General features: G+C 42.7%; 4 protein-coding genes and 1 pseudogene across 10 annotated transcripts; 3 read left to right on the top strand and 2 right to left on the bottom strand.

Moving 5' to 3' along the window:
- Nucleotides 1-15,374: 15,374 nt before the first annotated feature.
- CLPX (caseinolytic mitochondrial matrix peptidase chaperone subunit X) lies at nt 15,375-52,687 on the top strand. Of its 2 annotated transcripts, XM_027123328.1 has the most exons (14): nt 15,376-15,650; nt 22,713-22,873; nt 24,529-24,646; nt 31,282-31,436; nt 33,617-33,776; nt 35,182-35,223; nt 39,300-39,476; nt 39,845-40,009; nt 40,843-40,931; nt 41,912-42,076; nt 45,558-45,857; nt 47,490-47,582; nt 49,073-49,179; nt 50,951-52,687. In XM_027123328.1, the coding sequence occupies exons 1-14, from the start codon at nt 15,572-15,574 to the stop codon at nt 51,039-51,041; spliced, it is 1,902 nt and encodes a 633-aa protein (XP_026979129.1). In that variant the 5' UTR covers nt 15,376-15,571; the 3' UTR covers nt 51,042-52,687. The 2 variants fall into 2 exon arrangements, with proteins under 2 accessions (XP_026979130.1, XP_026979129.1); XM_027123329.1 differs by lacking the exon at nt 35,182-35,223 and having other exon boundaries at nt 15,375-15,650.
- Nucleotides 52,688-57,713: 5,026 nt separating this feature from the next.
- On the top strand, nt 57,714-69,665 carry PDCD7 (programmed cell death 7). Of its 5 annotated transcripts, none has more exons than XR_003436398.1 (6): nt 57,714-58,618; nt 60,569-60,707; nt 65,610-65,846; nt 66,118-66,205; nt 66,318-66,680; nt 67,909-68,017. XR_003436398.1 is itself a non-coding variant. In XM_027123325.1 (5 exons), the coding sequence occupies exons 1-5, from the start codon at nt 57,743-57,745 to the stop codon at nt 69,575-69,577; spliced, it is 1,356 nt and encodes a 451-aa protein (XP_026979126.1). In that variant the 5' UTR covers nt 57,714-57,742; the 3' UTR covers nt 69,578-69,665. The 5 variants fall into 5 exon arrangements, 3 of the variants coding, with proteins under 3 accessions (XP_026979126.1, XP_026979127.1, XP_026979125.1); XR_003436399.1 differs by lacking the exon at nt 67,909-68,017 and having other exon boundaries at nt 66,318-66,419; nt 66,536-67,260; XM_027123325.1 differs by lacking the exons at nt 66,318-66,680; nt 67,909-68,017 and adding an exon at nt 69,562-69,665.
- Nucleotides 69,666-71,894: 2,229 nt separating this feature from the next.
- Nucleotides 71,895-98,481, top strand: UBAP1L (ubiquitin associated protein 1 like). 2 transcript variants are annotated; one of them, XR_003436400.1, is made up of 7 exons: nt 71,895-72,074; nt 77,089-77,160; nt 78,118-78,409; nt 89,572-90,186; nt 92,379-92,585; nt 94,016-96,450; nt 97,531-97,552. XR_003436400.1 is itself a non-coding variant. In XM_027123327.1 (7 exons), the coding sequence occupies exons 3-7, from the start codon at nt 78,290-78,292 to the stop codon at nt 97,663-97,665; spliced, it is 1,179 nt and encodes a 392-aa protein (XP_026979128.1). In that variant the 5' UTR covers nt 71,895-72,074; nt 77,089-77,160; nt 78,118-78,289; the 3' UTR covers nt 97,666-98,481. The 2 variants fall into 2 exon arrangements, 1 of the variants encoding a protein (XP_026979128.1); XM_027123327.1 differs by having other exon boundaries at nt 96,349-96,450; nt 97,531-98,481.
- On the bottom strand, nt 75,341-75,442 carry LOC113629364 (uncharacterized; annotated as a pseudogene).
- Nucleotides 98,482-113,577: 15,096 nt separating the features above from the next.
- On the bottom strand, nt 113,578-116,085 carry KBTBD13 (kelch repeat and BTB domain containing 13). The gene has a single exon (XM_027123320.1). The coding sequence runs from the start codon at nt 116,083-116,085 to the stop codon at nt 114,709-114,711; it is 1,377 nt and encodes a 458-aa protein (XP_026979121.1). The 3' UTR covers nt 113,578-114,708.
- Nucleotides 116,086-117,542: the final 1,457 nt, after the last annotated feature.

Below are 117,542 nucleotides of genomic sequence, written 5' to 3'. Positions count from 1 at the left end.
ATGACACCTACTTTCTAAGCTTCTTGCTTCCAAAGACAGTTGTGCTCCCTGCTAGCTGTCTGACTTTGGTTGTCATTTTCCTCACCTATAAATGAAGGGGTTGGGGAACTTCCCTGGTGGTCCAGTGGTTAAGACTCTGCACTTCCACTGCAGGGGGCTCAGGTTCGATCCCTGATTAAGATTAAGATCCCGGGCTTCCCTGGTGGCGCAGTGGTTGAGAGTCCGCCTGCCAATGCAGGAGACACGGGTTCGGGCCCCGGTCCAGGAGGATCCCACATGCCGCGGAGTGGCTGTGCCCGTGAGCCATGGCCGCTGAACCTGCGCGTCTGGAGCCTGTGCTCCGCAACGGGAGAGGCCACAACAGTGAGAGGCCCGCGTACCGCACAAAAAAAAGATTAAGATCCCGCAGGCTGTGCGGCACAGCCTAAATAAATGAATAAACAAATAAATAAATGAAGGGGTTGGTTGTACACCTAAAACTAATACAATGTTATGTGTAAATTATATCTAAATTATCAGTAAATAAATAGGAAAAAATTTAAATGAAGGATTTATCTAGATTGAATCTAAACCACCTCTAAAGTCCTTTTCATGATTTTCAGTGAGGCTAAGAGCACAGTTCCCAAGATGCTTTTGCTTTAACAAACAGCTGATGATTCATTGGGTGTTCCCTTCCCCTGTGGAGACTCTGCAGACTGGATGGACAAAATGTTCAGTTCAAAAAAGCCCCGGGTTTTTGTCTCAGACTGCTGTGCACTGGCTGATAACTCAGTTACTGAGAGTGAACTGTAAGAAGACAGACACCAGATGGCAGGGAGGAAGGGCACAGGCAGGAAGACAGAGGGGCCAATCAGGCTGCTTCTGTTTCCAACCAAGGACGTTCCAGGCAGAATGCTCTCTACAGTTGGGAGAGTTCCGGCAGCTGAGTTGGTAGAGAAAAATGTCACCGAGATCTCTCAGTCTTGAAGGATTGAGAGAACTTAGACAAGCCAAGTTGGAAGCAGTGCAGGATAGGTGGAGTTCCAGGCAAAGGGATCAGCTAGAGCTAAGGGAGTAAAGATGGGACCGCACAGTGGAATACTTTTGGTTATAAGTAACAGGGGTACCAGCAGACATCAGGAAGGACCAGAACCAGGAAATGCAAAGCCATCAGAATCTAGGCTATCATTCTCAAGCTGATTATGACTTATGGCAATTTGGTAAATTATACCTTTGTAAATAGAACTGAAACATGTCTTTTCTCTCTACCTGATCCCTCCAGAAATTGGAATCTCTTAGTTTCCCAGCAACATTATCAGGCAAATAAGGATGGCTACCTGCTAACAGGTACAGGAGTCTCAAGGTACTTGGGGGGAAATGAGAGGAATTCACCAAAATCTATAGATATCACAGGTGGAATCTGTGACAAGCCCTTGGTATGGCTTTCCTGCTCCTGAGAGGCCTTTTAAAAGCTTAATCTGAGGGACTTCCCTGGTGGTGCAGTGGTTAAGAATCCGCCTGCCAATGCAGGGGACACGGGTTCGAGCCCTGGTCCAGGAAGATTCCCACATGCCGAGGAGCCGCTAAGCCCATGCACCACAGCTACTGAGCCTGCACTCTAGAGCCCACGAGCCATGACTACTGAGCCCGCGCGCCTACAGCCCGTGCTCCGCAACAAGAGAAGCCACCACAAGGAGAAGCCCACGCACCGCAACGAAGAGTAGCCCCTGCTTGCCGCAACTAGAGAAAGCCCACACGCGGCAACGAAGACCCAACGCAGCCAGATAAATAAATAAATTTATTTTAAAAAAGTAATCCTCAAAAAAACCCAAAACAAAACAACAGCTTAATCTGAAATTCCATATGAAAAGTTCCAGCACAGCCAAGTTAAAAGAGCCTACGTGATCAGTTACACTTATGTAAATAATCAGGCTAAGTTTATAAAAACCAGACTTATTTCGCAAACAAATTAGTCTGAATTTGACTATATTTGGTAGAAATGAGGGTAATTTTAGAAAAAAATATGTTTCAGTAGATATTAAATTCTAGTTTTGTTAATTGAGGTCTGTATTTACTGCTAAAGACTCACTTCTCAGATGACTCCTTTTTGCTATGTTATATTATTGTAAAGTTTATTTCTGAAGCTTATCACAGTCATCTATCTTTGGATGAAGATCAGATGTGTCTCCTGCAACCAGGGGATAATGCATACTGGAAAAGACATCAGATAAAGGACTCTTTACAGCCATGTTGAAAGGTACCATATCAAGCCTTCTCTCCTGAGTGAACGGCAACTCCTGTTTCTAACACCCAACTTTGACTAACTAAGACAAACACTACCAGACCAGGACAAGAAGAAGATGAAATCTGAAGTAGACAGCTGACCCAAGATGCCAGACCAGGCCTGTATACTAATTACTTAGACAATTGCTCACACTTTTGCTTTTTAACCAAATGTATTTTTTCCTTGGGCCCAATCATTTGCAAGTTTCAAAACATCAATCCAATTTCTGGGTTTGTGGCCAATTACCTATGTCCAGTACTCCTAGGTTACCTTGGTGGATTTTCCTCTCCAAAGGCTCTAATTGGATGGCTCTTAGCAGTTGTATTTTAGAAGAAAGAAACTCTAGTACCATGCAAGCTAATTTTACTGCCAATATCACTAAGTGGGACCCTCTTAGCCAATTAATGACAACTGTTCTGAACCTGGTCAAAAGTAATCCTTTTCACTAGATGTTGAATATTGGGTAGCTCCTAACAGGATCCAGTGAATTTATGGAACAAGTTTATGGCCTTGGCTCTCGCCAGGTTGGCTAGGAAGATGCACAGTTGGTTTCCCTTGGGCTCAAGGTCACCTACAGGTAGTCTTGGAAACAACCCCTGCAATCGGCCTTTATCGTGAGCACACTGGGTTCTATCAGTTTTCCAATGGTATGACCATTTGGCTGAGATATTTGTTAACTCATCTTATGACACATGAAGAATCAAATTTCTGCTCTGAATGGTCCTCTTCCCAGTTTAGGAAGAATACTGGGAAAATGGTTTGGTTTAGGAGGATCTTGGCTTAAACATTTACTAATGACATTGTTACTGCTCCTGTCAATTTTGATCACATCTACAGTTCTCTGTAAATTAATGAACACTCACAGTGCACAAGCAAGATTAAATTGGCATAAATCATATTGAACAACTTGGAATTGACCATTAGTCCTTGCCAGACATCTTACCAATACAACCCCCTAAAAAAAAAGAAAGAACAGAGCTATTAAGACCTGACATCAAGGGACATGATAGACCCAGGGCAGATAAGCAACCACCCTGACATTGAGGGAACAAATATTTGATCATCTAATGCTTTCTATCTAAAGATTAATTATCAAAATGGGAAAATTGATTAAATAAAATTCATATTTTGTGGCAGGATGAGAAAAATTTAAACATAAAAATTTTCCTTGCCCATTGGGGCCTCTACCTTCCTCCCCTTTAGTGCATATTGTTTATTTGCATTATCCAGACCTCCTTATGAGTTAACATTCCTCTTTAATCTTATAAAAGGTCACAACCCCTTAGGAGATAACCTTCCTTCTTAACCTTGTAAGGGGCCACAATGAACGACCCATGACCCACGCTTTCTACTGTGGATCTGGATTGTGTACACTGTCAGTAATACATCATTTGACATATAAGCCTTTGTCTCAAAACCATATAACTGTTCTTTAACCTCTAACAGGCATAACAGTCCTCAGAGCTTTCTGAAAGACTCTCTTGGGATATAATCCTCAGGTTGGCTTAAATAAAAATTCCCATTTCTTCCTCAGATTGACTATTGATGATTTTTTTATTGACAATATAAAACCAATCAATTAAAAAACAGGTTAGATTCAAATTGGTTTTCTGGCTGATGGAACAAATCAAGGTCATCTGTCTAGATGGCTAAACCCTTTTTTACTAATATTTATAGAGAAGACACTTAAGATGTGTATCTGTCCTTGATAAATCAAGTTTCAAACTATCTTTCCTCCAATCTTTAAATAAGAATTACCTTCTGAAATTTGCCTTTTAAAAAGATGGCCTGAGATAAGAGTTCCTGGAGAAGACCAGGTAGAACATTTTCATCTCAAAGGCCTGGGAGGAGAAAGGCAAGTTCCTTCCAGGAGGACTTTTTTTCCCTTAAGGCCAGAAATTGTTTCTTTTTGCCTTTTTTTTTTTTTTTTTTAAATTTTGGCTGTGCCAGACTTCCCTTGTGGTGCAGTGGTTAAGAATCCACCTGCCAATGCAAGGGACATGGGTTTGAGCCCTGGTCCAGGAAGATCCCACATGCCGTGGAACAACTAAGTCCATGCACCACAACTACTGAGCCTCCACTCTAGAGCCCATGAGCCACAACTACTGAGCCTGTGTGCCACAACTACTGAAGCCTGCATGCCTAGAGCCCATGCTCTGCAATAAGAAGGAAGGTTATCTCCTAAGGGGTGTGACCTTTTATAAGATTAGGAAGGAATGTTAGGCAATTCCCTGGTGGTCCAGTGGTTAGGACTCTGTGCTTCCACTGCAGGGGGCACAGGTTCAACACCTGGTCAGGGAACTGAGATCCTGCATGCCACGTGGCATGGCAAAAAGAAAAAGAAATGTTATCTTGTAAGGAGGTCTGGTTAATGCAGATGTACAATACACACTAAAGGGGAGGGAAGAAACCCAAACAGGCAGAGAAAAAGATTTGTTTAAATTTTGTTTTGCCATGAAATATGAATTTTATTTCATCATTCTCAATTTAACTCAGTCTTGTTCTACATTCTCTATTTGTCAACCTGTCTCTCTGACTGTCTCTCTTTCTAAGTCCCTCTCTCTAGTCAGTCTGATTTTCAGTCTCTCCCTCTTACTGTGTGGTCTTTCCTCTCTGTAGGAACCCCTAGTTTCTTTGCAGATCAGCTTTCTCTGCTCCCCAGGGTTCATAGAAGTGGTGGCCATCTCTTAAAGCTAATGAAGAGCCCTGACCTAAGCCCCGGTTCCTTGGAGATTCTGATTGGCTCATTTCGAATTGGGGCTGTACCTCTAGTCCAAACAACTGTGGCCATAGTGGGGAGTGGAGTATAAGGGGCAGTCCTATGGTACAGTCATAGTTGCTGGGGAGGTGGCACAATTCTCAGAGGAAAGGGATCTTGGAGAGTTGGGGAGAACCCCCTGAAAGGTGAATACTTTCAGTGGGACAGTGAGCAGATCACTGTGGGTGTATGGTCAGGCCATTCTAGATGGGTGTTCTCTTGGTCTCTGTACATCCCCTGCTCAACCAGGCCCTGCTTCACTCACATGACCATTCAATTGTCTTAATTATAGGACTTAATTAGTAACTATCTACATGCTTGTCCCCTGCCCCAGCCACTGGTTTCCTTGGTAACTGATGAGTCAACCTGACTTCCCCCTATAAATGGCAGCTTACTTCTCCCCCAAGTAGCATCTCTCCAGGACCTTTTGTTTTGTTTCTTTAATAAATTTATTTATTTATTTTTGGCTGCATTTGGTCTTTGTTGCTGCTCGCAGGCTTTCTCTGGATGTGGCAAGCAGGGGCTCTAGGCGCGTGAGCTTCAGTAGTTGTGGCACATGGGCTCAGTAGTTGTGGCTCGTGGGCTTTAGAGCGCAGGCTCAGTAGTTGTGGCGCATGGGCTTAGTTGCTCCGCGGTGTGTGGGATCTTCCCAGACCAGGGATCGAACCTGTGTATACTGCATTGGCAGGCAGATTCTTAACCTCTGCGCCACCAGGGAAGTCCCATACCTTTTGTTTTGTACATGTAAGATCCCCTGTCCAATAAACCATTAATGTCTGGCTGTCTCCGAACTCTTTGGCCTGGAGGCTGGGCTACTACAAGGCTTGCAAGGCCTGCAGGGTGCAGTCCAACAGTGGGTTTACTGGGAGTTTAGAGTTTTCCATTTCCAAACATCAGGGGACTTTAAATACATCGAATGAGATCTGTGTGGTACCAGTTCTTTGAAATCTGTTGTGTGTTACTTCGTGATCTAGTACTTGGTCAGTTTTTGTAGTTTCTATGTGCAATTTTTAAAAAAAGTATATTCTCTAATCATTGGGTGCAGGTCTCCATACAGGACCATTGACTTATACTTTTTAATTGTTTAGTTCTATAAATGAGAAGTGTGTTGAAATCATCCACTAAATGATGTGCTTGTCAGTTTCTCCCTGTGGTTCTTCAATTTTGGCTTTACATATTTTGAGGCTATGTTAATAGATGCCTATTATGTATTGAAGTTTTTTTTTTTTTTTTTGCATTACGCGGGCCTCTCACTGTTGTGGCCTCTCCCGTTGCGGAGCACAGGCTCCGGACGCGCAGGCTCAGCGGCCATGGCTCACGGGCCCAGCCACTCCACAGCATGTGGGATCTTCCCGGACCGGGGCACGAACCCGCGTCCCCTGCATCGGCAGGCGGACTCTCAACCACTGCACCACCAGGGAAGCCCTATGTATTGAATTTTCATTCCTGCTTGTGAGTTGAATCTTTTATCTTTTATGTAGTTATGTTCTTTGTTCCTATAATGCTTTTTTTGTCTTAAAGTTTATTTTGTCTAATGATATAGCTCCGAACTCCCTTTTTGGTTAGTATTTGCTCAGTATGTCTTTTCTATCATTTTACTTTTAAGCTTATGTGTCTTGTTTAAAGATGTGTTTCTTGTAAACGGCATTGTAGCTGGATTTTAGTTTATTTTATTCAATATAACAATGTCTTTTAACTGTGAGTCTTGTAAGTACATATGGTGATTACAGTTATATATGGACTTCTTTTTACCATCTTACCTGGTGGGTTTTTTTTTTAAATCACTTTTATTGTCAGCTTTTGGATTGAGTAATATTTTTCTTATTCCATTTATTTCCTCATATTGACTTAGAAGTTTTATACCTTTTCTATTCTTTTAGTGCCTTCTCTTTTTCTTTTTTTTTTTTTTTGCGGTATGCGGGCCTCTCGCTGCTGTGGCCTCTCCCATTGCGGAGCACAGGCTCCGGACGCGCAGGCTCAGTGGCCATGGCCCACGGGCCCAGCCGCTCCGCAGCATGTGGGATCTTCCTGGACCGGGGCACGAACCTGTGTCCCCTGCATCAGCAGGCGGACTCCCAACCACTGCGCCACCAGGGAAGCCCATAGTGCTTTCTCTTTTAAAAATAAATTTATTTATTTATTTTTAGCTGTGTTGGGTCTTTGTTGTGGTGCACAGGCTTCTCATTGCAGTGGCTTCTCTTGTTGCGGAGCACAGGCTCTAGGCATGCAGGCTTCAGTAGTTGTGGTACGTGGGCTCAGTAGTTGTGGCTCACGGGCTTATTTGCTCCATGGCATGTGGGATCTTCCCAGACCAGAGCTCGAACCCGTGTTCCCTGCATTGGCAGGTGGATTCTTAACCACTACACCAACAGGGAAGTCCTGATTTTTATTATACATATTGATTTTAACAAAATCAAAGTTAAACAGTATCTTCGCCCCTCAAATAATATTTTAATTCCTTTTTATTTGCCCTTCAAAATATTTATTTTATAAAAAATTTTTATCATTTTATACAGTTTGTTTAAATTTATTTGCATGTTTACCACCTCAGATCTTGCTTTTAAAGTCATTTTTCTTCTTCCTGAAGAATATCTTTTAGAATTATTTTAGTGAAGATCTGTTGTGGGTAGAACTATCAGGTTTTTTAAATTGAAATTTAATTCACATACTGTAAAATTCACAATTTTTTAAAGTATACAATTAAATGGCTTTTAGTATATTTTAGTATATTCACACCATCACTTTCTAATTCCAGAATATTTTCATCCCAGAGAGAAACCCCATACTCATTAGTAGTCCCTCTCTGACCCTCGTCCCCCAAGGCCCTGGCAACTCCTTTGTCTTTATGGATTAGCCTATTCTGGACATTTCATATAAATGCAGTCCCACAATATGCACTTGTCTCTTTCACTTAGCATGTTTTCAAGGTTCATCCATATTGTAGCATGTATCAATAGGCCATTACTTTTTTTTTTTTTTGCGGTACGCGGGCCTCTCACTGTTGTGGCCTCTCCCGTCGCGGAGCACAGGTTCTGGATGCGGAGGCTCAGTGGCCATGGCTCACGGGCCCAGCTGCTCTGCGGCATGTGGGATCTTCCTGGACCGGGGCACGAACCCGTGTCCCCTGCATCGGCAGGGGGACTCTCAACCACTGTGCCACCAGGGAAGCCCTGTTGAGCATTTTTTACATACTTATTTCTTTTTACTTATTATTTATTTTATATACTTACATACTCATTTGTATATCTTCTCTGGAGAAATGTCTATTCAAATTCTTTGCTCATTGTCTTATCTATTTGAGCTGCTACAACAATACTATCAAAGACTGAGTGGCTTATAAAGAATAGAAATGTATGTCTTGTAGTTCTGAAGGTTGGGAAGTCCAAGATGAAGGTGCTGATATATTTGGTGTCTGGTGAGGGTCCACTTCCTGGTTCAAAAGGGCAAGAGTGCTCTCTGGGGCCTATTTTATAAAGGCACTAATCCCATTAATGAGGGCTCTACCCTTATGACCTAATCACTTCCCAAATGCTCCAGCTCCTAATATCATCACCCTGGGGATTAGGTTTCAACATATGAATTTTGGGAGGACACAGACGTTCAGTCTATAGCACCTCCTTTTAAAACTGGGTTGTCTTTTTACTGTTGAGTTGTAAGAGTTCTTTATATATTCTGAATACTAGGCCCTTATCAATACTTGATTTGCAGATATATTTTTCCCCATTCTATTGGTTGTATTTTCACTTTATTGATAGTGTCCTTTGAAGCACAAAATATTTTAATTTTGCTAACGTCCAATTTATTTGTTTTTGGTTGCTTATGTTTTTGGTGTCATATTTAAGAAACTGTTACCTAATCCAAGGTCATGAACTTATACCTAGATTCTCTTCTAAGAGTTTTATATTTTAGCATTTGCATTTAGGTCTTTGATTCATTTTGAGTAGATTTATGTATATGAATATAGGTAGAGATCCAACTTCATTTGTATGTGGATATCCAGTTGACCCAGCATCATTTGGTGAAGATTCTCCTTTCTCGTTGACTGGGCTTGGTACTCATTGAAAATCAATTGGCTGTAAAAGTGAGGGTTTATTTCTGGACTCTCAATCCTATTCTATTGCTTGGTATATCTATTCTTATGACAGTACCACTCTGTCTTGATTACTGCAGCTTTGTAGTAAGTTTTGAAACCAAGAAGTGTGAGTCTTGCAACTTTGTTCTATCAGCTTTTATTATCTGAAAATGTCTTAATTTTGTCCTAATCCTTGAAGACAGTTTTGCCACTACACAAACACTAATTCAATTTTAGTCATATAATTTTAACAATTATATTTTTAATCCAAATTTTTGTTGTTGGGGTTCTTTTTCAAAATACCTGGTCCCTTTTTTTTTTTTTTTCCGCACCGTGTGGCATGTGGGATCTTAGTTCCCCAACCAAGAACCTTCAGTGGAAGTGCTGAGTCTTAACCACTGGACTGCCTGGGAAGTCCCCTCTGGTCACTATTTTTTTTTTTAAGATTTATTTATTATTTATTTATATTTATTTTTGGCTGCATCGAGTCTTCGTTATGTCACTCGGGATCTTTGTTGAGGCACTCGGGATCTTTCATTGTGGCGCCTGGGCTTCTCTCTAGTTGTGGCGTGCGGGCTCTCTAGTTGAGGCGCATGAGCTCAGTAGTTGTGGCGCGCGGGCCTAGCTGCCCTGCAGCATGTGGGATCCTAGTTTCCATACCAGGGATTGAACCTGTATCCCCTGCATTGGAAGGCAGATTCTTTACCACTGGTCCACTAGGGAACTCCCCCTTCTGGTCACTTTTGATAGCCTCCAATTGCGTGCTCATTTTAAAAACAATTCCTGAGTTTACTTTTGATTCTTTAGAACATTTATATGACAATTTTCAACCTATGTAGTAACATAAGAATTTGCATGCATGTTCATGGAAAATTTTCTTCTTTTTTTAAAGCTCAACAATGCAATAAAAAGTGTATTTCATCCAAGACAATCTAATAGTGAGTCCTGTGGAATATAGTGCGGTGGCTAAATGCATGGCTATAGAACCAGGCTACCTGGGTTCAATATTGGTTCTTTTACTTACTGGCAGTGTAATCTTGGACAAGCAGTGTAATCTTGGACAAGTTATCTAACCTCTGTGTGCTTCAGTTTCCTCAACTATAAACTTGAGAAAATAATATGTACCTCACGGGGCTATTTTAAGGATCAGTTGAACAAATGTATGAACACAGTATATATTAGTAAATGGAGGTTTGTACCTATCTTCCCTACCTCCAACCCCCTCCCCCTTCTGGTAAGACCGATTTGTTTTTTTGTTTTCTGCATCTGTGAGTCTGTCTTTTTATTGAGTTTTTAAAAAATTTATTTGGCTGTGCCGGGTCTTAGTTGTGGCACGTGGGATCTTTTTATTTGCGGCATGTGGGATCGAGTTCCCTGATCAGGGATCGGAACCCCGGCCCCCTGCATTGGGATCACGGAGTCTTAATCACTGGACCACCAGGGAAGTCCCTGTCTTCTTACTGAGTTCTTGCATCCACTTCTCCGTTTCCTCCTTTTTTGTCAGGCTCTCAGAGAACACTTTGGCTGTGGTTAATATGCCCACTTCTAGCACCACTCCCCTTTCTAATTTACTCACTTCTGGGAAGGAGATCCATATGACCAAATCAGTATTTGAAATGAGTAAATAGACACAGAATGAGATTCTGAAGGCCCAGGTATGAGCAAAGTGTATGAACTTTGAATTGCCAACTTTGCAACATCTATTTTGGTGGCTCAGAAGCTTTTCTCTTCATTTCTTCTTATTGACTGATTTACCAACGGGTACTACTTTACACACACAGCCCAGTGGATGCTTGCAAGTAATAAATGATTACAACTGTTACCAAAGCATAAATATCTCTTATTATCTAATATTATGGCTAAGGCAAATTAATTGCAAATTGTAAAGGACTTATAAACCAAGGGTCTGTATCCTCTCTCTTTCGTCTCTCTTCTTCAATTTTGCATTTGAAATCAGGTGAGCTCCTTACAGTGCTAAGGTATAAAGGAATAGGGTGAGGTTGTCAACAAGTTGGCCAGGAAGCGTAACTAAAAAGGAGTTTTTTACAGGCATAAAAGGAAAGCCATAAATTACAGCATTGCACAGAAAAAAAAAAATTAAGCGCCTACTGTATACTACGACTCAGAATCTTTTATTTACATTAACCCTAGGGGGTCAGGAGCACCCCGATTTATAGTTGGAAAAACAGGCTTATGAAGTTAAGTAACTTGTCAGAAGTCACACAGCTGGTGAGTGACCCAGCTAGTAGACACACAGCATTCCTTCTACCCCTGACATCTGTGCCCTTTAGAAAATACTAAACAAGCATTTCTAGCACTGTCCTCAAGATCTGGTACACCAAAAGTTCCAATGGATTAGCTTAAAAACACTTCTCCCCATCCTACAACCCCTCTACCATGGATTCAAAGAGGGAAGCCATGGTGAGTTAGTGCCATCTGCTGACCATCTCCCTGAACATCAGGATGAAGGACATTCCTCTAGCTGAGGACACGGTTGGGGATGGGGAAACTTGTGCCATCTTAGGTCACCACCCCCAACTCAAGGACAGACCCAGGAGGACGGTGAGCATCTTCTTGTAGAATCCTTGGTCTCCCTACAGTACCAAGGTTGGGCAGTGATTTACTGAGGGAGAAAGTGGTGGTAATAGAGGAAGCCTAAAATAGAGGCCTTGAGAAATAAAGACACAGGCTTCTACCACCACAGAGAACACACCTTATTCATTTCGGCAAATAAAACTTAGCATTTCCTGATTCTAGTAATAAAAATGGATTCCTGAGCCCCACTCCAGACTATTTTATCAAAACCTTCCCTGGTGGTGCAGTGGCTAAGAATCCGCCTGCCAGTGCAGGAGACGGGTTCGAGCCCTGGTCCAGCAAGATCCCATATGCTGCGGAGCAACTAAGCCCATGTGCCACAACTACTGAGCCTGTGCTCTAGAGCCCTCGAGCCACAGCTACTGAGCCCGCGTGCTGCAACTACTGAAGCCCGCGTGCCTAGAGCCCGTGCTCCGCAACAAGAGAAGCCGCCACAATGAGGAGCCCGCGCACCGCAAGGAAGAGTAGCCCCTGCTCGCAACTAGAGAAAGCCCGTGTGCAGCAACGAAGACGCAACGTACCAAGTACCAAATGGAAGTCTTGGTATATCCCCATGGTATAAGTTCCCCAATTTGAATAACACTGTAAGATTTATACCATCAAAGAGCCTAGCACAAAGTTAGGGTCCTAATACAGGCTTGTTGGGTGCTGATCCTAATAATCCAGGTACATTCTGACCCACAGAGCATAGTTTGGGGGTGATGCACTGAAACTACCAAATTCATGTTGCCTGTGTGATGAAACCATGACCAGTCTGATGCCAAAGCCACATGACCTTTGCTCACATTTGAGAAAAAGTTAAACTGAGTTTAGTACACCTCCCTTTGTTTTGTACTTTCTAGGACAAAGTCTACACTCTGCTAATCAGGCATCTCCTGAGAATTCCTTCTGGGACACTCAATCAGTTGGATCAACCATTGCATAAATTTGTGTCTATTAACACTTCTTTGTCAATTATAATTTGCTCTGATTTTATGTCAGATTTTCTGAAGACACCATCTCAGCTTTCTGCCAAGCTAATGTAGTTGGAAGATAAGTACTTAATCAAGTATTTACTGAATTTCTACTGTGTATTCAGCCCACGTTTATAATGAAATACCTGCCTTCAAAGACTCATAGTACAGTTGGGAATACAGGCTAAATACACAAAACATCGGCCCATAAATAATATTGAATACTCAGTTGTCCTTGGAATGAAAGAATATATTATGAAACAATATAAAGATATTCCTATGTCATCATACCAGTGGCACATATTTTTGTTTTACCTACTGTCTTATCTTTCCCCACTAGAATAGAAGCTCCATGAGAGAAACTTTTTTGTTTTGTTCAATGCGATTTCCTCAGTGCCTGGCATGTAATTGGTACTCAATAAATATTTGTTGACTGAATGAGTAAGTCAAGGTTTTAGAATGGACGGAGAAAAGGAAGGCTTCATGGGGTGCCCCCAGATAAGCCTTGGCTTAGCAATGCTTTTATTCAGCTTGCTATATAGCAATCTATAGATTTTAGCAACCAACTTCTTAATTTCTATAAGAAGAAGAAAATGTGTATATAATTGAAATAGAAGGTGGTGTGGAATGAAACAAATTTAAATTGGGTGTTAAGAGTCCATGTGACCTGCTTAGCTTACCGCTACAAGAAGTTTGTCCTAGAATCAGTGGTTTTCAAATATTGTTTTAAAGCAGAACAACTATATTTTCTCTTTTAAAAAAAAATTTATGTGTGTTTGTTTATTTATTTATTTAGTCTGCGCCGGGTCTTAGTTGCAGCACACTGGATCTTCGTTGTGGCATGCAGGATCTTTTAGTTGTGGCATGCGAGCTTGGACTTCTTAGCTGTGGCATGTGGACTCTTAGCTGTGGCATGCATGCGGGATCTAGTTCCTGGACCAGGGATTGAACCCAGGCCCCCTGCATTGGGAGAGTGGAGTCTTACCCACTAGACTGCCAGGGAAGTCCCATGACTATTTTTTCAAACGAAACCGCAATAAATGAAACAGATAAAACCAGAGCTGCTCTGATTGACTTTGGAGGTGGCTTGGAGGAGGATTTGGGGAGGCTCACTCTCTTAGTCCCCTCATCCCCACCAAAGAGCTTTGGCTTCTGAGGGATTCTAGGAACACAGTTTGAAAACACTGGATTGTAGGAATTTTAGAGTCTCTATTCTCTCAAAATTCTATTCATGAAGGCAGCTGAGTTAAGACCTGGACTCCCTTCTGGTCTCTGTCACTTTAAGCTGAAGGAGTACCAGGAGTCAGCACCCAGAGAGACAAAAAACCTGTGTGGTCTGGGCCAAGGCCAATGCCCCTTCTCACGGCCAGACCCGGGGAACTAGAAGCCACATTTCTCTGATCCCAGACTGAAGAGGGCTAAATAACTAACTCTGGCTTGCGTGTCGTCGTCCCCCCATCCCCTCCGTCCCCACCCCCTCCTCCGCCAGCTCAGAACTGAAGGTATTCAAGCTCACTTGGCAATTTCTCTGGGCTTTGGAGTTTATGAGAATCTTATATACAAAGTAAATACTCTGTCTGGTGCCAACCCAGATTGAAAAGAGTATGATTCATTTGTCACCATCCTGTACTTTGTCAGCTAGCTGGTTGATCCACTTTATTTATTTCAAATTTATTTATTTTTGGCTGTGTGGGGTCTTCGTTGTGGGCTTCCTCTAGTCGTGGCAAGCAGGGGCTACTCTTCGCTGCCATGCGCGGGCTTCTCATTGCGGTGGCTTCTCTTGTTGCGGAGCATGGGTCTCTAGGCTTCAGTAGTTGTGGCTCGCAGGCTCTAGAGTGCAGGCTCAGTAGTTGTGGTGCACGGGCTTAGTTGCTCTGCAGCATGTGGGATCTTCCCGGCCCAGGGCTTAGAACCCGTGTCCCCTGCATTGGCAGGTGGATTCTTAACCACTGCGCCACCAGGAAAGCCCTGATCTGCTTTAGATATCCAGAGAGGAACCAGCCAAACAGAGGCCTAAGAGTAACAGAAGAGAGATTCTTGAAGTAACTATTTACCAGGGTGTGATCAGGTTTAAGGGAACGGACAAAGGATTGTAAAGCACCCAGGGACTAGCAACGACCTGAAGAGTCATCACCACTAGGCTTGAAAAAACAAGGAAAGAGAGTTGTCATCCAACAGCTGTTGCTTGAGGAACTTCGTAAAAAATACCGCCACTTCCAGGTCGCAAGTCAGGAAAGCAAAGATAAGGAAAAGATAAGGAACACAGGATGGGGAACCCCCGAGGGGAGGAACTTATCGATTCTTATAGAATCGGCCGCTTTCAAGACTCCTCCTGCGACCGGATAAGCCACGGGTCTCACTTTGACCTTCCCAGACACCAGTAGAAAATGACCAGTTTACGGTTACGAGCTGGAACTACAACTCCCGGCATGCATCTCTCCGCTACAATCGCAAACTTTTCAACGCTAGGATAAAGGGACTTTCCGGAAGAATTGTGGGTCGGGACTTGTAGTTCTTCATTTGGTGGGGGCGGGGGTAAATCGGCCTTCTGCCGTAGCGTGCTCATTGGCGCCCAGGTCACCGCCCCCTTCCCCTCGCCTACGTTTGTGTCTCACGCACGCGCGGCTCGTGCCCACGCCCCCCTCCCTAGGCCTAGGACGCAGGCGCGCGCAAGCCCCCCTGGGCCCGATAGGCGGGGAGGGTGCGGGGGGGAGGAGAACGTGGAGGGGGGGCATGTTAGGTGTCTATTCAGTAGACGGCAGTGGGGCACGAAGAGTGCGAAGGCATTGCTGCCAGGGGGGTGATATCTGCAGTGGGCCTAGAATCGACAGGAGAGTTCGGAGCCAAGCCAGCGAACCCCGCGAGTAGCAGTCGGCTGCTGAGACCCGGAGGGCGGCAGGGGGCGAAGCCCCAGCCTAGGCCCCGCGGAGATGTCAGGCTGCGGCGCTTGTACTTGCGGCGCCACAGCCGCGCGGCTCATCAGCTCCTCGTTCGCCTCCGCGCCAAGAGGTAACGAAGTAGTCCCGCACCTGAGCTCTTGACCCAGCAGTGGCCTGGCCGGGGGCGGCGGGGACCCCGGGGAGGGCGAGAGGCCTCCCCCACCCCGAGGATGTGAGGAGGTGCTCGGCGCTTCGCCTGGCAACCCCCCCTTTCTCCGTGGCATGGGTCTCTGCCAACCTCTGGAGCAGCTGGTTCTCACATTTGAAGTGAAACCCTCTGGCTCCCCCACCCTCCCGCTTTCAGGCCCTCTGACTTTGGGGCCAGAATGTGGTCGCTTCGCAGAAACCCTGAAAGAGGCACGCAGTGCTCCGTTGGTTAAAAAGTGTCCCCAGACCCCACTCCGCAGGTGACTGCCGCCTCCCCTGGCTGCGGCTCCTCTTCCGGAGCCCGGCCGGGTTCCCCTTGGGCCTGTCGTGGGCCGCGGGAAGGGCCCGGATGAGGAGCCGCCACTGTTGGGGTCCCCCCGGGGCCGCGGGGCGCCGAGCGGGCCGTCCCGGGCGCAGGCCGCGCGGGGGCCGCGGTGTCACAGTCGTTGTGCGGCCGCTCACACCGGGACGTAAAGCTGACTCGCACTACTTTTCGGGGGCCGCAGCAAAGCGCCCGAAGAGATGGAAATTCCCACAGAAATTGTTTTTGAAGGGCTTAGGTGTCTCAGGGAGTCAGTCGTTTGCCGGATTTCCTAACTTGACAGCCCCAAGTAGTTTTTTAAGGGTGGCGCTTGTTTACCTGTCCTTTCTGTTTATCAGGAGCTGTGAAAGAGTGGCAACCCCAGCCAAGAGATTCCGGAAAAGAAACCATTTTTCTCTTCCCTAAATCTATGAATAGCAAACAAAGAGTCTAGATCCTGTTATAATCACTAACTTCTAGACAGATTCGTTTTGTTTTGGATTATCAGCTTATGATCTTTGGATTAGAAAAAAACAGCTCCCTTTTCCGAATTTTTAGCTTCATTGTAAAATTCTTACAGTTTACTAAATATTTATTTTCCGACAGTTTATTTCACAGAGGGATTCAATGAGGTTGTGTGGGCAGAAGCATTTTGTAAAATGGTACATAAATGTAAAGGAGTGAATTTAGTCCCAGGACATTGTTAATCCTGAACAAGTAGACATCCCTATTCCAGGAATATGAGTTGCAAAACACTCGAAATTGACAGATATTTAAATTCATTTATTTGACAAATTTGTTGAGGGCCCGCTATGTGTCAGGCCCTGCTTTGGTGCTGGAGATGGAAGGGTGAGTAAGTCCTCATCTTCGAGTTTAGAGGAATAGACAAAGAATAATATTGTTTCTGGGCCTGTATAAGGTATGTGTTCTCCTTGGGCAGGGAAGGCTTCTTTGACAACATTCTTTGTCTCTATCAATTGTCCCTGAAAACTGTGAGTTATAGGAAGTGTGCAGCTATTTGTTTATTTTTCTTTTCAAAACAACATCTTTCAAAATTAAATCTATCATTAGATAAATCAGCAAAAACGAATGACTTATTTAGGAATTATCTATTTGTTTCTCAGTTAATACAAGTTTACTAGAGGTTTTCAGAAATACCAAACTATAATTTTCACTGTAAAGGAGTAAATTAAATCTAAAATATGAGACATTACCCAATATCATTATAGAATTTAATATTTTTATATGACAATGAAACAGCAAATGGATTTACATAAAATGTTTGTTTTCCATGGTAGAAACTCTAAAAGTATACATAAGTCTACAAGAATATAAAGATGTATTTTTTTAAGGCCTGAAAAACCTTGAAGAGGGTTATTTTTATTTAGAATTCTTGGAAAGAGGAAGAGAGGTGAAAGATAGAAAAATCACAATTGAACTTTAGCTAGTTTATTATTCTTATGTACAGAGTTAAGAATTTCAGCAACATAATTTAAACAAATAAAAATAGTTTCATCAATATAGTCTTCTAACAGGAAATTTGTACAATGAATTAAGAATAAAAGGGGAGATTTCAGAGCTCCTCTGAAGTACAGTGCTATTCTCTATTTCTATTGGTTTATCTGTCATGTTAGACTTTAAAAATTTTAAACGGTAGTTTGAAAAATTATTTTGATAAATTGTCATACTAGACACTGGATCTGTTTTCTTTTCCTGTTGGGCTATGTGTATCCTATTTAATGTGTTTTTCTTCACTATTCTCTTTGAATATGAAACCTATAGTAAAGTAAAATTTTAAAATATTTTTTCTACTTGAATTGCTGGTGTTTTCAATATTGATGTATATTTTTTCAAATGTACTTTGCATATATAACAGTTTGCATTCTAAATATATGCATTCAGAAATGTTTGATTCCATTTAAAAAATTCTGAGTGACATTACTTGGTTTGAATTTGGCTGTGAGAATTGTGTGCTCCTGTGTAACTCCCTTGATTTCTGGATGCTTTCTGTTCTTGTCCATTGAAAGGGTGTCACCTCATGAGGGTGTAAATGAAGATTTGAAGATGCTCAAACATGTTGGTGGGCATCCATAATTTTTTTTAGCTAGATTTTAATTCTCTCTCTCTCTCTCTCTCTCTCTCTCTCCCCCTCTCGTAGTTAAATCCAATACAAATTAATATGACAAAGTGAGTAAATGATAGAGCATCTTTATTTCTAGAATAGCACACTATTTCCTAATCAACATTTCTCTTTTCTTGGGCATGTTCATCTTCAGACCAGCAGACTAGTAGTTTTAGTGAAAACCTATCAAACGTTTTTAAACTTGAGGAAAGCTATCATAGGAGTGATGTTATTTTTCTTTATTAAGAAGTATGCAGTATTCCTGAAGTAATAACTTGGGCATAAAATAAAAATTTGAGATTATTAAAAGCAATAAGCATCTACTAAGTTGCCAGCATTGTTTGCGAGTTTTTGTTGAATTTTGTTTCCAATTTGTGTTGGAGGTTAGAGGACTGGTGTTCAAGAGAGCATTTAACTTAATTTGCCATTTCATTAGTTGTTATACACTTAAAATATTGTCACTACAAATATAGTTTTAAATTTTAATTAGTTCTTTTGCTCTATTTCTAAAATGCAAATTAAAGATCGGTTAATCTTTTAAGCTGAATCATTTGTACGTTTTTGGAGAATGCTTAGTTCAAGATTGAATATAGGAAGTCAAGTATTTAGAAATTGAATAAATTACCCTCCAAGTTCTTAATAGCCCTAAAATCATTGTACCTTATTCTAATATATATTTTTAAAAAAAAACTGCTCTGAAACTCAAAGCTTTATCCTTATGACAGAAGTTTTGTAAGGAGTTTAACTTGACTGTCTTCTGTCATTGCTGCCAAGTACTCTTTCGAAATATACTTCCCATAAATACTTCCCTTTTTGGCTTTTAGGGGTTTTTCACCTGGGTTCACAGGCTTCCAAAGGGCCCAGGGATAGAATTCAGAGGTTCTTTGAACTTTATTTTCACTAATCTGAGTGAAATATAGCATTTCCTTCAATTACGAATGTAGGCAGCAAACCACAGTAGTATTAGCAATACCTGTGGATTTGTCACCAATCAAACACAGATATTTTCATATCACATTACATTACTGGTATTTCAAAATATTGTTTATACTTTCCACTACTTTGAAATCATGGTAGTTACATTAAAAGCTGTTAGATCTTATTTAATTTTGTTAGTTAAGAAGAATATTTTTAAAGAGAAAAACAAATACCGTATGCTAACACGTATATATGGAATCTAAAAAAAAAAAGTGGTCATGAAGAACCTAGGGGCAAGACGGGAATAAAGACACAGACCTACTAGGGAATGGACTTGAGGATATGGGGAGTGGGAAGGGTAAGCTGGGACAAAGTGAGAGAGTGGCATGGACATATATACACTACCAAATGTAAAATAGATAGCTAGTGGGAAGCAGCCGCACAGCACAGGGAGATCAGCTCGTGCTTTGTGACCACCTAGAGGGGTGGGAGGGAGAGAGATGGAAGAGGGAAGAGCTAAGGGGACATATGTATATGTATAACTGATTCACTTTGTTATAAAGCAGAAACTAACACACCATTGTAAAGCAATTATACTCCAATAAAGATGTTAAAAAAAGAATATTTTAAAAATATTTTGATAACTACTTGAGGATAATTGGTTTCCTTTGTTATGTATTTTATTCTGTACATTTAAAAACATTCTGAATAGGCTTTACCAGACTGCCAGAGGGCACAAAAAAGGGTTAAAAACTGATTGGGTTGCTGCAATAATTTCTGTGAGGATTTTATATGATTGGTGCATGACTGATCATTTAAATTGTTTTGTACAGTGGTTTTAAAAAGTGGGGTCCTCAAACCAGCAGCATCAGCATCATCTGGGAACTTGTTAGAAATGCATTCTTGGGTCCCACCTCATACCTTCTGAATCAGAACCAGGGAGAATCCCCTCCAGCCTGTGGTTTAACAAGTTCTCCAGGTGATTCTAATGCATGCCCAAGTTTGAGACCCAGAGGTTTAGTATTTACAGCGTCTTGTTGGTGTAGCCCTTAGATTATATCAGTAGAATATTAAAACAGCTCTCCAGTACCATACCATCAGGGCCAGCAAAGAAATTCTTAAATTTAGATTTTTAAATGATATGAACACGTTTCTCAGATAGTATTTTCTGTGGTGACTGTATGGTTGCATTGGTTTCATATGTTACTTGATAAATTATTTAAGGTGAAGGACACTTTTTCTTTCTATTCAAGTAGATTTTAAAAGGATCATGTTCATAATTTTTCTCTCTCTTAAATTCCCAAAGATAATTTCCTTTCAGCTTATTTTCTAATAATACTAGATATTGTAAATTGTTAAATACTATTTTAAAAGATGTATTGTAAGTGGGAAATAATACACTCTATCTGATACTTCAGGGCTGTTTTGTTCTAAACATCCAAGTACAAATAGCCTCACATAAAGCTTGTTACAATTGTAGTTTTCTTTGTGAATACATCATAAAGGTTCAATAAAAAAGTTACCCTTGTTACATAGATTATAATAAATTACTGTATTATGCTACCTTTCATATTAACTTATAATGGATGTTTTCAAGCACACACAAAATAGAACACTGAACCCCAAAATACCTGTCAGCCAGCGTCAAGGTGCATTCAACTTTCTGCATTCTTGATTTCATCTATCCTCTCCTCCATGACTTTTTCTAGACTTGCTTTTTAGATTGACATAGTCTTTAAATCATATTATGTCCTTGGAAAAACATTAATGTTTAGCTTAAATTTCATAAACTACCTTAGATCTCATTCTAATGAGAGAGTAATAGCTAACATAATTTACTGCAAAAAATGGAACTGTTACAGAGAAAATTTGAAATGTCTTTTGAAGATGTTTCTTGGAAGGAAAACATCAAATGTAGTTGGTTTTTTTTTTTCCTTATTAATAGTCAAGCTTAATAGTGTTAAGCAAAATTTTACACTCTTTGGGTTAGGGACTGGGATGTCATAATCCTTTTTTGGTGTTCTTTGTGAATTTATATAGAAATGAGAAGATTTGTTTCCTCTTACTTGTATCTTTCCTGAGTAGTTTGGTGGGTTCATTTTTGTACTTCGTGGAACTGGAGATGGCCTATGGTGATAGGTAAAGAAACTAGTTCTAACAGTAAAGAAACTAGTTCTAACAGTGTACAAAATTGTGTTGGAAAATGGGAGCCGTTAAAAAAACAGTATATAATTAAGCAATTGGTTTTGAATTGTTTGATGTACATAATTTTTTTTTTTTGCGGTACGCGGGCCTCTCACTGTTGTGGCCTCTCCCGTTGCGGAGCACAGGCTCCGGACGCGCAGGCTCAGCGACCATGGCTCACGGGCCCAGCCGCTCCGCGGCATGTGGGATCTTCCCAGACTGGGGCACAAACCCGCGTCCCCTGCATCGGCAGGCGGACTCTCAACCACTGCGCCACCAGGGAATATATACATGTGTGCATGATCTTTTAAAAGCCCTAACAGGTGTGGGAATGAAAATTTAAGTCCTGAGTTGTGACTTTTGCAGGGAATAAAATGAGGGAGGGAAAATCAGTTTCTTAAATTTATCTCAGTGTTAACCCCTTGGTTGTTTATTACCTCCTAATAGCACTCTGCTGGGAAACTTCCTTTTTGGGGATTCGTTAATGTACATTATAGCTTATGCAAGATTCTGAATAGCTCTAGTGTACTGAAGTCTATGGAATTTGGTTTAACCTATTGTATGACCATTCAATTTTCTTGTGTAGGGAACAGTCTTTTAAAGACCAGCTTGGGAAATGCTGCCTTATGGGAGTATGGTTCTTTTGCCATTGACTATAATTTATTCGGAGGCCTGTTTCATATTTATATGGAAAAAAGCAGGAGTCAGCAAACAGTGGCCCCATGGAACAAATCCAGCCACACCCATGTGTTTACATATTGTTTAAACTTGCTTTCATGTTACAGGGAGAATTAATGAGATTGAGACTACATATATGGCCCACAAAGCTGAAAATACTTACTATCCTCGTCTTTTACAGAAAAAGTTTGCCAAATAAGTCAGTGATTAACCTATGTCTTTTTTAAGAATTAACTTCAAATATGGCAAAAGGTTAAAATGTTTGAAAGCTGGATGGTGGTTACACAATATTTTTTTATTGAAATATATTTCTCTTTTCTATAGGATTGAAATATTTTATTAAAACATGATTTAATGAATAGCACATAACTTTTAAAAGAACATTTGAAATTTGTTGCCATTGTTGCAGATATTACCCCCATATAACCAAAGAGACAGATGAGTTCATGTCAATTGTTTATTCTCATTGGTAGAAATAATATAAGAAGTATAAGAATATAGGACATAAATGGCCTTTTTCCCCTACAGGTGAGGCAGATGTTGAACTGCTTATTTTTCACACTTTGAAAGAGCCATTCATTGTTATGACCTGGGTGGTCTTTCCTTACTTCCAGAGCACAGGTCGGTCCAGTTTTTGAAGATGGTGTCACCAGTTTGTACTACTGCTGTGAAGACTATAGCTTTTTCAACCTCCTTTATGCTTGAGGGATTTTTGTCCCCAGGGGACTTATTGAAGGTGTGTTAATATTTGATGTGTAGACTAAATTTCATTGTATTTTCAGGTATTTCTTGTGGTCGCATTCATATACCAGTTTTAGGAAGGCTTGGGACCTTTGAAACTCAGCTTCTACGAAGAGCTCCTTTTAGAGCCTTTACAGAAACACCAGCATACTTTGCTTCAAAAGATGGGATGAGTAAAGATGGCTCTGGAGATGGAAATAAGGTATTTTATCTTTATTGGCATCTATACACATATTTGAGTTCCCTCATTTAAACAATTAAATATAATACTACTACTCTGTATTTCATTGGTTTGTATGTTTTCTGTAGGAAATGTGAAATATATAAAATGATCTGAAGAATTTTACATATTTAAAAAAAAATAAATTTATTTACTTATTTATTTTTTGGCTGCATTGCGTCTTTGTTGCTGCGCGTGGGCTTTCTCTGGTTGCAGCAAGTGGGGGCTACTTTTGTTTGCGGTGCGTGAGCTTCTCACTGCGGTGGCTTCTCTTGTTGCGGAGCACAGGCACTAGTTGTACGGGCTTCAGTAGTTGTGGCTTGTGGGCTCAGTAGTTGGGCTCTAGAGTGCATCCGAACTTGTGGCACACGGGCTTAGTTGCTCCACAGCACGTGGGATCTTCCTGGACCAGGGATTGAACCCGTATCCCCTGCGTTGGCAGGCGGATTCTAACCACTGTGCCACCAAGGAAGTCCCTACATATTTTTATTTTGTGTTATTAGTCTGAGCCATAAAATAGTTTGATAAGCATTGCACTTAGTAAGCAGTAGCTAAAATTTCTAACACCCCAAAGCAGTAAAGAAGCTTCATTAAGGCGTAGAGAACGGACATGTGGACACAGGCAGGGAAGAGGAGGGAGGGACGAATTGGGAGATTAGGATTGACGTATATACACTACTATGCATAAAATAGATAGCTAGTGGGAACATTCTGTAAAGCACAGGAAGCTCAGCTCAGTGTTCTGTGACCACCTAGATGGGTGAGATGGAGGAGGGTGGGAGGGAGGTCCAAGAGGGAGGGGGTATATGTATATATATAACTGATTCATTTCATTGTACAGCAGAAACTAACACAACATTCTAAAGGAATTATACTCCAATAAAAAAAATAATCTATGTAGTCAGTCTCATGGTTGGTTGGATTGGGAATAACCATCATTTTCTGCTTCCACACAGTTCTTACAACTCATGATAGTATAAACCTTACTTCATCCTCTACCTCAAAATCTTAGATATCTGTATGACTTAATGTTAGGCTACTCTGTAGCTAGCAAGTAGATGATTGGTGATTGTATTAGGTCAGTGAGTTATCATTTTTTTTTATTATGTGAATTTGACAACACTTGAATTATTAATATATGTGAGACAAAATGCTAGGTGCTTTCATATCCACACTTAATCCTAACAATGACCCTCTAAAGTAGGTGAAATTATCCCCATTTTAGAGATGATAAAAGTTAGATTCAAGAAAGTTGAGTCACTACTTGCCAAGATAATAACTCCTGATTCAATTTCATTGAAATGTAGTTTTTTACCTATAGTAACTTTTTTTAATTTACTAGTGCTTATTGATTTTTTTCCCGTAGTGTTTATTGATTGTCATTGCAGAAAAGCTAATTATACATGCTGGCACATACCATGTAAAGAAGGAGTGCAGTAAATATATGTGTTTACTAGAACTGATTTTATTGTTTTTACACCAGTGACAATAGAGATATAAATTATACTAATAATTCCATTCTAAAAATTGTAAACATTATAAGATTACAAACAATATTGTTTATACTTAAGTTACATGGTGGTTGCCTGAAAGTAATAATTGACTCTTCCTTTTTTTTTTTTCTTCCACAACATTAGAAATCAGCAAGTGAGGGAAGCAGTAAGAAGTCAGGCTCTGGGAATTCTGGGAAAGGTGGAAACCAGCTTCGCTGTCCTAAATGTGGAGACTTGTGCACACACGTAGAGACCTTTGTGTGTAAGTATTCTTCTATTGTTCTTCTTTTTCCCTGCCTTTTCTGTAAGTCGTTACTTGCATTATATACATTGTATAAACATATACATTACAAATACATACATTATATAAACTAGAATTATTTTCTTCCTGAACTTACGTTAGTCTTTTACGTTCACCGGATACTAAAAATCTCCTGGACTAGTAATGCTTTGCACTGTGGTATAAGGTAATTTAAGAAAACTCTTTGCTGCTTTTTTTTTTTTCTCTCTTTTTTTTTTTTGCCGTACATGGGCCTCTCACTGTTGTGGCCTCTCCCGCTCTGGGCACGCAGGCTCAGTGGCCATGGCTCACGGGCCCAGCCGCTCTGCGGCATGTGGGATCCTCCTGGACCGGGGCACGAACGCATGTCCCCTGCATCGGCAGGCAGACTCTCAACCACTGCGCCACCAGGGAAGCCCTCTTTGCTTCTTTATTTTGCTTACATGTGTTTATTTTAAATTTGGATTTTGTGGCTTTTCATGTATGTAACCATTAAGCTGTAGAAGAAGCAAGGCTTATTTATTCTGTATTTGTTCTTCAGATACCTATTAAGCATCTCATATAGCTGGAGATTGTCAGTTATTCAAATATTAAGGTATTTTCCCTTTCTGAGTACTTACCAGAGGTGCTAAGTCCTCAGTTCTAGGAAGTGTCTGATAATTATTAGTGATTCAGACACTAAGAAAAGGAAGACATCAATAGTCCTATTTTTTTTTTTTTTTTTTTTTGCGGTACGCGGGCCTCTCACTGCTGCGGCCTCTCCCGTTGCGGAGCACAGGCTCCAGAGGCGCAGGCTCAGCGGCCATGGCTCACGGGCCCAGCCGCTCGGCGGCACGTGGGATCCTCCCGGACCGGGGCACGAACCCGTGTCCCCTGCATCGGCAGGCGGACTCCCAACCACTGCGCCACCAGGGAAGCCCCAATAGTCCTATTTTTGCTGTTAGTGTCAGTAACTATTTCTGAAATGCAGAGATGCTACTGCTGATATTTTATTTAATGAATCAGATAAATCATTTCCTACATGATTAGAGTTGATGGTAATGACTCAAGAGTAAATTACTTTGCACTACCATGGTACCTGCTATACTATCCAATTGTGAAAAGATTGACGGTCAGGCTTGGCAGAAGTTTCAGTTTCTGATGATTAACTAGAGAGGATTCTCTATATTCTAACTCAAATATTGAGACTTCAGTTACATTTTCACATCTATCATTAATATTAATTGGCCACTATATGAAAATGTATTACATGTAGCATATCTTTACAATTTTGGAAAGACCTTTAAAGTGGTACCATTCTATATGAGGTTCTCTTTGTGGCTTTGCCTAGTAAGAGATCAAAGAGAAGAATCAGTATGAATGAAAATTAATTTGGATTGCAACATAAAATGAAAGTGGTAGAATTGGATGATATAACTTCTAAATAACATTTACTTTTAACACATTGGTGTCATATAGTAAAATTCCAAAATGTCTGAGGATTGCTCAGTTCATACTGGCAGTGTCATATTACATGTTTTAATCAAGAAAATTTCCATTTTTTTCCCCAAAGAAAGATTTCAACCTTTATAGACCTATAATTCTACTCTAAAAATGATTTCCTAGAATAGAAAAGGAAAGAAACTAACATTTAATAAATGTCAGTATGTATAATTTTATTCTCACAATCTTATTTTTGCCAAAACAGGGAATATCCTCATTTTTATAAATGAAGTAGCTAAAATTAAGTTTAAGTAATTCATCCAAGGTTATAGAGCAGTGAAGATATCTTATTCAGAAATTCCTTTCCTATTCAGAAGTTCCTGTCCTTTGTACCAACTGGAATTCTTTAGGGATAAACTAGCTCCTCTTGAGATTAAATTTTTCTTTTTATACAGTGTTTTCATAACTTTCCAGGTTGTATTAATCACTGAAGGTGATTGTTAACGTACAGATTCCCACCTTCCCTAGAGATTATCTAGATAAAAAACACTATACTTTAGTGTTATCTAATCAACTCAAGGCTGTTTCCTTTGGGAATTATAATTAGGGAGGGAGATGTGGGAGTAGAGAATATGGAAGAAAAGAGTAAAACAAGAGTACATTCTTACAAAGCATCTGTTGAGTCAGACACTGCTAGGCCCAGGAAATACACAGATGAGCATGATACTGTCCCTTTCCTCTGGAGCTGTACTGCATAGAAGAAAGAATCCCCAACAGTGAGGCCCTCTTCCTTGGTTTTGCTGGCCCATAATAAAAGTCTCTCCAGAATGTATCCCTTTTGAATGCTGAGGATCTTCTGTGTCTACTCACTGAAAATTGGATCATCCTGGTTCTAAAGAATGTTGTTTGAACGTGGGTTATTCATTTTGTTTGAATCTGCATTTATTAGTTATTAGTTCATAAACATCTTTTTATGTGCTTTTTGTTTGTTTTTGTTTTTATTCTTTTATGTGCTTCTTAGTCACTTGTAATTCTTTTGTGAATGGCCTGTTTAAGTGTCTACTTTTTTTTGTCCTTTTAAATTATTTTTAATTACCCGAGGAATACATATGTATATCTCCCTTTGTAAAAAAAAAAGTAGAGCATTATAGATAATGCTAAAGATATATTTCTGTAATATGTCTTCATTGAACACATAACTTTTAAAAAGCATAAATGGTTTCATATTGTTCATGTTTCTGCAAATTGTTTTTTTTTCCCAACTCAGCAGTGTTTTGAGAACTTTGTGTGTTAATACATACAAGTTCTTTCTTTTAAATTTTAATTTTTTATTGAGCTATTATTATTCACATACCATACAGTTCACCCTTTTAAAGTATACATTTCAGGAATTTTTAGTATATCCATGAAGTTGTACAGTCATCACCAGTATCTAATTCCTGAATATTTATATCACCCCCAAAAGAAACCCCATAACCCTTAGCAGTCACTTTCCACCTCTTCCCCTCCCAGCCTTGGCAACCATTAACCTACTTGTGGTCTCTATGGATATGTCTATTCTGGATATTTCATATAAATAGGATTATACATTATGTGACTTTTTATATCTGGCTTTTTTTACTTAGCATGTTTTCACGGTTGATCAGTGTTGTATTATGTATCAGTACTTCATTGCTTTTTATGGCTGAATAGTATTTCCATTGTTTATCCATTCATCAGTTGATGGACATTTGCGAGTTGTTTCTGCTTGTTGGACATTATGAATGAATAATGCTACTGTGAACATTTGTTTACAAGTTTTTGTGTGTACTTATGTTTTTACTTCTCTTGGGTATATGCTTAGGAATGGAATTGCTGGGTGAAATGTTAACTTTGTTTAGCTTTTTAAGGAACTGCTACAGAGGTGGTAGTTTTACAACCATTTTACAACCCCACTAACAATGTGTAAGGGTTCTAATTTCTCTACATCCTCTTCAACATTTATGTCTTTTTTTTTTTTTTTAATATAGTTTTTTTTTTTTTTTTTTGCGGTACGCGGGCCTCTCACCGTTGTGGCCTCTCCCATTGCAGAGCACAGGCTCCGGATGCGCAGGCTCAGTGGCCACGGCTCACGGGCCCAGCCGCTCCACAGCATGTGGGATCTTCCCGGACCGGGGCACGAACCCGTGTCCCCTGCATCGGCAGGCGGACTCTCAACCACTGTGCCACCAGGGAAGCCCTATGTCTTTTTTTATTATAGCCATCATAGGGATGGGAAGTGGTATCTCATCATGGTTGTGATCTACATTTCCCTAATGACTAAAGATGTTAAGCATCTTTTCATGTGCTTATTGACCATTTGTATATCTTCTTTGGAGAAAAGACTAAATTTTTTGTCCATTTTTAAGTTGGGTTATCTTTTTATTGTTGAGCTATAAGAGGTCTTTATGTATTTTGAATACTAGACCCTTATCTAGATACGTGATGTGCAAATATTTTTTCTCATTCTATGGGTATTCCTTTCCTTTTAAATGCTGTATAGCAGGAGTCAGCAAACTTTTACTATAAAGGCCAAATATTAAGTATTTTAGACTTTATGAGCCATATGGTCTCTGTTGTGACTTTTCTTCTTTGCTGTTATAGTGCAGAAGCAACCATAGACAATGTAAAACAGTGAGGATGGCTATGTTCCAATAAAATTTTGTATATGGACACTGAAATTTGAATTTCATATAACTTTCATTGTCATTTTTTTAATGTAGAAACTGTTCTTAGCCCATTGATCTTGCTGTACATATTTCATCTCACAAGTATATTTGTAGTGATTTTTATGTTTTCTTATAGTGGTATTACTCTTGCTTGACTGACTGTAGAAATAAAATGCCATTTTTATAGATACCATTATGAATGTATAGAAAATCATCAGAAATTGAAATAATATCTAAGATTCTTGATTATAATGATATATATTTTTTAGTTTTTTCTTACCCATTTAAAAAATAACTTGTCAAACATGAATAGCATCCCTACTTTTATTTAAGGTAGAGCTTTTAGTTGTTTTTTGTTTGTTTGTTTCTGTTTTTTGGTCTTTATTTCTTTTTTATTTTAACTTAAGAGAAAATTGAGATATAATTTCTTTACAGAAAAGGAAAGAAAGTGCATGGATTCTAAATGTACAGTTTGATGGATTTACATATCAAATATTCCCACACCCCAGAAGGCTCCCTCTTGTTCTTTCCTAGTCACTAACCTCTCTTTCCCCAAGGCAACTACTACCTTGACCTCCATCGCTAGAGATTGGTTTTGCCTGTTCTTATATTTCATTTAAACAGAGTCATAGTGCATGTTTTGCTTTTGGGTAGAGCCTTTAGTTTTTATTTTTCTGTATATAATACTTTCTGAAGGCTTACTGTAATTACATTTCTCATAGGTTAAGAATAAACTTTCCTGCAGTGGTTTGGAGATTTTATGTTTGACCCTGAAACTTTTTCAAAATCATGAAGAACTTTCATTTAAGCAAATATCCTGAAAAAGGTTTTACTAAGGTAGTCTTTCTTCTGTCGTGGGTATATTATACAAGCATGTTTACTGGAATCAGTATTCTGTTTATAAAGGAATATAGGATACCTGTAGTAATCATTTAAAGGAAGGAGGTTTATTTATCCTCTGATGATTTAACAAAATCAGATTTTGCCCCTTGTTTTTAGGAGTAAAAAATATGCATTACAATGCTTGTTTATTTGTTTGTTTTTCTGAAATAGCATTTTGAAAAATAAAATCGAATCCTTGAACTTGGGTATATGTTGAACATGTTTCAGTGTAAAACTGTATTGCAAGTATTCAGGTAGAATTTAAGCAACCCTTCAAACAGTAAGCAGAGAGGAATGTTATTTGTCAGTGTTTCTCTTTCCCTTTCACCTAGTATCTTCAGAGAAATACTTTGTTCTTGTGTTCTCAGGCCAGATTTTTCTGTCACACAGCCTGAACTAGATTAGCGGCTTCTCTGCCCTTTAATCCTTCCCCTGTTTACTGGTGCCTTATCCTAAACTAAAGCCACTGTCTTTCCCACTGATGGGAGATGGTGATAACGTGTTTGGGCTTGTGTTAATCAGAGGTACTTGGTATAGCTTGATCTTTTTTTTTAGGGAAGCACTTACTAGGTGATTGATAAATGGAATACACAAATGACCCCTAATCTAGTTTAAAATTTGTGGCTAGAATTTATCCAGAATGTATTTTTGTTTGGCCTTGTGTTTAAGAACAGACACGTAAGAATTAAATTGGCTGAATTAATAGTTAAATTTATTTTTTAAATGCAGAATTGTCTATTTTTTAAAAATTTAGATTATTTTGTGAAGATTGAGGTGTGCTTGCCAGTGCAGTTTTTCTTGTAATGTATGGATAGGTAGTTATAATATTCCCAAAGGACAGAGATTCCCATGGTTTTAAAAATTCTTTTTACCTGTCTATTTAGGTTACACAAAAGTAACATAAAAATGTATACCTAGACCTACCAACATGTAACTAATTCCTGTGTACCTTTTGCTCTGTATCTGTTAATAGTCTGTATGGGATTCTCTACCATGCGAGCGGGGGCTACTCTTCGTTGCGGTGTGCAGGCTTCTCATCGCGGTGGCTTCTCTTGTTGCGGAGCATGGGCTGTAGGTGCGCGGCCTTCAGTAGTTGTGGTGTGTGGGCTCAGTAGTTGTGGCTTGCAGGCTTTAGAGTGCAGGCTCAGTAGTTGTGGCACACAGGCTTAATTGCTCCGCGGCATGTGGAATCTTCCCGGACCAGGGATCGAACATGTGTTTCCTACATTGGCAGGTGGATTCTTAACCACTACACCACCAGGGAAGTCCCTGACTCCCCGCTTTGACTGCCGAGGGCCCGGGTTCAATCCTTGGTTGGGGAACTAAGATCTTGCAAGCAGTGTGGTGCGGCCAAAAAAAAAAACTTTAGCGAATGGAGAAGTCGAAATCATTTCAACTGATCTTTTCTCTAGATGCAGTCTATCACAAAATGAAAGAACCTAGTTAAAATGAACAAAGTGTAGTTTACTGAACTCATCTTTATCATCTATTTTAGGTATAAACTAGGCTGTTTGTTGTGGCTAGTGGAGTGAACTACAAGCATTTTTGTCCAGTATGTAGGTTTCAATTTCAATGAGTCTTTAAGGTTAAACACTATTTGAATTATTTTTCTCTGTCCTTTTACAGCATCCACCCGCTTTGTGAAGTGTGAAAAATGTCATCATTTTTTTGTTGTGCTATCAGAAGCAGACTCAAAGAAAAGCATAATTAAAGAACCTGAATCAGCAGCAGAAGCTGTAAAATTGGCATTCCAACAGAAACCACCTCCTCCCCCCAAAAAGGTATAGGTCTTAGTTCAGTCTTATAAGCACTTTATCTTGAAAACATTTCATTGCTCCCCTCCCTCCAGTTTATATTGAATCTTAATACTAGTATCTAAACAAGTGTTATAAGTTCTTAATATGGACTATACCTGGCTAAATTGTTACTGATATTTGATACTTGAAATTCAGGTATGGAATCCATTGCTGTTTTCCCATGTCATGATTACTGTATTCGTAGCAATGAAATATAGTTGATGATTATTAAAGTAGTGTTAATGCTGAGTTAATCTAAAATGATATCCTTAAAATAGAGCAGCTGGGGATTTATTTTTGTTAGTTTGGGCCCCTAAATAACACCAGCCTGCAATTTTTCCCCCTTAAGTTAATCTACTTTATGGTAAAACAGCCTCGGGCTAACAGTGGAAGCAAGTAATTTTTTCCTGACCAATGTGCCAGGGCTCTCCTGTATAGCACTGTGACTTTTGTGGTGTGGGCTCTTCCTAGGAGTCTCAGATGGATTGTGATTTGGCCATGTGAAACACAGCAGAGTGTACCACCAGCTTCATTGGGTACTTGGCGTACACTTTCTGAGAAGGAGGAGCCCTGCTCTGGGCTGTGTGCCCTCTGTTCTGGCCATATCTCAGATGTTTGCACACTTACATCATTTGTCACCCTCTGCTTCGGTTTAGCTTTCTTCTACTTTTTAGGTACCAGTGCATTTGTCTCTGCAAGTGTGCTATGGCAGGTTTAATAAATCATGGGTATAATTTTTGAGGAATGATGATTTTTAAAAACCGTAATAAAATACATATGGTCAACGACTATAGAATTTGTCATGTAAAAATAAATGAAGTAATGGAAAATATAGCTGTTAAGCTTTATGTTCCCCTCTAATTTGTGTAGACTTCAAACATCTGAGTCAAAGTTCTAGAGAATAAAGTTCTAGAAAATAACTATTTTCAGGAGTTAGTGAATATTAACAGTTAATTTCTGTTTCTAAAAGCTGAAATAATTTATCCCAGGTGCTAAGCTCTTGGCAGTATCCAAGTTTCATCTAGAGCTTTAGTTTCTACCAAGAATAAGGCTTTTAGATTGCCATTTAGATAAAAGCATAGCTTTAAAGTTAATATCTAAGAAGAAGCTAAATGTTTATGAGCATTAAAACACATTGATACTGGTGGTATAATGGTCTTTGATTATATAATGCCTATTTTGAAAAGGTTAGTTTTATAATATGTTGTCTTTGTGAAGAATATTATTCATATTATTGAGAGACGTGTAAAAAGGATTTTTAAAAATGATTTACATTAATGATGATAGCTTTAGACCCATGGTGGCAAGTGTAGGTATTCTAATTGACTTTAATATTAACTTTCAAAAATTAGGATCAGTGACATTGTTTATAGAATAGAAACTGGCATAGCACTAGAAGAGTACAGGGATACTTTGTTAAGCTAGAGAACAAAAGAATTGTGTTTTGTTCCTTTTAAGTTTGGGGCCTCTGAATCATTGCTACATAATGTGTAATGCCCCTTGCAATTTGTTTTGTTTTGTTTATAAACCTAAAGGGAGCAAACATTCATTCGTTTGTTTATTTATTTATTTATGGCTGTGTTGGGTCCTCGTTGCTGCGCGTGGTGGGCTTTCTCTAGCTGTGGCGAGCGGGGGCTACTCTTCACTGCGGTGCAGGGGCTTCTCATTTATGGTGGCTTCTCTTGTTGCGGAGCATGAGCTCTAGGTGCACGGGCTTCAGTAGTTGCAGTGCGCGGGCTCAGTAGTTGCGGAACACAGGCTCTAGGGCGCGCGGGCTTCAGTAGTTGTGGTGCACGGGCTTAGTTGCTCCGCGGCATGTGGAATCTTCCTGGACCAGGCATTGAACCCATGTCCCCTGTATTGGTAGGCAGATTCTTAACTATTGCACCACCAGGGAAGTCGTGGCATTTTGTTTTGGATGAGAATATTTGTTCAAATTTAAAACTGTAAGTAAATGTGCTCAATATAGGACTTCCCCGTTGGTCCAGTGGTTAAGACTCCATGCTTCCACTGCAGGGGGCACAGGTTCAATCCCTGGTAGGGGAAGTTCCGCGTGCTGCACGGTACAGCCAAAAAAAAAAAAAAAAGTGTGCTCAGTATGTAACTTTAATGTGCATATTTTGTGATAGCTCATAGTAAGTTGTTCATATCTAATCATTTTTCAGATTTATAACTACCTCGACAAGTATGTTGTTGGCCAGTCATTTGCTAAGAAGGTGCTTTCAGTTGCTGTATACAATCATTATAAGAGAATATATAATAATATCCCAGCTAATGTGAGACAGCAAGCAGAAGTTGAGAAGCAGACATCATTAACTCCTAGAGGTTAGTGTTTTGATAATTGACCAAAATAGAGATTACTGTGCTTTAGAGGTAATCCTTATTTGGAACTCTTTGCTTTTGTCTTAAAATACTTTTAGTACACTACAGCATTTTTCAAAATACAGATCACTTCCCATTAGTGGTTCATGAAATCATTTCAGTACATTGCCAACAGCATTTAAAAAAGAGTTAATAAGTGTGAGTAGAAAATACCAGAGTATGTTAACAACTTAAGCGTTATTTCTTAAAACTTTTGTTTTCAGTTATATGTACATGGGTTCTGGTATGCAGATTGAGACATCATTTTTGAATTGTAGACTTGACTACAACTATTTCCCCATGACTGGATCATTGCAGTGCTCTCTGTGTGACTCTTGAGTTCTTCTCTTTTGGGTTCAGGATACAGAATTTCATTTGCCTAAGTCAGAGATATATGGAGATGATAAAGCTTACAGAACATTTTCAGCACTCTTTCCTTTTAGTCCCCAGCTACAGAGTGCAAGGTTCAGGGCAAATTTGTAAGTGATTCAAAGTATAATTCCTATTAATGGTAGATTCTAACGTACCAATATACTGTGTAATGTCAGCTTACTGTGGACAATATTGTGTGTGATATTAATAGAATGATTTTATTTAAAAAACTATGAATAGAGTACAGTGTAAATATTTTAAGGTCTTTTGTGTGTGTGTGGTTTTTTTTTGGCCAGGGAGCTGTAATTTCTGATTTGTCCTACAGTGTATCATTTTACATTCTTTTAGTTATCATTTTATAATTTTAGGGAGTTCTGCTAAATACTTTCAGTATTAAATTACTTTTAGTAGCTACTAAATATATGACTGATTGGCTTAATGAAGACAGTTGTTCACTGGTTGAGCTTACTGCAAAATAGTCATGTAGTAGGATCAGTTACTTTTTTAGAAAGTATAAATCATAGTAACTATTGAAAGACTTGGAACCTTCATTTTTATAAGGTCCAAATCGCGTTGTTTAGTCATGGAGCAAAATGATTTTTTCTGATTCCTTCAGTCAACAAATTAATAGTTAAGCTCTTCTAGGTGCTGGAAAAGCAAATGGTTACATGGTATTTATAGTATGAGGGATTTAAACTCTTATTAAAGACCTAAATTATTACTACTCTTTTCTTAAAATAGATAGCAGCTTTGTATTTGACAAATGTGAATATTAGCAACTGGACAGCCATCATTAAGCATCTTTGGGGTTTTTTTTAATGTAGAAAGTAGGTAGCATATAAATTCTTTGATAATGTGAAAAGCTGAAAGGACGTTAAAGAACATATTCTTTAAATATATTTGGAAGAGGGCAAGAAGTGGAATACTCCTTGTTTGTTCCCCTAAATTAAACAAATATATAATATTTTCACATTGCCATTTTCATCCTCTTTCTTAGAGTTAGAAATAAGAAGACGGGAGGATGAGTACAGATTTACAAGTAAGTGACCTCTCTTCAGGTCCTCCTCTGTAATCATTCTTCCTTTTGAGATTTACCTCAGTGAAGTTTGTCAGCAGTAGTAATGGTAGACATGTATTTGCTTGTGTATTACTAAGAAAGATATTGTATATTATCTAAGCCTGTTTGTTATACGTGGTATATATAACTTTGGAACAGTTTCATAGCTAATTTGTGTAGTTTGTAGATGTTGGGTTATTTTAGATATTTGATTTTATCTTTTCTGTTGTGATATTTCTTAAAGCATAATGTAGAGAAATAAAAAGTACTATATGCAGTTTTTCTCTAGATCTGCATATTAACAGAAGTTGTATTTTTAAAAATCTGTAGCTTGAATATTATATCCTTTTTTAAAAAAACCATACAATTAAGAGTTGGTCTGCCTGTAAGTGACAAATTTTAGGGGAGGCAGATTATCTTCCAGCTACTCTTTGCCAGAAACCACACTGTTTATTTTTTGGTGTTTATGAAACTTAGTGTAGATTCGCTAATTATACATAAGCACCAACTCACTGTTGCAAGCCCTAGACTGCCCCTATAAGCATCAGATGGTCTGATGGAGGGTGTGGAAGGACCTGATAAACCAAAGGTAGTGGCCATTCTGATGTCTTGAACCCATTCTTTGGAGGTGGATATAGCTACCATACAGAGGGAGAAGGTTCCAAAGTTATAAGAAGATTCATGTTGTCACAAAAAACAAAAAACAATAGATAAGCCAGTATGAACATTTTTCACTTAAAAGTTTGATAATTTTACATTTGCCTTTGAACCAAACAGTGTTATACATCTACTATTTGAAGTGTACTATATATTCAGGATGAGCTATGAGAACATAACTAGTTTACCAACTCTGGCATGAGATTTATTAAATGTAATAAAATATGCTGTCAATATATATTCATAAATTTGGGCAGGTGGCTGATGAAGCTACTATGAATTATTAAAGAAAAGTCTATAGTGAGTATATTGATAAAATATATATGTAGTGATTTTTTAAAAATGTATGTAGTGGGGCTTCCCTGGTGGCGCAGTGGTTGAGAGTCCGCCTGCCAATGCAGGGGACACGGGTTCGTGCCCCAGTCCGGGAGGATCCCACATGCCGCGGAGCGGCTAGGCCCGTGTGCCATGGCCGCTGAGCCTGCGCGTCCGGAGCCTGTGCTCCGCAACGGGAGAGGCCACAACAGTGAGAGGCCCGCATACCGCAAAAAAAAAAAAAAAAAAAATTCTTGGATGTTCCTTTGGAAATCACATATTAGAGACCAACATATGTCTTTTTAACATGTTAAGATTGATGCTTTTTTCCTCCATCATTGGAACATAAAGTTTTTCTGAAGTTAAGCACGAAATGAAATAGTTGGCTTGCATATAAGGGCTGTGTGTTATACAAATACTTAAACACAAGAAAACGGTAGTACTAATAGTAAATTCTTCCAAAGCACATATAAAACTATCTGCCAGGCACTGTTTTAAGTGTTTTACATGTATATACTCATTAATCTTCCCCAAACCTATGAGACAGAAACTATTATTTTCACTACCATTTTACGTATAAGAAAATTGAAGCACAGAAATTTTAAGTAGTTTGCCTAGGGCCATATAGCTGATGAGCTGCACACAACTAACTATTCTAGCCTGCTTGCTCATAGTCCTTATTATAGAGAGCTGCCTATGTAATGAGAGATAATGCAAGAACAGAGACTTAACTGAAAGAACAGGAGAGTTATCTCAAGTTTACCGTGGAGCATATTTTCATAAATGGAATGACAAACATCATTTGTTCTGTACTATTTAAATTATTCCTTTTTTAAAAATACTTAAATCATAGAGTAAGTTAAATACATGTGTCATATGATTTCACTGTAGTCAGTATGCTTCTTGTGATTTTGTTCAAATTACCTAAATCATCTTTTCCCCATTGGGCAGACCTACTTTTCAGCCAAGCACCTTCTTATATTGTCACAATTCCTAACTAGATTTTGCTGAAATTAAAAAAAAAACTTTTCTTTTTTTTTTTGTTTAGTAGGGACAACTATCTAACTGAACTAATATAGACTGCATTTTTTTTGCCTGATGTGAATTGTACTGAGACATAGCATTGTGATTTATTCGCTGATCATTAACTGTCAAATGGAGCACAATTTAATTAAATTCAAATGTTTATTTAATGCCTATTATTTTTGATGACTAGAATAACCCTTTACCAAAGGGTGTGACCCAAAGATAGTTTGAAAGTGACAGCCAGATAGAATAGTACTATAATAATATGTCTGCTGAACATCTGTCTGTTGGTTGTTTTTTTTTTTTTTTTTTTTTTTGGCGGTACGCGGGCCCCTCACTGCTGTGGCCTCTCCCATTGCGGAGCACAGGCTCCGGACGCGCAGGCTCAGCGGCCATGGCTCACGGGCCCAGCCGCTCCGTGGCACGTGGGATCTTTCCGGACCACTGCACCACCAGGGAAGCCCTGTCTGTTGGTTTGATTAAAATAATAAAGCATTTGAGAGTCCGCCTGCCGATGCAGGGGACATGGGTTCGTGCCCTGGTCCGGGAAGATCCCACGTGCCACGGAGCGGCTGGGCCCGTGAGCCATGGCCGCTGAGCCTGCGCGTCCGGAGCCTGTGCTCCGCAATGGGAGAGGCCACAGCAGTGAGGGGCCCGCGTACCACACACACACACACAAAATAATAATAAAGCATTGGAAAATACTGATATTCTTAGAAACAACCTAAAAATAAATCCAGAAAATATAAACAAGTATGATATGAGCACAGATACCTTAAATGCTGAGAGCCAGGAGCAATATGGATAGTTAAAAATCTGGCTAATTGAAAAGAGTATTGGGATTCTTTCCTTCAGCCAAGAGAGAGTGAGAATAAGATTTTTTTTTTAAGGGATCCAGCTGATAAACTGTTAGTTTGCCAACAATATGATTCCCATATAGTTAAGATTATGTCTCTAATAAAGGAACTGCAGTGATCCAGTTGAGATCCTGTAAAATCAGGAATTCAGATAGGGCCAAGGATAATGAATCTTACCATAGTTGGTTTCTCTGATAGACTCACAGGATCATTTTTAAATGTGGAAGAGACTGTTTAAAGGTCATATGTCTCAGTATTTTCACTAAGGAAGCAGGCCCAGTAAAGCTAAGTGACTTGCCATGCTCCTACAATAGAACCGAGACTAGAACCCAAGTTTCCTATTTCTCAGTTTAATGTTTTTCCCTTTCTCCACAGCCCTGCTTATTTTCATTTGTACTGAAAAAATAATATACCTTTATCTTTCAAAGTGCCTCCAAATCAATTGTGTTTTGTTTTTGTTTTTTTTTTTATTGGCTGTGTTGGGTCTTTGTTGCTGCACGTGGGCTTTCTATAGTTGAGGCAAGCGGGAGCTACTCTTCGTTGTGGTGTGTGGCCTCCTCATTGTGATGACTTCTCTTGTTGCGGAGCATGGGCTCTAGGCACGCAGGCTTCAGTAGTTGTGGCATGTGGGCTCAGTAGTTGTGGCTCGCGGGCTCTGGAACACAAGCTTAGTAGTTGTGGCTCATGGGCTCCATGGCATGTGGGATCTTCCCAGACCAGGGCTCGAACCCATGTCCCCTGCACTGGCAGGCGGATCCTTAACCACTGCGCCACCAGGGAAGCCCTTGTGTTTTGTTCTTAAACACAGGCATAGAAACACAAAGTGTACATATGACTTGCTCAAGATCATATAGCTATTTAGAGGCAAATAAAGGACCAAAGCTAAAGCTTTCTGACTCCTAGCACTGTTCTCCTATTACACTGCCTTCTTTTCAGTAAAAGTATATTCTTCATACAAGTTTATGTAAATAAGGAAGGTAAAAATAATCCATTTCCTTTGCTTAAGGTTCCCTGAAAAATCATTGTGTATTGTACATTTGTCATTAGATAATTTGAGGCTTTCTTCCTTTATAGGTAAGGCAAAATGTCAGAATATTTAAATTTTTTCTAAATAGGTGATTGGTTTTAGATGTAGGGTTTTATTGGGCATTTTTTCAGGTAAAATCAAATGAAGCTCTAATAATTCCTTTGGCATTTTTTCAGAGTTGCTTCAGATTGCTGGAATTAGTCCACATGGTAATGCTTTAGGAGCATCAATGCAGCAACAAGTAAACCAACAAATACCTCAGGAAAAACGAGGAGGTGAAGTATTGGATTCTTCCCATGATGACATAAAACTTGAAAAGAGTAATATTTTGCTGCTTGGACCAACTGGGTCAGGTAAATAACTTACTGAAAAATCACTACTCATTTTAAAAAAAATAGAATATAAATGATTCTGTAACCTGTGTCTTATGACTGGGGGATTCTCACTCTTAAGAGGAACATCTAAGGCCAATCTTATGGTAGTTATAAAGGGCTTAGAACTGAATTTGAGGTGTTGGTATTGCCCTTTAGGCCAGTCCCTAATATCTTAACAGGAATAATGAAAATAGTGTACCATTATATCTGAGTAATAGTAGAGAAAAGATGTAACACTAATTTTTCTTATTATACATTCTTCACATTTAATTTGTTTTGCATTTTTGTAGAGAAATTGTATGACAACATATTTTTAGTAAATTTTTAGTTACTGTTTCTATTTGTAGGTAAAACTCTTCTGGCACAAACCCTAGCTAAATGCCTTGATGTCCCTTTTGCTATCTGTGACTGTACGACTTTGACTCAGGCTGGATATGTAGGTGAAGATATTGAATCTGTGATTGCCAAACTGCTCCAAGATGCCAATTATAATGTAGAAAAAGCACAACAAGGTATGTTTCAGTGTAGTTTGTCCCCAGATATAGTCTGTTGGGGAAGCAGTCTAATAGCAAGAGAATATAATTTTTATTTTGAGTCAAGGAGTAAAATTCTATAATTATATAAAAGTAGCTATGTTAAACATTTTCTAGCATACCAAGGGCCAAAAAGTTTGCTTTGCCTTAATGTTATAATATGGCTACTAGGGTGAAAACAGGCTAAATTACTATTCCATTAGATCCTTAATACTATCATTGTTTTTCCTGTTCTGACTTTCCTCTATACTCGTAATGCTGGGATGGGGTAAGGGAGGGGATGAGGACAAGTGCAGGAGAGTGCAAGATGTATATAGAAACAAATTAGGCTATTGACTTAGGGGATGTCATAGATGCTGCATTTCTCTTTTCCCTATCTATCATCTGTCCTTGTTTACACGAAGAGCTTGACAGCTTCCTGTCCAAATTCCTTTAAGACAAGAATATGGATGGGAAAAAAATAAGCTAAAATTTTGCTAATACCAGCCCTGTATCCACCTTCTGCTTTCACACTATACCTCTATCTCAGCTTCTTAGAATAAAGAACCTGAAAACATTAGTGGGGTAGATAACTATTGTCATAGAGAATTGGTTATCATACCCAAGTGATATTCTATAGAATAAATTATAAAACCTTTGCACAAAATGATGAGTGGGAAAGCTAGCAGTGTATTTTTATAGTATTAAGCCATTGTATATGTTAAGTGTTAAAGATTAAATAACCTTGCTCTCTAGCTACCTAGTCGTTTAAAGCTGAGTTATTTTGTGTATATCTTTTTCATATTATAAATAGAATCCTCCTTAAATTATAGGAATTGTCTTTCTGGATGAAGTAGATAAGATTGGCAGTGTGCCAGGCATTCATCAGTTACGGGATGTAGGTGGAGAAGGCGTTCAGCAAGTAAGCAGTTGAATATTTTGTTCAAGTCCACTAAAAGGAAGGGAATACATCAACCTCCCAAATATTGTACGTTTGGTTTCACATTCAATTAGATTCTGTTTTGTTTATTTCTCCCACTCCAAACTCCATATACCATTTAGTTCAGGTCCTAAGAGAAAGCTGTTGGCGATTTTAAATACCAAATTACCTCTGTTAGGAAATTAAAAATACTTTAAAGAAATAAATGAAATTTAATTTTTGTTGGTTTTATTACACAAAGGCCCAGTTAAACATTTCTAGAGGACTCTTGAAGAAAGTTCTGGTTGTAACTAGACATAAATGAACTATATACATGTATCTTATTCTTTTCACTTAATTAGAAGATAAAATAGAGTTTTATGCCTTATAGAGTCATACTTAAAGTCATAATAATCTATTGGGCAACTTGACCTTTTACTGGTAACTAATTATGACATAAATTACAGGGTAAGGAAAATTGCTTTTGTTTTTTTGACCAAGACATAGACAGGTACGGTCACACTTATAAAATGTGCTGGATGATGTTTTTTATAAAGGCATCTCAATATATAGGTATTCTCAAAGTTTAACACTAGGAGTAGAATAGAATTTTAATTTGCATGAAAGACGAATCTTCAAAGATTTTCAAATTTTGAATGTTCCCACCATGGTTGGATAACATCTTAGAGAGCCATAATTCTATCTTTATGTCAGAACTATGTCTTTACCATCAAAAACAACCTCTTGAGTTGACTGTTTCCTGAATGCATCAGGAGTCCTATACCTATTCCAAATAAATTTATGAATAATTAATGTGATAGTATATTAGATTTTCATGTTAGTTATAGAAATGTGGGAGTTTTCTTCAGTTATGCTCATTGACCATAACCACATATTATTTTCCCCATTGAATCCCATTACCTAAAGTATAATAAATAATACGCTTATATGATGATGCCATAAATCATTTATTCTTTATTTAGGGCTTATTAAAACTACTAGAAGGCACAATAGTCAATGTTCCAGAAAAGAATTCCCGTAAGCTACGTGGAGAAACGGTACAAGTTGATACAACAAACATCCTGTTTGTTGCATCTGGTGCTTTCAATGGTTTGGACAGAATCATCAGCAGGAGAAAAAATGAAAAGGTAAGTTTTTCTGAGTGATTACTAGGAGAGAAAGCATTTGAAGTTAGAGGATGGACCCTCAGTTTCTAATCTCATATCTGCTGGCTGCCAGTTGTGGATTTTTACGAGTTAGGTTTTCTTAGAGTATACCAGAAATATATGCCTAGTTATTTTTAAAATGTCATAGTAGTAGTTTGGAAGATTTCTAAATATCATCTATATATGGGCATTTTTAAAGTATAACTTGATGATTTCAATTTTATATTTCATCTAAGGAGTTTTTTATTATTTGAGGGTAGCTGCTGTATCAATAAAAATTCTACTCATTTCTCTTGCCCAATTCACTGGAGCCCAATAAAGAGCTTGTCTCCATTGCTCCTGCCCATAGAGTCTTCATAGATCACTGCTGACATGCACAAATGGAGGAAAGCAGTTTGGAGGTTGGGGGAAGGGTTGTGATCCCACCTAGTTTTATAGATGTTTCTTAAACATTCTTATAAGCCTTGATTTTAACTGGTACTTATTTTTTCATATCCTCAAAGTTCATGCCCAGTACCTGTTTATTGATTGATTACGATAAAATGTAATGTCAGCATAGTGGCAAGAAGCCCGAAAACATGCCCGTTTTCCATGCTTTTGTGTTTTACATAGTAGCCACAAATGATACCTTTTATATAATACATTCTACGTAAATGAATATATCATAGATCACCTCTTTGCTGTATTGTTTGCTTTAAGTCTCCTTGGCCTTGCATGTTTAGTAGTTTACTTTAGCTTTTAGTTTAGTAGTAGTAGCTACTAATGTAGTAGTTTAGTAGTAGTAAAAAAAAAAAAATAACGCTGCTAATAAATGGTTGCCTGTGTTAATTCTTTTGCATAGCCTAGATGAGAAACCTCTTGTACAGATACTAACTGAGCCAGGTAGTGCTGTTATTCCTCAATAAGGTTAGATTTTTATTTTTCATATTAGTTAATTTATGTTTTTCTTGCTTTTGAAATTCTGTATAAATTAGCCTAACAAATTAGAAAGATGAAATTATTTCTTTGTGTGTGCGCCCAAACATGCATGCGTTTGAGAGAGACAGATGGGGGAGGGTGGGGAAGAGAGAGAGAGAACTTTATATTCAAAATTCTGTAACCAAAGCCAAGGACCATGTTCTTATATTTATTTATAATTCATACTTCCAAAAAGAATTTGAAGCTAGAACCATTTAGAAAAGAACAATTAAAAGTATTATTAGTAAAGAGATCAGAAACATGTAAAAGGAAGGTTTAGGTCATTTCAACTTAGTGGAAATTAAGTCACTCTGTTTAGCTTTGAACTTCTTAATGAAAAGTAGGGAGAAATCGTGAGCTAGTTTTTATTGCCTGAAAGAGGAAGGGTATGATGTCTTCATGAGAGACAAAGATTAAAAAAGAGTTTTTCACTTAGATTTTTTTTTTTTAATTTATTTTGGCTGTGCCGGGTCTTAGTTGCAGCATGCAGGATCTTCGTTGTGGCATGTTTAGTTGCGGCATGCAGGATCTTTAGTTGCAGCATGCGAACTCTTAGTTGTGGCATGCATGTGGGATCTAGTTCCCCAACCAGGGATTGAACCCGGGCCCCCTCCATTGGGAGCGTGGAGTCTTACCCACTGGACCACCAGGGAAGTCCCTGTCACATAGATTTTTAGGAAAAGAAGACAGAGACATAAGAGAGTCTGCAACAGTGATTTTATAGAGGATTAAACACATCCATTTGGCTACTGTTTTTACCAAACCTCATTGAAAGCCAGGAGTACAATATAAATAATATACCTCTACCTCTACCTCTTTCCTAACCATATGAAACTGCTTGCAGTCTTAAGTTTTATTCCTATTGCCTTTGCTCATGTCCTCCCCACCTCAGTCCAGTTGGCAAATATGTGTTCATTTTTTTTTAACACAATAAACATTTATTTCTTGCTCAAACAAATCCAGAAGTGTATTGGGTGGTAATATGTGTTCATTCTTTAAGACTCAGTCTGTCAAATGATTAGGCAATTCCTCTGTGAAGACTTTCTTGGTCACCTCCTACCCTCTGTCCCCAGTATTTCCTCTTTTCTTTCTTTCCACTGCTGTAGTTTCCTGTACAGTTGTCCTTCATTGCACCTATGATGCTTTAATATCTTCATGTGTTCTCACTGTAAATAAGTCCCTTTAGGTTAGGATAAGGGCTGTCTTCAGGTTTGTATCCTCAGTGTTTTATAATAATGCTTAATGCTTAATAAATGTATATCCATATATATAATAAATATGAGTATATATATTTATTACTATATATGCTTATATTGTATGTATAATAAATGTTTAATATATGTTTAAATTATTGAATGAAAGGTATTTTGCTTTCTGATACACTAACTGTCCACATACACAGCTTAGAGTATCAGGAATGGATTTTTTTTTTAATGAATTAATTAATTTATTTATGGCTGTGTTGGGTCTTCGTCTCTGCGCAAGGGCTTTCTCTAGCTGCGGCAAGCGGAGGCCACTCTTCATTGCGGTGCGCGGGCCTCTCACTATCGCGGCCTCTCTTGTTGCGGAGCACAGGCTCCAGACGCGCAGGCTCAGTAGTTGTGGCTCACGGGCCTAGTTGCTCCGCGGCATGTGGGATCTTCCCAGACCAGGGCTCGAACCCGTGTCCCCTGCATTGGCAGGCGGACTCTCAACCACTGCGCCACCAGGGAAGCCCAGGAATGGATTTTTAACTTAGCTGTTTTCTCATATATCATGTACTTGTTCTTTTGACAAAAGTTGTATGACATATCAAAATTAAACTGCGGACAGTTGCCTGGAGTATAGTTCTTTTATATTGACTAAAGCAAGATCCATACACCTTAGATGAACAACTTTTTGCAGCAAAGTTACCATTTTTGTTTGATGTCCTTACATGTTCTTTATAAAATCGAAATTATTCTAACTCATAGGATGTTCTAACTCATAGGATATTCTAACTCATAGTATGCAACCCCAAATCACGATTTTAATAGAATGCTTAGCAATGACTTAAGACACTTGTGGATAATTTTGTTTTAAGTCTGCTTGTTCCATAGGCACTATTCCTGTTTACAGTATTACAAAACTGACTTTGGTTACAAAATAATTACTATCTCTGTTTCCACAGTTCTTGCACATTTTGGAAGCCACACTAGTCTAGAGGTCTCAGAAAAATCCTGCAACATCATTGTATGAGTTCTAAGGGACTTCCCTTCACAGTTCTTACTTACCTACTTTTACTAGAATTCATTCTTTGAGAGTTGGTTAGGTTCTCAATTCTGAAGGCAGATAGACCTGAGTTTGAATCCTGGCTTTTACCACTAGCAGCAATGGTACTTAACCTCGCTAAGCCTTTTTCTTCATTGTAAAATATAAATGATAATACTTTCTTCTGTTGTGAAGATGGCATGAGATATGCATGTAAAATGCTGAGCATGATGCAGCTTTATTCTGTTATTTATAATACCTGTCTTGTCTTTGGCAGTATCTTGGATTTGGAACACCATCTAATCTGGGAAAAGGCAGAAGGGCTGCAGCTGCTGCAGACCTTGCCAATCGAAGTGGAGAATCAAATACTCACCAAGACATTGAAGAAAAAGATCGTTTATTACGTCATGTGGAAGCCAGAGATCTCATTGAATTTGGCATGATTCCTGAGTTTGTGGGACGGTTGCCTGTGGTAGTTCCTTTGCATAGCCTAGATGAGAAAACACTTGTACAAATACTAACTGAGCCACGTAATGCTGTTATTCCTCAGTACCAGGCCTTATTCAGCATGGATAAGGTTAGATTTTTATTTTTTATACTTACTTAATTTATGGGTTGTTTTTTTTTTTTGCTACTGAAACTCTACATATGTTAGCCTAACAAATTAAAAAGCAATACTTTAAAAAAAAAAAAAAGCAATACTTATCTGGAATACCAGCCTATTCCTCACTAAATATGGATCTAGGAATCAGGGAAGGCACGTTGTGTCATATTAGACACTTAGGAGTTGGCTTTATTTTTTTCTTAATTAAAATTGACATTGTAGCTTAAAGCCCAAGGATATATATAGAGAGAAATTGTGCTAGCAGCCTACCCCTAACCCCTCAAGCCAGGCACACAGGATTGTCTTTTCAGCCTTGATATTCTAAATGCTTTCATTGTGACATACTAGGTATACTTTTTTCTAAAGTTAGCTCTCACATCTACTTCTCTGCAGCCAGACACCTGGAGCCATATATCTAATCAGATAGCAAATGTTTGGGTTTTCTGAACCTAGTGTCTCAAAATACCAGTCTCCTTCTCTCCATTGCCATTGTCCCTACCTCAAGTCAGTCTCCTTTATCATTCTTCACCTTGACCCATGCATTTACTTCCTAATTGGTCTCCCTATCTAAAGTCTGTCTCTGACCACCACCACCAAAATATTATCATCTCCCACTTTACTTCCAGAGTGGATCTTTTTAAAATTATTGAACACAGTGTTCAACAAATATTAGATATTAAGTTCTTAATAAATACTTAATGAATAAACACAAAGCTAATTATTTTACTTCCCTCCTTAAAAATCCTTCAGTGGTCCCCTAGCCTTATTTAGATGCCCCCACTTTGGTGCTCTCTTAGCACCATGTGCAAACACTATGCTGTAAATGCTCTTTTGCTAATTTGTCACCACCCAATACACTTAAGTTTCTTGAGGGCAAAGGTAGTGTCTGATTCATCACTCAGTTTCTAATATATAAACACACAGGGGTTCAATAAATGTTGAATAAAGCCCTAGAAAATCCACGTTAATGTAGAAAACCTCTTCAAGGACTAAGGACAAACTTGAGATTCATACTGATACCTTCCCATAGGTTAATTCATAGAAACAAGTGCTTTTTGAAGGCAAGGTTCTGAAGCACCGTGAGAGATAATTACCTCACTTAAATTTTACATTTTCTGGATGTAGAAATTAATAAACAAAAGTTGTTTAATACCAAGATTTTATAAAATCTGATGTTCCAAAGTATTTTGATTTTGGGAGCGTATATTAACTTCTCAATAAGTTTTGGAATTTGTGGTAATTTAGAGAGACTTGTCTAAAGTTTTACCTTCGTTCTATAGGATGAGAGGGTTAGTAACACTCTTTAAAATGAATATTTTCCAGAAACTAAGTTATAGTCTAAAAATGCTTTAGTCTGAAAGGGGATAGTGTCAGTCAAGACACAAAGATTCTGACTCTGTGTTTCTGAGTATTAGTGAATCAGTGTACTTAGCTCTCTGGAACTTATTTCTTTACCAGTAAAGTCAGGGCATTAGTCTCTTTTTGTTCTAAAAAGACCAGTAATGGTGGTAGGTAGTAATAGTTAGTAGATCAAATACTGCATGGTTGTATTAGGAAAATATCATCAAGTATTATCTGAGTTATTTCTTTTGAATATATTTGTAGTGTGAACTGAATGTTACTGAAGATGCTTTGAAAGCTATAGCCCGATTGGCACTAGAACGAAAAACAGGTGCACGAGGCCTCCGGTCCATAATGGTAAGTTGGCATAAATTTACAGAAACTAGATTATTTCTTGGTCTGAATTTTGAGAATACTAAACCTCGATGTTTTCCTCTGGAAATACATCCAGAAAATTGGTCTAATATTTTTTGTGATTTTTTTTTTTTGGTCACAGTATATTATATCTTTCTTTTTTCTAAAAAGGAACTTCAGGGTGTTTGCAACAAAGGACATACAGTTAATATGATTAATGAAATAGAGGAAATCAGGATCATGGGAAGGAGAATTTCACAAAACTCTACATAGGCCTTTTGACTTAAGCTCCAGAGTGCCTTCTCAGAACCATTGAAATCCTCATTGTTGTTTTTTGTTTGAAATGAAGTTGTAGATACTGTGGCACTTTACCCCTAAATTCTTCAGTATGTTATGAACTATTTTTATTTTGTTACAAATCCTAGAGACCCAGCCTACTTTGAGTCACCACCCACCCTCTTCCTTAGAGTTCTCACCCCTACTCCCCCAGGTCTGGCTGTACAGTGGGTTACTATTTCCCTACATGCTCCCAAAGCAAGCACATATTCTGTTCTCTGAGGATTTCACTGCTAAATATTACTTCTCTTATCTCAGTAGGACTTTTTTTTTTTTGCGGTACGCGGGCCTCTCACTGTCGTGGCCTCTCCCGTTGTGGAGCACAGGCTCCAGATGCGCAGGCTCAGCGGCCACGGCTCATGGGCCCAGCCACTCCGCGGCATGTGGGATCTTCCCGGACCGGGACACGAACCCGTGTCCCCTGCATCGGCAGGCTGACTCTCAACCACTGCGCCACCAGGGAAGCCCTCAGTAGGACTTTTTGATTAGAGCTACACATCCATCATAATTTGAGATTTTACTCTTTAATGAAGGCCTGGACTTCAGGTGTTGTGACAGATTTATAAGCATGTAAACTAGAAAAACAGGTGATACAGTTGACATTTTTAGAAAATTTGATGTACTCAACCAGTATTTTCCTTAATATGGAATATAATCCAGCCCCTACTCATAGGCAAAACTAGTTTTCTTTAGTAAATAACTTTAGATCTACTGCAGCACTTGAGACAAATGCCTGTTTGAAGTCATAGCTTTGTAGAGATGATTTAGGATTAAATCATTTCCAAATTAAGGATTACTAGTTGACCTCCTTTGGTCATAGAGTATGTCAAGAATGCTTCTGAGTAACACCTGAATCACATACAAAATGAAGGTACAGTCTTTTTGTATGTGCACGGTGACCTAAGTAGGCAGAACTATACAGACAAAAAGCCTTCCCTTATAGAATGACTTCTCTGTGAATTTAGTTAGAAGCTGTTTTAATATGAAGAATATGAAAGCTTTTACATTGACTTTTCAACATTCAGTTACTGGTGCATAACAGGGACTCCATAATATTTGTTGAGTTGATGAATTCGATTGATAACCTGTAGAATACAAGCATTTTATATGTAACCTCAGTTTTCCATGTAATTCATTACTTTTTTTTATCTTTTTAGGAAAAGCTGTTACTAGAACCAATGTTCGAAGTCCCTAATTCTGATATTGTATGTGTGGAGGTTGACAAAGAAGTAGTAGAAGGAAAGAAGGAACCAGGATACATCCGGTAAAGTGTATTGTCAAACTAAAACAGATCTAAAGCTTGAGATAGGCTCTTTATTGCTATGGTTTATTGGTCTGTCATAAAATTATATAAAAATCCTTATAAATCATAAACTAATCAGTTATCTCAAGTTTTCTGTAGAAAAATTTTCTGATTTTGGCTTATAAAATATTTTGAGTCTTGAAAATTGATCTTCAAAATTAGTCTCCACTTGGGACTTCCCTGGTGGCACAGTGGATGACTCCACGCTCCCAATGCAGGGGGCCCGGGTTAGATCCCTGGTCAGGGAACTAGATCCCACGTGCATGCTGCAACTAAGAGTTCGCATGCCACAACCAAGGAGCCCACCTACCGCAACTAAGACCAAATAAATAACCAAATAACCAACCAAATAAATAAATATTAAAAAAAAAATTAGTCTCCACTTTTTTCTCCTAAAGGAAGAAGTATCAAAAAAAATATAAAAGTAATCCAAATGAAAAAACTTAAATGAACTTTGCTGCTAATTCTGTAATTTATGAATTACTTGCTTCATGTCTTTCATAAGACCAAAACTTTAAAAAATATTTATTTACTTGGCTGTGTCGGGTCTTAGTTGTGGCATGAGGGATCTTTGTTGCGGCATGTGGGATCTTTCATTGTGGTGCGAGGGCTCTTCATTGTGGCGCACAGGCCTCTCTCTAGTTGTGGTCCCGTGGGCTCTGGCTCTCTAGTTGTGGCACGCAGCCTCAGTAGTTGCAGTGTGTGGGCTCAGTAGTTGCGGAGCACAGGTTTAGTTGCCCCGCGGCATGTGGAATCTTAGTTCCCAGACCAGGGATTGAACCCGTGTCCCTGCATTGGAAAGTGGATTCTTAAGCACTGGACCACCAGGGAAGACCCACATAAGACCAAAACTTTGACGACATAATTTTTCTCTTAGTTGTATCTTATCAGTTGACAAATTTGACATATCTTTCACTGCTTTATTTAACTATTCTAGGGGTCAGTAAACTGTCTTGTACAGGGCTAGATTAATACTTCAGGGCCATACAATCTGTATTGCAGCTACTCTGCCCTCATAGCACTAGAGCTACAGTCCATAAATGAATGAGCATGTCTGTGTTCAGATAAATATTTACAAAACAAATGATGGGCTTTATCTGGCCTGCAGGCTGTAGTTTACTGACCCCGATCTATTCAATAAATATTTATTAAACAGTGTTTGACATTAATGTTACCTACATAAAAATTAGATTTCTGTCACAACATATGTTATGTTTTATGCTTATCTTCTAAGGTAACTTATGAGGCAGTTGATTGGTTTTGAACAACCTTATTCAAAGAGATATAATTCTCATTTTTATTGTTTAATATTAATATATAAAGGAATTGTGGTGGTCTGATCATAATTTTGACTAATTTGAGTCATATTGGTTTGATCAGAAGCTTTCCACTTCTTTACCATTGACATGCTAAATGTCAAGCATTTTCGTTAATAGATTCTACTTTTTTGCTGGAGGAAAGGCCTTCACGGTTGAAGCCTTGTTGTTGATTTATTTCAGTAAAAAATTGGTTTGGGAAAACTACTTGTAGTTTTTGGTTGTGTGCTCTAAATGTTTCCCATATTTTACCATTAAGCAATCTTAGTATTAGAAGTGCTCTTAATATTTTCCTTCTTTGTGTGTCATTTCTAGCTAAGTGGATTAATTTTTTATTATTCATTTTTTTGAGAAGTTGTGTTTACCCCTATTTCTTATTTAAAAAAACAAAAAACACTGATGGCTTTTCATTATAGGGCTCCAACGAAAGAATCCTCTGAAGAGGAGTATGACTCTGGAGTTGAAGAAGAAGGATGGCCTCGTCAAGCAGATGCTGCAAACAGCTAAACTGTCAGACTTCTGTCCTGTATATAAAGTTTTCCTTCTTTTGTTTAGGATCGTAACTGTCTCTACAGTCTGACATTAAAAGCATTGGATCTATCTTGGATATCATACATGGTCAGAAGCTTTTAGGATAAAAATCAGATCATGTATATAATGTAACATCACATTGATTTATACAGACTGACATTACATGGACTTAATGACACAGTGTTCAGAGACAAAATGTACATTATTTTGGTTTGGTTTTTAAAAAATACGCTTTAAAAAAATTCTTAGGAGTTCTTTTAAGCAATGCAGGTGTTGCAATAACTGTGGATTTTACAATGATGTAACTATAAATGGGAAAATAAACTCTTTAAAATTGAAGATTGGGATGCCATTCTTTAGTTTAGCCTTTTCTACCCATGTTTGTTTCCTGAAAATATTAGAATTTTTTTCATCTTAAAAATTGGAGCAGGTAGTTTCCAAGTAGTTAAAGATTTCATGGAAAAAGTACCCTGAAGAACCTTATTTTGATGATTTGTTTAGCTGTATTCTTAGTCTTATCCACTAATGCATGACACGAAACTTCCCCATTGGACTATAAAAAAAGGCCATTCTCTTGCTGACTTGTCTGATTTATTTGCCATCTTTGGTCCATTTTAGTACCATGAGTGAGCAGATGGAATTGAAGTCTGCCTTAAATCTTCAGGAAGAGACTACATCTAATTCTAAAAGTAGTATTACAGCCATGTGCTGAGCTAAATAAAATATCCTAATACATTTACCTAAAGTACTTAGTTTTTTGTTGTTTTCTGGTGCTGGATATTTGTCTAATTCTTTGGCTTCATAGAATATTAAAGAAAATCTATGCTATCAGCAGAAGGGAATGTGTTCATACTAAAATATAAGTTATTAACTTTCATTATATAAGAAAACTAAACAGTGGGGGAAATTTGGGGGACTTAACAGTGAAAATTATTTCATTTGATTCCATAAATATTAAAATATTTGAGTACCTTTTAAACTTTTTTCTTTCCCACTATATTGATAGAAGTTCCTATACTGTTCCTTCAGTTCAGCCTTGTTTGAAATTGTTTAAATCAGAGTACCTTTAAACATTTGTTTTCAGTTTTTAGTTTATAAACTCTTGAGTTTTCCTCTTACTGCCCCCGCCCCCATTTTCTTAGGAAAAGAACCCTAAGCTATTAGCAAATTCTACATCTTGTTGATGAAATTGGGTTTTCTGTGATGTAATAAGAGATGTTAGATATCTATTTATGGCTGGGGTAGGACCAGAAATGCACTTTTGCAAAGTGTTTAAGCCTGGTTGCTAGAGTATAGAACAGAAACTGGTATCTTTCTTGGTCTCCCTAGTAATGGTTGAAGTTCTTCTCAGGAAGTCTTTCATATTATGACTGTTCTTTATCTTTTTCTTACAGCCTCATCATTTTCCTTTTTGTAGAGTGAAAATTGGAGTAGCTACTAAATATATTAAAGGCAGTCCTCCAGAAATGCACTGGGAGACATTTTAGTCACAACAACTTACATTTGGTTTTGAAAGTTAAAGCATAATTGATGTTTTTAAATTAAACACAACTGAGTATAACTACGATTTGTATCTTGAAACTTGTTTTGGCATTTGAATAAAACAAAAGCATTAAATGAAAGCCATTGTTGTGGTGTGTCCATAATGCAGTGCCATTTTTAAAAGGACACAGATATCATGAGTGGCTTTATTCTAGAGACTGTTAATCCTGACACATTCATATTCTTCTAATAAATTCTCCTAGTTGTAGATTCCACAGACAAAAAGTCTGTTTATGTTAAACATTGATTGAAAATCCTTACTTAAATATCCTGCATGGGCCCCACACTAGGAATACAGACCAAGCTTTCCAAGAAGTTTACTAGTCTAGTAGGGGAAGCAAATACAAACATCAGTGCATTATAATAATGGAAGTGAGGTAGGTACTAGGTGTGGCACAAAAGGTGATAGCCCAGATGGATCTGGAAGAACAAGTAGGAATTTTCCAGAAAGGAATAATGAAAAGTAAATCAAAATCTCAGAGATGTGAAACAACTAGGGAGATTTAGGAGTTGAGAAATAGGTAACCAGTACAAGTTCATGTTACTACTCTGAGAAGACCATTTAATGTATTTTCTCCCCTCCATCTTACTGAAGACTTTGCCTTTCATTGAGAAACCATCAAAAGATGGAACTCATCTTCCCACCATCAAAGTTATAAATGTATCTGCTTCAGCACCCAACCTTTCTCTCCAGTTACAGCTGAAGGATTCCTTTTATCAAAACTCAGTCACTCCATGTTATTATGAGGGGATCCCATCATCCCCTCTCATTTCTTAAGGCCTCAGGTTCTTTTGTTAGTATCTCTACTACATTATTGGTCTCCTTCCTTCTGAAACATTCCCAGAAGCATCTAAACAATGCCTAGTATTTCCTGTTCTATAGCAAACCCCCAAGCTTATTTTTCACTTGTCTTTCCAACTACACCGTTAAGTCCACTAGCATGAAGATCATGCCTGTTTCGTTAACTATAACCAGCACTTAACATGGTGCTTCATATATTTGGTGCTCCGTACATTTTTTAAAAATTATAGAATATCTTGTATGCCAGATTAAGTTGTAATTTTATGCAGAAAGTAGTGGAGAGCTATTAAAAGGGTTTTAAGCATGAGAATTGGACATCACTAGATATGTGTTTTAGATTGTTGGGAAGGGAAGGTGCTGAGATAAATGGAGGGAAACATGACTAGAGGCCTACTTGTGGACATTTCTCCAGCACTTGCCCTTTATCTCCTACCATCTTTTGGATCAGTTTTTTTTTTTTAACTGGAATATAGTTGATTTACAATGTTGTGCTAGTTTCAGGTGTACAGCAAAGTGAATCAGTTATAAATATATCCACTCTTCTTTTAGATTCTTTTCCCATATAGGCCATTATAGAGTATTGAGTAGAGTTCCCTGTGCTATACGGTAGGTCCTTATTAGTTTTCTGTTTTACATATAGTAGTGTGTATATATCAATCAGATAAATTCTTATCAACGTACAAAACATAACTCTTGAACCCACATCCCCTCCACAGTAAACTACAAGTTGATCTTGCTGTTTCCAGTTCCCTTCCAGCCTTTGATTCTGAGTGAGATGAGAAGTTGCCAGAAGGTTTTGCATGGAGAAATGACATAATCAGATGTAAGTTTTAAAAGACCACTCTGGTTGCGGTATAAGAGAACACACTACAGAGGACCAAGGACTAAATCAGGGGCACTTGGGGCTATTATAATAAGCCTACTAGAAAAGATGATGGATTGGACTAAGATGATAGCCATGTAAGTGGAAGAGTGGATGGGTAGATATTTTTGCAAATCTGATGAAAAGTGGTATCCCATGTTCCTCAATGGGAAAACAATATTATAAAGATGTCTGTTATCCCTATGTTAATTTATAAATTTAATATTCCAATAAAATGCCAATAAGTTTTAAAATGAAACTAGGCAAATGGATTCTAAAGTTCACACAAAAAAATAAGAATGGTAAACAAGCAAAATGATAATGCACACTCATAATGCTTACTCTGTGTCACTCTGTTCATTTAATGCAACAACTCTATGAGGTACATACTCTTATCAACCCTTCTAGATGAAGAAACTTAAGCCCAGAGTGTTTAAGTAGCTTTCCCAAGGTCACACAACTAGTAAGTAACAGCCAGGATTTAACCCCAGGTAGACTGGTTCCAGAGCCTCTCCACCTAACCAGCAACTGAAGAATGAGGAAGGACTGCATCTTCTATTTTTAAAATATTATAAACTGGGCTTCCCTGGTGGCGCAGTGGTTGAGAGTCTGCCTGCCGATGCAGGGGACACGGGTTCGTGCCCCGGTCCAGGAAGATCCCACATGCCGTGGAGTGGCTGGGCCTGTGAGCCATGGCCGCTGAGCCTGCGTGTCCGGAGCCTGTGCTCCACAACGGGAGAGGCCACAACAGTGAGAGGCCCGCGTACCGCAAAAAAAAAAAAAAATATATATATATATATTATAAACCTTTAAATATTTAAGTGTGTACCAGTGCATGAACAGACCAATGGAAAAGAATGTAAAGTACAGAAATAGATCCCAAATATATATGGGAATTTAGTATTGGAAAAGGTGATATTTCAAATTAGGAAAAGAATATTTAATAAATGGTATTGACAACAGTATACATCTAGAAAATAAAAAGGTATATCCATACCTTACCTAATAAATTTTAAGATGAAAACTGAAGCCTTTAAATATTATGTACAGTATTACCTAATTACTGAATACATAAAATACAAATAAATATGTAGAATATTACAAAGTTTCTGAGAAATATTAGTGGTCCCTTGGGAAGTGAGGTCAGGCTCATGTTGGTTCTTCTCATGGTATAGAGCTGGACTCTTACCCAAGGGATCATCCATCACTTTACAGCTTTGAAAAGTAAAGCTCTCATCATGTGATACTGGAGCAATTGGACATCCAAAGGGGTGGGGTGGGAGTGGGGGCTGAAACTAAGTCTCAATACCTTATACAGAAATCAACTCAAAATGGATCACAGACTTAAATGTAAACCTAGAAAACTTTCAGAAAAAGCACAGGAGAAAAGTTTTCAGGATCTAGGGCTAAGAGTTCTTAGACTTGACTCCAAAATCATGATCCATAAGAGGAAAAACTGCTAAGTTGGACTTCATCAAAATTAAGAACTTTTGCTCTGAAAAAACAAAACAAACATGTTAGGATGAAAGGACAAGCTATAAAATGGGGGAAAAATATTTGCAAACCACATACAAAGGACTAATATCTAGAATACATAACTCAAATTTCAGCAGTAAAAAACCCAAAAAATCCAGTTAGAAAATGGGCAAAAGACATGATCAGACATTTCAGTGAAGAGGGTATACAGATGGCAGATAAGCATATGAAAAGATATTCAACATAATTAGCCATTAAAGAAGTGCAAATTAAAACCACAATGAAATATCACCACATATCTATCAGGTTGTCTAAAATAAAAAATAGTAAACACACAAAATGCTGATGAGAGTGCAGGCCAAATGGATGATTCATATATCGCTGGTGGGAATATAAAATGGTACAGCCACTTTGGAAAACAATGTGGCAGTTTCTTTAAAAACTAAACATGTAACTGGTGTATGACCTAGCAATTGCACTCCTGGGCATTTACTCCAGAGAAATGATGGTTTGTGTTCACATAAATACCTGTATACAAATGTTTATAGTAGCTTTATTCATGATAGCCCCCAAATGGAAAGAACCCAAATATTCTTCAGCAGGTGAATGATTACACAAAGTGTGATTTCGTTTTATCCACACATTTTTTTTGCACACCTTTATTGCAATAAAAAGGAACACTGGGGGCTTCCCTGGTGGCGCAGTGGTTGAGAGTCCGCCTGCCGATGCAGGGGACACGGGTTCGTGCCCTGGTCCGGGAAGATCCCACATGACGCGGAGCGGCTGGGCCCGTGAGCCATGGCCGCTAAGCCTGCGCGTCCGGAGCCTGTGCTTCGCAGCGGGAGAGGCCACAACAGTGACAGGCCCGCGTACCGCAAAAAAAAAAAAAAAAAAAAAACAAAGGAACACTGATGCAAGAACCTGGCTGTATCTCTAGAGGATTAGGCTGAGTGAGAAGAGTAAATCCCAAAAGGTTATGTACTGTATGATTCCATTTATATAACATTCTAGAAAGGACAACAGTTATAGAAATGGAGGATTAGTGGTTGCCAGAGGTTAAGGAAGGGAAGTGGGTATGGCTATAAAGGGGCAAATGAGGGATCCTGGTAGTATGGAAATGTTCTGTATCTTGACCATCAATGTCAACATCCCGGTTGTGATACTGTAATACAGTTTTGCAAGAGAAACTGAGTAAAAAGTACCCGGAATTTTGCGGTACTATTTATTACAACTGCATATGAAGCTACAATTATCTCAGAGTTTAATTTTTAAAATCTAATCATGTGGAGTGAATGGCCTTCCCTGTCCCTCCTGCTTAAAACCCTCCAGTGGTTTCCCACTGTTCTTAAGATATGAGATCCTGGACGCTACGATCTTGTCCACCTCCCAGGATCACCAGGCTCCCTTCAGGCTTTCTGTGCTCCATCCACACTGGCATTCTTTCAGTTCCCGCACCAGACCTACTCCTAGTCTACTAGGGGGCTTTTGTAAATGCTGTTCCCATTCGGACTGTGCGTCCCTCTCTTCTTTCTCTTCTATTTCTACGATTTAACTCATAATTACCCTTCAGACCTCCGATGGAGTCTCAAAGCCTTAGGACAACCTTCCCCAACCTCTTTAAATTTAATTTTCCTATAAGCTCTTCTTGCCCTTTTTTCCTCTTTGGTAGTACTTACATTCGCCGCTGCCCTTTTGCATTCGATTGCAGGATTACTTGATTAATGTGTTTTCTTTACTAGATAGGTAGTTCTACGAGGAGAGGAACTGTATCTGTTAGTCGCACTGCAAAGGGGCTAGCTCCTCACCTAGAATGCTCAGTAAGGACAGTATTTTTGAATTGAAGGGTTGAAGGAACGCCCATCCATGCGCCGGGCTCCCTGGGTCGGGTACGTCACACTTATGTCGCGCGCGGTATACGTCACTTCCTCCCGGAAGACACTTTCGCTGGGAACCACTCAGATTCCTGTCACTTCTCAGAATCCCTCCGTGGTGGCCATGGCTCTGCCTCCCTTCTTCACCCCGGGTCGCCCGGGCCCGCCGCTCCCGCAGCCGCCGGCTCCCGCTCCCTTTGGCTGTCCGCCACCGCCGCTACCCTCTCCGGCTTTCCCACCGCCTCTTCCCCAGCGGCCTGGTCCCTTTCCGGGGGCCTCCGCCCCCTTTCTCCAGCCCCCGCTGGCTCTGCAGCCCCGGGCCCCCGGGGAAGCCTCCCGCGGGGGCGGGGGCGGGGGCGGCGGCGGCGGCTCCTTCTACCAGGTGCCGCCACCGCCGCTCCCTCCCCCGCCGCCCCAGTGCCGGCCCTTCCTAGGGAACGACGCCGGTGAGCGCCCGCGGCCGCCGCCTCCAGGCCCGGGGCCGCCCTGGAGCCCGCGCTGGCCTGAAGCACCGCCGCCGTCCGACGTGCTTGGGGACGCGGCCCTGCAGCGCCTGCGCGACCGGCAGTGGCTAGAGGCGGTGTTCGGAACCCCGCGGCGGGCCTGCCCGGTGCCTCCGCGCGCGCCCGCCGGCCCCAACCTGGGCGAGGTTCGGGCTCGGTTGCGCGGGTCCCTGCGCCTGGTGCGGCGGCTGCGCGACCTGGGCCATGCGCTGCGCGAGGCCGAGGCTGACGGCGTGGCCTGGGCACAGCTGCATGCGGAGGCACAGCCGCTGCGCGCCGAGCTGGCCGAGCGACTTCAGCTCCTGACCCAGGCAGCCTATGTGGGCGAGGCGCGGCGCAGGCTGGAGAGGGTCCGGCGCCGCCGGCTGCGGCTTCGCGAGAGGGCCCGGGAACGCGAGGCCGAGCTGGAGGCGGAGGCCACGCGGGCAGCGGAGCGCGAGCAGGAGATTGACCGCTGGAGGGTCAAGTGCGTGCAGGAGGTGGAGGAGAAGAAGCGGGTAAGAGCAGCGGATGCACACGGGAGCAGGGTTAGTGGTGTTTGACACCCGATGAGGCTTGAGGCTTTGCACTGTCATTCCTCAGGGCTAAGCCTCTTTTTCCTCATCCGTAAAATAAAGAGATAGTTTGCCTTTCCGACCTCATATTTCCGTATTGGTTGCGTGTTAATGGTGTAGAGTAAATAACACAAATGCTCTAGGTGCGCTGCAAAGTCCCATAAATACAAAGTGTAGGATTGCATAGTGGTTTTGCAGGGATGACAGATCTGTTTTCTGCTTCAGCGTTCTGTCCACTTAGTAACATTCACGACGAACAAGAATCTGGGTCCTTGCGTCTTGTCCTGCTCTAGGTGATTTTAAGAATACAAAAAAAGAGAACTTGGGGCATTTTCTCAAGGAACATATACCCTAATTGGCTGATGGGGCACTAGTGATGATTTTCCCAGGATTCCTTTATTTACAAGTTCAACAATATCCCAAGTTCAACGATGGTATTTTTGAGCACTTACTCAAAACCTTGTAACAGTCTGAGAGGTAGGCAGTATTATCCCAATTTTACAGATTAGGAAATTGAGGCATAGAGAGGTTAACTTGCCAACAGTCACACAACCGGTTTGTGGCAGTTTCACTCCTGATTTGAGCCCAGATTGCTCGATTCCAAAGCCTACTGATCTCAAGTTTTAACTTAAGTAGAGGGCCAGGGTGAAACTGGAAATCAGTCAAATAGTTAAGGCATTCTCATTACTTTTGAATGCCTCTAGGGACTTCCCCTCTCCCTCCACTCTCCACAACCAGCGGGTACAGGCTTGTGTCCTCCTTGTGTCTGCTACAGCCCTGGAGTCTGATCCAACTCCCCTCTAAAGTATGTTGATGGCAAGCTTTGTCTTCACACCTCCAGGAATATATCAGCGCTTTAAAGGAGAGTACTTGGAGGCAATGCCTTAACCTAAGGGAATATGAGTAATTTCACCATTTAATGTGGGCTCATTATGGCAGGCCCACTGCTGAGTGCTGGAAGTAGGGGTGAATAAGACATAGTGCTTGTCCTTGAGGGGCTTAGAGCACCATGGGGGATCATGTCTGTATAGCATGGTGTGTGTTAGGATTTCAACTGTAGGTGCTATAAAAGCCCAGAGAAGGAATATCTAATCCACTGGGGGAAGGTATCAAGGAAGGCTTCCCAGATGATATGGTGACATCTCAGCTGAGTCTTGTAGGAAATGTCAAAGCTAAGTGAAAGCAGCATGTGCAGTTCCAGAAACAAAAGAGTGAAACAGCATGGTGTGTCTGTAATGGTGAAACTATAGTGCTTATTTGACAGATGGGAAAGAGAGCTTTTAGGCAAAAGGATCCTCCCTACCACGCACTGTGAGGGTACTGGAGACAAGAGTCCTGTGAGTAGTGACTTGAGGAACCAGGGTTATTTAGCTTACATGTGAACCAACTTAAGAGAAAGATTGAGTCTTCAGATGTTTAAAAGGCTGTCATATCAAAGAGATCCTTGAGACTTTAGAGCATCGGGGCACAAACCGTGCTTAGGTTATCACTGAGAACATTGTAGAGTCCTAGGCCTTTCCAACCCCATTCTTTATCTTCCCTGCTAGTCTGAATCTTTGGATCCAGGAGTCTGCATTTTTAATAAGAGAGCCCCAAGTTAACAAGGTAAGTTGGAGGCAGATGTTCCTTGAACCACACTTTGAGAAACTCTGAGGAAGAAACAAAGGCAAGAGCCCACATGGAAGCTGCAGAGAAGATAATCCCTTGGCTGGACCAATGTAGAGAGGAGTTGTGCATGGCTCAGGAAATTGGGATGTAGATCCAGTAGAGTCTTTCTTAACCTTGGGACTGTCTGATCCTCTGAAATCTCACGGCCAGGCAGATTTTCTCTGCTGTAAGGTTGTTACTCGTAAGGTTCCATACTGGGTCTCATGGGCTCTCTTTCTCATCCAGGAGCAGGAACTTAAAGCTGCTGCTGATGGTGTCCTATCTGAAGTGAGGAAAAAACAAGCAGACACCAAAAGAATGGTGGACATTCTTCGGGCCTTGGAGAAATTGAGGAAACTCAGGAAAGAGGCTGCAGCAAGGAAAGGTAACCATGGCTTTGCATTTCTTTCCATTCTTTACCCTAGCCCCCTCCTCCCCAAAATTGTTGAAGGAAAAATGCTTGATACTTCATTAGTTTCACCAAGTAGGGTAACTAAGCTTATCAGCAGTACTTCAGAACTTTGGAAGTAGAAAGCCTCAGAAGGTATTTATCCCTGGTAGCCAAGATTGAAAAGGATGTGGGAACCCACCGCACTGTCTTCCTCTTTTTTTTACTTTTATAAAAAAATTAATTTATTTATTTTTGGCTGTGTTACTGCACATGGGCTTTCTCTAGTTGTGGTGAGCAGGGCTACTCTTTGTTGCAGTGCATGGACTTCCCATTGCAGTGGCTTCTATTGTGGTAGAGCACCGGCTCTAGGCTCACAGGCTTCAGTAATTGTGGCACGTGGGCTCAGTGGTTGTGGCTCACAGGCTCAGTAGTTGTGGCTCTCAGGCTCAGTAGTTGTGGTGCACGGGCTTAGTTGCTCTGAGGCATGTGGATCTTCCTGGACCAGGGATCGAACCCATGGCCCCTGCATTGGCAGGCGGATTCTTAACCAATGTGCCACCAGGGAAATCCTGCACTGTCTTCCTCTTGACTCATCATTGCCATCCCAGGCATTCCTGGCCACACTTTTCTGAGTGAGGTTGGCGTGGCTGGTCAAGCCCATATACCAAGATGAAAGCTATTCTGTCTTTACTTGGTGCTTCAGAAGGTGTCGAAAACTTAGCATGCTCCTTCATATACATTTCAAACCTGAAACATTGATATTTGTAGAGGTGTGAATGGTTGGATGGGGCAGGGAGTGCCCTGCAGGCTGCATGGGTGTCCCTGGCTTACCTGCATGTCACTTTTGGACCCAGAGAACCTCAGTGGTCTCCTCTTGCCTCTAGAGGGAGCACTGGTTTTCTAGAAGTTCCCCAGTTGTGCTTTCCTGCCTGCCTGGATCCTTGCTCTTGCCAGTCTGTTTGTCTGGAGGGCCTTCAGTACCATCTTTGCCATTTTTAGCTCTCATTATCCTTCAAAAGTAAATACAGTAAATTCCATCCTTCCCCGATCTGGACTGAGGTGACCTACTGCTCCTTCTCATTTGCACCTGGCTTGAACAACATGCTGCCTTATTTAGTAGGCTGTAGGCCATTGACATTCACCAGGGATATTTGAGAGTACACAAATTAGCAAGTACCACAATAGCAAATGATCTGCCCTGTGTGGTTTAAAATATAATTGAAAACTGCAGCTCAGATCCTTAATAAAATGTCTCTGGGACATGTGCATTCAGTCAAGCTCATTCACTAGCTAAATGATTAACTTCTACATGCCAGCCTCCAGACTGGCTGATTCAGATTCAGGTCTCAGAATCAGATGACCCCACAAAGCATTCATGAATCAGAGGGAGGTTGCATCTACTGTGTCTACCTCTATCTCTTAATTATAATAATGCAAAACCTGAGGGCTACTATTTAATATTCCCCTACTTCATGTCCTCCGTGAGCTGAGTGTTCAGTAAACTTATGCCAAGTGAATTTATTGTACAACACAATTTCTATTAGTCTGCCTCACTTCGGTCTGAAAGAAGGAAGAAATTTTAGGAGAAATTAAAATCTAAAATAAGCAGGCTCTGGAGTTAACTGACTTGAATGTAAAACGATTTAGTATCTAGTAACTGGTTTTGTTGGATACTTTAAAAGAAAAAGAGCAACTTTCTAAGTTCTCTCACTGTGCTGAGAAAATGAAGCTGGTTATGTAAGCAGGGCCACGTCTCAAAGTGTCTTATTTGCTAGGCTAGACTTCTCACCTATGCTTAAAGCTGAGTGGAACCATTGGAAGCTTTTAAGCAGAGATGACAAAGGTCAGTGCTGGCAGAGTAGAGAAAGGTTTGGGGCTTCTAGGAGGGAGGAAAAAAGAGAGACTGATAGGGCTGTTGCAGTCTGGGCAGGGATAATATGGGAGTGTGAACTAAGAGTCAGATAGTGAGCTGGAGAAAAGTAAACAGATTTAAGAGATGTGAGTAGAGTGTGTGTGTGTGTGTGTGTGTGTGTGTGTGTACATATAAGTAAATAACTTGGGGGAACTCAGCATGTGGGAGCTGAAGGAAAAAAATGACTTTCAGGTTCTAGCTTGATCTATTGAATGAGTGATGATACCATTCTAATTGACCAGGAAAACAAGAGGGGGAACAGACTTGGGGCTGATGAGTTCAGTTTGGGACCTGTTATGTTTGTGGTGCCTGTGGTACATCCTGGATAAGAGTTTATCAGCATGTTGCTGTAAGTAGGGATGACCTTGAGGAGATTGTGCGGTGTAAGATGAGGCCCAAAGACAAAATCCTAGGGAATGTCAAAATCAAGATGGGTAAGGAGGAGGCCACAAAAGAGATCAAGAGAGGTCAGAGATAGGAGGAAAGGGTAGACGCCTTACTTTTTCTGGAAAGTGGCAAATGCTCAGAGAGATTGTATAATATTGGGCAGGTTACTTAAACTTCTCTGTGCCTTGGTTTTTCCTCACCTGTATGAAGGGAATCGTGATGGTACCGATCCATGGGGTGTTGCAATGATTAAATTAGTAAACATGCATAAAGTGTTTAAAACAGTCCTGGCGGGCTTCCCTGGTGGCGCAGTGGTTGAGAGTCCGTCTGCCGATGCAGGGGACATGGGTTCGTGCCCTGGTCTGGGAAGATCCCACATGCCGCGGAGCGACTAGGCCCGTGAGCCATGGCCGCTGAGCCTGCGTGTCCGGAGCCTGTGCTCCGCAACGCGAGAGACCACAGCAGTGAGAGGCCCACGTACCGCAAAAAAAAAAAAAAAAAAAAAAAATCCTGGCATGTAGTAAATGCTGTGTAAGTGTTTATTATTATTATTATCAAGTAATATAAAGATTAATAAACATCCATGGGAATTAGTACCCAACAGGTTATTAGTGACTGGTGCTGGGTGCATTTCAGTGGAGTGGTATGGGTAGAGGCCAGACTAGACTAGATCAAAGAGGAGGAGATAAGAAAAGCAGACAGTGAGTCCAACTTATTAAAAGTTTGCCTGTGAAGAGAAGCAGGAGGGATAGTTAATGGCTTGAGGTCCTGCAGGAAGTAGGGAGATTCAGATCCCAGATGGAGGAATTAACTTAAGTGGAGAAGGACCCATTTTCCACTGAAATGAAAACGAAGAGGGCAAGGATGGGTAGTAATTCAGATGAGTAAAGTCAGCAGCAAAAAATTAAGGGATTTCCTGGCTGATAGCCTCTTTTCTCTAGGGAAAATGCTAGATGGTTTGCTAAGAGTAGAGAAGTAAGGCTTTAGGAGGGAGGTGAATGTTTGAAATAATTGTTGTGAGGAATGAGTGAGAGCCAACCAGAGACACATGGGAGTATGGCTGTAGAGAGGTGCCATTATGGGCTGAGCTGATGTAACTATACACTGGCACTGGGTCACATAACCAAATGAGTCTGCAGTTGGCAGGGGAGCACAGAGCACAGGTCTATTGGGGTTTTGCTTAATGGGCGACCACACGTTTTGGTGAAATCTGATATATTAGATTGGAGGTTTTAGTGAAGCTGACAGAGTTTTGGGTAGAAAGTCAGAGAAGAGAATAATTGGGTTTAAGACTTCAGAGGTGGAAACTTTTTTCTGATCATGCCAAGGTCCAAAGACTGCACGAGGCCCTAAGGTATGGGTGGCTAAAGGGGAATAAAGGAGAAAGCATTGGTATCTAGGAGCTGCAGGAACTAGAGAAGTAATGGTAGAGGTGGAGGGAACCTAGATCATGTCGTTGCAGGGGATCTGGAAGAGGATTGGTCGGGGTGGGGGGGGGCGGTTCAGAGGGAGTGTGTCATGGTGGTCAGGAGGGATCCATGAAAGGCTGAGGGGAATGAGCGCGGGTGGTGCAGGCCAGCACACCGAGATGGGAGCAGGCCACACCTTCTCAGGGGTCTGGAGGCACTTTGGGGCTGATGGCGTGTCTGTGTATTTTTGCTGTACTGAGAGATTTTAGTACTTGCAGCAGAGATTGTATGACCCAGAAGCCTAAAATATTCACTGTCTGGCCGCTTATGGAAAAGATTTGCCAATCCTTGGTCTAGGTAAAGAAATGAAACAAAACCATGAAATTATTATGAAACAACAAAGTGACAGCTTAAATTTCTCAGTGCATAGGAATTTTGTGTGTATTTGGAAAATAATTGGCAACTTAGTAGATGGATTTGAGTTGTAGAGTTTCCATAGGTGGGAATGAGTAGATGAAAACTTGTTCAAGCCAAGAAATCATGACAAAATGATCTGAAGGAACGTTAGCCTCGGAGATGAAGATAGGAGAGCGAATTCTGCAACTACTTAGCTGCCGTGGTTGAGGGAAAAAAGAGTCAGACCTCCAAATCAGGTTGACCAACCATCACATCTGTCCCAGGACACTGGGTTTTCAGTGCTAAAACTGGACAAATGAAACATTTGGTCACCCTGCCCTCAGCAGCAGACTGTGAGGTTATTGTGGTTGGTTAAGTGTATTTCTTCCTCACTGTCCAAGTGTGCGCTCTCAGAAGTTCAGACTCAGTCAGAGGAAAAATTGTTTATTAGTTGGGTCTAGGAGTCTGTGCTGTAGGAATTTCACAGTGAAGAAGTAAAAGACAGTTCCTCCCTTTAGTAGAGGAATTCTCCAACTGAAGGATCAAAACCATTAAGAAATAAACAAAATCAAAGGTTAAGTAGTGTGATACAGAAAGAGGAGTTAGTGAAAGTCAGGGGTGAAATTAATTGAAGACTCAAAAAGATCAAATTGAGACTTGAAGGCTGGTTGGAATTTGTAAACTCTAACCAAATTCATACTGTTAGTAGGACTTTGAGTCTGTTCATTAGAACATGGATTTGGGGATAAGAAAAAGTTGTATCTAAAATGTCATTTGCATCTCTTTGCCCAGGGGTCTGTCCTCCAGCCTCAGCAGATGAGACCTTTGAGCATCACCTTCAGCGACTGAGAAAACTCATTAAAAAACGCTCTGAATTATATGAAGCTGAAGAGAGAGCCCTCAGAGTTATGTTGGAAGGAGAACAAGAGGAAGAGAGGAAAAGAGAATTAGAGAAGAAACAGAGGAAAGAAAAAGAGAAATTTTTACTACAGAAGCGTGAAATTGAGTCCAAGTTATTTGGGGATCCAGGTAAGTTCCTCTGTAACCAGTGGAGGAAAGAAAAATACTAGATGGACAGCTCTTTTCCTCATGGATGATCTCCACCTAAGCTAAGAGGTGGTAGGCGACAAATTGGAAGGATCCTTTAGGATTTGAATTCTAAACTATATCCTGGAAATCAAGGATAAAGATGAAACACATTTGATCATATTGTATAATCATAGACTAAGTCACTTTGCCTTGAGAAATATGCTGTACATATGAAGCATGATGACATGGTATTGTGCCTTTTCTTTTTCAGATGAGTTCCCACTTGCTCATCTCTTGCAGCCTTTCCGGCAGTATTACCTCCAGGCTGAGCACTCCCTGCCAGCACTCATCCAGATAAGGTCAGAGGGGCATTCTCCATGTTTTCCTTCCCTTAGGTAGCAAGAAGCAGTCGACAAAGTGCTTATGTTGTTGAGGTCTATTACTATATCTTTTTTTTTTTTTTTTTTTTAGTTCCTTATGAGTTTATAGAATGTTTCCAAGTTTGAAGCATGCCACACACGTCTTGTTTAGTCCTCATCAGTTCTTGAGAAGTAGATGTCCCTATTTTAACAGGTGAAGACGCTGAAACTCAGGTTGTGACTTGCCCTCTGTATTATCCCATGCTATAGCTGTTATGTTGACTTAAATCATTGACCTCCTTTTCCTAATTCTCTTCTACTGCTAAACAGACCAAGGAAAAGAAACCCTCCCTGTATACTCACCTGTGGAGACTGTTAACAAAGACCCACACTGACTTGTGAGTTCTTACAGGTCAAAGCCAAGAGAGCTGGGAACAAGGAGTCTCACCTTAATCTGCAGTTACTAATGAGCTAGGTAAAGTTTTCAGTTCTGAGTCTCACTTTCCTCACCTACAAGGTGAAAATGATGGACTAGACTGTGGCCTTCAAATGTGAACAGTAGTACCCTCCCAAATGTAATCTTTTGAAAAATCAGTTTGTATAACAATGAATGAATGGGTTCCACAGGCAGTTTAAATGTGTTATTGACTGGAAGCACTTTGTTATTTCTAGACTCCCCAAAGCATCTACTTGGGGCCTAAGTGTCTTCAAAGCCTGATTTGAAAAACCACTGAACTAAGTGCTCTCTGAGGATCCTTCCAAGGTCCAACAGTACTCTTTAGCGCTGTTCTGGGAAAAGTGTATTTCTGGTTAACATACAAGTTTTAGCCTTTAAATATATTACAATGGGTTCTCGTTATTTACAGCAGCTATATTCTGTAAAACTGCAAATGCTGAGTTAGAGAATACTGAACTGCTGCTCCTGAAGGAAATACAGAGCTAGGCTCCTGTGAGCCTTTGGCCACGACATTTTCATCAACTGATCAATACCTAACCTTGTCTTTCTTTTTAAAGACAACTTATTTAATACATACTGTTGATTCATCAACATTGAACTCATAGCTAATGGCACTATAACTCATGCCTGAAGGTAGCTTATCTAACATACATGTGTTCTCCATGAGGCATATCACAGCCTTCTAATGCTAGCTATAGCACTCCAGCACTGTACTCGGGAGCCATTTTAAACAGCAAAATGCCAATAGAGAGCACAAAAATTTGAAGAATGTGGTACTAAACAGACTACAGAAAAGATACTTGTTGACAGTAGGGGAGCTGAAAAGAAGGCAGAGTGTCACCTTGTTCCACCACAGTTGGGAACATGCCTTTTGGTGACTCAGATTTTTCACTGCTCTGTGCATGTTGGCAAGTAACCAGGGAAGCACCATGAGTAATGATTTGTGGGTTACAAATAAATTTTAGTGAATAGCCAAATTTGCAAATACAGAATCTGCAAATAATGAGGATCGACTGTATATTCATTATTTGGTTATCCATAAAATATAAGTTATTTGGCGTTTTTTCCCACTTACATATATGTACATTTAAGAAATAGTCTTTTGCATAATTTCTAGAAATCAAGTTCTTTAATGGACTCATATCGGTCATTTGAAAGCAAAGTCCTGTAATAGAATATTTAGTTGCTAACATAGTGCTTGGAATGAAACAAAAATAAACAGTTGTTCTGTAATGTTCTCATTAAGGCATGATTGGGATCAGTACCTGGTGCCATCTGATCATCCCAAAGGCAACTCCGTTCCCCAAGGATGGGTTCTTCCCCCGCTCCCCAGCAACGACATCTGGGCAACCGCCATTAAGCTGCATTAGTAAAGATGCTCCAGGAGTGTCGTCCAGCCAAGGCTCTTTCCAGCTCTAAGTATTAGTGACGCTGCCATCTTCTTGTACTGTAGTATAAATCACAACCTCTAAACTCCACGTGGCATTGCCCTACCCAGAAGTTACATTTTCCTTCTGTCCTCTGTCCTGGCCAAGGTGCCTCTTGAATCAGGAGATTAATATGGTTCCTCAGGCAAGGACCTAGGTGAACTGAGGTTTTTACGACAGGCAGTGGCCTTGGTTCATGAAATTCGCCTCTGTTTTGAGGGGCTTGGTCCAGATTGATTTATAAGTTTACTTTTATCTTTCTTGTGTGGTGATGGATAAGTATACGCTATACACTCATACCCTCGACACAGGTGTGCACTGGGTAGATTTAGCAGTTCCTTCCCCAGTACTCCTTGTTAAAGCAAGCTTGATGCAAAACCTCCTTACCTTTCTTACCCAGAGAGCCTCCTAACTTCCAGGAAGAAAGGTCAGAAATGCTTTATCTTCAGTTTTGTGAATCCCACTTTTTGTGCAGCTGGAGAGGCTGGGCTGCCAGAAAAGCTGGTGGCCTTGTCTGGTAGTCAAGTGGAGAACTTGGAAAGCCTGAAGAGTACCTGTACCCAAACTGGATTGTGTTTTAATGGATGATGGCTGCATTTTCCCCATATTAGAAGGATCCTAATGAAAGCACCTGCTTTTTAAGTTTCTAGAGGTCTGGTTGTTCAGAATCTGCAAGGATAAAAATTAATTTCCTTATGGGAGTGGGACCTTGATTAACCTCACTCAGTCACATTGTGGGAGCTGGTATAGTGGAAATTGTGGAATTTTCTTAGGAACTCAAGCTTCCAAAAATATACATGTAATTTAAGCTGGGGGAAAAGCAGATAAAAATAATAAAATTTATTTTTTTATACTCATTAATAAATGCTGTTGTGCCTGGAGATGATCAGTCATATAACATGTCAGGTTTTTTGTTTTATTTTGTTTTCCTTTTTGCCATTTATTGTGTTATTTATATTTCCAAAAAGCTAAATAAATATCATTTTTAGTTTGAGCCTTTGCCCCCAATTTGTTGCCTCCCAAATCACTACACACTGTTTCACATTGATGAAAGACATTTACTGCAAAGTTCAAATTTATTAACTAGGCATTTGCTACCGGAAGGTGAATCTCAAGCACCAAACTTTTTAGGCGGTATCCAACTCTGGATAAGCAGGAAAGGACGTCTCAACTTTGGAAGTGATTTCATGTACTTGGAAGCTCTTGGATACAAGATGCTAACACATTTGTCCCTTTTTTGTTGTTTCGTTTGCACTGTTTATATGTTATGCATTACAGAGTTAACAGGGTGTGAGGGCCAGCACTCCTCTAAAGTGTTTCTAAGCTCATAAACCTCAGAATCTGATGTGATTAGCCTCACATAACCCCGTAGGCCTGTGTGCCCTTTTGTTATAAATCTCCACCATTTTCTGATGAGATGCAGGAAGAGTAGAAATAAAAGATGAATTGTACAATGTATGTTTGGTGTCCAGACAGCCTTGCCACTAAGATACCTGCATTGATGGGGTTAGGGAGTGTGGAGCAAGGACTCAGGAAAACTCAGGCAGCAGAACCCAAGGAAAAGAAAGCATTTAACCTCAGGTGGAAAAAACCATTCCCTCTTCCCTCTCATTCAGCTTCTGCAAAGTTTTAATAAAGTGAGCATTATTTTTATTATTTGGTCTTTTGTTAAGTTTTTCCTAGTTTATGCCCTGTGTAGTGGTGGTGGCAGCAGCCACTGGTACTTTAAGGCAGCTGTCCCCAACCTTTTTGGCACCAGGGACTGGTTTTGTGGAAGAAAGTTTTTCTAGGGACCAGTGTTGGGGAGGGGAGTGGGGGTGGGGATGGTTCAGGCTGTAATGCGAGCGATGGGGAGCCGCAGATGAAGCTTTGCTCACTTACTCGCTCGCTGCTCACCTCCTGCTGTGTAGCCCGGGGGCGGGGTGTGGGGTGTGGGGTGTGTTGGGGACCCCTGCTTTATAGGTTCAGAAAGAAAGACTTTTAAAAAATATATATTTACTTATTTTGGCTGCTCCGGGGGTCTTAGTTGCAACACGCAGGATCTTCGTTGGGGTGTGTGGGATCTTTTTAGTTGCTGCATGCGGGCTTCTTAGTTGTGGCATGCAAACTCTTAGTCGTGGCAGGCATGCGGGATCTAGTTCCCTGATCAGGGATCGAACCTGGGCCCCCTGCACTGGGAGCTTGGAGTCTTACCCACTGGACCACCAGGGACGTCCCAAGAAAGACTTACAGTAGTGTCTTTAATGAATTGTACTCCTGAGAATATGGACAGTATCATTGTAAGCTTATCCTACAGTCTTTTCTTTTTAATTGTGGAAAATTTCAAATATTAAAAAGTAAAGAGAATGGTATAATTTTTTTCATCATCTGGCTTCAAATAATGGTCAACTCTTGACCAATCTTGTTTTATCTGTACCCCTACCAATCACACTGGATTATTTTGAGGCAAATCTCAGATGCCATATTACTTCATAGGTGTTTATGTAGCTCTAAGACATTTAAAAAATTTAACCACTGCTATTATTGCACCTAAAGAAATGAATAACTCCTTAGTATCATCAAATATTCAGTCAGTGTTTAAATTATCTCATAAATGTGTGTTTTACACTTTGTTCCAGATCAAGATCTGGATGCAATCTATGCATTGTTGTTGGTTGATGTGTCTCTTAAGTTTCTGATAACCCATAGGTCTCTCTTTCCTTCCTCCTATGTACTGTTGCACTTTCACTCCCTTGCAGTTTATTACTTGAAGAAATCAGATCACTTTTTCCTGAAGAGTTCCCAGTCTGGATTTTGCTAACTGCATCCTTGTGATTACATGTTCCTCTATTCCTATAATATAATGATTAGACAGAGCTGTACTGTCTAATATGGTAGCCATGTATGGTTATTGGGGACTTGAAATTGAGTTTGAACTGAAATTGAGTTTGATTTGCTATGTACAATTACACATGTGGTTCACATGTTTCTATTGGACCACTCTGATCTAAAGGTTTGATGACATTAAGATTGGGATTTTCTGGCAAGAGTATTTCATAGACCTGGTGTGTACTCCGTTTAGGAGGACTAATTGGTTGTCTTATTTTGTGATCTTAGCAGCCATTGACATTCAAGACCTAGACACACTCATTTGGATTTGCAAAATAGTGATAGTTTAATTATGCCCTTCTTTCTTTAATTATCAGCTGGAATATACTAAAAGGAGAAACATCCCCTCATCAACTATTGGTTACCCTGGGTACAATTTGTATAGGAAAGGCAAAAAAATAAATACATGATTTTATTTACTAGTTTTCAAAATAATGAGGTAGTTCCATAGCATCCTCCAAAAGTTACCAGTGAATTTTTTTTTTAAGTATCATTATGAACTCAGATCTAAATGTATTTGTCTTTCAGTCCATTGTTTTTATCTTTTTTTATTGATTGCCTCACCTTTGGCCAGTGGGAGCCTCTTTTAACTCCACTCCTGAGTTCCCACTTAATCCCAGTATTCTGTTCCAAGTTTATCTTGCACATTTCCTATCCCTGACCTATACCTATATTCTCTATGTATTGAACATAAATTAATGAAAATAGAGAATTAAACTCTTTCAAAGACTAACTAGAAATGTGTTGATTCATCATGTCGTATATGCAAGAAATTTGTTTATCTTGACAAATTTCCAGGAGACCCTGGATTTGTGAGAAACTCTAACAAAAGCGTTTATTTTTAAGAAATTAGGTAAATACAGGGAAGATTGGAAAATGAAAGAGATTAGTTGTATGTTAAATACTAAGAGTGTTCAACGGGAGTGCCTGAGTTTATGACGTCAAAGAATTTGCTACAGCCACCCAACTTAATCACTTTAAAACCATTCATGTTCCTATGTCCACGTGACTTTCGTGCAAGGATGTATCAAGAAGCTTAGCTGAGATTATACCATCTGTTGTAGCAATTCACTTCTACAAGTTTTGTCCACAGAGAAGCTATCCTGGGAATTACAAGGTAAGTACAAAGTACGTCTTGTTCCATTCAAATAAGAATAATATATATAGAAGGAATGTGAATGCTGTGAAGTAGTAGCTGTGGTAGAATTTAGGAACTAGAGATTACATTTCCAAGCATTTCTAGCTAAGTTTTTTTTAAAAATTGCTTATAACAAATAAGCTGTTCCCGCATAATTAACTTTTTCCTTTGAGTGCACCCGTCAGTAGATCCCGACTTGCCACACCTGGCTATCCATGAAGAATTTGTTTCCATTTGCTTTGTGGAATAAACTGGGTTTTTCATAGTCTCTGAAGCAAAGATTGAAGTCTTTGAGGCAATTGGTGTTAGAGTGGATAACTATGCAGAGCAGTAGACATTTTCCAACTTCATTAACTCATTCTTGCTGGAATGTGGTTACCAGGATTTGAACAGTGTTCTTGGGAAAGGATTTCTATTTACCATTTTCCAGGCACGATGTTAAATGCTGGAGACATAAAAAGGGGGCAAACAGACAGGATTCCTGCCCTCCTGCAGTTAGTCTAGAGTAGAGAAGCTTAATGATTATACAGATAATTAAAGTCAGTTAAAATTGTGATAAGCACTACAAAGAAAAAGTACTTAGTCACAAATTTATATTTTTCACTGTTCAAATTTTTTTAAGTGCCTGTTGAGGCTCAGATAATTTGCTAATAAGTACAAGGGCTCTAATGGTGAGCAAAATACCAAATACTCCCTAATGCAGGTTTTGAGGGAGATAGATATTAATCCAACAATCATAAAAAATGTGCCAAGTGCTTTGAAGGAGAGCTACGGTTCCATTAGATTGATTAGGCCTCCCACCCTTTTTTTCCCTCAGTGTTCTGTAATGCTTTTAGGTGAAATAATACAAAATATCTGTGTATTATATAGTAAGGGTAAGAATTCATTCAGTTTATGTATGTATATGCTAGGTCACAAAGTCAAATATATTTCATTCTGTGGGACACAGTAGAAAAAAATCTTGAAAACCAATGTACTAGTTGGATTGATTCAAGTTCGGGGGTCAGGGAAAGCTTTTTTGAGGAAATGCTGTTTCAGCAGAGCTCTGAAGAATTAACTAGTGGGAAGAGACAAAGAGGAGCATAGCAAGTATCTGGAGCAGCATCCACAAAGGCCCTCTGGGGGGCCAGGAGACCAAGGCAAGTTGAAGGCCATCATGGCTAGAGTAAGACAGCAAGTGAAGGAGAAGGGGCCAGACGCTGTAAGGCTTTAGAATCCCTTGTCAGGAGTTTACTTTTACTCTGAGAGTAGGTGGGAACCACTGGAGGCTTTTAAACAGTGGAAATGGCTTAGTTTGCTGTTTTGAAATGATCATTTTCATCCCAGTGTGTGGAACAGAATCATAAGGCATGAGAGGATACATGGACATCAGTTGTCTGAGTGAGAGATAATGGGGGCTTGGATTTCCATGGTAGCAGTGGAGGTAGCATGAAATGGCTAGATTCCAGAGATTTAGGACAGAAAACCTGGCAGGGATTTGAGATGGGTGGCAGTGAAGGAGAAGAAAGTATCAGGGGTGAGTCCCAAGCTTGTGTGCCTCTTAGACGTTCCTTGAGACAAGGAATACTGGAGGAGGAGGAGCAGTTTGGGGGAGGGGAAGATCAGAGTTCACTTTGGGTATGTTGAGTCTGAGGCACCCTTGAGACATCTTGGAGGACATGCCTCAAGGGCAGTTGTGTTGTGAGTTTGATCTTAGAAGAGAACTGGAGAATTTAATGTGTGAGTATTAGATTATTGAAGCTATGGGCAAGGATGAAGTCATTTTGGGAGGATAGTGGACACCTTTAGAAAATAATACTAGTGTCATTGTGGGGACTCCATGTAGACCAATTACTACAATCCCCACCTACCCAGCCCCTTGCCCCAGGCTCAGCTGTGGCCATATGGGCACAGACCCATGGACTGCTGATGGAAAGGTCCTGGATTATGCAGTTTGTTGAAGCATGCAGACTGCCTTTCCTAATATGCCCATTGTCCCACCCTCACCCCATCCCTTCAGACCCCTTCAGGGCTTTCTCTGCCTACTGAATGGGATTAGCACTCAGCCTGAAGTTCAGCACCCTCCCCAGCTCCACCCCAATCTATCCCTTCAATCTTACTGCAGACAGCTTCTCAGCACAAAGGATATACTTGAGTCAAGCAGCTTGTCTCCCCCTCACTCTGCCCTGCCTCTGCTCCCTGGCTTAAGCTGTTCTCTCCCTGGAGTTATGCTCTCCACCCAGCCTTTTCCCTGCTCACAGGCTGTTCTCCCACCCTCCAGCGTCCAGATCAAGTCCCATCTTTCCTGAAGTTTCCCCAACCCCCCATAAGAACTAGAATATTCTCCTCCCTCTGAAGAATATCATCACTTAATGATCTGTACCTCTTATTTTGTATTTAGCAGATGCAGATGTGACCGTCATTTTAGAATATGTTCTAACTAGATCACGTCTTGCACTGTAGCCCTTGCTGCTATTAAGAGGTGTTTCCAGAATCCTCAAACTCTTAAATTACTCTAGAAGCAAGTATAATGCTGAGTAGAGAATATCTGTTAGGATGCAGGTGCTGGGGCAGAGGGAAGGAAGCAGGAGGCTGGCCCTGTACTTGCTCATTGGACAGGCAGTTCACACTTGGGACTCAGCACAACTGTGGTCCTTCCCCATAGCTAAGAATTCTAATGATAGCTGAAAATGTGAACAATAAATCTGAGAATGCCAAAACTTCCTAACTTTCATGTATCCCCTACAACTCCCTACACTCAAAGGTCCCCTGTAGGAACAGGTTGATGGGGCAGATAACTTACTGATCGCACTGAAAGCTGTCTGATCCTATAGTATAAAGACTCAATGCCAATATGATGGGAAACTATCTCCCAACATGGGGTGGAGAAGCCTTTTGAGTCTTACATACAGTAAGACACTGACAAAAGAGGGCAGAGAGTAGAAATGAGGGAATTAAAGGATTTGCCCATCTGGCCTCATTTGACATCTCTGCACTCAGATTATCGACTCTACCTCCTCACATGATGCTCTCATGTGGGTGTGGTGATGACCCCAGTGACCCCGATGCTTTGCACCATCCTGGTAGGGATGACATTGTATTGAGCCAGGGAGCCACTCCCTGGTGTGGGCTCCCTGCTAAGCCCTGATTATTTGCAAAATGCCAGACTGTGGTCAGGAGTCTAGATTTAAGTGTATATTATAGGCAGTCACGAAATTGAATTATGTGAATGAGTTTTGCTTTGTTTTTTAAGGCAAGAATATTTAATGTGGTCTAAAATACTTAAAAAAGCAAATCCCTGGCTGTTGTGAATATAATTAAACTAACAGCTACTACACTTGATCTTAGCCAAAAGGCTCAGAAGCTGTGTGTGAATTTTTAATGCTTAGATTTCAGCTTTAGTAGATATTGTTGACTAATAATAATTGACTTTCTCACCAACAGTGCATGAGAGTTCCAGATATTCCACAACCTCATCAACACTTGATATTGTTAGGCTTTTAAAAATTTTAACTCTTCGTGTGTGTATGTGTGTGTGTGTGTGTGTAGTGTTATCTCATTGTTTCATTTTGCAGTTCACTGATGACTAATGAGGTTAAACAACTTACATGTTTATTGGCTATTTGGATATTCTCTTTTGTGAGGTGCCTGTTAAAATCTCTTGCCTATTTTGGGATCTTTTTCTTATTGATTTGTAGACGTTTTTTGCATATACTGGATATGAGTACTTTGTCAGATATGTGTGCTACAAATATCTTTTCCCCCTCTGTGATTTGCTTTTTCACTTAATGGTATGGTGATGAATGGAAGTTCTTAACTTTAATGTAACTCAATTTATCAGTATTTCCTTTATGGTTAGTCTTTTTTGTAACCTTTTATGAAATGTTTGCCTTTTCTAAGGCCATAAATATATTCTCCTATTTTATCTTCATGCTTTTTTTACCTTTCACATTTAGATGTACAGTCTATCTGAAATTGACCTTTGTTTATGATATGAGGTAGAGGTCAAGATTTTTTTTTTCTAGGTGAATATCCAGTTGGTCCAGAACCATTTATTTAAAAGACCTTCATTTTCCTACTGCTTTGCAGGGCCAGTTTTGTCATAAATCAAGGATCCATATATGTGTGGATCTGTTTCTGGACTTTTTTTTTCTGTTCTATTGGTCTCTTTGTAAGCTCTTATGTCAATACCACACTGTATTAATTGCTTTCACTTTAAACTAAGTCTTGACATCTGATAGTATAAATCTTCAACTGTGTTGCTTCTTCTTCATGATTGTCTTGGCTTTTCTTGGCCCTTTGCATTTTATTTAAATTTTAGAATTAGTTTGCCAATTTACACCAAAAAATGTGGTGGAATTTTGATACATGGGATCTATAAATCAATTCAGGGAGAATTGATATATTTACAATATTGAGTCTTACAAGCCATGAACGTGGTATATTCCTCCATTTAATCTAATGTTTTATAGTTTTCTGTGTAGAAGTCTTATAAATCTTGTGTTAGATTGAGTCCTAGGTAATTAATGCTAATATAAATGGTATCAATCTCTAATGAAAAAATTTAAAAAAATTTTATTTTATATTGGAGCATAGTTGATTAACAATGTTGTGTTAGTTTTAGGTGAACAGCGAAGTGATTCAGTTATACATATATATGTATCTATTCTTTTTCAAACTGTTTTCCCATTTAGACTATTACAGAATATTGAGCAGCATTCCCTGTGCTAAACAGTAGGTCCTTGTTGGTTATCTGTTTTAAATATAGCAGTGTGTATATGTCAATCCCAAACTCTAACGAAATTTTTAAAAGATAACATTTATGTGGTTTGTTTTTTTTATGTAGAAATACAATAGATTTTTGTATATTGACCTTGTATCCAAAGACTTGCTAAATTACCTTACTATTCTTTTGGATTTTCTACATATAAATATGTGATCTAGAAATAATGGTGGGTTGGTTTCTTTCCAATCCTTATACTTTCGTTTTATTTTTCCCTCTCTTTTTGCACAGGCTAGTACCTCCAGTGCAGTGTTGAACAGAAGAGATGATGGGGACATCTTTGTCTCATTTCCAATCTTGGGGGTATATTTTAATATTTCACCATTAAGTGGGATGTTTGCTTTAAATGCTTTAGAGATTTTCTTTGTTAGGTTAAGGAAATTCTCTTCTATTCTTAAGTTGCTAAAAATGGTTTATTGTTTCTTAAAATCATGAGTGGATATTGATTTTATCAAGAGCTTTTTCTGCATCTATGGAGATAGCTAATTATACACTTTTTCATTTTTATTCTATTGATATTTATCTTTATTCCCATTGATTAATTTTGGAATGTTAATCCAGTCTCTCATTCCTGAAATAAACTCAGCCTGGCAGTATTGTATTTTTCTATCCATAATTATTTTTGATAAGATTTTTGCATTTATTTTCATGAAATATCAACCTCTAATCTTCTTGTCAGGTTTGGTTTTTTTTTTAACATTAAAAAAAATTAATTAATTAATTATTTTTTGGCTGCATTGGGTCTTCATTGCTGCACACGGGCTTTCTCTAGTTGCGGCGAGCAGGGGCTACTCTTCCCTGTGGCGTGCGGGCTTCTCATTGCGGTGGCTTCTCTTGTTGCGGAGCACGGGCTCTAGGCGGGCAGGCTCAGTAGTTGTGGCTCGCGGGCTCAGTAGTTGTGGTGTGTGGGCTTAGTTGCTCCACAGCATGTGGGATCTTCCTGGACCAGGGCTTGAACCCATGTCCCCTGCATTGGCAAGCAGATTCTTAACCACTGCGCCACCAGGGAAGCCCCCAGGTTTGGTATTAAGGTGATGATGAAATCAAAACAAGTTAGGATGTATTCCTTCTTTTCTGGAAGAGTTTGTGTAGTTTGATATTTCTTTCTTAACCATTTGGGTGCAAACTTGATGAAATGCTTTAGAACTAGTGTTGCAAACCGTGTTTTGGGAAACAGTGGTCTAGAGAGCAAAACTTAAACATGAAATAGTCAGTTGCTGTCGGTTTGAATGCTCTTGTTTTATTCATTTCCTCCCTTAGGCAGCACGGGCCTTTCCCTTCCTGCCTCTGTGGGGCTCGGGGAAGTCACCACATAGGAGAGCAGTGAGCCATTTGAGACCTGAGCCTGGTCCTCAGGAATTCGCTCTCTCCCTGCCAGCAGGAGGCCTGCCCCAGCCCTGCTCAGCCATCTCCACCATCTTCCTCTGACAGAATGAATGCCCTGGATGGTGTCCCCTTCAAGGTGCCCAAGGGCTTTGTGATAGGCACAGAGCCCCTCCCTGGGCCAGAGCTCAGTGTCCCAGACTGCAGGGAGCTTCTGCTGGGTTCTATGGTAAGTATATCTCTCTTTCTGTCTTCTCATCCCTGGGTCTCTGGGTCTGATGCTGAGCCTCATTAGGTCCCTTGTTCCTTGATTTTAACTGGCAGCCAGTCCTGTTCTGGTATATTCTAGGAAGTTCGGAAATAACCCAAGAGGAAAATATATTTCATGAAGAAGGCTAGTGTCCTGGTGTTGGGGGCTATTTAGTGGGTCTTATTTTAAGTTTAAAATAACTGGAAGGTTGCCTATATAGAGTAACTGAGAGTCATAGCAAGGATGCTCCAATTCCTCTGTTCTCTATCAGCCTGCTGCCAATTCTAAAATTCCACCATTAGAATCACTTAGTTGGGCTAAGATACTATCTCCAGAATCCTCCATTAAAATGCAGACAGTTACATGGGACACATCAGAAGGGATTACTATTCCACAGACCCCAAGCACATCTACCCTGGGGGCACCCTTGAGGCACCCCTTGCCCCACAGCTCACACACTGGGATATGCACCCAGTATATATGGTGGTATCACATACCCTCAGGATAAACATGATTATTTAACTTCCAAGTGAGTCAAATTTACTTGAAGATTTAGGAGGAAACCTATTGCATTTATATTATAACACAGATGTATCATGGGGTAGAAGGCAAAATTCACATGAATTTTTAAAAAATGAAAGAAAAGGCTTGCAGAGAACTGTGGAGCTGGTGTTGGGTCTCTTGGGACTGAGTCCTCGGGCTCTTCAGTCCTCAGTCAGCGCTGTGTGGGCAAACTTTGTAGGAAAGTTTGAGGATCTAGTTCAGCTCTCATTCACTTTTGCATATGAGGACCTGAGGCTCAGAGAAGGGAAATGATTTGTCCAAAGATAGTGGCAGTGGCAGGACTAAAACCTGACTCTAGATCATTTCCTGATAGCTAAGAGAAGGATTAGAACATGAGAGCCATCAGACAGATAATGTTCGAGGGCAAAAAAAAGGGTTGTGGGAAGTGAGGTACAGAGAGCATAGTCCAGGAAGGAGAGGCCTGGGGAGGGTCAGGTAGAGAGGCATGAGTGGCCTCTGGGGACAGGAGCAGGAGACTTATCTGCAGACCCTGGAGTTGCACTTAAGCTCCTTAGGACCCAGAACAGAAATAAGCTTTGTAAAGCCCAGAGCACAGTGTCCAGTGGCCCACGCTCTGTGGGGCAGGAGTTCTTGCCCTCCCCAGGCAGCCTGTGCTGTGGGCCCTCTGGCAGTAGAGCCTGTATTGTTGGGAAGAGGAACTTGCTTTAGTAAACTCCAGGGGAGGTAGACTATCACAACTTTTCCCTCTCTGCTGGGCTCAAGGCAAGCTGGGAAGAGGCTATTCTGAAGGTTATTTCTCCTCGAAGCAGAAATGTGTACCCTTCTGCCAAGTCTATGTCTAGTGTCCTAGCCCATGTGCTGGCCCTGGCTCTGCCTCCTGTTCTCAGGGTGGGCATCTGTACTCCCTTGTGCCTGTTTCCCTTCCCGAGCCTCCATTTCTTTTACTGCTGTGGCAAATAATCAAATAGAGACTCCAAGTATGATTTACAGCCTCTCCTGGTCAGTCTTCCAAATGTACTGGGCTGTATTCCCAGTGTTTGGAACTTGAAACACATTTTCCCATAGCAACAATGTTATAGCTAGTAGTTAGATTATCAGATGAACCTGTAGTGGCCTAAGAGAAAAAAAGAAAAAAATAGCTACCATTTATTGAGCACCTGCTATGCACCAGGCCCATGCTAGGTGCTCTTTATACGTTCACTCTTCTCTCTCATTTTTATGACCCGTTTAGCAGGTGGGTGTTCCTTCCCCATGGCACAGGAAACCAAAGTTTCCACCCAGGTGACCAACAGGGTCATGTGGCTTGTAAGTGACACAGCCAGGACTCCAACGTGATCAGACCCCAAAGCCCATGTCCACTCCCTGTACCCTACTGCCTTCCCAAGGAGCCTCAACAAGTCTGTGTTTTGTTGTTTCATCATAGTTTCATCATCCCTTTAATCAGTTAATTTCCCTTTTGTCAATTAAAATTTTTAGAAAGAAAATATATTCATACAGTTTGAAATGAAATACATATATATACATGTATATATATGTATATATAGGTATAGCACAAGGGTCAACAAACATTTTCTGTAAAGAACCAGATAGTAAAAACTGGCAATTACTTAACTCTGCTGTTGTAGGGAGAAAGGGCCATAGACATTACAGAAAGTAGTGGACGGGTATGGCTGTGTTCCAATAACACTTTATTTATAAAGACAAGGTTGGAGGTCGGTTTGGCTCCCAGACAGTTTGCCTACCCTGAAAGAGTGAAAAGCCGTCCACTGACACCTTCCCATCTGTCCTGTCCCCACCTCACTGGTGACCTCTGTTACTCATTTTTTAAAATGTATTCTTCTGGAGATTCTTATGTGTGTATATAAAAGCAAATACAGCTATTTCCTCCTTTTTTACACCAAGGGTAGCATTTTATATACACTGTTTGTCTTGATTTTTTTCACCTAATATATTTTAACACCTTACATATCAATACATAGAAAGCTTCTTCACTTTGTTTTTCACTGTATTGCGTTAAATGCATACATCGTACTTTATTGAATGAATCCCCTCTTGATGGACACTTAGGTTCTTCCCAGTCTTTTGCCATTACAAACAATGCTGCAGGGAAAGGCTATGCAGATGTCCTTTTGAATTGAAGTGTGTTGCCATATTGCTCTCCATAAGGGTTATATTGACTTACATCCAACCAGCGCTCTACAAGGGGCCTATACCTCAGCTCCACTCCCCAACAGAGAGTCATAAGATTTTGGATCTTTGCCCAAGGATAGGCAAATGGTATCTCAGTATAGTTTTATTTTGCCTTTCTCTTATCCTTTGTGAGGTTGAGCAGCTTTTCATGTGTTTAAGAGCCATCTGTATTCCCTTTTCTGTGGACTGTCCATATCTTTTGTCCATTTCCCTGTTGGGCTGTTGGTCTTTTTCTTATCTATTTCTAGGCACTCCTATATTAGTCTGTGTTATCAGAGCTGTTTTCCTTCCAGTTGTCATTTGCCTTTGACCTTGCTTATGGGGTATATTTGCCATGCAGATTTTCACATGTGCGTGTGTGTACTTTCATGGCTTCTCGATTTCAATTCAGAGAAATGTTTTCCCACTTGAGGTTATAAAGGATTTCTCTCCTGTTTTCTCCTAGTACTTTTATGGTTTCATTTCATAAAATTGAATCTTCGATCCTTTTGGAATTCACCCTCGTGTATGATGTGAGGATGGATCCAACTTTATTTCCTTTCAGCTGACTAACACCATATTTGACTAACACCATCTTCTTCCCATTGCTTGAGATGCCACCTTATTATTTACTAAGTCCCATAGATATTAATTTCTATTTCTGGACTTTCTGTTCTGTACCTTTAGTCTATCTGTGCCAGTGCCTTAGCTTTAATTATTGAGGTTTTATAATATATATTAACAGCTGGTAGGGCCAGTCCCCCTTATTTCTCTTTTTGTCCCCAGAGTTTTTCTGGCTATTCTTATTGGTTTGTTTTTCATATTGAAATTTAGAATCATCTTGCTTAGCTTCCACAAATCACAAGTGCTGGTATTTTTTTTTCACATCTTTATTGGACTATAAATGCTTTACAATGTTGTGTTAGTTTCTGCTATACAACAAAGTGAATCAGCTATATGTATACATATATCCCCATATCCCCTCCCTCTTGAGTCTCCCTCCCACCCTCCCTATCCCACCCCTCTAGGTCGTCACAAAGCATCAAGTTGATCTCCTTGTGCTATGCAGCAGCTTCCCACTAGTCATCCATTTTACATTTGGCAGTGTATATATGTCCATGCTACTCTCTCACTTCATCCCAGCTTCCCCTTCTCCCCCTGTGCCCTCAAGTCCATTCTATACATCTGCGTCTTTATTCCTGTCCTGCCACTAGGTTCATCAGTACCGCTTTTTAAAATTCCATATATAGGCGTTAGTATACGGTATTTGTTTTTCTCTTTCTGACTTACTTCACTCTGTATGACAGATTCTAGGTCCATCCACCTCACTACAAATAACTCAATTTCGTTCCTTTTTATGGCAGAGTAATATTCCAGTGCATATATGTGCCACATCTTCTTTATCCATTCATCTGTAGATGGACATTTAGGTTGCTTCAGTGTCCTGGCTATTGTAAATAGTGCTGCAATGAACATCGTGGTACATGACTGTTTTTGAATTATGGTTTTCTCAGGGTATATGCCCAGTAGTGGGATTGCTGGGTCATATGGTAGTTATATTTTTAGTTTTCTTAAGGAACCGCCATACTGTTCTCCATAGTGGCTGTATCAGTTTACATTCCCACCAACAGTGCAGGAGGGTTCCCTTTTCTCCACACCTCTCCAGCATTTATTGTTTGTAGATTTTTTGATGATGGCCATTCTGCCTGGTGTGAGGTTGTGGTTTTGATTTGCATTTCTCTAATGATTAGTGATGTTGGCATCTTTTCATGTATTTGTTGGCCATCTGTATGTCTTTGGAGAAATGCCTATTTAGGTCTTCCACCCATTTTTGGATTGGCTTGTTTGTTTTTTCAATATTGAGCTGCATGAGCTATTTGTATATTTTAGAGATTAATCCTTTGTCAGTTGCTTCATTTGCAAATATTTTCTCCCATCCTGAGTGTTGTCTTTTCATCTTGTTTATGGTTTCCTTTGCTGTGCAACAGCTTTTAAGTTTCATTAGGTCCCATTTGTTTATTTTTGTTTTTATTTCCATGTCTCTAGGAGGTGGGTCAAAAAGGATCTTGCTGTGATTTATGTCATAGAATGTTCTGCCTATGTTTTCCTCTAAGAATTTGATAGTGTCTGGCCTTACATTTAGGTCTTTAATCCATTTTGAGTTTATATTTGTGTATGGTGTTAGGGAGTGTTCTAATTTCATTCTTTTACATGTAGCTGTCCAGTTTTCCCAGCACCACTTATTGAAGAGGCTGTCTTTTCTCCATTGTATATTCTTGCCTCCTTTATCAAAGATAAGGTGACCATATGTGCATGGGTTATCTCTGAGCTTTCTATCCTGTTCCATTGATCTATATTTCTGTTTTTGTGCCAGTACCATACTGTCTTGATTACTATAGCTTTGTAGTATAGTGTGAAGTCAATGGAGCTGATTCTTCCAGCTCCATTTTTCTTTCTTAAGATTGCTTTGGCTATTCGGGGTCTTTTGTGTTTCCATACTAACTGTAAAATTTCTTGTTCTGTGAAAAATGCCATTGGTAATTTGACAGGGATTGCATTGAACCTGTAGATTGCTTTGGGTAGTATAGTCATCTTCACAATACTGCTTCTTCCAATCCAGGAGTATGGTATGTCTCTCCATTTGTTTATGTTACCTTTGATTTCTTTTATCAGTGTTTTATAGTTTTCTGAGTACAGGTCTTTTGCCTCCTTAGGTAGGTTTATTCCTAGGTATTTTATTCTTTTTGTTGCAATGGTAAATGGGAGTGTTTCCTTAATTTCTCTTTCATTGTTAGTGTATAGGAATGCCAGAGATTTCTGTGCATTAATTTTGTATCCTGCGACCTTACCAAATTCATTGATTAGTTCTAGTAGTTTTTTGGTGGCATCTTTAGGATTTTCTATGTATAGTATCATGTCATCGGCAAACACTGACGGTTTTACTTCTTCTTTTCAATTTTAATTCCTTTTATTTCTTTTTCTTCTCTGATTGCCGTGGCTAGGACTTCCAATACTATGTTGAATAATAGTGGCGAGAGTGGACATCCTTGTCTTGTTTCTGATCTTAGAGGAAATACTTTCAGTTTTTCACCATTGAGAATGATGTTTGGTGTGGGTTTGTCGTACATGGCCTTTATTATGTTGAGGTAGGTTCCCTCTATGCCCACTTTCTGGAGAGTTTTTATCATAAATGGGTGTTGAATTTTGGCAAAAGCTTTTTCTGCATCTATTGAGATGATCATATGGTTTTTATTCTTCAATTTGTTAATATGGTGTATCACATTGATTGATTTGCATATATTGAAGAATCCTTGCATCCCTGGGATAAATCCCACTTGATCATGGTGTATGATCCTTTTAATGTGTTGTTGGATTCTGTTTGCTAGTATTTTGTTGAGGATTTTTGCATCTATGTTCATCAGTGATATTGGTCTATAATTTTCTTCTTTTGTGATATCTTTGTCTGGTTTTGGTATCAGGGTGATGGTGGCTTCGTAGAATGAGTTTGAGAGTGTTCCTCCCTCCACAATTTTTTGGAAGAGTTTGAGGATAGGTGTTAACTTTTCTCTAAACTTTTCTCTAAATGTTTGATAGAATTCGCCTGTGGAGCCATCTAGTCCTGGACTTTTGTTTGTTGGAAGATTTTTAATTATAGTTTCAATTTGATTACCTGTGATTGGTCTGTTTATATTTTCTAATTCTTCCTGGTTCAATCTTGGAAGGTTGTACTTTTCCAAGGGTTTGTCCATTTCTTCCAGGTTGTCCATTTTATTGGCATAGAGTTGCTTGTAGTAGTCTCTTAGGATCTTTTGTATTTCTGTGTTTCAGTTGTAATCTCTCCTTTTTCATTTCTAATTTTATTGATTTGAGTCTTCTCCCTCTTCTTCTTGATGAGTCTGGCTAAAGGTTTATCAATTTTGTTTATCTTCTCAAAGAACCAGCTTTTAGTTTTATTGATCTTAGCTATTGTTTTCTTCGTTTCTATTTCATTTATCTCTGCTCTGATCTTTATGATTTCCTTCCTTCTACTAACTTTGGGTTTTCTTTGTTCTTCTTTTTCTAGTTGCTTTAGGTGTAAGGTTAGAATATTTATTGGAGATTCTTGTTTCTTGAGGTGAGCTTGAATTGCTGGGAGCTTCCCTCTTAGAACTGCGTTTGCTGCATCGCATAGGTCTTGGATCATCACGTTTTCATTGTCATTTGTTTCTAGGTATATTTTTATTTCCTCTTTGATTTCTTTCGTGATCTCTTGGTTATTTAGCAGCACACTGTTTAGCCTGCATGTATTTGTGTTTTTTACTGTTTTTTTTCCTGTAATTGATTTCTAATCTCATAGTGTTGTTGTCAGAAAAGATGCTTGATACAATTTCAATTTTCTTAAATTTTCCAAGGCTTGATTTGTGACCCAAGATGTCATCTAGTCTGGAGAATGTTCTGTGTGCACTTGAGAAGAAAGTGTATTCTTCCACTTTTGGGTGGAATGTCCTCAAAATATCAATTAAGTCTATCTGATCTACTGTGTCATTTAAAGCTTGTGTTTCCTTATTTATTTTCTGTCTGGATGATCTGTCTATTGTAAGTGAGGTGTTAAAAGTCCCCCGCTATTATTGTGTTACTGTCAATTTCTCCTTTTATGGCTGTTAGCGTTTGCCTTATGTACGGAGGTGCTCCTGTGTTGGATGCATAAATATTTATAATTGTTATGTTTTCTCCTTGGATTGGTTCCTTGATCATTATGTAGTGTCTTCCTTATCTCTTGTAACAGTCTTTATTTTTTAAAAACTTTTATTTATTTTTATAAATTTTTAAAATTTATTTTATTTATTTGTTTTTGGCTACATTGGGTCTTCGTTGGTGCGCATGGGCTTTCTCTAACTACAGTGAGTGGGGGCTACTCTTCATTATGGTGGCTTCTCTTGTTGTGGAGCACGGTCTCTAGGTGTGCAGGCTTCAGTAGTTGTGGCATGAGGGCTCAGTAGTTGTGACTCACAGGCTCTAAAGTGCAGGCTCAATCATTGTGGTGCACGGGCTTAGTTGCTCCACAGCATGTGGGATCTTCCCGGACCAGGGTTCAACCCCATGTCCCCTGCCTTGGCAGGTGGATTCTTAACCACTGCGCCACCAGGGAAGCCCCCAACAGTCTTTATTTTAAAGTCTATTTTATCTGATATGAGTATTGCTATTCCAGCTTTCTTGTGATTTCTATTTGCATGGAATATTTTTTTTCTTTTTTAAAAATAAATGTATTTATTTATTTATTTTTGGCTGCATTGGGTCTTCATTGCTGTGCATGTTCTTTCTCTAGTTGTGGCGAGCGGGGGCTACTGTTCATTGCGGTGCGCAGGCTTCTCATTGTGGTGGCTTCTCTTGTTGCGGAGCATGGGCTCTAGGCGTTCAGGCTTCAGTAGTTGTGGCACGCAGGCTCAGTAGTTGTGGCTTACGGGCTCTAGAGCGCAGGCTCCATAGCTGTGGTGCACAGGCTTAGTTGCTCCGCGGCATGTGAGATCTTCCTGGAGCAGGGCTTGAACCCATGTCTCCTGCACTGGAAGGCGGAACCTTAACCAGTACGCCACCAGGGAAGTCCCCAACAGTCTTTATTTTAAAGTCTATTTTATCTGATATGATAATTGGTATTCCAGCTTTCTTTTGATTTCCATTTGCATGGAATATCTTTTTCCATCCCCTCACTTTCAGTCTGTACGTGTCCCTAGGTCTGAAGTGGGTTTCTTGTAGACAGCATATATAAGGGTCTTGTTTTTGTATCCATTCAGCCAGTCTGTGTCTTTTGGTTGGAGCATTTAATCCATTTACATTCAATGTGATTATCGATATATATGTTCCTATTACCATTTTCTTAATTGATTTGGGTTTGTTTTTGTGGGTCTTTTTCTTCTCTTGTATTTGCCACTTAGAGAAGTTCCTTTAGCATTTGTTGTAAAGCTAGTTTGGTGGTGCTGAATTCTCATAGCTTTTGCTTGTGATTTCTCTGTCAAATCTGAATGAGAGGGCTTCCCTGGTGGTGCAGTGCATAAGAACCTGCCTGCCAATGCAGGGGACACGGGTTCAATCCCTGGTCCAGGAAGATCCCACATGCTGCGGAGCAACTAAGCCCATGCGCCACAACTATTGAGCCTGTGCTCTAAAGCCCACGACGTGCCACAACTACTGAAGCCCACATGCGTAGAGCCCATGCTCCGCAACAAGAGAAGCCACTGCAATGAGAAGCCTGTGCACCACAATGAAGAGTAGCCCCTGCTCGCTGCAACTAGAGAAAGCCTGTGTGCAGCAATGAGGACACAACACAGCCAAAAATAAAAAAATAAAATAATTAAAAAAAAAGACTCATTAGCCACCTTTCTTTAAAAAAAAAAAAAATCTGAATGAGATCCTTGCTGGGTAGAGTAATTTTGGTTGTAGGTTTTCCCCTTTCATCACTTTAAATATGTCCTGCCCCTCCCTTCTGGCTTGCAGAGTTTCTGCTGAAAGATCAGCTGTTAACCTTATGGGGATTCCCTTGTATGTTATTTGTTGCTTTTAATATTTTTTCTTTGTACTTAATTTTTGATAGTTTGATTAATATGTGTCTCTGAGTGTTTCTCCTTGGATTTATCCTGTATGGGACTCTCTGTACTTCCTGGACTTGACTGACTCTTTCCTTTCCCATGTTAGGGAAGTCTTCAGCTATAATCTCCTCAAATATTTTCTCAGACCCTTTCTTTTTCTCTTCTTCTGGGACCTCTATAATTTGAATATTAGTGCATTTAATGTTGTCCCAGAGGTCTCTGAGGCTGTCCTCAATTCTTTTCATTCTTATTTCTTTATTCTGCTCCACAACAGTTATTTCCACCATTCTATCTTCCAGCTCACTTATCCATTCTTCTGCCTCAGCTATTCTGCTATCGATTCCTTCTAGAGTATTTTTAATTTCAGTTATTGTGTTGTTCATCACTGTTTGTTTGCTCTTTAGTTCTTCTAGATCCTTGTTAAACATTCCTTGTATTTTCTCCATTCCGTTTCCGAGATTTTGGATCATCTTTACTATCATTACTCTGAATTATTTTTCAGGTAGGTTGTGAATTTCATCTTCATTTATTTGCTCTTGTAGGTTTTTACCTTGCTCCTTCGTCATAACATATTTTTTTGTCGTTTCTTTCTTTCTTTTTTTTTTTTTTTTTTGGTGGATGGGGCTGTATTTCTGTCTTACTGGTTGTTCAGCCTGGGTCTTTGTATCCTTTTATTCCTTAAGTCCTGTTGACTGTCTCATTATCTCTCAGTCTCTTTCTCTCCATGACTGCCTCATCAGTTCTGAAGTTGTCTTTTTCACTCCTCTGTCCTTCACAACCCACTTATTTTGCTCCAATCTCTTTCTCTGTCCATTTATTCTGCACACAATTACAAATATGCCCTTGGGGCCAGAACTGCCTTGGGCCCTGAGAATAGAGAGAGAAATAAGGTACACTCAGGGAACCACACTTAGAACAGCTAAGTTATGTTCCTCTCTCCAACATAGGGTCATTCAGGGGTGGGAGGGGGCAGTGCCTGTCTGCCTTTCTGCCTCCCATTTTCCCCACACACACCACTTCCCCCAGCCTTAACTGGCCATCATTGAGCACTGAAATTGCCTTTTGAGAATATTTATATTTTTTAATGGAGTTTTATATTTCCAGTTCTAAATTTTAATGGTAGGTACCGGGAATATTTTATTTTTGCCTCATTTACAAACTCTCAATTTAGGTTATTTATGTGGGCTCCAGATTTATTTTTTAGTTGGCTTGATCTGTAGTGGAGGAAGCACTACAGTCAGATGGACAGAGGAATCCCAGCTCAACCACTCACCACTAATCTGACCACCAGCAAATCAAATTTTCTGAGCCTCATTTTGGTAATCTGGAAATAGGAATAACATTAGGACCTAGTAAGTAGAGTTCAACAAAAATTAGCAATTTTTACATTTCCTGGGCCCCAAAGTAACCTTGGATGGCAGCGAATGGGATGGGGGCAAGTACCACTCCACAGAGAGGTTGGCAGGCCTGGGCCGGCCTCCAAAGCCAACTGCTCAGTGACAAATGATTCTGGGCTCAAGTGAAAGCTTCTTTGCTAAGAACAAGTTTTGTTGGAGAATTTTTTTAAGCCCCTGTTGTTCAATTATATACTGAATGGCAAAGGGACTTAGATATTTGTTTTCACTGTTTCAGTCTATTAACCTATTCCTCACTTTGTCTTTCCTGCACAGTTTGCCGTTAAATTGTTATTGATATCCATCCACCCCAGTGCTAGCTAAAACTAAGGGTGAGGGTGGGCTGCGATGAATGCCTGGGGCTTAGAATCAGAAACTGTCCAGGCCTGGTGAGTCTATGCCTGAATAGGTTCCCCAGAGGCCAGAAGGTAGGGGTGCGCCCCCGGCCCTGGTTTGCCTGACGGAGCCTCATTCGGCCTTCTTTCCGCAGTATGACTTCAGCCTGGAGAGGAGGGCACTCTTCTGGGTGGAGGCTGTAGTCCGGGGACCCTGCCAGGTCCAGTGCGATGCCCCGGGGGCAGCTTCAGCCCCTCCCGCCTGGCTCTTGCTGGTCAGCCCTGAGCAAGGGCTGGAGCCCATACCTGCCGCAGCGGAAGGTCCTGAGGCTAGACCGCAGGAGCATCCTGAGGAGGAAGAGGTGGAGGAGAAGGACCAGGAAGAGGAAGAAGCCTTCTCTGCCATGGAGGAAGAGCCGGATCCCTGCAGACCCCAGCCCAGCTCCTCGGCGAGCCCCAGCCTGAGCCAACACCGGTGCTCGCTGGAAGTGCTGCGCGGCGTGAGGTCGGAGCTGGCCGGGGCGCGGCGGCGGCTCTCTGAGTGCAGGCTGGCCGCCCGCCCCCGCAGTCTCCTGCACCGCATCCGCCACCGAGCTCTGAGCCTCTGCCCTGGCACCACGTCACCCCTGGGCCCGGCACTCCCGCTCCCCAGCGCCCCAGTGCCACTCCCGGGCCCCGAGTCATCGCTCCCCAGCACCCCTGCGCTGCCCCCGCGGCCCTCCACGGCTGGCGACGTGCCCCCGCTGCGGAGCCACAGGCCCGTGGTTGCGGTAAGGAAACTGCCCCCTTGGCCAAGGCCACATCTCAGCAGTGAGGCCCCCGCAGTCTGGGTCTCCGGCCTGGTTCGAAGCCTCGGTCCCCTCCTCTCCGTGCGCCTCCTCCCTACCTGCTCTCACCTGACCCTATACCATGCAGTCCTTCCTGTGGCCCTTTGCCTAGAATATTCCCTGCTCATAGGTCCCTAATCCCTGTTTCTCACTGTGCCTTCTTTGCTTCTATTAGGGTGCATGTCACAATAATTGTAATTACCCAATATCTGTCTGTCTCTTCCAATGGAATATGATTCTTCTAGGGCAGCGACTGGATCGCATTTATGTTTGTTTCCACAGCACCCAGCAGCACACTTGGCCCATAGGGGGTGCTCAGTGAATGTCTGTTGAATCAGTGAATGTGGCTCAGATCTAGGGCTTCCCACCCAGCAAGGCTTGCTGTAGGATGAGTGAGGGGAAGGCTCAATCAAGGAATATTCACTGTACAGTTTCTTCCTTCAAGAGACTGGGTTGGAAGAGACCAGGTCAAACGCACAGGACAAGGAGAGTTGGACAAGGAAGTGTGAGACAAGGCAGCACACTGTACAGTGGGAGGAATCAGGTATTGAGAGAGAGGTGAGGGTTGCTGCAGGATGGGAAGGCTTCAGGACAGAGGATGTGTACCAAGAAGAACTGGGAGCAGATATGAACATATGGTGAAGCCAATGAAGCTTAAGCCTCAGGCCCCTCACTAGCTCCTTCCAAGGCCTTGTACATAGTTTTATATCCGTAACTGTGTCTTTTTTCTTTAAGTGGTCCAGACTGTGTAAGTATCAAACTCCACAAAACCTGGATCTGGAACAGATGGGTTAGGTCAGCATTAGTAGCAGGAGGTGGCAGTTAGGCACAGCTTTCTTCCCCCCAGCAGTTCCACAGTCAGGCCAGGAGATGCAACAGAATAAGGCCAAGGTGAAATTAAATCCAAAAGACAGATTCAAGGTCTGGCATTTCCCACTCACTGCTGTGTGAGCTTAGGCAAGTCACTGAACTGCTCTGAGCCATCTCTTCTCTACCTGTAAAGTGGGCAGCAACCCCTCACACAGTTATTTAGAGCGAACAGAGAAGAGACTGTGTAAACTGCACAGGCCACGCCCACATCACGGACTAGCTGCCGATGCCAGGATGGCTCTTCCCTGGTCCCAATTAAATTTAACTCTAGTAACAATCCTACAGCGGGGTTGGGGGGAGGATGGGGCAGATGTTCTGAAGGGGAGGAAACTGAGGCAGAGAGCAGGTAAGAATCTTTTTCAAGGTCACAAGAGTAGACTCAAATCCTAAGATTTGCATGTTTTTCACCTGGGGTAAAGAGCGGATCCTAGGATGAGGTCATGGCAGGGAAACCCCTGAGAAGATGAGGATGGGTGGGGAATTCACATGTCACATGCACTCTGCTCCTGAAGTCAGGGCAGCAGCTAGGCTTTTCTTAGGGAGGAGGGGACAGGGCGGTATGTTCGGGGTTAGCAGATGGATGCTTCTTCATGGGGGACGGGTTAGGGGTGATGCCAGCCAAACCAATTGAAATGCCTTCAAGCCACCCTCCTTAGTCCAGGGTCTGTGTGGGTTTCCCCAACACCACAGCTGTACCCAGTTCCTACCCTACTCCATGCCCAGCCAAGCCCCAGCCAGCCAAACTCAAGAAGGAAGATCTGGCTGGGAAGATCACCCCTGCTTCCCCCTTACTAAGGTTTGGGGTAAAGAACCCTGGATTTGATTCTGAGTAGGGTTCAGGTCCCAAAAGTGTGTTGCTTACCAGGTCATTAAGTTGTCTGAACCTTGACTTCAATATCTGTAAAGTAGAATGAGCCTATCATATTTCTCTTTCAGGGTTGTTTTAAGCAGTAAGTATTATCATCTACTGGCAGTTTCTGTATGCCAGGCCCTTTGCTAATCAGTTTTCTCACCTTGTCTTATTTAAGCCTTGTAATAACCCTGTGAGGGATCTGGTATAATTGCATCCACTTTACACATGAGTAAACTGAGTAAACAGTGGAGAGCTGGGATTTGAATCCAGGTCTGCAGGACTCCAAGCTCCTCACAATATTAGCCCCTACACTCTGTAGAGAGGGTGGTACATAAAGGCAGCTTTAAAAATGTCCTGCCTAGCCAGCTGTCACCTCCATGGTAACTGACACATCCACTTGTCTGTGTTTCAGTCCCTCAGCCCGCATACCTGCCTGCCACCTCCTGGGCAGGTGCCCCAGCCTCTCGCCACCCACAGATTGCACCCTGATTCTGCTGATTTGCTGTCCGCCCTGAGCCAGGAGGAGCAAGACCTCATCGGGCCAGTGGTCGCCCTGGGGTATCCCTTGCACAGGGCTATCATGGCTCTACAGAAGACTGGGCGGCAGAGCCTGAGCCAGGTGAGTGGAGGACCCAGAACTGGGGGGCTGAGGAGCTGGAGCCCAGTGAGTGGCCACGCTCTTTTTATCTTCAACTTGAAGATACTTTATGTTTTTCTCTAGAGGCAGAATTTCAGCTTGGAATCAATTTTTGGGGGTTGTGAGCAAGTTTCTAGACCCTAATGCTACCACCTCCATAGGAGTTTATCAGGAATCCCCATACCTACTTGGGGAGTCTCAATATTCTACTCCTGTCCCAGTCTCTGCCCCAGATACAGAAGACTGGAGCTTTGGGCAGCCACGAATCTCTCCAGAGCTGCCCAATAACACTTTCTGCAGCAGGAGAGATGTTTTATTCCTGTGTTGTCCAATACAGTAGCCACTAGCTATGTGTGGTTACTTGAAATGTGGCTAGTGTGACTGAGAATTTTAATTGATTGTAATTAATTAAAATTTAAAGGTAAATAGCCACATGTGGCTACTGGCTACCATATTGGATAGCACAGCTCTTACCACTTCCCTCAACAGTTTATCCGTACCCATATCCATCTCTCTCTCTTTCCATCTACCCATCCATCAATCTAGTCATCAGTATTTGCTGGGCACTTCTTGGGTGTTTAGATGCAGCTAGGAGCTATGGGGAAAACCAGTATTGTAGGTTAGGTTCCCCAGGAAGCAGACTCCAATGGAGTTTGGCATACAGGATATTTATTAAGGAGACCCTTGGGAACAGCTTCTGGGTAAGGGAAATGACAGAAGCAAGGATGGGTAGAGGGAGAGGTTGAGCTTTGTAGACACAGTGAAGGCCAACTCCACAGCTTGGAAGCATATATGGCCCTTCAGAGTTGTCCTAATTGGGGATGAGATGGTCAGGCCTTCATACTTCTGCTTCAGTCAGTCACCATTGTGGGAAGAGGGTGATTTGAGAGAAGTGATTCTCTGTAGCTAAGGCAGTTCCTGAAGGGACAGATAGTTTCTGTGTGAGAACCTTCCAGGGCAGCACCTTAGGCTGATCTGAGATTTAAGAAGTTGCCTCCACCTTCAGCTGCCGCTGAAAAGCCAGGACCTTGGCCAAGAAGCTGTCCAGGAGGGCTGTGAGGGGCCAAGTCCATGGTAGGGACTCTGACATGCCTCTTCAGTCCCTCCAGACCCTGTGACAAGGCTGGGGTCTCGGGCCATCACTGTGGGAGTCTGAAGATTAGCTGGAGGCAGCACAGGGCACTGGCCTCCCTGTGGGTGGGCTGGGAGAATCTCACTGCATCAGGAACGTTGTGTTTCCAGACATAGACTGACCACCTGCCTGGTGAGTCTTCTCCCAGTGAGCAGTCAGGGGCCAGGCACTAAGGGGTGGGCCTGAAGGGCCATTGGATGACTTCATCTATCCTCCCCCACCAAGTTAGTATTCCTCTCTGTTCTGTGAAGCTCCACCATTAACTGAGCATCTCCTTTAGGTTCACAGCCCTTCTCCCTTTGAAAGACAAATACCACAGTAAATCGTTTTGAAAAGAGATGAACCACGGATGCTCCAGGAGGGGGGGCATCAGGTGATAGAGACAGGGCACTTGGAAGAAAGAAGGAGAGAGGAAGAGATACAAAAGATAAGCTTTGTCCATCACTCCTTCCCTCCTTCCACAAGGATCGATGTGTCTACTGACTGCCTGCAGGACAGGTGTGGGTGGCATGTGTGAGGGTCCATAGGCTGGGCCGAGACTTGCCATGGGGCTCTAGGCACATCAGGTCCCCTCTTTGAGCCTCACTTTCCCCATTCACAGAATGGAGGGGAATATGTGTTTATAATCAATAACTGCTGGAGGTCCCATCCTGGAGTCTGATGGTGACATCCTCACCTACTGTGGGGGCTGAGATAGGCCTGGTAACTGACCAAGATAGAGAATCCTTACAAATGCAGATTCTCAGGACCTACTCTGCAGAGTCCCAATCAGTGGATCTGGAGTGGGCCCAGGGCCCTATCATTTTAGAAGATCTGCAGATGGTTCTGATATGCATGGTTCTGATATGCAGCCTGGCTTGGGTCTACTAGTGTGGACTGAGTCAGAGATTCTCAACCTTGGCTGCACACAGGAATCACCTGGAGAGCTGTAAAAGTCCCAGTGCCCAGGCTGCCCCCCTGACCAGTCATATCAGGGCCTCTGGAGGTGAGCATCAGCAGTTTATGGGTAGTGATACTGAGGCACCAGTAGTTTTAAGGCTCCCAGGTAGCTACAGTCAGCACCAAGGCTGAGAACCTTTGCTGTCGATGAACCAAGAGGTGAAGGGAGCATCCCCCATCTGCCCTGCCCTTGTTTTCACCTTCGGAAACCCTGTCTACTTTCAAGCCAGCTCAAAGCCCCTCCTCTAGCAGCTAGCCTCCCGATGGACAAGGCACTGGCCAAGAGGTCAGGTGATCTGAGCCCTAGTCCTGGGACCTGGGGCAAGCTGCCCGCCCTGCCTAGACTTCAGTTTTCCCAACTGTGCAAGGAGAGCTTGGTTGGGTGGTTTTCAAAATGTGCCCAGAGCAGGGTCCCTGAGGTGGGGGCACTGGACTCTGGGCTCCCTCCACCTCCTGCCCACAGTTCTCCCAGAGCAGCTTCAACCTTACCCTGTTACTGTTGAAGCCCCCTGGTGCTTGGACAGTTCAGAAGCTAAAACAGTTTGAAAACCATGAGTCTATTACGATCTGTGTTTTCTGCCCAGTTCTGAAGGTCTGCAGAAACCTGACCTGTTTCTCCTCCACTTATACCCATAATTCTAAATCCTGCTTTGATCTGCCCGGCACTCATGTTTTCCTGTATCTGGTTTATCGCCCCCACTGAGCTGTAAGCTCCCGGAAGGTAGTTCTTAATTCATTTTATAAACACAGCATACATTTATTGAGCTCCTTCTGCCTGCCTGCCATGCTGGGTTCTAGGAACACAGTGGTGAACAAGACTGGCACAAGTCTTCCCTCATGGAACAAAAAGTTAGCGGATGAGAAAGACAGTAGAGCAATTACAAAGCTGTATGTGAGGGGAAGCATGGGGTGCTGTGGGAGCACCTGGTGGAGATGGGGGGTGGGGAGAGGCTCCCCAGGGAAGAGGAGTGAGGCTGGCCTTGGCCTTGGAACTGGATGTGCAGGAGTCTGGGGGTGCTGAGGGAGCAGCTGGGCTGCTGACAGAGGTAAGCTGGCCACTGAAGCTGGGTTGGGAGGCAGCACTTTATCCTGAGGGCAGAAGTAGCCCCTGATGACTAAGCAGAGAGTGGCTGGAAGAGATGTTCTGCCCTGTGGGTCCTCCACTGTCCCCTCCCCTTTCCAGCGCTGGTGCAGGACTGTTGCAGAGAGTGGGGCCCACGGGGTCCTGGATGGCAAAGATGTTATGTGTCTGGCGGTGGGTGGGGTGCACAGCTGTGGGTGGGAGAGGAGGTTGTTTTCTCACAGGTGGGTGCGCACCAGGGAGGGTAAGCATCCTGGGTGGGTGGTGGGTAGATACCCGTGTTTGAGCCCTGGCCTATTCCCCACTTAGGTTCTGGGAACACCTTAGCCCATCCTGACAGCCCTCTTCCTGGTTTCCAGCCCCCAGCTTGGGACAGTTGGTGAGGCTTTGCTGTCCACCTGTCCCCAGGGGAGGCCTCTGACCCTCTTCTGTTGGCTCATGGGTCTCTGGGGCCACGTTGTGTGTGGCAGGTTGCCCAGTCAGCCTGGCCCTGAGCTCAGCCTTAACGAGGCCCTTGGGTGCCTCCTCCACCCCATCTGCTGCCCCTGCCACCCCTCTTAACCTCCTTCCCTCTGTGCCCCTTTCCTGCCCAGTTTCTCAGCTACCTTAGCGCCTGTGACCGGCTATTGCGACAGGGCTACGAGGAAGGCCTGGTGGATGAGGCCATGGAGATGTTCCAGTTCTCCGAGAGCCAGGTCAGCAGGGCTTCCAGCCTGGGCCCCCGGGGAGGGGAGGTGTGGGGTGCACACATGAGCCTGGTGTGCTGGGGAGGACCAGTGCCAGAGCCGGCCTGGGGGCCACAGGAGACAGCCTGCTTGCTCAGCCCTGGGGAGAAGGAGACAGCCCAGGAAGATGGGACACAGGGAAGGCAAGAGGACCCAAGGGGAAGGGGAAGGGGAGAGGACCCAAGGGGAAGGGAAAGGGGTAAGGGAAGGGGAAGGGGTAATGGAAGGGGAAGGAGTACGGGAAGGGGAAGGGATAGGGGAGGGGAGGGGGAAGGGGAAGGGGAAGGGGTGGGGAGGAAGCAGGAGAGAGGGCTTTAGTGTTATTTAACTGAATCAACACAACAAACATTGACTTTCACTCCTTGTCAGACACCCAGACAGGAGCCAGATAGGTAGCAGAAAGGTGCTTGAACTCTGTGCTCAGGGAGTGTGCCGCCTACCTGGAAACCCAGAATGCATGTGGCTGTGGTCCCAGTAGGAGGACATTCTAAGGGCCTGATGAATGTGACCTGTCCACAACTGGCAGTTGGCTCAGGCCAGCAGTCTTCACAGAGGCTGAGGGAGGGATGCAGGGGTAAGAGAGATGCTGAGGAGAGGAGTGGGGAGGGGCAGGGAAGTTTCAAGCACTGGGGCCGGAGGAGGAAGGCAGGGAGAGGCTGTACTGTGTGAGACCTTGGCAGGGTTTGGGGCCTGGACAGAGACCCTGCGCTGTGCATCCTCTGGGCACCAGTATGCAGCCTTCCTCTTCCTGCCCCAGCGCAGCACCCGAGCACAGGGAGTCAGGAGTGAGCCAGAGTGGGGAAGGAAAGCCGCACAGAGAGAGCTGGCAGCCTGGCTGGGCTCCCCTTCCTTGGCACAGGAAGGGAGGTTTGAGCCCATGTCACTGAGGTACAGGAAAACCACAGGTGCTGCCCAGGATCAGGCTCACCTGGCCTGTGGGGGTCACAGCTTTCTGGGGGTATGTACAGTGGCCACCTGGGAGGGGGCTCCCCAGGGCAGAGGCCCAGCCTCACAGAGTCCCCCACGCCCTCTCTGCCTCCTGTTCCTCAGGCAGGGGAGTTCCTGCGCCTCTCAGAGCAGTTCAGAGACATGGGCTTCCAGCAGGACCGGATCAAGGAGGTGCTGCTGGTCCACGGCAACCGCCGTGAGCAAGCCCTGGAGGAGCTGGTAGCCTGCGCCCAGTGACCCTGGACGCACCTCGCGGTGCCCACGCATCCCTGGCAGTCCCTCCTGACTGTATTATGAAGACCACATAAGAATAACAAATTGATGCATACTCGTAAAAATGCAAATGGTGCCAAGGGTGGGAATAAATACTGTAAAGGAGGCAAAACTTTAGCCATCTTAGGATTTCAACTGGGGCTCTTTAACAAAAAGATTAACAAGAGAAAAATAAAAGTTTATTAATGCATGCGGCACACATCACGCCTGAGAAACTTAAATGAAAAGTATCTCAAAGTAGCAGTTTAGAACTCTGGCTTATATAGCATCTTCAACAAAGAACAATAAATTTGTAGAGAAATGATAGGACAAAGGAAAACAGTTTTAGGCTTCCAAGGATGGCAAACTGTGGGAAGGTAAATATATGGGAGGGAGCTAATGGAGTAAGGTTGGTTTGTAGGCTCCCCTGGTACATTTCTGGGCTGACAAGAATCTGTCTCCAGAAAAGGAGAATTTATATCCTGCCTTTAAGCAGAAAAGAGGGGAAGGGTAGAGAGCTTTTCCTGCATTTGCTGCTTCTTAATTGCCTTCAGCTCAAAATAATTATGTCAAAGAGGCATATTTTGGGGTGACAGTCTGGTTTCCTTCAATACCAAAAGAATCAGCTAAAAGAGTTGAAAGTGGTTCCTTGCGGGGAGGGGCAGATGGAGTTGCATAGGCGAGGAACTGTCTTCATATATGCTGTGTAAAATGACCTATATTTGATTCTTTAAACTATGGGCATTAGTAACTTTGAGTTTAAGAAAATTAAAACAAATAAATGATGTGCAGTTCTTTGGATCCTGTAGGTTTCTGGTCTTGGGGTGCAAAGAATATCTAACTGTGGGTCAGAAGACCTAATTCTGATTTTGGTTCTGCTGATGACTGACTCAAGGCCTCTTTGGGCCTAAGTTTCCCTAGGATAAGTGGAGTGATTAGCCCTGACTGCTATCCATAAGAATACCCTGGGGAGTTTGTTAAAATGTCCAAGGCCCCACTCTTGGATAATCTGATTCAGAAAGTCCAGCTTGGCAGCCCTTGGGAATCTGTTTTGTTATTATAACAAGCTCTCTGGAGATTCTTTTTCTTTTTTTAATTGATTTTTTGGTTGTTATTGTTGACCCCCTTCACCCATTTCCCCCCCTTCCATCCCCCACCTCTGGCAACCACTAATCAGTTCTTTGTATCTATGAGCTTGTTTTTATTTGTTTCTTTGTTTTTTAATATCCCACATATGAGAGATCATACAGTATTTGTCTTACTCTGTCTTACTTATTTCACTTAGCATAATACCCTCAAGGCCCATCCATGTTGTCATAAATGGCAAGATCTCATTCTTTTTTTACAATGAATAATATTCCATTGTATATTTACACCACAGTTTCTTTATCCATGCATTCATCAATGGACACTTAGGTTGGTTCCATATCTTGGCTCTTGTAGATAGTAGAGCAATGAACATGGGGATGCAGATACCTTTGCAAGTTAGTGTTTTTGTTTTCTTTAGATAGTATCCAGAAGTGGAATTGCCAGATCATATGGTAGTTCTATTTTTAATTTTTTGAGGAACCGCCACACTGTTTTCCATAGTGACTGCACCAATATACATTCCCAGTAACAGTTCTCAAGGGTTCCCTTTTCTCCACACCCTCACCAGCACTTGCTATTCCTTGTCATTTTGATAATAGTCGTTCTGACAGGTGTGAGATGTTATCTCATTGTGGTTTTGATTTGCATTTCCCTGATGATTAGTGATACTGAGCATCTTTTCATGTACATGTTGGCCACCTGTATGTCTTATTTGGGAAAAATGTCCTTTCAGATCTGCCCATTTTTTAACCATATTGTATGTTTTTTTGATGTTGAGTTGTATGAGTTCTTTATATATTTTGGATATTAGCCCCTTATCAGATATATGATTTGCAAATATTTTCTCTCACTATGTAGGTTGCCTTTTCACTTTGTTGATAGTTTCCTTTACTGTGCAGAAGCTTTTTAGTTTGATGTAGTCCCACTTGTTTACTTTTGCTTTTGTTGCATTTGCTTTGGGTGTCAGATTCAAAAAATCATCACCAGAACTGATGTCAGGGAGCTTACTGCCTATTTTTTCTTCTAGGATTTTCATGGTTTCATGTCTAACATTCAAGTCTTTAATTCCCTTGAGTTAATTTTTGTGTGTGGTGTGAGATAGTGGTTGAGTTTTATTCTTTTGCATGTGACTGTCCAGTTTTCCCAACACCATTTATTGAAGAGACTGGCTGTCTTTTCCCCATTGTATATTCTTGGCTCCTTGGTTGTAAATTAATTGACCACACATATGTGTGGGTTTATTTCTGGTTTCTCTATTCTGTTCCATTCATCTATGTGTCTGTTTTTAGGCCAGTATCTCTGGGGATTTTTATTCAGTTTAATGGGCCCATGGCCAGTGTGTCTGATATCAGAGCCAGAGATCTGGCTTCTGCTCTCACAATCTGTGGTCCTATGTCAGTCTTTCCTCATTTGGGGATTGGGCAGGTTGGGACCAAAGTTGTCTCCAGTCACTCCAGGCCTAGCTTCTGGAGGTCCCCAGGGATTGAGGGGACAAATTGCTGGAGCTGCCCATGACTCAGGCAAGCAGAGGTCAGAAGACAAGACGCTGATGCCTCTGCCCTTCTCAGCTGCCCTGAGCAATGACCTGCAGCAATTAGCACAGAACCAAAACCTCTCAGCCCCCTCCACCCAACAAACAGGGCTGGACCTGGAGTTGAGGCCTGTAAAAAGCGCAAATAAAATCTTGTTTGAACATGCAGTGAGGACTTCTGGAGGCCCACACAAGCCTAAACAACAAGTTTGGGACTCCAACCCAGGTTTCCTGAGGCCCATCCAGCCCCTGGGTGCTTTCCATTAAGCCTCAATGCCTGCCAACTTGAAATTACATTAAAAATATTCTTGGGCCTTTAAACTTGCTTTAAATAACTTGCAGGCAACATAAAACTATTTCAGAAATCAGCGAGATGGCATTGTTAGTCAAAAATAAAACTGCTCTTGGAAAAGACAGTAAAATTCAAATTCAATTTCTAAGATGTAATGTTAAATCTAAAGCTATTTATGTTTTGATTAAGGTAATCTGGCCTCAGTCTGCCACCTTCTTAGGTCCCCTTGTTTAGAGGCGACCAGTTGGCTGGCCTCTCCCCCACGTCACAGGGCCTTCCTCCATATCACTCCCCCATCCTTCTCCCACCTGCCCCAAACTTTCCCATCCCTAGAAAACTATTGCTTGATTAAAAATGAGACATCAATGGGCCCAGTTAGTTTAAATTATTTTTTAGGAGGTAGAATAGTGTGGTAGTTAAAGGCATGGACTCTGAAGTCAGATTTGAGCTGAAACTACAGCCCTATTACAAACTATCTATGTGACCTTTTGCAAGTCACATAACCTCTCTGTGCCTCAGTTTCTTATTCATAAAATATGGACACTAAAATTTCCCAGTTAGGATGATTGAACAGGAGAGCGTACAGGAAGCTTGTGACATGGCATCTAGTAGCTATTATTGATACATATTTATACCCTGCTTTGTTCTATAATCACTACTACCTTTACTCTGTCATCCTTCTCATTATCATTATGGTTAACAAATCTCTAGCATTTATAATCAAACTCAGGAAACCTGGGAGAACCTCTCCCCCAGTGACTCGGCCTCTTTGGTCAGCAGGGTTTAAGAAGGTGTTATGAGCAGAGGATTCTGAGAGAAAGATAATCTCTACAGCTAACAGTAAGGTCATTGGTGTCCCCTTGAAACAGCAGCAGATGACACACTCAGCTACCAGAAGCCAGAGTCTAAACAATGTGACCCTTGGAGAGGAAGCCAGGCGGATGGTGGAGTCAGGGGACCAGGTGGTGACCAAGGCCTGGCCCAAGGATGCAGAATGAAGCAAGTGCTCCCTGAGGCTTTGCTTTCACTTCTGTTCCCATATACTCTGTCTCCCCTTCTGTGTCCCAACCATGTTCCCTCATGGGGAGGGTGTGGTGTGTGTGTGGGAGGCCCTCAGAAACTATTTCAGGCTGAAACCTCAAGTTCTTTGTGTGTTCCCTTCCCAGGGAAATGTGTGCCCTCTAACTAGCTGACCCTTCTGCCTCCTTCTTATAAGGATCTTTATGATTATTTTGGGCCCATCTGGATAATCGCCCATCTCAAAATCCTTAACTTAATCTCATCTGCAAAGTCCCTTTTACCATGTAAGGTAGATAATAACTCCAAGGATTAGGACATGGATGTCTTTGGGGGACCATTATTCCGTCCAGCACAGGGGGCAATGCTTAACCCAAAATAATACGTGACTAATGGTGGAATTTCAGGCAGTCACATAAGGGAGTTTTGTTGTGTTTTGCATTACTCGTTATACAAAGGACATTTCTATTTTGGAACAGAGTGACAGTGGAGCAGGCCTTACCCAGGGGTCAGGGTCTGAGCCTGGGCCCTCACCAGGCTCAAGCTAACACAGCTGGCTCTTCTCCTCTCTCACCTCTAACAGGAGCCTCTGGGGCTCTTGCTTCAACTTGAGTCAACCTTCGGCAGCTGACAACATTCTCCTGGCACCGGGAGCAGTGCCAGCTGAGGGGCTGCCAGAGCCTCCTCTTGGCCCTGACCCTTCCATTCTGGAGATAGTGGAGGAGGACTCACCCTCAGGTAACAGCTGGCCTCCAAGGATCACGTGGAGGTGTCAGGAGCTTCCTCTTCCCGGACCCTCCTCCCCTCTCAGCCCCCTTCCTTCCACACTCCCTCCCTGCCCGCTCCCCATCCTGCCCTGTCCTCCTATCTTATCTGGTGATTAGAGGGGTGATTGTCGGCCCCTACAGAGAAACACGCTTTGCCTTTTAAAAGAGGATTCAGGGAGACAGCAATGCTTACCTCATAAACAGTGGCTCATAAATGATAAGGTTTGGCTGAGTAAAAAGCCTGCCAAGGGATGGGGTGGCATTCCCAGTTTTCACCTTATTTCACCATCCATTCTGTCTCTTTGTAGACTCACTTCAAGGAGGATTTGGAGCTTTTGGGAGCTCTGGAAAGAGTCTTTCCTATGAGATTGGGGGAGGCTTCCTCCCTCAGGACAGGGCCTCCTGGTGCACACCTCCCCTCGCCCTCTGACCCCAAGGGTGAGGGCTTTGTTCCCAGACATGCTGGACTCAGAGGAACCCTTAAACAACCAGGAATCTCCTAGAAACTCCCTCTCTCTCTTATACCCCCGCACACACTGTCCTCAGGAGGAGTGAAGCCCCTGTCACAGGCATTCTCTGGAGCAGCTGTGGAGGTGTGTGCCTTCATGCCGGGGACAAAGTGGTCCTGAGTGAGGTAAGAACTGATTGCTCAGCTCTACTCAAAGGCAGGCCCCACTCAAGCACCAAATCCTTTGCTAAGCACCTGCTCAGCTGTGCACTGGTCTCCCTGAGAAGGTGCTGCCCCTGTATTCCAGGCGTTACAGCCCAGCTGATGAGCTAAAACTACCACCAAACAACCACTCACTTACTAATCTTCCAGCCAATACAGCTTTACTGGGTGCCAGCTGGGTGCCAAGCCCTGCTGGGCCACGAGTGCAGGGAAGTAGGAAGAAGAATGAGAAATGGCCTGTCCTAGGGTGGGCGGCTTCCTGGTGCTCGGCTGGGCGGTGTAGGGCAGCGTGGCAGCTGGCTGGCAGCAGGTCAGAGCCTGTGCTGCTGAAGCCGGGAAGGCAGAAGGACAGGCGGGCTTTGGCCCAGCGAGGACCTCTGGAGGTGGTACTTTTCCCCCTCCTCCGGTGGAGCTGGGTCCTAGCCTGCTGGCTCCACTCCCGGCCCAACGGTGGGGCACCCACCCCCATGCCAACCTCCCCCTCTGCTGGTGGGTGGCTCTGCCTCCTGCCCATTCTCCTCCTGAACCTGTCCTTATAAGGCCACCCACTCAGGAGACGTGTGTTCTGTGTCCTCTGGGAAGTTGCCCATGCAACGTCATCTGCTGTTTTATTGCTCGAGATTTTTAACCTATGATTTTATTTATTTATTTATTTTTTGTCGTTAAGAAAATGTTTCCAGGCTGAACAGAGACATTCACTGGGTGCCGGGTGAGAGTGGAAGGATGGAAGCCAGGGGGCTGGGGAACCAGGGACCCAGGACAGGCCAGCCCAGGGCATGGCTTAATCACAGACTCTGAAACCCTCAGCAGCCAAGCAATGTCATGAACCTCCGCCGACCCTGTGCTCGGCATAAGGAGGAGATGGGGGGTGGCGGGGAGAGCATCAGGAGCTCCGCCACGGGGACAGACACAGCTCCTAAGCCACAAATGCTGGTGCAGGGAGGGCAGCCTCCAGGCAGAGGTGAGCCCCCACCCTCAGGAGCTTGAGCCAGGCTGAGACATGAACCTCAGGCTGGCACGAGGTGTCGTCCAGGAGGGGGTACAACTGAGCTGGGTCTTGCAGGATGGGCAGGAGTCCTTCGCATGGAGAAGGAGAGGAAGGGCATTCCAGGCCGCTGTCACCCAGGCATGAGACCACCTGGGGTGGGAGGGAACTGGTGAGCTCCTCAGTGTGCCTGGAGGGCTGTGGCTGGGCCTTGAGTTTGGATTTGATGCTGCAGCCAGCGAGCTACAGAGTTGACACAGTGGTGCCAACATGGGGGATGGAAGGGAGACCATAGTGAGCACTGCTGTTTTCTGGCCACCCAGCTAGGGGCCATTCTCCCTTTTTTTTGTTGAGTATTTGGCAGAGTTTATTGATGTAGAAAGCAAACTTGGATAAACTTTTGGTTAGCCCCTCCCTTATTTTTAAATGATACCCAGTGAACCTGGAGGAATTACCTCCCCCAGCTGTGGGTCATCTTGTTGTCAAAGTGCCCTGTCCTCTCCTGACCAGGGGGTGGGCATATGTCACCTGCACAGGGCCAGGCCAACTCTGGCGTGTCACCTTGGAACCTTGAGCACACTCATTCTGTCCTTTCTCAGCCAGTGCTCTGACCATCCCTGGGAGCCTAGAGGTACCCAACGTCCTTCCACTAGAATTCTGCTCTCCTTAACTTAGCCAAAGTTGGTTTCTCTTGCTGACAACCAAAGCACCCTGCTGGATGCAATGAGAGAATATGAGTAAAGGCAGCGCCAAATGGGGCAGAGGGTGTCCTGTCACCCCTCGAATCTAGAGAAAAGTCTAAGGCTGTAAAGCAGGATGAGGGAAATATGGGCCGAGGCATGGACAGCCAGGAGGCTTGGAGGTTCTGGGTCTCACCAAGGGGCTTGTATCCATCAGAGACACCTTGTGGTCCTGTAACTGCTGATGGGGCACCTCCGTCATTCCATGTGAAGCCCTGGGGGTGGGGACCGAACTCGCTTTGTCTCTCTGCCCCCATGCCTGGCGCAGCTTGTGGTAGAGGAGGTGCTCTGAGTGTTTGCAGAAGGAAGAGGGAGGAAAGTAGGGGAGGAGGGAAACCATGAAAGTTAGCCCTCTGGGGAGTGGCTATGCCGAAGGTAACTGGCTTCCGTAGACGTTTCACTGAATTGCCAGGTGAAAGACTCACCAGAAGGTATTAAGGGAAGCTCTGGGTACTTGGGATGACACTATCAGCACAGTGGTTTCAGGGCACAAAGGCAGCCGGTCCCCATTCCTTAGTGCCCAGCCCCTCAGAGCCTGGAGGGACCACGTGGCTGGGACCAGAGTAAGGCATCCTTGTGGCTGCTGGGAGGGTGCCGGTGCTAATCTGCACGAGGCCCCTAGTGCCCTGTGGAAGGGACAGAGGTCCAAGTTGGCTCATGATCCCTGTGATGTGCTCCTTTGGGGAGCACACGGCCCCTTTCTGATGGCAGCAGGGCTGGACAGAAACAAGCATGGGTCACTGTCCCTGAGCAGGCGGGCAGCGGTGACCATGCTCTCTGTGGTGGACCAGGCTGAGCTCTGAGGAGAGGGGTGGGCACTGCTGGTCAAGAAGGTGACCAGCCCTGTCTCTGTGATGAGCAGCTTTGCTCTGCCCACCCCGATGCCAGGCTACGTGGGGGCAGGTGGCCAAGGAAATGGCTGAGTGATAGTTGTTCTCGGGGTTCAAGGTAGGTCACTGCTGCTGAAGCTAAGAGAAGTATTTTGAGCTCCCCAAGCGTTCAGTGCCTTTGGGTACAGGGGCTGGGGCCCAAGGATCACAGGGATGACACCGTCTCAGTGTCTGGCGAGAGGACTCACATGCCTGCCCTTCCACCCCACCAGGCCTATGACCCTAAGACAGTGCAGGGTCCTGGGGTTACACTTTGGAGATAATGGCCAACCAGGAAGAATGGTGAAAGATGCTTTCAAAGCCAAAGGCCCTCTTTGAGGTTCCCAACCACACCATGTAGACATTATTTGCCTTCTCCATCTGAAGCCAGAACGACTGCTACTAGCAAGATAACCCACTGACCTCGCCTGAGGGTGGAAAGTTTTCTGGGGTTTACTGACACTTGCTGTGGGCCTGGTACTATCCTAAGCTCCTTCTGTGTACTAGCTCGCTCACCTCCCAACAGTCTTCATTGACAGATGCCACCTGAGGCTCAGAGAGGTTAAGAACTGCCCAAGGTCACCTGGTCAGAAAGTGCTAGAACTGAGTTAGAATCCAGAAAGTCTGAGCTAGAAGCTGGAGCACTGGGTTCCCCTCAACACGGGCCTGCAGACACGTCCCCTCACTTGACCACCAGTGAACATGTGCACACATCCCCTCACTTGACCACACAGCGAATGTGTGCACCAAAGGCTATCATCTTCAGTGACAGATGCAAAGTGGGGCTCAGAGAGGTAGAGCATGGGGCGCGACATCACCCAGCAAATGGGTGGCAGGGCTGGGCCTGGAATAAATGTCTCTAGGGCTCCCTGCTGTCCCCCTCAGGACCTCTTGGTTAAACCTAGTAAAGGTCAGGTCTGACCAGGGCAGTGGAGAACCAGGCCCTGCCTAGTGGCCAGGGCTGCAGACCTGCCTGGTCCCTCACTTGGGAGGGGGCAGCAGAAGCTGTGCTCCCTGGAGCTCATGCATTTGGTGGTTTCATTCCCAGCCACTCCTCCAAGAGCTTCTAAAGGTCACTTTTTTCCCCTCAAATTCAAGTGGCTTGGGAGGCAAGGCCCTAGCTTCCGGTCACTGAGGCACCACCCCTTCTGGTAAGACGTTTCTCTGATTCCCATCACTGTGTAATCAGGCCAAGATACTGAGATGGACATTTTCCAGAACAGGCATATCTCAGAGATATTGCGGGTTCGGTTCCAGACCACTTCAATAAAGCAAATATCACAATAAAGTGAGTCACACAAATTTTTTGGTTTCCCAGTGCGTGTAAAAGTTATGTTTACACTATATTGTATTCTACTGGGTTGGCCAAAAAGTCTGTTTGGGTTTTTCCACAAAATGTTATGTTATGGAAAATAACATAAAAACTAATGTTATCCATTGAGTTCACAGTCTTATATGAGCACAGTTCATGGCACCCCCAAACAATTATAACAGTAATATCTGATCACTGATCACCATAATAAATATAATAATAATGAAAACGTTTGAAATACTGTGAGAATTACCAGAATGGGACACAGAGACACAAAGTAAGCAAGTGCTGTTGGAAAAATGGCGTGACACTTGCTCAATGCAGGGTTGCCACTAACTTTCAATTTGTAGAAAAAATCAACATCTGCGAAGCACGATAAAGCGAAGCGCAGTAACCCGAGGTAAGCCTGTATCCTTTGCTGTAGCAAACCAAGCCACTCGGTGACAGATGCCCAGAGAGACGAGAGCCAGAGCGAACAGGGCACGGATCATGGCAGGAAAGAGATGGCAAGTCAGATCACGTCCTTAGAGGAGACTTGAGGAAAGAGACGGAGGCTACTACTGTAGGGATAGTGCCGGGCTGGCAAGAGTGAGGCTCTCACCACCCCCAGGCCTGCAGGGGGAGGGGAGAGGTGGCCACCACAACCTGGAGACTGAGAGGGCTGCACGGGAAGGGCGACCTGACAGGAGCTGTGACTCTGGTCACTGGAGGAAAAAAAGTCAGTGTGAGGCCACCCGGCAAGGAGGGAGCCACCAACGAAGTCCCTGGACCTCCCACTCCTCCCTACCCCTTGTCTTCTTCAGGTGCCCCCATGGGGAGCCAAAATCAAGAGAGCAGGGCAGCCTCCTGGGGCGGGAGGCAGGGGGAGGGGAGAGTGGCTCTAGAGGGGCAGGCAGGGCGGGCGAGGGGCCTGGTATTGGAATTCGAGAAGCACGATATCCGTCTTCCATAGTCTCCACCTCAAACCTTTGCTATGGCTCCCTTTTCCTACAGAACAGACCCATGTTCTCAGCCTGGCGTTCAAGGCTCTTCACACTCAGGCTCCAACCTCCCTCCCTCCTGGGAGAGCTACAGGGGCTTCCCGTGATCTACCTGCACAACAACTCTGCACGGTAAGCCTTATCATCCTCAACGTTTTATAAAGAAACCGAGTTTGCCCAAGATGACACAGCTGGCAAGTGATGGAGCCGGAATATGAACCCAGGTCTCCTGATGCCAAAGCTGATGCTTACCTGTTCCGCCATCCTCTGCTTCTTCACTGAGTGATAAATGCGTGGATTGCAGGGCCATGTTTGGCTCATCCCACCCATGCCTGTCTCACAGAAAGGGTCTCAATAAGGGGTGAGGAGGGGGAGGGAGGAGAAAGGAATATGGATGGGGAGCATAACCTGTGCTAGCCTCTAGGTCATATTTGACTCTCATAACCATCCTCTGGGACAGGAATTACCCTCCCTGTCTAGAGTCGAGACACCTTAATATCATAAAGGTGAAGAGACTTTCCCATGGTCAGAAGGCAGAGCCTCAGCACCTTGTTTCCACCCCAAACCGACGCTCGCCCCCTCTCTGAGCCCCTGCAATTCCCTCTGCTAATCAGGACTGTGGGGCTAGGCCCATCCATGAAGGCTCCAGTGAGAATGAAAATATGTTACTGGAAAGAAAAGCACAGTGGGCCAAAGTCATAAGGCCACCCTTAGAGTTGTCAAAATTGTGAGTGTGTGTGTGTGTGTGTGTGTGTGTGTGTGTGTGTGTGTGTGTGACGTGAAGGGCCCAGGTGCCCAAATACCACCATTAGAGACCAAGTCCTTTGTCTCTATCTGCTGAATGAAAGCAGAGTGCTGAATTAATGTGACGCAAGAGGGGTGATATTTACTGGAAAAAGTAAGGATGGAGGTCTGGAATCGGGGAGGGAAGGCCTGATGGGTCATTTTGGGGAATCTTACTCATGGGTGTCCTGGAAGGCAACACAAGAGATGCAGCATGGTGTGATGGGAAGAGGATTCTACAGATGTGGGTCTTAGCTCAGAGTGGTCCACTGCATTGCTGTGTGTCTCCAGGCAAGTTATTTGCCCCGCCCCCTGCCAACTTACCTTTCCTCCCTGTAAAAAGAGGGGTTAGATGAGATGCTTATATCCTGCTCCAAGACCCTGCAGCCCTACAAAAGGACCCCTTTACCTTTTGTTAGTTGCTGAGGTGCCAGAGAGAGAGGCGCCCCACTTCAGCTGGGGCAGAATCATGAGGGTTTCAGAGGACACTGCTGGGATGAGTCCCGGGAGACGCCCCTCCATGGGCGTCCCGTATTCCACGGCCACAATGGGCCTGCTCAGAGGTGACCTGTCTGCCGACAGCTGTGTCTCCCACCAGCAGTTAAACTTGCCACTGTTCCTGGGAAGTGACAGCAACTTGAAGCAAAGCAATTAGGATGAAAAAGAGGCCCAGATGTTTGGGGCCAAAGGAAAATAAACAGACCAGCCCTGTGTGTATTCCACCGCCAAGAGGAGCAATTCTTCATAGGATGATTAGCACTTCCAATTCTTCCCCTCCACTGGAGCCGGAGAAGCGGCCTCTGAGCTGATGCTGTTCTGAGATCCCACTCTTCCCACGGTGTGCTGTGCACCCCACAGCTCATCACCCTCTCATGAAGGTCTCCCCTAGTCACCCGCCCACCCCAACCCCTGACAGAAATGATACCCCTCTCCTCTGAAATCCGACAGCCTCTCTCTATGGGTTTTTCCTTTGATTGGTTGACCATGTGATTAATTCATTTATTCTTTTGACATCCATTGAGCACCATTCATTCATTCAAAATTTATTAAGCCCCTACTGTGTTCTGTTCACTGTCCTGGTGATACAGCAGTGAACAAACAGACACAAATCTCTGCCCTCATGGAGCTTAACTTTAGTAGAAGGAAACACACACTAAACAAGTAAAAATAGAGCATAGGAGATGATGCTAGATGCTATGGAGAGAAAGAAAACAGGAAAAGGAGTAGGGAACGCAGAGAAGGGGGAGGTAGATTTTACGTAGGGTGGTCAGGAAAGGCCTCAGAATGAAAGTGACATTTGGGCAAAGGCCCATAGGAGGTGGGGAGTGAGCCAGGCGGCTAAGGGAGGGAGGTGTGCCCGGCAGAGGGACACGGTGCAAAGGCCCTGAGGTGGGAGCGTGCTCGGGGTACCTGAAGAAGAGCAATGAAGCCAGGGGGAGAGTGGTGATAGATAAAGTCAGGGAGGAAATGGGCAGGGGATCCTGAAAGGACTTGGGCTTTCACTCAAGGGAGATGAGGAACACCCAGGGGTCTGAGCAGGAAAGCAACAGGGTCTGGCTGGCGTATCATCAGGTTGCCTCTGCCCACATGAGCAGGCCGAAGAGAGGCCAGCAGGGAAGCAGGCCCTGGGTAGAGTGTGGGAAGGGCTGGTGTCTCCTTCTGCCTCTGTCAGGCAGGCTATGTAAGCAAACCAGGATGATTCCCAGGGAGAGGAAAGCTTGGGGTGCAGGGCATCCAGAGTCAGGGTGAAGGAGAAAGTTTGTAGAAGACTGGAGAGAGCTCCAGAGAGTGGGGCTGCAGGGCTGTCATGGAGGTTCAGGAAGACGCTCCTTGCTGCATTAAGCCCTGTGTGTGTGTGTGTGTGTGTGTGTGTGTGTGTGTAGATCTCTCTGGAAGGACAAACTTCTTAGAGTGTCCCTCTGGGCAGGCACAGAGAGATTTCAAACCCAGCCTTCCGGGCTTAGTAACCTCTAAGTATCTCTGTAATTTGCCCTCCTGCAGCTGCCTCGCATCCCCAAACACCTTCAGGCAGTGGTCAAGTCTGGATGCCAGGGTATGAGAGGCTGAGAATCCCAAGTCCTGGTCCCAGGTCCTTGCTCTTCCACTTGACTGGCTGTGTGACTTTGGGTGACTCATTTCAGCTTTCTGCTGATTTCCTCACCTGCAAACCAGACATGGTAACCATCCTTGCTGAGGGTGGCAGGCTACAGGAAGAAACAATGCAGCCTGACCTGTGAGGCCAGAGGGTAAGGTGGGCTGGATTGTGAAAACCTCCCCACACTGTGAGAGGGAGGGAGTATCTGTCAAAGTGCAGATACCTGCCAGGGCCTTCAGTCATTAACACCCTCGTGAAGGGGGCCATTCCTCTACCAGCTAGATCCTAAGGCAAGAGAACCCAGGACAGTTAATTTTCCTATCTCAGGAGGAGGAGGGAAAGGGGCTGAATCCAGGGGGGCAGATGAACCCCAAGGAGAAGAGGCACAGAGAGAAGGGTAACAGGGAGGGGAGTGTAAAGGAGACTGGCAGAACTACCCCGTCCGTCCCAGGATGTCAGTCAAGCAGAGAGGCAGCGACAGAAAACAGCACATGGCCCTGGGTTCAAAGCCGGGCTCTGCCACTTCCTACCTGTGCCTCTTCTAGTCACCCACGACCTTTGGGTGTTCGGGTTTTTTTTTTTTTTCCTTTATCTTTAAGAAGGGAGTGGGGATGTTGCCAAGCTGCCTACCACTTAAAATTCTTACAAAGCTTAAATAAGTCCAATGTGGGAACGCTCTCTGTGAACACTGTGTGCTTATTACACATAAAAGGCGTCTCAGGAAGGGTTGGTCTAGACCTAAGGACGACCGAACGCTGGAGCCAGCAGGCCTGTCTGGGCTGGTCCATGCAGCCAGCTCTAAAAGCCGACAAACAAAGCTCTGTGGGTTGAGAGAGCAGATGAGCTAATGGATCTCAAGACTGCAAGTGCGCTTAGCACTGATCAGGAGTGAGCAAGGAGGAGAGCGGTCTGTGCTGTTAAGAAAAATTATCCGTAACTTGAAAATAGGCAAAAGGAGGACTGCATGTCCTTTCAGTGTCATTCTGGGGCAGAGTTGAAGCACTAAGCGTTATTTAATTCTCTAGGAGACTGTGCCTTCGTTCTACTATTTACTCTTGATTAGGGTCCTGACTTTGTAAAGTTACATGCTAACGTAGCTGCATGTACAAGTATGTATGTGCATATATGTGAAGATGAGAAGGAATTTAGTCCAGTAGAGAACCACAAAAGTTACGTTTTTATTCCCTGTAAGACACCAACCGGCTTTACCTGTACCTTGGCAAACTTATTTCAGTATATGTTTTCCAACAACATATACAGATCTCTTGTCTCTCAAATGTGCCTTTGAACCAGCCCTACCATTCTTTTGGTTCCCTTATTAATGAGTTAGATAAATCTTTGACATGTGAATAAAATTACATATTGATAGAACAAAAAAGTGAGGGGCTCTGTGGCATGGGCCAGTCACTTGACCTCTGAACCTCACACATCTCATCAGTTGGGAGAAGGTACCCAACTCCCATGACTGAGGTAGGGCTGGAGTGGGGAGATGGATGTGAAAGTACTTTGCACATCATTCACAGGATGCCCAAGTCAGGATTTATTATTGTGACTCATCAGATTAAATTAATCCAGGCCTAAAAGGTCCCAGGCTTCTGAGGGCAGCATTCTCCAGGGCTTGGCACAGGAACATAGGTCAGGGGAGGAGGCAATGAGGGGCAGCCCAGACACTAGGCTCCATGCCCAGGAGGTGCCAGGCTGATGCTGCATTCTCCATTTGTGATGAGGCCAGGATTTCCCACAGCCCTTGGGTCTTGGAGGATGGAGACCACTTAGGACCACTCGGAGAAGTCTGCCCAGAGGCTTGGAGAGGCTGGAGGACTGAGCTGGGCATCTGACCAGAAACCAGGGTCAGGGTACTCTAGAGGCGAGATAAGAGTCCTCATCTAACACCAGAGGTCAGCACCAGAGGCCAGCAGCAGGTCCCTAACTAGTGATCTCTACAGCCTGATGTCTTTCAGGACCTCATGTTTTTTGTTTGTTTCTAAAACTATTTTATTTATTTGTTGGCTGCGTTGGGTCTCCGTTGCTGTGCATGGGCTTTTGCAGCGAGTGGGGGCTTCTCTTGTTGTGAAGCGCAGGCCCTAGAGTGTGCAGGCTTCAGTAGTTGCGGTGCGTGGGCTCAGTAGTTGTGGCACACGGGCTTAGTTGCTCCACAGCATGTGGGATCTTCCTGGACCAGGGATCGAACCCATGTCCCCTGTGTTGGCAGGTGAATTTATAACCACTGCACCACCAGGGAAGTCCCAGGACCTCATGTTTTTCTTTTAAAAAATTTTTTATTGAAGTATAGTTGATTTACAGTGTTGTGTTAATTTCTACTGTACAGCAAAGTGACTCATACATATACATATATTTTGCCATTATGGTTTATCACAGGATATTGAATATAGTTCCCTGTGGTATAGTGTAGAACCTTGTTGTTTATCCATCCTACATATAATAGTTTGCATCTACTAATCCCAAACTCCCAATCCTTCCCTCCCTGACCCCTCCTCTCCCTTGGCAACCACAAGTCTGTTCTTTATGTCTGTGAGTCTGTTTCTGTTGCGTAGACATGTTCTTTTGTAGGACATCATCATTTTATTCTGTAGGTGGGAAAGTGTCCCAGCTTAGCTGACAGCACAAAAGGATCTCTGCTCTTGCTATCTACATATGTGCACGGCTGCACACATGTGCACATACACACATGGAAAAGGACGTCAGTCAGGGGTGCAATGAGCAATGCACGCAGCCATCGTCGGGAAAAGCCAACCCTGCACAGAGAAGGTAGGCACAGAGCCAACAGAGAGGAAGAGGAACGGCGTTCCAGGTCCAGGGAATGGCAAGAGTGGAGGCTAGGAGGAAAGAATTAACCTGTAGAATGTAGAGGAAGGGATACAGGTGAGGAAGATGAGGCAGTTAGACCTGCCCAAAATTGGGCTCATACCTTGAGTAACCTGAAGTCATGGAAATTAATAGTCTATTGCCCTGGAGTGATGACAAAAAGGGCAGTGGATAAGGGACTTCCAACTGGGTTCTCCCCTGCGGGCCCACATCCCATTAGAGGGTATGGGGAACCATTTTTCCCTCACAGGTCTCACTCCAGGTTCAGCTCAGTTTCTGTCTCTACAAGCCAGTGCAGCCTCACTGCCTCCCCAAAGGCCTCCATCTACGGCTGCTCTGCCTTAAAGGCAGGGCTCACAGACTCTTTCCATCTGCTCCAGCTTTTCCGGTCTCTCCTCTTCTGAATCTCCCCATTTAGCAGCTAATTATCCTGCCTGTCTTCTTCATACAGTTTACTACCCTTCTGCCTGGAGTAACATATTTTTCCTCTCCCTATTTTCCCTTTGCCCTGATTTCTTCAGGACTTTATTATATTGCAGGGTTTGGGTTTTTTTGTTTGTTTTTGCCCTGTTGCCTTTAGCCCTATGTGGATCAAGACAAATGTGTGTAAACCTTTTGTTGCCCTTGGCAAGACTCTAAGCTTTATGGACCCCTGTCTGTCAACTACAGTCACATTAGGTGCAGCACCCTGCTGAGCACACAGTAGGTGCCTAATTCTTGCCTGTTAGTTTGATTAACATCACTTAACCCACTCCCAGCTGGTGCTCAATTACTGGCCCATTCACACACAAGCCTGGATTATTGAAATCCTACCCCCATCCCTTCCATTGACATTGTGACCCACCAGCTCTCAAGACAGCCCAAGTAATTTGAGGGTTGAGATGCCAGAGTCGTTGCTTCCTGAGATCCTTGGACATGTTCACACCACCAGAAGCAGAAGGCACAAGGCCCCTGATGTCTCACCTGGGGCAGGGAGAGAGAAGTTCCCAGCAGCTCCTAAGGCCAGTCTAATAGACTCAGCCATGGCTCAGAGAAGACTCTGGGCATCCCCTCCTAAAGCCCAGCCCAGGGGTCACAGTTCTGGCGTCGTGGAGGCCACCTGCCCCCGGGCACCGGGAGGCAGCCTGAGGAGAACGGTCTGCAAGGAGCCGGGCCTTGGGAAGCCAGCCTTCTCCCTGAGCAGCCGCCAGGTACCACCCTCAATGGCATAGAGCAGTGTAAACATGCGGTTGACCGTATAGACGGTGTCGCCGCGCACCACGGCCGTGAAAAGCGCGCCCTTGCTGTTGACGAACTGGCCGGGCAGCGCTGTCCACTGGCCCGTGGCCAGGTTGAGGCAGTCGATGGCACAGTGCAGAAAGTCATCCTTAGGTCCGTTGCGCACCACGTAGAGACTATCGCGGTGGGCCACCATGCAGTGGCCATAGCTCTGAGGGCGCCGCAGCTCGGCTATGGGCAGCCATGCGTCTGCCGTCACCGTGTACTCCACCACAGTCGTGGTGTCGGCTGGCCGCCACAGACACACGAAGAGGCGGCCGCGGGCTTGGGCGCAGGGCACGCCGGCAGCTGGCTGCGGCAGGTTGGCCACGAAGCTCCAGCAGCCCGTGGCCGGGTCGTAGCGCTCCACGGAGCTCATGGCCATCCTCTGGAATTCGCCCCCGATGGCATAAAGGTGGCCGTCAAAGCCGGCCAGCGCCGTGTCGTAGCGCGGCTGGTGGGGGCTGGGGAACTCGCGCCACGTGCCGCCGTCGGGGTCGTAGCAGAAGCCCAGTTCCACCACTTCCTTGTTGGGGCCCCGCACGCCCCCCACGATGTAGAGCTTGTTGCCCAGCGTAGCCACGCCGGCCAGCAGCGTGCTGGCCTCCAGGGGCAGCGCGGCCAGCGTGCGCCACGCGTCCTCTTCTTCGTCCAGGTAGCACACGGTGCGCGATGCGTCCTCCAAGAAGCCGGGCGCCGGCGCGTGAGTGCTGACGGCCACGTAGCTGCTGGGTCGCAGCGCCGCCACGTAGGCGCGAGCCTCGGGTAGCGCCAGCTCGGCCGCTTGCTCGCTGGCGCCGTCGCGGATGAAGAGCGCGGCGCTGTGGAAGACGTCGTGCAGGCCGAAGGCGGCGGCAGCGTCGCACAACAGCGCGCAGTTGTCCGACGTGAGGCTGTGCTCCAGGAAGCGTGCCAGCGCCGGCGTCTGCAGGAAAGCGGCGCACTCCACGGCTTGCAATAGCTCGTCGGGGGCCGCCAGCGCCGGCCTTTCGCCGCGCAGCACCCGCAGCATGGTGCAGAAGCCGTCCGGGCTCAGAGCGCCCAGGCGCACCTCGGCCGCGCGCGCCTCCCTCATGCCCGAGCGGAAGAGGCCGCGGAAGAAGCCGCAGTGCTCCACCAGCAGGGCCCGGTCGGCCTGGAAGAGCTGGCTGCCCACCCACACCTGCATCAGGGCCCCAGGGCCCTGCGGCATGGCGGGCCCAGGCGCGGAGGCCGCCTCCGGGGACCTGGATGCAGCGATCACCGACTCCGGGGCTCCCCCGTACCAGCAAAAACTTACCCGGGGCATATAAATATCTTCCTGGCTAAAGATAGTACGGCTCATGTGATGTGGTGGCCAGCGGGCTGGATGGCCGAGGGCCCGGAGGGCATCTGGAGACCTGCCGGGTCACTCACTTCCGTAAGAAAAATAGTAATAATGGTGACCATATACTGGGCACCTAGTGCATTCAGGGCACTATGAGGGCAGTTTACAAAATATCCCATTTAACCTGCACTAAAGCAGCTATAAGCCCTCGTGCAGGTACCCTAACTCTGACCCTCTGTTTCTTCGAAATGGGGCCAATAATAACACCTGTTTCACGGTATTTCGACAGTGTCTGTACAGTGTTCGGAATGAGGCTCAGAGAATTTACATGACTTGTTCAAGGTCATTCAGCTGGGAAAGAGCAAGGACGGGATGAATACCTAGCTCATGCCTTCGGTTGGTGGGGCAGGGGTACTCGGGTGCCGGAGGGAGAGGCAGAGGTGGAACACTTAGAGTGGGCCAGGCTGGGGTCCAGAGTAAGTTTTCTTTTGGCTTGGGCCTCTGCCCCTGACTCTGGGCTAGACCAAGCTCTCTTTTTTTTTAATGGTTATTTAATTTTATTAATTTGTGGCTGCGTCGGGTCTTCGTTGTTGCGCACGAGCTTTTCTCTAGTTGCGGCGAGCGGGGGGCTACTCTTTGTTGCGGTGCACGGGCTTCTCATTGCGGTGTCTTCTCTTGTTGCAGAGCACGGGCTCTAGGCACACGGGCTTCAGTAGTTGTGGCTCGTGGGCTCTAGAGTGCAGGCTCAGTAGTTGTGGCACACGGGCTTAGTTGCTCCGCAGCATGTGGGACCTCCCCGGACCAGGGCTTGAACCCGCGTCTCCTGCACTGGCAGGCGGATTCTTAACCACTGCGCCACCACGGAAGCCCTTAGACCAATCTCTCTTTGAGCCTCGATTTCCTTCTCTGTAAAAATGCGTGGGTAACAGGTGAACGTTCAGTAAGTCCCTGAATGTGGAAGTATTCCCTGACTCGGGATGGGTGTGGGAAGCTGGTGTCTGTTCCCCTCTTGCTACTCCCCACTCGCCCATTGCTGTATAGCTCAGATATTGGGAAAAGGAAAGTGGGGCTGCTGAGGGGACTATATGTCTGTGGATGGGAAGGAGACAGGCTTCTTGAAATAATATTCAACACTTAAATTGCACTGTCAGGCATTTTGTGAGCACTTGAACGTCTATAATCCTCGCAGCAATCAGGTGAGAAATAACTATTATTTCCCCTCGTTTGATAGATATTATCCATTTATTGCTTACAGCATGCATGAGTCAGATATTATTAAATTCACAGATGAGGAGACTGAGTCACCAAGAGGTTCACTCACATGCCCGAGATGACATGGCCAG

The sequence above is a fragment of the Aethalodelphis obliquidens genome, unplaced genomic scaffold (assembly GCF_003676395.1).
Source record: "Aethalodelphis obliquidens isolate GAN/ISIS:26980383/991018 unplaced genomic scaffold, ASM367639v1 scaffold26, whole genome shotgun sequence".
NCBI lineage: Eukaryota > Metazoa > Chordata > Mammalia > Artiodactyla > Delphinidae > Aethalodelphis > Aethalodelphis obliquidens.
The sequence above is the reverse complement of the archived record's forward strand: the minus strand, read 5'-3'. Positions and strand labels throughout refer to the sequence as shown.

Excerpts from the sequence above, each read along its gene's own strand:
- CLPX (XM_027123328.1), top strand. The coding sequence starts at position 15,572 with ATGTCAGGCTGCGGCGCTTGTACTTGCGGCGCCACAGCCGCGCGGCTC. Across the intron at positions 22,874-24,528 it reads GCTCTGGAGATGGAAATAAG|AAATCAGCAAGTGAGGGAAG; the intron begins GTATTTTATCTT and ends CCACAACATTAG. Across the intron at positions 40,010-40,842 it reads TGTAGAAAAAGCACAACAAG|GAATTGTCTTTCTGGATGAA; the intron begins GTATGTTTCAGT and ends CTTAAATTATAG.
- PDCD7 (XM_027123324.1), top strand. The coding sequence starts at position 57,743 with ATGGCTCTGCCTCCCTTCTTCACCCCGGGTCGCCCGGGCCCGCCGCTC. Across the intron at positions 60,708-65,609 it reads AGAGGCTGCAGCAAGGAAAG|GGGTCTGTCCTCCAGCCTCA; the intron begins GTAACCATGGCT and ends CTCTTTGCCCAG. Across the intron at positions 66,206-67,908 it reads CCAGCACTCATCCAGATAAG|GCATGATTGGGATCAGTACC; the intron begins GTCAGAGGGGCA and ends GTTCTCATTAAG.
- UBAP1L (XM_027123327.1), top strand. The coding sequence starts at position 78,290 with ATGAATGCCCTGGATGGTGTCCCCTTCAAGGTGCCCAAGGGCTTTGTG. Across the intron at positions 92,586-96,348 it reads GGCGGCAGAGCCTGAGCCAG|TTTCTCAGCTACCTTAGCGC; the intron begins GTGAGTGGAGGA and ends TTTCCTGCCCAG. Across the intron at positions 96,451-97,530 it reads TCCAGTTCTCCGAGAGCCAG|GCAGGGGAGTTCCTGCGCCT; the intron begins GTCAGCAGGGCT and ends CCTGTTCCTCAG.
- KBTBD13 (XM_027123320.1), bottom strand. The coding sequence starts at position 116,085 with ATGCCGCAGGGCCCTGGGGCCCTGATGCAGGTGTGGGTGGGCAGCCAG.